Genomic DNA, 121,896 nt, shown 5'->3' on the forward strand with positions numbered 1-121,896 from the left:
CCTGCTTAAATCGGTTAGTCGAGAATCCCGCAAAACTGAACCTATTAGTATATATCATGTCCGATAATTGATTTTTTCTGTCTGTCTCGAACACTGGCAATCTAGATGACCAAAAACAGATCAGGTAGCATTGGTCTATCGTGGGTCGAAAATAAACAATCCCCTTGTTTAAATCGGTCAGTCGAGAATCCCGCAAAACTGAACTTTATTAAACGTATAAAGATTGGAACTGGATTTTCTTTGTCTGTCTCGAACACTGGTAATCTAGATGACCAAAAACAGATCACGCAGCATTGGCCTATCGTGGGCCGAAAATAAACAATTGCCCTGTTTAAATCGGTTAGTCGAGAATCCCGCAAAACTGAACCTATTAGTATATATCTTGTCCGATAATTGATTTTTTCTGTCTGTCTCGAACTCTGGCAATATAGATGACCAAAAACAGCCCGAACAGCATTGGCCTATCGTGGGCCGAAAATAAACAATTGCCCTGCTTAAATCGGTTAGTCGAGAATCCCGCAAAACTTAACCTATTAGTATTTATCATGTCCGATAATTGATTTTTTCTGTCTGTCTCGAACACTGGCAATCTAGATGACCAAAAACAGATCAGGTAGCATTGGTCTATCGTGGGTCGAAAATAAACAATCCCCTTGTTTAAATCGGTCAGTCGAGAATCCCGCAAAACTGAACTTTATTAAACGTATAAAGATTGGAACTGGATTTTCTTTGTCTGTCTCGAACACTGGTAATCTAGATGACCAAAAACAGATCACGCAGCATTGGCCTATCGTGGGCTGAAAATAAACAATTGCCTTGTTTAAATCGGTCAGTCGAGAATCCGGCAAAACTGAACTTATTAGTATATATCACGTCCGATAATTGATTTTTTCTGTCTGTCTTGAACTCTGGCAATCTAGATGACCAAAAACAGATCAAACAGCATTGGCCTATCGTGGGCTTAAAATAAACAATTGCCTTGTTTAAATCGGTCAGTCGGGAATCCGGCAAAACTGAACCGATTAGTATATATCATGTCCGGTAATTGATTTTTTCTGTCTGTCTCGAACTTTGGCAATCTAGATGACAAAAAACAGATCAAGCAGCATTGGCCTATCGTGGGCTGAAAAAAAAACAATTGCCCTGCTTAAATCGGTTAGTCGAGAATCCCGCAAAACTGAACCTATTAGTATATATCATGTCCGATAATTGATTTTTTCTGTCTGTCTCAGAACACTGGTAATCTAGATGACCAAAACAGATCAAACAGCATTGGCCTATCGTGGGCTTAAAATAAACAATTGCCTTGTTTAAATCGGTCAGTCGGGAATCCGCAAAACTGAACCGATTAGTATATATCATGTCCGATAATTGATTTTTTCTGCCTGTTTCGAACACTGGCAATATAGATGACCAAAAACAGCCCGAACAGCATTGGCCTATCGTGGGCCGAAAATAAACAATTGCCTGTTTAAATCGGTTAGTCGAGAATCCCGCAAAACTGAACCTATTAGTATATATCATGTCCGATAATTGATTTTTCTGTCTGTCTCGAACACTGGCAATCTAGATGACCAAAAACAGATCAGGTAGCATTGGTCTATCGTGGGTCGAAAATAAACAATCCCTTGTTTAAATCGGTCAGTCGAGAATCCCGCAAAACTGAACTTTATTAAACGTATAAAGATTGGAACTGGATTTTTCTTTGTCTGTCTCGAACACTGGTAATCTAGATGACCAAAACAGATCACGCAGCATTGGCCTATCGTGGGCCGAAAATAAACAATTGCCCTGTTTAAATCCGGTCAGTCGAGAATCCCGCAAACTGAACCTATTAGTATATATCTTGTCCGATAATTGATTTTTCTGTCTGTCTCGAACTCTGGCAATATAGATGACCAAAACAGATCGAACAGCATTGGCCTATCGTGGGCCGAAAATAAACAATTGCCCTGCTTAAATCGGTTAGTCGAGAATCCGCAAAACTGAACCTATTAGTATTTATCATGTCCGATAATTGATTTTTTCTGTCTGTCTCGAACACTGGCAATCTAGATGACCAAAACAGATCAGGTAGCATTGGTCTATCGTGGGTCGAAAATAAACAATCCCTTGTTTAAATCGGTCAGTCGAGAATCCCGCAAAACTGAACTTTATTAAACGTATATAAAGATTGGAACTGGATTTTCTTTGTCTGTCTTCGAACACTGGCAATCTAGATGACCAAAACAGATCACGCAGCATTGGCCTATCGTGTTTAGAAAATAAACAATTGCCTTGTTTAAATCGGTCAGTCGAGAATCCGGCAAACTGAACTTATTAGTATATCACGTCCGATAATTGATTTTTCGTCTGTCTTGAACTCTGGCAATCTAGATGACCAGAAACAGATCAAACAGCATTGGCTTATCGTGGGCTTAAAATAAACAATTGCCTTGTTTAAATCGGTCAGTCGGGAATCCGGCAAAACTGAACCGATTAGTATATATCATGTCCGGTAATTGATTTTTTCTGTCTGTCTCGAACTTTGGCAATCTAGATGACAAAAAACAGATCAAGCAGCATTGGCCTATCGTGGGCCGAAAATAAACAATTGCCCTGCTTAAATCGGTTAGTCGAGAATCCCGCAAAACTGAACCTATTAGTATATATCATGTCCGATAATTGATTTTTTCTGTCTGTCTCGAACACTGGCAATCTAGATGACCAAAANTTTTTCCGTCTGTCTCGAACACTGGCAATCTAGATGACCAAAACAGATCAAGCAGCATTGGCTATCGTGGGCTTAAAATAAACAATTGCCTTGTTTAAATCGGTCAGTCGAGAATCCGGCAAAACTGAACCGATTAGTATATATCATGTCCGATAATTGATTTTTCCGTCTGTCTCGAACACTGGCAATCTAGATGACCAAAAACAGATCAGGCAGCATTGGCCTATCGTATCCTGAAAATAAACAATTGCCTAGTTTAAATCGGTCAGTCGAGAATCCGGCAAAACTGAACCGATTAGTATATATCATCTCCGGTAATTGATTTTTTCTGTCTGTCTCGAAGTCTGGCAATCTAGATGACCAAAACAGATCAAACAGCATTGGCCTATCGTAGGCTGAAAATAAACAATTGCCTTGTTTAAATCGGTCAGTCGGGAATCCGGCAAAACTGAACCGATTAGTATATATCATGTCCGATAATTGATTTTTTCTGTCTGTCTCGAACTCTGGCAATCTAGATGACCAAAAACAGATCAAGCAGCATTGGCCTATCGTGGGCTTAAAATAAACAATTGCCTTGTTTAAATCGGTCAGTCGGGAATCCGGCAAAACTGAACCGATTAGTATATATCATGTCCGATAATTGATTTTTTCCGTCTGTCTCGAACACTGGCAATCTAGATGACCAAAAACAGATCAAGCAGCATTGGCCTATCGCGGGCTTAAAATAAACAATTGCCTTGTTTAAATCGGTCAGTCGGGAATCCGGCAAAACTGAACCGATTAGTATATATCATGTCCGATAATTGATTTTTTCCGTCTGTCTCGAACACTGGCAATCTAGATGACCAAAAACAGATCAAGCAGCATTGGCCTATCGTAGGCTGAAAATAAACAATTGCCTTGTTTAAATCGGTCAGTCGGGAATCCGGCAAAACTGAACCGATTAGTATATATCATGTCCGATAATTGATTTTTTCCGTCTGTATCGAACACTGGCAATCTAGATGACCAAAACAGATCATGGCCTATCGCGGGCTTAAAATAAACAATTGTCTTGTTTAAATCGGTCAGTCGGGAATCCGGCAAAACTGAACCGATTAGTATATATCATGTCCGATAATTGATTTTTTCCGTCTGTCTCGAACACTGGCAATCTAGATGACCAAAAACAGATCAAGCAGCATTGGCCTATCGCGGGCTTAAAATAAACAATTGCCTTGTTTAAATCGGTCAGTCGGGAATCCGGCAAAACTGAACCGATTAGCATATATCATCTCCGGTAATTAATTTTTTCTGTCTGTCTCGAACTCTGGCAATCTAGATGACCGAAAACAGGTGAAGCAGCATTGGCCTATCGTGGGCCGAAAATAAACAATTGCCTTGTTTAAATCGGTCAGTCGGGAATCCGGCAAAACTGAACCGATTAGTATATATCATGTCCGATAATTGATTTTTTCCGTCTGTATCGAACACTGGCAATCTAGATGACCAAAAACAGATCAGCAGCATTGGCCTATCGCGGGCTTAAAATAAACAATTGCCTTGTTTAAATCGGTCAGTCAAGAATCCGGCAAAACTGAACCGATTAGTATATATCATCCCCGATAATTGATTTTTTCCGTCTGTCTCGAACTCTGGCAATCTAGATGACCGAAAACAGATGAAGCAGCATTGGCCTATCGTGGGCCGAAAATAAACAATTGCCTCGTTTAAATCGGTCAGTCGGGAATCCGGCAAAACTGAACCGATTAGTATATATCATGTCCGATAATTGATTTTTTCCGTCTGTCTCGAACACTGGCAATCTAGATGACCAAAAACAGATCAAGCAGCATTGGCCTATCGTAGGCTGAAAATAAACAATTGCCTTGTTTAAATCGGTCAGTCGGGAATCCGGCAAAACTGAACCGATTAGTATATATCATCTCCGGTAATTGATTTTTTCTGTCTGTCTCGAAGTCTGGCAATCTAGATGACTAAAAACAGATCAGGCAGCATTGGCCTATCGTGGGCCGAAAATAAACAATTGCCCTGTTTAAATCGGTAAGTCGAGAATCCCGCAAAACTGAACTTATTAGTATATATCATGTCTGATAATTGATTTTTTCTGTCTGCATCGAACTCTGGCAATCTAGATGACCAAAAACAGATCAAGCAGCATCGGCCTATCGCGGGCTTAAAATAAACAATTGCCTTGTTTAAATCGGTCAGTCGGGAATCCGGCAAAACTGAACCGATTAGTATATATCATGTCCGATAATTGATTTTTTCCGTCTGTCTCGAACACTGGCAATCTAGATGACCAAAAACAGATCAAGCAGCATTGGCCTATCGCGGGCTGAAAATAAACAATTGCCTTGTTTAAATCGGTCAGTCGGGAATCCGGCAAAACTGAACCGATTAGTATATATCATGTCCGATAATTGATTTTTTCCGTCTGTATCGAACTCTGGCAATCTAGATGACCAAAAACAGATCAAGCAGCATTGGCCTATCGCGGGCTTAAAATAAACAATTGCCTTGTTTAAATCGGTCAGTCGGGAATCCGGCAAAACTAAACCGATTAGTATATATCATGTCCGATAACTGATTTTTTCCGTCTGTATCGAACACTGGCAATCTAGATGACCAAAAACAGATCAAGCAGCATTGGCCTATCGCGGGCTTAAAATAAACAATTGCCTTGTTTAAATCGGTCAGTCGGGAATCCGGCAAAACTGAACCGATTAGTATATATCATGTCCGATAATTGATTTTTTCCGTCTGTATCGAACACTGGCAATCTAGATGACCAAAAACAGATCAAGCAGCATTGGCCTATCGTGGGCTTAAAATAAACAATTGCCTTGTTTAAATCGGTCAGTCGGGAATCCGGCAAAACTGAACCGATTAGTATATATCATGTCCGATAATTGATTTATTCCTTCTGTCTCGAACTCTGGCAGTCTAGATGACCAGAAACAGATCAAGCAGCATTGGCCTATCGTGGGCTTGAAAATAAACAATTGCCTTGTTTAAATCGGTCAGTCGGGAATCCGGCAAAACTGAACCGATTAGTATATATCATGTCCGATAATTGATTTTTTCTGTCTGTATCGAACACTGGCAATCTAGATGACCAAAAACAGATCAAGCAGCATTGGCCTATCGTGGGCCGAAAATGAACAATTGCCTCGTTTAAATCGGTCAGTCGAGAATCCCGCAAAACTGAACTTATTAGTATATATCATGTCCGATAATTGATTTTTTCTGTCTGTCTCGAACTCTGGCAATCTAGATGACCAAAAACAGATCAAGCAGCATTGGCCTATCGTGGGCCGAAAATAAACAATTGCCTTGTTTAAATCGGTCAGTCGGGAATCCGGCAAAACTGAACCGATTAGTATATATCATGTCCGATAATTGATTTTTTCCGTCTGTCTCGAACTCTGGCAATCTAGATGACCAAAAACAGATCAAGCAGCATTGGCCTATCGTGGGCCGAAAATGAACAATTGCCTCGTTTAAATCGGTCAGTCGGGAATCCGGCAAAACTGAACCGATTAGTATATATCATCTCCGGTAATTGATTTTTTCTGTCTGTCTCGAACACTGGCAATCTAGATGACCAAAAACAGATCAAGCAGCATTGGCCTATCGTGGGCCGAAAATAAACAATTGCCTCGTTTAAATCGGTCAGTCGGGAATCCGGCAAAACTGAACCGATTAGTATATATCATGTCCGATAATTGATTTTTTCTGTCTGTATCGAACTCTGGCAATCTAGATGACCAAAAACAGATCAAGCAGCATTGGCCTATCGTGGGCCGAAAATAAACAATTGCCTTGTTTAAATCGGTCAGTCGAGAATCCGGCAAAACTGAACCGATTAGTATATATCATGTCCGATAATTGATTTTTTCCGTCTGTCTCGAACACTGGCAATCTAGATGACCAAAAACAGATCAAGCAGCATTGGCCTATCGCGGGCTTAAAATAAACAATTGCCTTGTTTAAATCGGTCAGTCGGGGATCCGGCAAAACTGAACCGATTAGTATGTATCATGTCCGATAATTGATTTGTTCCTTCTGTCTCGAACACTGGCAATCTAGATGACCAAAAACAGATCAAGCAGCATTGGCCTATCGCGGGCTGAAAATAAACAATTGCCTTGTTTAAATCGGTCAGTCGGGAATCCGGCAAAACTGAACCGATTAGTATATATCATGTCCGATAATTGATTTTTTCCGTCTGTCTCGAACACTGGCAATCTAGATGACCAAAAACAGATCAAGCAGCATTGGCCTATCGCGGGCTTAAAATAAACAATTGCCTTGTTTAAATCGGTCAGTCGGGAATCCGGCAAAACTAAACCGATTAGTATATATCATGTCCGATAACTGATTTTTTCCGTCTGTATCGAACACTGGCAATCTAGATGACCAAAAACAGATCAAGCAGCATTGGCCTATCGTGGGCCGAAAATAAACAATTGCCTCGTTTAAATCGGTCAGTCGGGAATCCGGCAAAACTGAACCGATTAGTATATATCATGTCCGATAATTGATTTTTTCTGTCTGTCTCGAGCTCTGGCAATCTAGATGACCAAAAACAGATCAGGCAGCATTGGCCTATCGTGGGCCGAAAATAAACAATTGCCCTGTTTAAATCGGTAAGTCGAGAATCCCGCAAAACTGAACTTATTAGTATATATCATGTCCGATAATTGATTTTTTCTGTCTGTCTCGAACTCTGGCAATCTAGATGACCAAAAACAGATCAAGCAGCATTGGCCTATCGTGGGCCGAAAATAAACAATTGCCTTGTTTAAATCGGTCAGTCGGGAATCCGGCAAAACTGAACCGATTAGTATATATCATGTCCGATAACTGATTTTTTCCGTCTGTATCGAACACTGGCAATCTAGATGACCAAAAACAGATCAAGCAGCATTGGCCTATCGTGGGCTTAAAATAAACAATTGCCTTGTTTAAATCGGTCAGTCGGGAATCCGGCAAAACTGAACCGATTAGTATATATCATCTCCGGTAATTGATTTTTTCTGTCTGTCTCGAAGTCTGGCAATCTAGATGACCAAAAACAGATCAGGCAGCATTGGCCTATCGTGGGCCGAAAATAAACAATTGCCCTGTTTAAATCGGTCAGTCGAGAATCCGCAAAACTGAACTTATTAGTATATATCATGTCCGATAATTGATTTTTTCTGTCTGTCTCGAACTCTGGCAATCTAGATGACCAAAAACAGATCAAGCAGCATTGGCCTATCGTGGGCCGAAAATAAACAATTGCCTTGTTTAAATCGGTCAGTCGGGAATCCGGCAAAACTGAACCGATTAGTATATATCATGTCCGATAATTGATTTTTTCCGTCTGTCTCGAACACTGGCAATCTAGATGACCAAAAACAGATCAAGCAGCATTGGCCTATCGTAGGCTGAAAATAAACAATTGCCTTGTTTAAATCGGTCAGTCGGGAATCCGGCAAAACTGAACCGATTAGTATATATCATGTCCGATAATTGATTTTTTCTGTCTGTCTCGAAGTCTGGCAATCTAGATGACTAAAAACAGATCAGGCAGCATTGGCCTATCGTGGGCCGAAAATAAACAATTGCCCTGTTTAAATCGGTCAGTCGGGAATCCGGCAAAACTGAACTTATTAGTATATATCATGTCCGATAATTGATTTTTTCCTGTCTGTCTCGAACTCTGGCAATCTAGATGACCAAAAACAGATCAAGCAGCATTGGCCTATCGCGGGCTTAAAATAAACAATTGCCTTGTTTAAATCGGTCAGTCGAGAATCCGGCAAAACTGAACCGATTAGTATATATCATGTCCGATAAATGATTTTTTCCGTCTGTATCGAACACTGGCAATCTAGATGACCAAAAACAGATCAAGCAGCATTGGCCTATCGTGGGCCGAAAATAAACAATTGTCTTGTTTAAATCGGTCAGTCGGGAATCCGGCAAAACTGAACCGATTAGTATATATCATGTCCGATAATTGATTTTTTCTGTCTGTCTCGAACTCTGGCAATCTAGATGACCAAAAACAGATTAAGCAGCATTGGCCTATCGTGGGCCGAAAATGAACATTTGCCCTGTTTAAATCGGTAAGTCGAGAATCCCGCAAAACTGAACTTATTAGTATATATCATGTCCGATAATTGATTTTTTCTGTCTGTCTCGAACTCTGGCAATCTAGATGACCAAAAACAGATCAAGCAGCATTGGCCTATCGTGGGCCGAAAATAAACAATTGCCTCGTTTAAATCGGTCAGTCGAGAATCCGGCAAAACTGAACCGATTAGTATATATCATGTCCGATAATTGATTTTTTCCGTCTGTATCGAACACTGGCAATCTAGATGACCAAAAACAGATCAAGCAGCATTGGCCTATCGTGGGCCGAAAATGAACAATTGCCTCGTTTAAATCGGTCAGTCGGGAATCCGGCAAAACTGAACCGATTAGTATATATCATGTCCGATAATTGATTTTTTCCGTCTGTATCGAACACTGGCAATCTAGATGACCAAAAACAGATCAGGCAGCATTGGCCGATCGTGGGCCGAAAATAAACAATTGCCCTGTTTAAATCGGTAAGTCGAGAATCCCGCAAAACTGAACTAATTAGTTTATATCATGTCCGATAATTGATTTTTTCTGTCTGCATCGAACTCTGGCAATCTAGATGACCAAAAACAGATCAAGCAGCATTGGCCTATCGTGGGCCGAAAATAAACAATTGCCTCTTGTTTAAATCGGTCAGTCGAGAATCCGGCAAAACTGAACCGATTAGTATATATCATGTCCGATAATTGATTTTTTCCGTCTGTCTCGAACACTGGCAATCTAGATGACCAAAAACAGATCAAGCAGCATTGGCCTATCGTGGGCTTAAAATAAACAACTGCCTTGTTTAAATCGGTCAGTCGGGAATCCGGCAAAACTGAACCGATTAGTATATATCATGTCCGATAATTGATTTTTTCCGTCTGTCTCGAACTCTGGCAATCTAGATGACCAAAAACAGATCAAGCAGCATTGGCCTATCGCGGGCTTAAAATAAACAATTGCCTTGTTTAAATCGGTCAGTCGGGAATCCGGCAAAACTGAACCGATTAGTATATATCATGTCCGATAATTGATTTTTTCCTTCTGTCTCGAACTCTGGCAATCTAGATGACCAGAAACAGATCAAGCAGCATTGGCCTATCGTGGGCTTAAAATAAACAATTGCCTTGTTTAAATCGGTCAGTCGGGAATCCGGCAAAACTGAACCGATTAGTATATATCATGTCCGATAACTGATTTTTTCCGTCTGTATCGAACACTGGCAATCTAGATGACCAAAAACAGATCAAGCAGCATTGGCCTATCGCGGGCTTAAAATAAACAATTGCCTTGTTTAAATCGGTCAGTCGAGAATCCGGCAAAACTGAACCGATTAGTATATATCATCCCCGATAATTGATTTTTTCTGTCTGTATCGAACTCTGGCAATCTAGATGACCAAAAACAGATCAAGCAGCATTGGCCTATCGTGGGCCGAAAATGAACAATTGCCTCGTTTAAATCGGTCAGTCGAGAATCCGGCAAAACTGAACCGATTAGTATATATCATGTCCGATAATTGATTTTTTCTGTCTGTCTCGAACTCTGGCAATCTAGATGACCAAAAACAGATCAAGCAGCATTGGCCTATCGTGGGCCGAAAATGAACAATTGCCTCGTTTGAATCGGTCAGTCGAGAATCCGGCAAAACTGAACCGATTAGTATATATCATCTCCGATAATTGATTTTTTCCGTCTGTCTCGAACACTGGCAATCTAGATGACCAAAAACAGATCAAGCAGCATTGGCCTATCGTAGGCTGAAAATAAACAATTGCCTTGTTTAAATCGGTCAGTCGGGAATCCGGCAAAACTGAACCGATTAGTATATATCATGTCCGATAATTGATTTTTTCCGTCTGTCTCGAACACTGGCAATCTAGATGACCAAAAACAGATCAAGCAGCATTGGCCTATCGTAGGCTGAAAATAGACAATTGCCTTGTTTAAATCGGTCAGTCGGGAATCCGGCAAAACTGTACCGATTAGTACATATCATGTCCGATAATTGATTTTTTCCGTCTGAATCGAAGTCTGGTAATCTAGATGACCAAAAACAGATCAAGCAGCATTGGCCTATCGTGGGCTTAAAATAAACAATTGCCTTGTTTAAATCGGTCAGTCGGGAATCCGGCAAAACTGAACCGATTAGTATATATCATGTCCGATAATTGATTTTTTCCGTCTGTCTCGAACACTGGCAATCTAGATGACCAAAAACAGATCAAGCAGCATTGGCCTATCGCGGGCTTAAAATAAACAATTGCCTTGTTTAAATCGGTCAGTCGGGAATCCGGCAAAACTGAACCGATTAGTATATATCATGTCCGATAATTGATTTTTTCCGTCTGTCTCGAACTCTGGCAATCTAGATGACCAAAAACAGATCAAGCAGCATTGGCCTATCGTGGGCCGAAAATAAACAATTGCCCTGTTTAAATCGGTAAGTCGAGAATACGGCAAAACTGAACCGATTAGTATATATCATGTCCGATAATTGATTTTTTCTGTCTGTCTCGAACTCTGGCAATCTAGATGACCAAAAACAGATCAAGCAGCATTGGCCTATCGTGGGCCGAAAATGAACAATTGCCTCGTTTAAATCGGTCAGTCGAGAATCCGGCAAAACTGAACCGATTAGTATATATCATGTCCGATAATTGATTTTTTCTGTCTGTATCGAACTCTGGCAATCTAGATGACCAAAAACAGATCAAGCAGCATTGGCCTATCGTGGGCCGAAAATAAACAATTGCCTCGTTTAAATCGGTCAGTCGAGAATCCGGCAAAACTGAACCGATTAGTACATATCATGTCCGATAATTGATTTTTTCCGTCTGAATCGAACACTGGCAATCTAGATGACCAAAAACAGATCAAGCAGCATTGGCCTATCGTAGGCTGAAAATAGACAATTGCCTTGTTTAAATCGGTCAGTCGGGAATCCGGCAAAACTGAACCGATTAGTACATATCATGTCCGATAATTGATTTTTTCCGTCTGAATCGAAGTCTGGTAATCTAGATGACCAAAACAGATCAAGCAGCATTGGCCTATCGTGGGCTTAAAATAAACAATTGCCTTGTTTAAATCGGTCAGTCGGGAATCCGGCAAAACTGAACCGATTAGTATATATCATCTCCGGTAATTGATTTTTTCTGTCTGTCTCGAACTCTGGCAATCTAGATGACCAAAAACAGATCAAGCAGCATTGGCCTATCGTGGGCCGAAAATAAACAATTGCCTCGTTTAAATCGGTCAGTCGGGAATCCGGCAAAACTGAACCGATTAGTATGTATCATGTCCGATAATTGATTTATTCCTTCTGTCTCGAACTCTGGCAATCTAGATGACCAGAAACAGATCAAGCAGCATTGGCCTATCGTGGGCTTAAAATAAACAATTGCCTTGTTTAAATCGGTCAGTCGGGAATCCGGCAAAACTGAACCGATTAGTATATATCATGTCCGATAATTGATTTTTTCCGTCTGTATCGAACACTGGCAATCTAGATGACCAAAAACAGATCAAGCAGCATTGGCCTATCGCGGGCTTAAAATAAACAATTGCCTTGTTTAAATCGGTCAGTCGGGAATCCGGCAAAACTGAACCGATTAGTATATATCATGTCCGATAACTGATTTTTTCCGTCTGTATCGAACACTGGCAATCTAGATGACCAAAAACAGATCACGCAGCATTGGCCTATCGTGGGCCGAAAATGAACAATTGCCTCGTTTGAATCGGTCAGTCGAGAATATGGCAAAACTGAACCCATTAGTATATATCATGTCCGATAATTGATTTTTTCTGTCTGTCTCGAACTCTGGCAATCTAGATGACCAAAAACAGATCAAGCAGCATTGGCCTATCGTGGGCCGAAAATGAACAATTGCCTCGTTTAAATCGGTCAGTCGAGAATCCGGCAAAACTGAACCGATTAGTATATATCATGTCCGATAATTGATTTTTTCTGTCTGTCTCGAACTCTGGCAATCTAGATGACCAAAAACAGATCAAGCAGCATTGGCCTATCGTGGGCTTAAAATAAACAATTGCCTTGTTTAAATCGGTCAGTCGGGAATCCGGCAAAACTGAACCGATTAGTATATATCATGTCCGATAATTGATTTTTTCCGTCTGTCTCGAACACTGGCAATCTAGATGACCAAAAACAGATCAAGCAGCATTGGCCTATCGCGGGCTTAAAATAAACAATTGCCTTGTTTAAATCGGTCAGTCGGGAATCCGGCAAAACTAAACCGATTAGTATATATCATGTCCGATAACTGATTTTTTCCGTCTGTATCGAACACTGGCAATCTAGATGACCAAAAACAGATCAAGCAGCATTGGCCTATCGCGGGCTTAAAATAAACAATTGCCTTGTTTAAATCGGTCAGTCGGGAATCCGGCAAAACTGAACCGATTAGTATATATCATGTCCGATAACTGATTTTTTCCGTCTGTCTCGAACTCTGGCAATCTAGATGACCAAAAACAGATCAAGCAGCATTGGCCTATCGTGGGCCGAAAATGAACAATTGCCTCGTTTGAATCGGTCAGTCGAGAATCCGGCAAAACTGAACCGATTAGTACATATCATGTCCGATAATTGATTTTTTCCGTCTGTCTCGAACTCTGGCAATCTAGATGACCAAAAACAGATCAAGCAGCATTGGCCTATCGTGGGCCGAAAATGAACAATTGCCTCGTTTGAATCGGTCAGTCGAGAATCCGGCAAAACTGAACCGATTAGTATATATCATGTCCGATAATTGATTTTTTCTGTCTGTCTCGAACTCTGGCAATCTAGATGACCAAAAACAGATCAAGCAGCATTGGCCTATCGCGGGCTTAAAATGAACAATTGCCTTGTTTAAATCGGTCAGTCGGGAATCCGGCAAAACTGAACCGATTAGTATATATCATCCCCGATAATTGATTTTTTCCGTCTGTCTCGAACACTGGCAATCTAGATGACCAAAAACAGATCAAGCAGCATTGGCCTATCGCGGGCTTAAAATAAACAATTGCCTTGTTTAAATCGGTCAGTCGGGAATCCGGCAAAACTGAACCGATTAGTATATATCATGTCCGATAATTGATTTTTTCCGTCTGTCTCGAACTCTGGCAATCTAGATGACCAAAAACAGATCAAGCAGCATTGGCCTATCGTGGGCTTAAAATAAACAATTGCCTTGTTTAAATCGGTCAGTCGGGAATCCGGCAAAACTGAACCGATTAGTATATATCATGTCCGATAATTGATTTTTTCCGTCTGTATCGAACACTGGCAATCTAGATGACCAAAAACAGATCATCGCCTATCGCGGGCTTAAAATAAACAATTGTCTTGTTTAAATCGGTCAGTCGGGAATCCCGCAAAACTGAACTTATTAGTATATATCATGTCCGATAATTGATTTTTTCTGTCTGTCTCGAGCTCTGGCAATCTAGATGACCAAAAACAGATTAAGCAGCATTGGCCTATCGTGGGCCGAAAATGAACATTTGCCCTGTTTAAATCGGTAAGTCGAGAATCCCGCAAAACTGAACTTATTAGTATATATCATGTCCGATAATTGATTTTTCCTGTCTGTCTCGAACTCTGGCAATCTAGATGACCAAAAACAGATCAAGCAGCATTGGCCTATCGTGGGCCTGAAAATAAACAATTGCCTTGTTTAAATCGGTCAGTCGAGAATCCGGCAAAACTGAACCGATTAGTATATATCATGTCCGATAATTGATTTTTTCTGTCTGTCTCGAACACTGGCAATCTAGATGACCAAAAACAGATCAAGCAGCATTGGCCTATCGTGGGCTTGAAAATAAACAATTGCCTTGTTTAAATCGGTCAGTCGGGAATCCGGCAAAACTGAACCGATTAGTATATATCATGTCCGATAATTGATTTTTTCCGTCTGTCTCGAACACTGGCAATCTAGATGACCAAAAACAGATCAAGCAGCATTGGCCTATCGTGGGCCGAAAATAAACAATTGCCTTGTTTAAATCGGTCAGTCGGGAATCCGGCAAAACTGAACCGATTAGTATATATCATGTCCGATAATTGATTTTTTCCGTCTGTCTCGAACTCTGGCAATCTAGATGACCAAAAACAGATCAAGCAGCATTGGCCTATCGTGGGCTTGAAAATAAACAATTGCCTTGTTTAAATCGGTCAGTCGGGAATCCGGCAAAACTGAACCGATTAGTATATATCATGTCCGATAATTGATTTTTTCTGTCTGTCTCGAACTCTGGCAATCTAGATGACCAAAAACAGATCAAGCAGCATTGGCCTATCGCGGGCTTAAAATAAACAATTGCCTTGTTTAAATCGGTCAGTCGGGAATCCGGCAAAACTAAACCGATTAGTATATATCATGTCCGATAACTGATTTTTTCCGTCTGTATCGAACACTGGCAATCTAGATGACCAAAAACAGATCACGCAGCATTCGCCTATCGCGGGCTTAAAATAAACAATTGTCTTGTTTAAATCGGTCTGTCGGAAATCCCGCAAAACTGAACTTATTAGTATATATCATGTCCGATAACTGATTTTTTCCGTCTGTCTCGAACTCTGGCAATCTAGATGACCAAAAACAGATCAAGCAGCATTGGCCTATCGTGGGCCGAAAATGAACAATTGCCTCGTTTAAATCGGTCAGTCGGGAATCCGGCAAAACTGAACCGATTAGTATATATCATCTCCGGTAATTGATTTTTTCTGTCTGTCTCGAACTCTGGCAATCTAGATGACCAAAAACAGATCAAGCAGCATTGGCCTATCGTGGGCCGAAAATGAACAATTGCCTCGTTTGAATCGGTCAGTCGAGAATCCGGCAAAACTGAACCGATTAGTATATATCATCTCCGATAATTGATTTTTTCTGTCTGTCTCGAACTCTGGCAATCTAGATGACCAAAAACAGATCAAGCAGCATTGGCCTATCGTGGGCCGAAAATGAACAATTGCCTCGTTTGAATCGGTCAGTCGAGAATCCGGCAAAACTGAACCGATTAGTACATATCATGTCCGATAATTGATTTTTTCCGTCTGTCTCGAACACTGGCAATCTAGATGACCAAAAACAGATCAAGCAGCATTGGCCTATCGTGGGCCGAAAATGAACAATTGCCTCGTTTAAATCGGTCAGTCGGGAATCCGGCAAAACTGAACCGATTAGTATATATCATGTCCGATAATTGATTTTTTCCGTCTGTCTCGAACTCTGGCAATCTAGATGACCAAAAACAGATCAAGCAGCATTGGCCTATCGTGGGCCGAAAATGAACAATTGCCTCGTTTAAATCGGTCAGTCGGGAATCCCGCAAAACTGAACTTATTAGTATATATCATGTCCGATAATTGATTTTTTCTGTCTGTCTCGAACTCTGGCAATCTAGATGACCAAAAACAGATCAAGCAGCATTGGCCTATCGTGGGCTTAAAATAAACAATTGCCTTGTTTAAATCGGTCAGTCGGGAATCCGGCAAAACTGAACCGATTAGTATATATCATGTCCGATAATTGATTTATTCCTTCTGTCTCGAACTCTGGCAATCTAGATGACCAAAAACAGATCAAGCAGCATTGGCCTATCGTGGGCTTAAAATAAACAATTGCCTTGTTTAAATCGGTCAGTCGGGAATCCGGCAAAACTGAACCGATTAGTATATATCATGTCCGATAATTGATTTTTTCCGTCTGTCTCGAACACTGGCAATCTAGATGACCAAAAACAGATCAAGCAGCATTGGCCTATCGCGGGCTTAAAATAAACAATTGCCTTGTTTAAATCGGTCAGTCGGGAATCCGGCAAAACTGAACCGATTAGTATATATCATGTCCGATAACTGATTTTTTCCGTCTGTCTCGAACACTGGCAATCTAGATGACCAAAAACAGATCAAGCAGCATTGGCCTATCGTGGGCCGAAAATGAACAATTGCCTCGTTTAAATCGGTCAGTCGGGAATCCGGCAAAACTGAACCGATTAGTATATATCATCTCCGGTAATTGATTTTTTCTGTCTGTCTCGAACTCTGGCAATCTAGATGACCAAAAACAGATCAAGCAGCATTGGCCTATCGTGGGCCGAAAATGAACAATTGCCTCGTTTAAATCGGTCAGTCGGGAATCCGGCAAAACTGAACCGATTAGTATATATCATGTCCGATAATTGATTTTTTCTGTCTGTCTCGAACTCTGGCAATCTAGATGACCAAAAACAGATCAAGCAGCATTGGCCTATCGTGGGCCGAAAATGAACAATTGCCTCGTTTGAATCGGTCAGTCGAGAATCCGGCAAAACTGAACCGATTAGTACATATCATGTCCGATAATTGATTTTTTCCGTCTGTCTCGAACACTGGCAATCTAGATGACCAAAAACAGATCAAGCAGCATTGGCCTATCGTGGGCCGAAAATAAACAATTGCCTTGTTTAAATCGGTCAGTCGGGAATCCGGCAAAACTGAACCGATTAGTATATATCATGTCCGATAATTGATTTTTTCCGTCTGTCTCGAACTCTGGCAATCTAGATGACCAAAAACAGATCAAGCAGCATTGGCCTATCGCGGGCTTAAAATAAACAATTGCCTTGTTTAAATCGGTCAGTCGGGAATCCGGCAAAACTGAACCGATTAGTATATATCATGTCCGATAATTGATTTTTTCCGTCTGTCTCGAACTCTGGCAATCTAGATGACCAAAAACAGATCAAGCAGCATTGGCCTATCGCGGGCTTAAAATAAACAATTGCCTTGTTTAAATCGGTCAGTCGGGAATCCGGCAAAACTGAACCGATTAGTACATATCATGTCCGATAATTGATTTTTTCCGTCTGTATCGAACACTGGCAATCTAGATGACCAAAAACAGATCAAGCAGCATTGGCCTATCGTGGGCTTAAAATAAACAATTGCCTTGTTTAAATCGGTCAGTCGGGAATCCGGCAAAACTGAACCGATTAGTATATATCATGTCCGATAATTGATTTTTTCCGTCTGTATCGAACACTGGCAATCTAGATGACCAAAAACAGATCATGGCCTATCGCGGGCTTAAAATAAACAATTGTCTTGTTTAAATCGGTCAGTCGGGAATCCGGCAAAACTGAACCGATTAGTACATATCATGTCCGATAATTGATTTTTTCCGTCTGTCTCGAAGTCTGGCAATCTAGATGACCAAAAACAGATCAAGCAGCATTGGCCTATCGTGGGCCGAAAATAAACAATTGCCCTGTTTAAATCGGTCAGTCGAGAATCCGGCAAAACTGAACCGATTAGTATATATCATGTCCGATAATTGATTTTTTCCGTCTGTATCGAACTCTGGCAATATAGATGACCAAAAACAGATCAAGCAGCACTGGCCTATCGTGGGCCGAAAATAAACAATTGCCTCGTTTAAATCGGTCAGTCGAGAATCCGGCAAAACTGAACCGATTAGTATATATCATGTCCGATAACTGATTTTTTCCGTCTGTATCAAACACTGGCAATCTAGATGACCAAAAACAGATCAAGCAGCATTGGCCTATCGTGGGCTTAAAATAAACAATTGCCTTGTTTAAATCGGTCAGTCGGGAATCCGGCAAAACTGAACCAATTAGTATATATCATGTCCGATAACTGATTTTTTCCGTCTGTATCGAACACTGGCAATCTAGATGACCAAAAACAGATCAAGCAGCATTGGCCTATCGTGGGCCGAAAATAAACAATTGCCTTGTTTAAATCGGTCAGTCGGGAATCCGGCAAAACTGAACCGATTAGTATATATCATGTCCGATAATTGATTTTTTCTGTCTGTCTCGAACTCTGGCAATCTAGATGACCAAAAACAGATCAAGCAGCATTGGCCTATCGTGGGCTTGAAAATAAACAATTGCCTTGTTTAAATCGGTCAGTCGAGAATCCGGCAAAACTGAACCGATTAGTATATATCATCTCCGGTAATTGATTTTTTCTGTCTGCCTCGAAGTCTGGCAATCTAGATGAAAAAACACATCAGGCAGCATTGGCCTATCGTGGGCTGAAAATAAACAATTGCCTTGTTTAAATCGGTCAGTCGGGAATCCGGCAAAACTAAACCGATTAGTATATATCATGTCCGATAACTGATTTTTTCCGTCTGTATCGAACACTGGCAATCTAGATGACCAAAAACAGATCACGCAGCATTCGCCTATCGCGGGCTTAAAATAAACAATTGTCTTGTTAAAATCGGTCAGTCGGAAATCCCGCAAAACTGAACTTATTAGTATATATCATGTCCGATAACTGATTTTTTCCGTCTGTCTCGAACTCTGGCAATCTAGATGACCAAAAACAGATCAAGCAGCATTGGCCTATCGTGGGCCGAAAATGAACAATTGCCTCGTTTGAATCGGTCAGTCGAGAATATGGCAAAACTGAACCCATTAGTATATATCATGTCCGATAATTGATTTTTTCTGTCTGTCTCGAACTCTGGCAATCTAGATGACCAAAAACAGATCAAGCAGCATTGGCCTATCGTGGGCCGAAAATGAACAATTGCCTCGTTTAAATCGGTCAGTCGAGAATCCGGCAAAACTGAACCGATTAGTATATATCATGTCCGATAATTGATTTTTTCTGTCTGTCTCGAACACTGGCAATCTAGATGACCAAAAACAGATCAAGCAGCATTGGCCTATCGTGGGCCGAAAATAAACAATTGCCTTGTTTAAATCGGTCAGTCGGGAATCCGGCAAAACTAAACCGATTAGTATATATCATGTCCGATAATTGATTTTTTCCTGTCTGTCTCGAACTCTGGCAATCTAGATGACCAAAAACAGATCAAGCAGCATTGGCCTATCGCGGGCTTAAAATAAACAATTGTCTTGTTAAAATCGGTCAGTCGGAAATCCCGCAAAACTGAACTTATTAGTATATATCATGTCCGATAACTGATTTTTTCCGTCTGTCTCGAACTCTGGCAATCTAGATGACCAAAAACAGATCAAGCAGCATTGGCCTATCGTGGGCTTGAAAATAAACAATTGCCTTGTTTAAATCGGTCAGTCGGGAATCCGGCAAAACTGAACCGATTAGTATATATCATGTCCGATAATTGATTTTTTCTGTCTGTCTCGAACTCTGGCAATCTAGATGACCAAAAACAGATCACGCAGCATTGGCCTATCGCGGGCTTAAAATGAACAATTGCCTTGTTTAAATCGGTCAGTCGGGAATCCGGCAAAACTGAACCGATTAGTATATATCATCTCCGGTAATTGATTTTTTCTGTCTGTCTCGAACTCTGGCAATCTAGATGACCAAAAACAGATCAAGCAGCATTGGCCTATCGTGGGCCGAAAATAAACAATTGCCTCGTTTAAATCGGTCAGTCGAGAATCCGGCAAAACTGAACCGATTAGTATATATCATGTCCGATAATTGATTTTTTCTGTCTGTCTCGAACTCTGGCAATCTAGATGACCAAAAACAGATCAAGCAGCATTGGCCTATCGTGGGCCGAAAATAAACAATTGCCTCGTTTAAATCGGTCAGTCGGGAATCCGGCAAAACTGAACCGATTAGTATATATCATGTCCGATAATTGATTTTTTCCGTCTGTCTCGAACTCTGGCAATCTAGATGACCAAAAACAGATCAAGCAGCATTGGCCTATCGTGGGCTTAAAATAAACAATTGCCTTGTTTAAATCGGTCAGTCGGGAATCCGGCAAAACTGAACCGATTAGTATATATCATGTCCGATAATTGATTTTTTCTGTCTGTCTCGAACTCTGGCAATCTAGATGACCAAAAACAGATCAAGCAGCATTGGCCTATCGTGGGCCGAAAATAAACAATTGCCTTGTTTAAATCGGTCAGTCGGGAATCCGGCAAAACTGAACCGATTAGTATATATCATGTCCGATAACTGATTTTTTCCGTCTGTATCGAACACTGGCAATCTAGATGACCAAAAACAGATCAAGCAGCATTGGCCTATCGTGGGCTTAAAATAAACAATTGCCTTGTTTAAATCGGTCAGTCGGGAATCCGGCAAAACTGAACCGATTAGTATATATCATGTCCGATAATTGATTTTTTCCTTCTGTCTCGAACTCTGGCAATCTAGATGACCAGAAACAGATCAAGCAGCATTGGCCTATCGTGGGCTTAAAATAAACAATTGCCTTGTTTAAATCGGTCAGTCGGGAATCCGGCAAAACTGAACTTATTAGTATATATCATGTCCGATAACTGATTTTTTCCGTCTGTCTCGAACTCTGGCAATCTAGATGACCAAAAACAGATCAAGCAGCATTGGCCTATCGTGGGCCGAAAATGAACAATTGCCTCGTTTAAATCGGTCAGTCGAGAATCCGGCAAAACTGAACCGATTAGTATATATCATGTCCGATAATTGATTTTTTCTGTCTGTCTCGAACACTGGCAATCTAGATGACCAAAAACAGATCAAGCAGCATTGGCCTATCGTGGGCCGAAAATGAACAATTGCCTCGTTTAAATCGGTCAGTCGAGAATATGGCAAAACTGAACCCATTAGTATATATCATGTCCGATAATTGATTTTTCTATCTGTATCAAACTCTGGCAATCTAGATGACCAAAAACAGATCAAGCAGCATTGGCCTATCGCGGGCCAAAATAAACAATTGCCTTGTTTAAATCGGTCAGTCGGGAATCCGGCAAAACTAAACCGATTAGTATATATCATGTCCGATAACTGATTTTTTCCGTCTGTCTCGAACTCTGGCAATCTAGATGACCAAAAACAGATCAAGCAGCATTGGCCTATCGTGGGCCGAAAATGAACAATTGCCTTGTTTAAATCGGTCAGTCGGGAATCCGGCAAAACTGAACCGATTAGTATATATCATGTCCGATAATTGATTTTTTCTGTCTGTCTCGAACTCTGGCAATCTAGATGACCAAAAACAGATCACGCAGCATTGGCCTATCGCGGGCTTAAAATGAACAATTGCCTTGTTTAAATCGGTCAGTCGGGAATCCGGCAAAACTGAACCGATTAGTATATATCATCTCCGGTAATTGATTTTTTCTGTCTGTCTCGAACTCTGGCAATCTAGATGACCAAAAACAGATCAAGCAGCATTGGCCTATCGTGGGCTGAAAATAAACAATTGCCTCGTTTAAATCGGTCAGTCGAGAATCCGGCAAAACTGAACCGATTAGTACATATCATGTCCGATAATTGATTTTTTCCGTCTGAATCGAACACTGGCAATCTAGATGACCAAAAACAGATCAAGCAGCATTGGCCTATCGCGGGCTTAAAATAAACAATTGTCTTGTTTAAATCGGTCAGTCGGGAATCCGGCAAAACTGAACCGATTAGTATATATCATCCCCGATAATTGATTTTTTCCGTCTGTCTCGAACACTGGCAATCTAGATGACCAAAAACAGATCAAGCAGCATTGGCCTATCGTAGGCTGAAAATAAACAATTGCCTTGTTTAAATCGGTCAGTCGGGAATCCGGCAAAACTGAACCGATTAGTATATATCATCTCCGGTAATTGATTTTTTCTGTCTGTCTCGAAGTCTGGCAATCTAGATGACCAAAAACAGATCAGGCAGCATTGGCCTATCGTGGGCCGAAAATAAACAATTGCCCTGTTTAAATCGGTAAGTCGAGAATCCCGCAAAACTGAACTTATTAGTATATATCATGTCCGATAATTGATTTTTTCTGTCTGTCTCGAACTCTGGCAATCTAGATGACCAAAAACAGATCAAGCAGCATTGGCCTATCGTGGGCCGAAAATAAACAATTGCCTTGTTTAAATCGGTCAGTCGGGAATCCGGCAAAACTGAACCGATTAGTATATATCATGTCCGATAACTGATTTTTTCCGTCTGTATCGAACACTGGCAATCTAGATGACCAAAAACAGATCAAGCAGCATTGGCCTATCGTGGGCCGAAAATGAACAATTGCCTCGTTTAAATCGGTCAGTCGGGAATCCGGCAAAACTGAACCGATTAGTATATATCATGTCCGATAATTGATTTTTTCCGTCTGTCTCGAACTCTGGCAATCTAGATGACCAAAAACAGATCAAGCAGCATTGGCCTATCGTGGGCTTAAAATAAACAATTGCCTTGTTTAAATCGGTCAGTCGGGAATCCGGCAAAACTGAACCGATTAGTATATATCATGTCCGATAATTGATTTTTTCCGTCTGTCTCGAACACTGGCAATCTAGATGACCAAAAACAGATCAAGCAGCATTGGCCTATCGCGGGCTTAAAATAAACAATTGCCTTGTTTAAATCGGTCAGTCGAGAATCCGGCAAAACTGAACCGATTAGTATATATCATGTCCGATAATTGATTTTTTCCGTCTGTCTCGAACACTGGCAATCTAGATGACCAAAAACAGATCAAGCAGCATTGGCCTATCGTAGGCTGAAAATAAACAATTGCCTTGTTTAAATCGGTCAGTCGGGAATCCGGCAAAACTGAACCGATTAGTATATATCATGTCCGATAATTGATTTTTTCTGTCTGTCTCGAACACTGGCAATCTAGATGACCAAAAACAGATCAAGCAGCATTGGCCTATCGTGGGCCAAAAATAAACAATTGCCTCGTTTAAATCGGTCAGTCGGGAATCCGGCAAAACTGAACCGATTAGTATATATCATGTCCGATAATTGATTTTTTCTGTCTGTCTCGAACTCTGGCAATCTAGATGACCAAAAACAGATCAAGCAGCATTGGCCTATCGCGGGCTTAAAATAAACAATTGCCTTGTTTAAATCGGTCAGTCGGGAATCCGGCAAAACTGAACCGATTAGTATATATCATGTCCGATAATTGATTTTTTCCGTCTGTCTCGAACTCTGGCAATCTAGATGACCAAAAACAGATCAAGCAGCATTGGCCTATCGCGGGCTTGAAAATAAACAATTGCCTTGTTTAAATCGGTCAGTCGGGAATCCGGCAAAACTAAACCGATTAGTATATATCATGTCCGATAACTGATTTTTTCCGTCTGTATCGAACACTGGCAATCTAGATGACCAAAAACAGATCAAGCAGCATTAGCCTATCGTGGGCTTGAAAATAAACAATTGCCTTGTTTAAATCGGTCAGTCGGGAATCCGGCAAAACTGAACCGATTAGTATATATCATGTCCGATAATTGATTTTTTCCGTCTGTCTCGAACTCTGGCAATCTAGATGACCAAAAACAGATCAAGCAGCATTGGCCTATCGTGGGCTTGAAAATAAACAATTGCCTTGTTTAAATCGGTCAGTCGGGAATCCGGCAAAACTGAACCGATTAGTATATATCATGTCCGATAATTGATTTTTTCTGTCTGTCTCGAACTCTGGCAATCTAGATGACCAAAAACAGATCAAGCAGCATTGGCCTATCGTGGGCCGAAAATAAACAATTGCCTTGTTTAAATCGGTCAGTCGGGAATCCGGCAAAACTGAACCGATTAGTATATATCATGTCCGATAATTGATTTTTTCCGTCTGTCTCGAACTCTGGCAATCTAGATGACCAAAAACAGATCAAGCAGCATTGGCCTATCGCGGGCTTAAAATAAACAATTGCCTTGTTTAAATCGGTCAGTCGGGAATCCGGCAAAACTGAACCGATTAGTATATATCATGTCCGATAATTGATTTTTTCTGTCTGTCTCGAACTCTGGCAATCTAGATGACCAAAAACAGATCAAGCAGCATTGGCCTATCGCGGGCTTAAAATAAACAATTGCCTTGTTTAAATCGGTCAGTCGGGAATCCGGCAAAACTGAACCGATTAGTATATATCATGTCCGATAATTGATTTTTTCCTGTCTGTCTCGAACTCTGGCAATCTAGATGACCAAAAACAGATCAAGCAGCATTGGCCTATCGCGGGCTTAAAATAAACAATTGCCTTGTTTAAATCGGTCAGTCGGGAATCCGGCAAAACTGAACCGATTAGTATATATCATGTCCGATAATTGATTTTTTCCGTCTGTCTCGAACTCTGGCAATCTAGATGACCAAAAACAGATCAAGCAGCATTGGCCTATCGTAGGCTGAAAATAAACAATTGCCTTGTTTAAATCGGTCAGTCGGGAATCCGGCAAAACTGAACCGATTAGTATATATCATGTCCGATAATTGATTTTTTCTGTCTGTCTCGAACTCTGGCAATCTAGATGACCAAAAACAGATCAAGCAGCATTGGCCTATCGTGGGCCGAAAATAAACAATTGCCTTGTTTAAATCGGTCAGTCGAGAATCCGGCAAAACTGAACCGATTAGTATATATCATGTCCGATAATTGATTTTTTCTGTCTGTCTCGAACTCTGGCAATCTAGATGACCAAAAACAGATCAAGCAGCATTGGCCTATCGCGGGCTTAAAATAAACAATTGCCTTGTTTAAATCGGTCAGTCGGGAATCCGGCAAAACTGAACCGATTAGTATATATCATGTCCGATAACTGATTTTTTCCGTCTGTCTCGAACTCTGGCAATCTAGATGACCAAAAACAGATCAAGCAGCATTGGCCTATCGTGGGCCGAAAATGAACAATTGCCTCGTTTGAATCGGTCAGTCGAGAATCCGGCAAAACTGAACCGATTAGTATATATCATGTCCGATAATTGATTTTTTCTGTCTGTCTCGAACTCTGGCAATCTAGATGACCAAAAACAGATCAAGCAGCATTGGCCTATCGTGGGCCGAAAATGAACAATTGCCTCGTTTGAATCGGTCAGTCGAGAATCCGGCAAAACTGAACCGATTAGTACATATCATGTCCGATAATTGATTTTTTCCGTCTGAATCGAACACTGGCAATCTAGATGACCAAAAACAGATCCAACAGCATTGGCCTATCGTAGACTGAAAATAAACAATTGTCTTGTTTAAATCGGTCAGTCGGGAATCCGGCAAAACTGAACCGATTAGTATATATCATCTCCGGTAATTGATTTTTTCTGTCTGTCTCGAACTCTGGCAATCTAGATGACCAAAAACAGATCAAGCAGCATTGGCCTATCGTGGGCCGAAAATGAACAATTGCCTCGTTTGAATCGGTCAGTCGAGAATCCGGCAAAACTGAACCGATTAGTACATATCATGTCCGATAATTGATTTTTTCCTGTCTGCCTCGAAGTCTGGTAATCTAGATGAAAAAACACATCAGGCAGCATTGGCCTATCGTAGGCTGAAAATAAACAATTGCCTTGTTTAAATCGGTCAGTCGGGAATCCGGCAAAACTGAACCGATTAGTATATATCATGTCCGATAATTGATTTTTTCCTGTCTGTCTCGAACTCTGGCAATCTAGATGACCAAAAACAGATCAAGCAGCATTGGCCTATCGTGGGCCGAAAATAAACAATTGCCCTTGTTTAAATCGGTCAGTCGGGAATCCGGCAAAACTGAACCGATTAGTATATATCATGTCCGATAATTGATTTATTCCTTCTGTCTCGAACTCTGGCAATCTAGATGACCAAAAACAGATCAGGCAGCATTGGCCTATCGTGGGCCGAAAATAAACAATTGCCTTGTTTAAATCGGTCAGTCGGGAATCCGGCAAAACTAAACCGATTAGTATATATCATGTCCGATAACTGATTTTTTCCGTCTGTATCGAACACTGGCAATCTAGATGACCAAAAACAGATCAAGCAGCATTGGCCTATCGTGGGCCGAAAATAAACAATTGTCTTGTTTAAATCGGTCTGTCGGAAATCCCGCAAAACTGAACTTATTAGTATATATCATGTCCGATAACTGATTTTTTCCGTCTGTCTCGAACTCTGGCAATCTAGATGACCAAAAACAGATCAAGCAGCATTGGCCTATCGTGGGCCGAAAATGAACAATTGCCTCGTTTAAATCGGTCAGTCGGGAATCCGGCAAAACTGAACCGATTAGTATATATCATCTCCGGTAATTGATTTTTTCTGTCTGTCTCGAACTCTGGCAATCTAGATGACCAAAAACAGATCAAGCAGCATTGGCCTATCGTGGGCCGAAAATGAACAATTGCCTCGTTTGAATCGGTCAGTCGAGAATCCGGCAAAACTGAACCGATTAGTATATATCATGTCCGATAATTGATTTTTTCTGTCTGTCTCGAACTCTGGCAATCTAGATGACCAAAAACAGATCAAGCAGCATTGGCCTATCGTAGGCTGAAAATAAACAATTGCCTTGTTTAAATCGGTCAGTCGGGAATCCGGCAAAACTGAACCGATTAGTATATATCATGTCCGATAATTGATTTTTTCCGTCTGTCTCGAACTCTGGCAATCTAGATGACCAAAAACAGATCAAGCAGCATTGGCCTATCGTGGGCTTAAAATAAACAATTGCCTTGTTTAAATCGGTCAGTCGGGAATCCGGCAAAACTGAACCGATTAGTATATATCATGTCCGATAATTGATTTATTCCTTCTGTCTCGAACTCTGGCAGTCTAGATGACCAAAAACAGATCAAGCAGCATTGGCCTATCGTGGGCTTAAAATAAACAATTGCCTTGTTTAAATCGGTCAGTCGGGAATCCGGCAAAACTGAACCGATTAGTATATATCATGTCCGATAATTGATTTTTTCCTGTCTGTCTCGAACACTGGCAATCTAGATGACCAAAAACAGATCAAGCAGCATTGGCCTATCGCGGGCTTAAAATAAACAATTGTCTTGTTTAAATCGGTCAGTCGGGAATCCGGCAAAACTGAACCGATTAGTATATATCATGTCCGATAATTGATTTTTTCTGTCTGTCTCGAGCTCTGGCAATCTAGATGACCAAAAACAGATCAAGCAGCATTGGCCTATCGTGGGCCGAAAATAAACAATTGCCCTGTTTAAATCGGTAAGTCGAGAATCCCGCAAAACTGAACTTATTAGTATATATCATGTCCGATAATTGATTTTTCCTGTCTGTCTCGAACTCTGGCAATCTAGATGACCAAAAACAGATCAAGCAGCATTGGCCTATCGTGGGCCGAAAATAAACAATTGTCTTGTTTAAATCGGTCAGTCGGGAATCCGGCAAAACTGAACCGATTAGTATATATCATGTCCGATAATTGATTTTTTCCTGTCTGTCTCGAACTCTGGCAATCTAGATGACCAAAAACAGATCAAGCAGCATTGGCCTATCGTGGGCCGAAAATAAACAATTGCCTTGTTTAAATCGGTCAGTCGAGAATCCGGCAAAACTGAACCCATTAGTACATATCATGTCCGATAATTGATTTTTTCTGTCTGTCTCGAACTCTGGCAATCTAGATGACCAAAAACAGATCAAGCAGCATTGGCCTATCGTGGGCTTGAAAATAAACAATTGCCTTGTTTAAATCGGTCAGTCGAGAATCCGGCAAAACTGAACCCATTAGTATATATCATGTCCGATAATTGATTTTTCCTGTCTGTCTCGAACTCTGGCAATCTAGATGACCAAAAACAGATCAAGCAGCATTGGCCTATCGCGGGCTTAAAATAAACAATTGTCTTGTTTAAATCGGTCAGTCGGGAATCCGGCAAAACTGAACCGATTAGTATATATCATCTCCGGTAATTGATTTTTTCTGTCTGTCTCGAAGTCTGGCAATCTAGATGACTAAAAACAGATCAGGCAGCATTGGCCTATCGTGGGCCGAAAATAAACAATTGCCCTGTTTAAATCGGTCAGTCGAGAATCCCGCAAAACTGAACTTATTAGTATATATCATGTCCGATAATTGATTTTTCCTGTCTGTCTCGAACTCTGGCAATCTAGATGACCAAAAACAGATCAAGCAGCATTGGCCTATCGTGGGCCGAAAATAAACAATTGCCTCGTTTAAATCGGTCAGTCGAGAATCCGGCAAAACTGAACCGATTAGTATATATCATGTCCGATAATTGATTTTTTCCTGTCTGTCTCGAACTCTGGCAATCTAGATGACCAAAAACAGATCAAGCAGCATTGGCCTATCGTGGGCCGAAAATAAACAATTGCCCTGTTTAAATCGGTAAGTCGAGAATCCCGCAAAACTGAACTTATTAGTATATATCATGTCCGATAATTGATTTTTTCTGTCTGTCTCGAACTCTGGCAATCTAGATGACCAAAAACAGATCAAGCAGCATTGGCCTATCGCGGGCTTAAAATAAACAATTGCCTTGTTTAAATCGGTCAGTCGGGAATCCGGCAAAACTAAACCGATTAGTATATATCATGTCCGATAAATGATTTTTTCCGTCTGTATCGAACACTGGCAATCTAGATGACCAAAAACAGATCACGCAGCATTCGCCTATCGCGGGCTTAAAATAAACAATTGTCTTGTTTAAATCGGTCAGTCGGGAATCCGGCAAAACTGAACCGATTAGTATATATCATCTCCGGTAATTGATTTTTTCTGTCTGTCTCGAAGTCTGGCAATCTAGATGACTAAAAACAGATCAGGCAGCATTGGCCTATCGTGGGCCGAAAATAAACAATTGCCCTGTTTAAATCGGTAAGTCGAGAATCCCGCAAAACTGAACTTATTAGTATATATCATGTCCGATAATTGATTTTTCCTGTCTGTCTCGAACTCTGGCAATCTAGATGACCAAAAACAGATCAAGCAGCATTGGCCTATCGTATCCTGAAAATAAACAATTGCCTCGTTTAAATCGGTCAGTCGAGAATCCGGCAAAACTGAACCGATTAGTATATATCATGTCCGATAATTGATTTTTTCCTGTCTGTCTCGAACACTGGCAATCTAGATGACCAAAAACAGATCAAGCAGCATTGGCCTATCGTGGGCCGAAAATAAACAATTGCCTTGTTTAAATCGGTCAGTCGAGAATCCGGCAAAACTGAACTTATTAGTATATATCATGTCCGATAATTGATTTTTCCTGTCTGTCTCGAGCTCTGGCAATCTAGATGACCAAAAACAGATCAAGCAGCATTGGCCTATCGTGGGCCGAAAATAAACAATTGCCCTGTTTAAATCGGTAAGTCGAGAATCCCGCAAAACTGAACTTATTAGTATATATCATGTCCGATAATTGATTTTTCCTGTCTGTCTCGAGCTCTGGCAATCTAGATGACCAAAAACAGATCAAGCAGCATTGGCCTATCGTGGGCCGAAAATAAACAAATGCCTCGTTTAAATCGGTCAGTCGAGAATCCGGCAAAACTGAACCCATTAGTATATATCATGTCCGATAATTGATTTTTTCTGTCTGTCTCGAACACTGGCAATCTAGATGACCAAAAACAGATCGGGCAGCATTGGCCTATCGTGAGCTGAAAATAAACAATTGCCTTGTTTAAATCGGTCAGTCGAGAATCCGGCAAAACTGAACTTATTAGTATATATCATGTCCGATAATTGATTTTTTCTGTCTGTCTCGAACTCTGGCAATCTAGATGACCAGAAACAGATCAAGCAGCATTGGCCTATCGTGGGCTTAAAATAAACAATTGCCTTGTTTAAATCAGTCAGTCGGGAATCCGGCAAAACTGAACCGATTAGTATATATCATGTCCGATAATTGATTTTTTCCTGTCTGTCTCGAACACTGGCAATCTAGATGACCAAAAACAGATCAGGCAGCATTCGCCTATCGCGGGCTTAAAATAAACAATTGTCTTGTTTAAATCGGTCAGTCGGGAATCCGGCAAAACTGAACCGATTAGTATATATCATCTCCGGTAATTGATTTTTTCTGTCTGTCTCGAAGTCTGGCAATCTAGATGACCAAAAACAGATCAGGCAGCATTGGCCTATCGTGGGCCGAAAATAAACAATTGCCCTGTTTAAATCGGTAAGTCGAGAATCCCGCAAAACTGAACTTATTAGTATATATCATGTCCGATAATTGATTTTTCCTGTCTGTCTCGAACACTGGCAATCTAGATGACCAAAAACAGATCAGGCAGCATTGGCCTATCGTGGGCCGAAAATAAACAATTGCCTCGTTTAAATCGGTCAGTCGAGAATCCGGCAAAACTGAACCGATTAGTATATATCATGTCCGATAATTGATTTTTTCCTGTCTGTCTCGAACTCTGGCAATCTAGATGACCAAAAACAGATCAGGCAGCATTGGCCTATCGTGAGCTGAAAATAAACAATTGCCTTGTTTAAATCGGTCAGTCGAGAATCCGGCAAAACTGAACTTATTAGTATATATCATGTCCGATAATTGATTTTTTCTGTCTGTCTCGAACTCTGGCAATCTAGATGACCAAAAACAGATCAAGCAGCATTGGCCTATCGTGAGCTGAAAATAAACAATTGCCTTGTTTAAATCGGTCAGTCGAGAATCCGCCAAAACTGAACTACAGTATATACCACCGGCCCGAGTATATACCACCGGCCAACACATCTGGTTTTGATAGTAGGGTAACGGTGCATGTGTGCGTTTCCTAGTATGTTGTGACCGGCATTAGTATGTGGTGGCGGCCGTTTCCTAGTATGTGGTATGCATTAGATGGCGGTGGGTAGTAAGTTACAGAACTTTTCTGTAACTTACTGGCGATGGCCAGTAAGTTACAGAAAAGTCAATATTTCTCACCGGCTTTGCAATTATTATTATTGAGTAATTTCACCGTTTGTTGTATTGTATCGCCACTAGAGATTTTAAGTGAAAGTCAGAACTAACTTTCGGAATATACGTAGGTAATTTTAACCGGCATTCCGTGAAAATGCTAGACACTGCAAATAATTTCAATGGCGCGCTGTTCCGGTCTAGAAGGTCCTTCAGCTGTTGGATTATGATCTGGAAGCATTGAATGTGTATGAACTCGAATGGTTTTCATCTCTTAGCAGTTTATCAAAAGTTTAAAAATGCTAATTGCCTAATCCAAATTACTTGTATTTTAAAAGAAGCTACGTAAATCTGCTTTTTCTCTAACACTCAGCGCTTGCATCTGGCGAAATGAAGGATTGCCAAGAAACTGATGGCCTGAGAGCCTCCATAATGTTTGAAAATTATGATTTAAATGTATCTGACATCTTGGTGCCCATATAAATCAAGAATAATTTCACACAGCTTTAGTCAATATTTTAGGACGGCCAAAAAGGGTGGAATGCATCTGCCGATTGAACAAAAAATAAGATCAGAGACGACTTTTTTGCTTTTTGACCGTTGTAACCGCTTTCTTTGCTTTAAATAATAGTTGTCATGTGAAGTCACAATTAACGTTTCTTTATTTTTTAGTTTTTTTTAACGTTTTAATTTCTTCCTTGGGTTTCTTAGTTTTGTCAAGCCGTTTTATGCCTTAAGCTTCGTACATTTTTCAAAGTTATTTGTAGTCCGGCGAATAGCGGAAACTCGTAGACGCGTTTTAAAATTATTCAACACAAACCTTAGTATAAATTAAACATAAATTTAAAGGCATATCATTGTGCAGTAGCATGTCCAAGTGCCGAACTTATCAGCCGTCAGATTTAGAATAAATGTAGTTAACAGTGTAAGGCAAATGGTTCCTTATAATCTGACTGCAATGATTTCGCATAAATTCTTGCACTTATTCTCCGGGCGCATCCGAATGAGGGCACCATGCTAAATAGTCTCTGGCAAAGAGGGCTTGAGATATTTTCCCCAATGGCAAAGAATCAAAGTTTCTCACATCCAGGTTGGCCCAGAATTGTTTGGGTTGATACGTAAAGCTGTAACTGCAACCACGAAACGTAAATACAGCGGAAAACAAACGTATACGTAGCAATAAAAGATAAGAAGGTGAAAACAAAAATTTAAGTGCTTCGAATCTGCCCGGACGACACGCTGGGTCAGTCTTTAATGTCTAGATATCGTTCAATAGAGCCGTGTTTGTAAAACTGTAGATGGGCCCGAAGATGCAGGTTTGTACCGTAGAAATCAGTAACTGACAGTTTCAGGAAAAATCTAAAGGTTATTCTATTAATACTATATTGCAGAAATGCTGCATGACGCTAATATCGTCTCGACTGACTGCATAAGAAGGTGCAGGGAATTAGGACAATTAATTTTTTCATCACAAACCGTTTATTTAAACTCAAAAACTGTAGAGGTTTCAGTTTTTTTTCTGTTTCCCATGAAAGCTATGGTTTGTTATTACTTACAATCTGATCAGGTATTTAAATGCATGCCACTCGTTCACGAGAGGTTCATCGCGCAGAAGCCATTGTGCGTGCAAAGCCTTAAACTGCTCCTTGACCACTGCGTCCACGACAGGACAGTGTTGCTCCAGAGCTATTTTGAAGATCCGTACAATTTCCGTATCAGAAGTGGAACCATCCCAACTCAAATGCGGTATGGTTACAACCAAGGGTATGTCGTCGCGATAACCCGGCATCTTGACCAGGCCAATATTGAAGATCTGGTTGCTGATTGTCACACTGAAACGGGACAAAACCAGACGACCTGTCTGATGACACGTTCGTGCAAATGGGAACCGCGTTTCTAAGGCCCCATCCCGATCCCATTGGGCTGGCGCGTGCGGGAATGTAGCTGGTCGGAAATAGTTCTGCAGTGATAGTACAGTCAGCAGTTTCCGCTTTAGGGCCAAGACGTAGGAAACCACATAATCCATGGCTGGAAGTTCATTATAGTCGACTAAATTCACAAGCGCGAGACCGGTTGTCTTCCGCATGACGAATTTGTCCAACAGGAAGCCAATGCGATAGCCTTCTGTTTCCCGGAAGTAGAAATTGTTCCTGGTTACAACGCCTAAGTTGATAATCGTTAGCGTTGAGAGGCAACGCGGGTCAGTAAGCAGCAGGTTCCAAGTCTTGCATGCGCTGCAATAGCGTTAAATACATGTTAATCATTAAATTCGTATTTCCCACAAGCACTACGAGTAGTAAAAACCTGCCGTAGATTGCTATTCAAGAACTTCGACGCGTCGTATTATATATATGTACACGGACTCTTTGCGTTAAACGAGAACCAAAATTATAAAGATTTATGGTTTTACATTTCAGTAGTAATTTCTGGAAGCGTCGTACACAGTTTCTAAATACATAGATCAAAAACGCCTTTTAAAAAAGTATATACCAAGAAGTTAAGAACGATTTCGAGGTTTTTCGAAGTTCATAAAAAAATTAAAAGACTTCTAGACTCTTAAAAAATCCTTACATTTTTATAATGGTCTAGGTAAAATCCATGGCTACAGTGCCAAAAATTGCACATTGCCCAGATATGATTAGATCGTAATTCGGATCCGGAAATTACCATCGCCCTTACCGTCTGCATCTGGCAAGCGAATGAACGTCGATGTAAGCGAATACTTGAGACAAAATTTCCATAGGCAGGACGGCGATGTGAGCTTGGTCCAACTCTACAAAAAGAGTTGAAAAACCTATATATACGAGTATACATGATAATATTATACTGCGATATACCGTACTGAAATAAAGGTGCACTTTCGTGCGGAGCGCGAACCTAACAAACGGCTTGACTGCACAAACCGCCAGAAATTCAGTACAAAAATTTTATGCAGTTTTTTCTAAAACCGGTAAACTTTTTTAAACAATAGCCCTCCGCTACTGCTTTGAAGTAGCCATGTTATACTGCATTGAAAAGCTCAGAGATTTAAAAAAACGTGTTTCTCCACGAGAATTTATTTTCTTTTTCTCCAGTCTTCCCGCTTGTGTGAATGCAGAATTCGTTGTTCCCATAAAACAACATTTCATGCCAAATGATGCCATTTCATGCCATTTCATGCCCACCGTAGACACTGAAACTTCTAAATATGCTAACGACGAGAGAATATTTTCGAAGTTTTTTCACTTTTCTACGGTCCGTATGCTGAATAGCTTTCGATTGTCGGCAACGGTGTTTTCTGATTCTGAATGGAACAGCTGGGTTGGAGTATACCTTCTTTTGTTGTGGCTACAAAGATCTATAGATCTAGATAACTTCATAACAAACTTCTCGTATCAAAAAGTACAAACTGCCGGATTGCAGCCGGAAGCATTAATCCAAATCTATCTTAAATACCTTTTGAACAAAAAATAAATCTCGTGCGAAGCCGATGCTTTATTTTGCTCCGGTCATCGATAGAAATTTCATAAAATAAATTGCTTTTATTACATGAGCGTGTCTAGAAGTATCAATTTTTTTAACCTGATGATTTTTATTGTTAAGGAGCATAAAAATAACTTGCTCAATGCAACTGTCAAAAAAGGCGGACTTTTAAGCATCAACTCTTCGGAATTGCAGAAACAAATTACGAATCCGGTGATCAGGATTTCCTATCCAAATACCAAACTTACCAAGAGCAATCTGACCGCTGAAGCCACCACCTTCGGCACTTCGACTAGCTGGATGTGCTTTCGGGATGAGCAAACAGCCGTACAAATACTCCGCCGCAGCCGCCAGTTTTTCTCCGGCGGAGATGTACCAGAAATTGGTTCTATCGAGCCCGCTCGCTGGCAGAATATGTAGAATTACAAAAGTGATTGATTCTGCGCCGATCCTGACAAATAGTCGATCGGTTATTGAGAGACATGCTCTTTTCTGGCGAGGCCGCGGTCGACCTCCCCGAAACGCTATATCCAAAAATGCGCAGACACGACGCTCATCCGCTATGGAAAAGGCATCAGCGCCATTCAACGGCATTACATGTTTAATAAAATGAACTGCTCCAGGTTGGCCGACCAAGGAATTCTTAGATGAAACCGGCAATTGCATTACTACAATGTACGACAAAAAGAGGTTGAACCGATCAGTCGGTCCGCGGTTCAAAATAACCTCGCAACGACACGCCACCACTAAAACTTGGACGCTTGCGAGGTTATTTTGAACCGCGGACCGACTGATCGGTTCAACCTCTTTTTGTCGTACATTGTACCTGCCAGCGATGCACAATGTTGACCGTTGCTTGACTCGATGAATTCTTCGGGGCTTTAACGCAACATAGACATAAGGTGCTGTCCGCACACCTGTTAAGAATCTTCCCTGGTCGAAATATATATGCACCCTTCCATGGTCCATCGTTGGTCCGTAAAGCTACGTACACTTCCGTATTAGCTTTGTGAAACAGCGAGATCGCGTTGTGCTGCCAGACATGTCGCTTATGTAGCCAACGCGCCGATACGGTGACTGAATCAAAGTCAATAAACACGGTGTCGTTCTCCATGTCCTGTAGATAACCCAGAGCAAAAACGCCTTGTTCCAGTTGAACAAGGACCGTGTTCGCCATGTTGATTTGGCGACTGCCGCGGGGTCCTCCCGTGAAAAAGTCTGAAGTGTCGTCAGCCATTTTTGTTGATGCAGGCAAAATTTCCACAACTCTGAAAGCAATAAAATATTTTCCAGAACCATTAATATCGCATCTCTAGTATGCCACGTGCCAAGCAGAAATTATTCGCACTTATTACATTTACATTTCTGGTCTTGCGGCGATATCGCTTGAAAAGAGAACGGTGCATACGAAAGAGACTACCTCATCGAGGGGCGTGCATTTGCGTGGATCTACTGCCCCCTACTCGAGTACTATTTATAGAAACTGACCGGCCAACCGGCAACGCAAACGAGCTACACAACTGCCATTACCCGTCATAACACATGTGGGAAATACATCGTGCTGCATTCCACTTCCTACAGTTACTGTACAGTGTACAGTATCGATTTCAATAATCCCACTTTTCTCCTGCATTGCGCATGCCGACAGACATGAGTCTGCCACTGGGTTCTTACATCTGCATCCGATGCATTGACAATACTGCAGTTCGCCACTGTACTGTGCGCCGCGTCTACTGTCATAAGTTTAAATTCTATTACGGTATGTTTTCTATAAAGGCGTCTGCAGTATGTATTGCACAGATAATCCTATATTTCCTTTGATTTCGAAGGTTTACTGATTGTGACTTGATATTATTCGGAAGCCGCGATGAATGATCGGGGTTCGCAGCCAGCTGCAACACGGAGAAGGGGCCATTCTCCACAGATTGTCCGTTGGCGAGAGCGGACGCCGGACAGCGAGCCAACGCGACGTCTTAGTCCCTCGGCTTCCACAGAAAGCCGTCCTACAACCAGTGTGCCCGTGCATACTGGATCCACGTCCTTCAATCAGCTCCTCCAAGGCCGACAGCCGACAACTGATTCTGGAGGCCCCGGTTTTCCAGAGAATAACGCAATTTTCCAAACAGACAGTCAGTGCGACGACATGCGTGGTGTGGAGCAAATGCTGGCAGATGATACAGATAATTGCGCTAGCAGTCCCGGTTCTGCGGAAGGAAGACGCACCGATACAAATAACACCCAGATGATCAGCGCGAGTCCTAATGAGAAGTACCGGGACAGCCAGTTATGTCGACAGACCCTAGTGGTAATTCCGCAACGGAAGGAGAACAATGCGAAGCGTAACAAGTCCGAAGGAAATCTTCAGTTCCGCCCGTGGCGATTGCCGCATCCGGAAATGCGTATGCGGTTATGCCGGCCAGTGACTCCCTGGAAAAAGTGGTGTCCACAGCAAAAGGTCGATGCCATCCGCTGGTTGAAGGCCTACCCGGAGCACTGTGCGGAAGAAACGCAAAAAGAATGGGTAATGCCGGATCAACGGTTTTGGCCGGTGTTTGTGGATGGCGTTTGGCGGTTACCTGCTCAACAAGCAAGGAAGCGCAAAGCCGCATCTAAAGCCCAAGCAAATATACACGGAGTGGCATCATCTTGGACGGACGCTATTGCATCTGGGAACAAGCCGAATACTGAAAAATAGAGGTACTTGAAGAATGGTACTTTTAAAAAAACACTTTAAAAAAAGTATCATCGTGAACGCGTTATACTGGCAGTCTGGCACGCTGTAATACCGTAATAGTGTGATTTTTGCATCAGCAGAATAACTACTTTTCTCTCACTTGTCAGGGTAATGAATCTGCGGGCCCGGTGCACGAGCCAGGTGCCACTTTACCGGAAACCAGTCCGTATGCAATTAAACCCCGGCTCAGTCACAGCAAGTGGATTCGTGTTTGTAACATTTGTGGGCAGGATTTGTACAGCATCCAACAGTTGTACCGGCATTTGAAAACAGCACATGCTATTCGATTATGGTCACTGCGCAAGTAGATGATGAGATGACAGGTCACTGCGCTCCTGTTCCTGCGAACACGATGGCCAATAAGTTGACGAGCATTCACGTAATCCCGCTGATGGGTGCACTTCACGTTCATCGAAAAATTGGTAAACACTAAATAGTCGAATGTTTTTGTACAAAGTACAACACTGTTTTGCCGCCGGAAAATGCCGCAACTATTGGAACACCACCGGCTAAAAATGCAGTGCCTGCATAAGAACATGCTGACGTTGTATAACTGCAATAGGTATACAAAATTCAAACACAGTAACTTTTTTAAGGTCTAACCATTACATTTAAGCTTACGGCTCTAAATTCAGTTGTGCATAAACAGTATTTAAAAGAACAACATTAAATATATATATATAAGTGCTAAAACGTGTGCTGCTTTGATATTATATAGAGTCTTTCATCAGCTTTTACACCTGACATTCTGAATTATAGACGTCGATTGTAAAGGTCATACATTTTAAAATAAATATTGCTATACACTATACGGCAATAAAGACGTGGTGTTGTACAAAGTGCTGCACAACCATACAAAAGCAGCAAAAGCCTGAAAAAAGCCTGCCATAATTCGAGAAGCGATTGTGGTGCAAATAAAAAAAAAGCAAATTCATCTGCAACCGGCAAAACGAATGAACCGTCCGCCCGACAGTTTGCCGCTAAGCCGTAAACATTGTCGGGCCGCCTGAAAAAAATACGACATACCTACTTTGTTCACGACCTTTTCTGAGCTCGAGGACGATTATAAAGCGAATCAAATGCAATGTTCACGGACCGTAGGTCCGAGCTGTGGTAGTCAATGAAACTTTGCTGTTTTTTTATTTGTTTGCGTTTTGGTGCACTGTAATCTAGCAGTATCGCACTACTGTAACATATATTACTGATTCGAGTACTCTAATGGTTTTGCAACGGAAGGATAGAAAAACATAATTTCTCTATCCGAAAAACACATTAGAAAAACATAGAAAAACATAGAAAAAAAAGAGCGCTTTTGTAGAGCAACGGGGCTCCCGCTGCAGTACTTCCGCTCCACGCCACGCCCACCGCCAGCGAACTCTTCCTGGCGCCGCTGATGCGCAACGTCACCATCGTCGGCTCTGACGAGGCGATTCCGGTGCATCACTAGCCTGACCTTTCCCACCCAGTACCTCCATGCTGGGATAAGCTCCATCTGGCGCTACAACGCGCAGTGGCTGGCGGCGCCCCGGTACCACGCTCTGGAGCCCTTCTTGGGGCTGGTAGCCACGCCTCCGCGGCGGCGCCTCCCCCAAGCATGTTCCGCCGTGGCTGCGGGACCGTATACCCGGAGAAACATTGGCGGAATACAGGGTTTTTGAAAATAACACCGACGGCGACAATTACACCAGCACGCTTGTCTTTCCGACTGCGCAGCTGCGGGCGCCGACACTGGCGCGGGTGGAGTGCTGGGTGCAGCCGGATCACCAGCGGGAAGTCTGGCTAAGGCAGACGGCGTACTTGCACTACATATCGGCAGCAGAACTGCTCAGATGGCTGGCTGCGAAGCCGCGGTTTCATATACAACGTTTTAGTGTAGAAATTCAGCGTGGTAATGCTGCCTGTGTATTGGGAACTGTTGAGCAGCATGAGCTGGATGGTTTATTTTTAATCTGTGCATGGTTTGTTCTCGAAAATTATTTTCAATTTAATTATTCATAACACTGACTTTTTTAAAACTGTTTATGGGGATATACTCATTCAAAAAGAATATACCCTTTTGTGGAGAAATGAAATTGGCTGCATAGGGCACAGTGCAAATGTATAATGGCCTGCGCTAACGGCTCTTGGGCACTGACAACACTAAGTCTTGAAATCATCCAAATTCGAGCACTGTAAAGCAGAAAAGCAAAACTGTTATTTGTGATTTTAGGGTGACTGTTCTTATGGTCGTGAACGCTCGTAACTGACCTAGCGCGGTTACCCAAAAACATGAACGCAAAAGCACCGGCACTCCACAAGCCCGATCTGTGTACACCTGGCTAGTTGTTTCGCGTGCTCTGCCAGATTTGTACACTCGTACTGGACAAGCCAGGCATGAAAAATGAATACAACGAAGGGTGCTAGTGCAAACCGTATTATCACACACGGAACCAGCGTCCAGCCTTTTGGATCGACAATTATAAAGCAGGCGTTGGTCGTACTGACCGGTGCAGCACACCCGCAGCGACAACAGCGGCAGTGGTGCCATAGAGCCAACTCCGCAGATGTTGACCAGAATTCCAAGTAGGAATAAAAATGCCCGACTGTCGCGCTGAGTGCTCGGGGCCAGCATGTTGTCCTGTCTACCGTTCTGAATATGGTGTGTTTTGAATGCAGGTAAGCGCATGCTACACATTCATGCACAGCAAATTGCGGAGCAGAGAGTGCCAACACTCGAAACTTTTTTAAATTTTATGACGCATTTTGGAACACCTAAAGTGAGTTCATTTGAAATACTGGTAGGTAAAAAGGATGTCACCCTGACATCGGTGTAAGACAGATTTTCATATTTACTTTTGTTTATTAGCACAATTCGAAGAATATCAGTACATAACTAATTATGTGCTGATAATCTCGAATTGCGCTTATAAACAAAACCTTTGGTACGTCTGGTTGTAGCTAAACTTTGGGGAATTTACGAACAGCTACAGCGCAACTCCCCTACCAAATACTGTGCGAACAAACGGTTTCCCGTTAATGCGTACAGGCCATTCAGCTGCACATTCATGGCATGTCGGCACGAAGCACACGGCAGAAAAGTATTTGGTTTGGGATGGCGTCAGTACTGCTGCTGAATCGTCAATACTGTTATAGCCACTTTGACTTGTACCACGATCAAGCGGCTCAACTGACGTCTTTGGCCAAAGGCTGGCCAGAGACGATAGTGACCTTTAGCGTTACCTTTTCCTATGCTTATGGTGCTCTTTTAGATAGCGCTCAATTTGATTAGTCCGATTCCTAACAAGTAACAACCACAACGGAACTGTCCTGACTGCCTTGGCATGCAACCATGTACGAGTACAAGATTATTGAATGTTCGACGCCGTACGCACAGAAGTAAGTGGCAACGATTCCTGCATTTTAATCGGCAGTAAATCAGAAATAGGAGAATTACAATACACCGTTTCCGATAAACAGCAGCACCGGCACATGCTCCGTCAGCATGCTCCGCCGCTCTCTCGCGTCAGCGTCACCGTCGAACGCCGGCCAGTCGCCGTTAACTAACCACTTAACTTCCAGTACGACACAACCCACCGCCCAACTATCACCGCGCAGTTCTAGCTTTCGCAACTTGTCAGCGGTATTGCTCGGCGCGGATTCGCTCCGGCGGGACGAAGAGGAAGGTGCCCCGCTCGTATCCCTCTGCGCTGCGTCGCTGATGTGCCAGTGATTTTAATTTGAGGGTTGCTTGTCTTGTAATTGGTGCGTTGGCCCAGATCATTATGTTGGCGCTCCCCAATCGCGGTGTGCGTAGACGTGATCGTGCAAGTATTCCAGACCGGCGAGACGGCGACGATTTGGCGGGTTATGTCTTACAATTGGAGAGCGGGGATAGTGTTGTAGTACTGCTGATCAGTTCTATGGTAAACATCTCCAGTATGATAAAGCAAAACAAAATACAAGCTTGTCTCGTACTTTCTAGCGCCTCAACACAACGGCAAGAACGCAACTCCTGCCGGCACGTGGCGCTACGCCAGACGATTTACCCTCTACGTGCATGCATTCCGGCATGGCTACCTATTACGTGCCAAAATCTCCATCTAATTTATAATAACTACCGATGTATACAAATTATAAAGGCATAACTTTTCTCCTGTATAATGACCTAACTCTTGACAGGGGTGAATTAGTTGTCATTGTCGTAAACGTAGTTACGTTTATAGATAATCGTTCACAGCGCAACTTTCGCGCTAAATACTTACCGGTACGTGTACGGTAGAAATATTATGGGAGAAGCTTGGTGGACTACACGGACACGGGCATAGTACATGATATTATGTACAATGCGACAGCACTTTTTCTGAGACCAGGATGTTTATAATTTGCAGCTGGGACTGCTCACGATGTCTGTAAGTTTTATTGCTCTTGGCATGTTCATATTTGTTCATAAATGATAAACTCATTCATGTTCATTATCACATCATAGACATACTGTATCTGTACTGTATATAATATAAAGTCTTTTTTTCTAGTTCGTCATAAGTAGACATAATTATAACATATGGGAAATGCAAGCCAAAACTTGTTAGGAAAAATGAACTAAAAAATTGCCAGTAGCATTTAATTGACTGTGTCTGTACATGTGCTACGAAGTGCCGGCCGGTAGCAACAAATAACCGGCACGGATAGTGTCAGCCGAAGTCTAAGAGCACGCAAAGCGTTACGAAAAAGAATAATTATCAATAATTAACTGAATTATTTATCACAGAAGGTCATGCTCGACGGTACGCTGCACAGTCCCGGTATCTTGAATAAATTAGACGGTCTGCAGATGTTAAGCAGCGAGGACGACGTCCCAGGTGCCGAAGAAGGACTTGTAGTCGCCGTTGTGCTGCAGCGGCGCGATTTGCGAGGGATTGCTGGAGCCGCAGCGCTGGCAGGAGTCGTTCGGGCCCAGGTACGTGTCTGCCAATTAAGACACATGTAAGAGCCATTATAATTTCTCTGCTTAGCGCAAGTGTCTTATATTATTGCTGGAAACGAGTGTGTTATCAATGTTTTGTACATTAATTACAGTAACAGAACACTGTTATCGCGACCATTATAATTTCTGACATTCAGTTAAGCAATGCTCCATAATGCACTCAATCTGCCATATCTTCACAGTGGCAAAGAATTACCCTTCTGTTAACATTTCTTAGCTGAGTGTGCAGTGTGCACGTGGTAATTAAGCGTTTGCGAATATTCAGATACAAACAGCGGCTATAGTTGTACATGTCAATGTCTTGAGGATTAATTAAGAAGCATGCTAAGCCGTGTGATTACAATACATGGTTACAACTGCCGTGGCCGTATGAAAAGGACGTACCTTCGGCGAAGTAGAGTTGCGTGGTGAAGATGGGCCCGACGGGGCGGTTGTTGGCGTCGACGGGCGTGATGCGGAAGTGGATGTGCGCCGGTCGGTAGCCGCCGTCGTCGTAGCGGCCCGGGTAGATGCTGTCGAACTGGTAGTAACCGCTGTTATCGGTGTAGATACGCAGACGGCAGCCCTGCACAAAAATATTTGTTCAGTACACAGTTGTGCAACTTGTGCCCATGAATTTACGTAGCTATACATGCAAATAATCATAGCCCCGATAAGTATAAAAATAATAAATAAATAACCCCGCTGAATGACAGGCATAAGAAATAATACTAAACGATCCCAATAATTAAGCCGAAAGCGTAAAACTACCGCAAAGGTCAACCTTTGCTTCTGCAAGAAAGTGAAATTAATTTCAAAAGGTCATCCTTAATCTTTATATATAAAGCAATTAATGGATGCTGTTAATAACATAAATAAATACACGCGACAGTACGTATACATACGTAGTCGGGGCTCTGGGGACTGATGTTGCTGTAGACGCCGTTGAAGTCGGCGGACCAGATGTCCATCAGCGCACGGACAGCCTGTCCTTGGCAGCCCTGGCCGGTCTGCAGCCGGCGGATGGTGCCGTTGAGGAAGAGGCGGTCGTGCGCGGGGACGTTGTAGCACAGACTGGCCCAGTCGCCGTTGACCGCCAGCGGGCGGATGGGCGCGTTGGGCTTGTAGTACGGACCCAGGATGTCCGGCCGCGTGATGTCGCACACGTCCTGCCGCAAACCTGCAACAAATGTCTCCACCTATAATCCCATACCGATGCATGCATTCTTTATCGGTCCGTATTTTAGTAATTTTATTTTTTACTTTCTTCTTTATCTTTCGATACCGTTGTAATTCATTATTATATACTGACCTCGGTTGTTGTTGCGGTTGGGATTATCGTTGGTGTACTCCGCAAACTGGTCGTACTGTCCGGCGGCAGCGTAGCCGATCACGCAGGCTAACAAGACAAACTTCAACATTTTCACTGATATAATGGTCAATTAGACAAGAAAATAAATAAGCGCGGAAGAGTGCAACGGTATAGCGAGAATGCCGAACATGGCGCAGCACTGCGTCGGTATTTTAAAGACTTCCGGCGGGCGTCGCAGTCTTGTTCGGAGCGGGAACAATGGTGGCAATGGAACGGCTGCTGGACGGGCTTTGTCGTCTTATCAACGCTTATCAGAATCTGAACTTGTAGCGACAAAACCATACTGTTGCACTGCATGCACTGCGCATTGTCGCGCTGACAGTGGTTTACATTTTGTTCAATGAACCGTTCGATTGGCTTCTTGTGTTGCAAAGATACGGCGCGTACCATTGGAACACATCATGATGTAAAGTGTATACTGTGTAGTGTGCAACAATCTTGCAGTCTAATCAGGAATTAAATGACAGAAAACAATATTACAGTACTCTAGTCACATGCTTAATTGCAGGGCTCTGTATCGTATCTATTCACCATTCTAATCAGCGCTTACCTTAGCCGGCGATAAAATCTCACCTGCCGTCCTCTTCGCTATATTCTTTATCAGTCTGCGTAATCAACTATAGCTGCAAACCGGTTTAGACGTGTTGAAATCAAATCATGAGCGCCTGCACACGGGTAAGATGCAGCGGGAAAGTGATAAAATTTACTAAAGCGATGGGAAAGTTGCCGCTTGCCTTACTACATAATGAGTTATTTATATAAGGGCTACTGACCATTATGGCTTATCGAACCAGGCTACTCCCATTCCCTGTACCACTGCCGGACTTTTACGTTGTGCCTAAACATGGTGCTTATGCGCCGCGCCTGATTTAACCATATGTACTGCCGCAACGTCACACTCCAGCCGGCTGACGGCAGCATTGCCGTCAACTGGTTCGACTGACATGGTTTTCCTCCCTATATAATATATGGCTTCGCTTTCCGCTTCAGCAAGCACTTCAAATTAATTCATGTAGTTTGTGGTAATAATAGTTAATTCATTTAAATTAACTTGCGACTAATATTTATAATAAACTTATTAATTCTATCTGCGAAAACGTTGTCAGTACTTACATTATTATACGTACATACTGTACATTAAACAGCTAATTCGAGAGAGAGATACATGTACAGGTGAATTATTAACGATGAATCGTTTTTATTAGAAGCAACTTAAAACGCGTAAGCCATATATACCACCCGGTGACCTTTAGCCAAACATGCACACAACTAGTTTGAAATAGAGGTAAGAAACTGACGTCAGAATTGGTGGAATTCTAATGCTCGTGCGTATAAAATTGTATGGGTATGAAGTGCATCGTGCGGTGTGTCGGTCACTCGGCGGCGTTGTCCATGACGGCCTCGCGCTCAAAGCGGGCGTCTTCGGCGGCGCGGGAGTGACGGTAGCCGGAACCGCGGTAGCTGGATCCGCGGTAGGAGGAGCCCGAGCCGCGGTTGTAGCTGGAGCGGCGACCCGAGCCGCTGTAACCCGACGATCGGGAGTAGCTGTCCTTGGCTTCTACACCGCTATCCACCAGCAACACGCCTGCACATTTAATTAATTTGTATTAATATTAGTACATACTAATACATACAATATTATGCAGTTATACGTATACAGCACGTGTTTAATTTACTAACAGCAACAATAAAATTAATATAATACTTGGTATTATATATAATACATGTACATATATTAATGACAGTAATTAATGGTGATACATAAATATAAATATATATAATACTTGCTTAATGGCAATATTTAATACGAATATTAATTAAATACTTTAAATATAGGTATTAGCTGTCGATTTCAGTAATTCTCGAACAGCAGCGCAATAACGCATAATTCGTTCAGCATTTACTCGCTTACCGGCAACGATAGCCACGATCAGCACAAGAGCGATGACCTTATACATTCTGCTGCCTTTTCCCTAGTGAACGGAATAGAAGAGCAAATTCCAAGGCAATGGAAGACTTCAGCCGAATTAAAGTTCTTTCTTCCCGGTCGAACAACTACGGTGAAATGTCAACTTTTTACTGGCTTTTTATACCGATTCTTCTTTGGCGAATAAATATACGTTGGTGTCACGCCGCATGCAAAGTGACGCGTAAATTAATCCCGGCACACTTTTGTCCAGGCACCATTATTTGCCATGGAATCTTCTTCGATGCCAACACCTATGGACAACCGTCAGGCCGCCTTACTCATCAGACCAGACCGCTTCTTCTCGTATATGCGTAGTGGAGTGGGCGAAACCGGTAGAATTAGTGCAAAATCAATAAACTTCAACGCTATAATGTAATCATGCCGTCCATATCATTGCGCTCACACGTGTACGTATCTGTAGAAGTACACTAATTCGGTAAATAAAACTACGGATTTTATTAATCCACGGGGTCAACAATTTTTGACCTAGCCAAAAATGGCGCTGCGACCGTGGCAGATTTTAGCGTGCCTGGGAACTGTTAGCAGTCGGTAAATTTTGCCTAACGCGTCAAGTTTGATTGAGCTGAAAAACGGCAGTAAAAAGAGAAATAAAAACATAGGGATGAAAAATAAAAATGTAGACAAGTTAGGATGAAATTTATTTCTCCAGAATAATTTGTTTCTTAAGAATAAGACATATGTATTTTCAAAGAGCAAAGTAAAAATCTGAACAGTAAACACAGAAAAAGAAAAACAGGAATAAAAGCGAGAAAATAGGAAATAGCGGCGAATTATAAAAAATGCGATGTGTATTCATCACACCTGAATTTTATGTTCGTGCGATAATTGAAATTTCTTTCTTGTTTTCCGCTGCATAACAGACAGCACCGGAAATTAATCTTCATAACGTAAAGTGATGTTTGTCTGCCGGAGAAACGTCGTGTCAGCGCGAAAGAGCGGACTCAGTGGAGTGAAGCAAAACACGCGTGACGGATTAAAATGGAAGTGAGCAAACACAGCCACAGCCGTCTTGCAACAGTGGCATTATTTTGGCAGGCTGCAGTACTGCTACCGACAGCCGGCATCGCGGAATTTTTAAATTTAATTTTACCCTCGTGCCGGCTGCCGAGACTGCGTCTCCGACGCTCCGGCCTTCCGGGGAGGCGATGGCGTTTTCTGTGAAACAGTCAAAGCTGCACAGTTGTGTAGTTAGTCAATTAATTTTCCGGTGAAGCTTTCAAAGCATCAACAATAATTCTTTCGCTGGCGATGTAAACAGCGGAAACTGTCCATTTCTCCGAAATATTTTCCAAGTCACAATTTCAACGTCCCGCTAGGATTCTGTGTTTGATTTTTACGCGGCAGGATTTTACAGACAACTTCCGCTTAATTTTCCCGTCAATCTTGCATGACTGTTTTCGGACGTTCCCGGTCGTCTGGGACGGTAAAAGGTCACTTTAATTTTGCGTTAAAATAGCGTTGATTGCATGGAGAAAACAGCTGGCCTGATGCGCGCCGTCACGTGCGCAAATGATTACTAAATAAAACACCGGGAAACACGAGCCGGCACGCATTGTTAGCGGTACAGTAAAACGCGCAAACTGGCTTTATCAAGCGCTCAAATTAAGCGCATTATGTGCCGCGAGTATACGATAAGCTGCCATTATAGCAGCGCGAGGCGGCCTAATCACACGGGCCACTTCCGGCGCGGCGTGGGCGCCACCGCGGAAACCGGCTGGCCAAACACGCAGCGGATGTTGCCGGCCACAATTGGCTGTATTTAAAACTATACTGTATAGGTAATCCGCGACTGCAGCCCGCGCACGAACACCGGCATGTGATCAACGGGAACTTGATTATACACACCATGTCAATCTGAACCCGTGCCCATAGTGTACCTGTACAGTAGCGCTTGTAGTTTGAACGTTTCCTGATAATCCTGACGGTTGATTCTATGAGTGCATTGTGTCCGGTGTGGCGTGTTACAAAAGCGTCAGCGGAAGAGGGTCATTTCACGCCGCTGCAGCGGGAACAGCACCGCTTCCGGCGCTTCCGGCGGCCGCGCGTATTGTTAGCCAGCCTATAATAATGTGGTCGCGCCGCTTAATCAGCCGGTGGATGTGGATGGAGCGGAAATGCGAAAACGCTGTAGCGCAGTGACTCCTCTTGATCGTCATTATTGCCTGCTATTTGCAGCCAGTTTGGCAGGAACGGCTTCGCGGATCGACTGATTAATATAGCGTTATATCTAATTTTTCGCGCAGTTTTTACGTGGAGTGCGTCCCACGCCGTGGAATGCGTACGCCTTGTATGAATGCCAGCTGATTTTCGGTTTACGCACACATATACGGAAAATCAGTCCGGGATGGAAGAACGGCAACAGCTGTACGCGGATTGATCTCCCACGCGATTCCCGTGGTTTTGCAACTAGTTTCTCTCAGCGTGCGATATTTGTGTGATATAACAGGCTCCTGATTTATCTCTTTTAGTAATCCATCGTTCAGTGATAGTTTAATTGCTTTTATTTAATAAGAATGTCCGGCAACGCATCCCAACAATTAGCTGCTGTGGTCATTAATGTGACCTTTACGGGACTGTCGGACGGACCGACGTGGACCGGCTCGGCGCTCTTCGAAGTAGTCGTCACTGTCCTAGCCTTCATTTTTAACACGGCGGTGCTGCTCGTGTTCCTGTACCACAGCCACCTGCAGACCTCCTTCACGCTGAACATCATGGCGTTGCTGGCCTCCAACATCATCCTGACCATCATGAACTTCCCGCTGGACATCATCGGCAGCGTGTACAGCAGCTGGTGGCTGAGCAGCGCCGCCTGCAATCTGTACTTATACGGCAACTGGGTCCTGGAAGGCGGGATGATGCACATGCACGTGTTAATCACGGCCAACCGCATCTGGGCCATGCAGTTCCCGGTGTCGTATAAAACGCACCACGGGAGCAGCAAGCGTACCGGATTATTCCTGATTTTGCTCGCCTGGATTTACGTTCACGTGGTTTGTTTGCCGGGTGTCGTGTTAGACGCGCTGTACTACCGGCAGCCCCCCGCGGACGGCTGCAGCATGAACGACGTCCAGGTGGAGTGGATCAACACGGCGCAGTTCCTCGTCTACGACATGCCGGTGCTCTTCATCGTCTTCGCCTATCCCTTCCTCCTCCTGAAGCAGCTGCAGCGCAACCGGAAGTCCCTGGAGCGCCGCGGGACGCTGATGGTCAGCCACGCCCCCTCGCGCATGTCCCCCTCCAACGGCCAGGACGGCCACCACGCCCCGCTGCAGCGCCGCAAGTCGGTCTTCTCCAAGGAGACCACCCGCGCCTTCCTGGTTTTAACGGTCGTCACAGCGAGTGTGTTCATCTGCTGGACACCCTCGCAGATCTGGTGGACGATCAAACTGGCCAACTCCCGGATCCAGCTGCCGGACATCTTCTACAAGGTCACCTCGGCGCTGTACGGCCTGCAGGCCGTCATCGATCCGCTGCTCTTCGTGGTGACCTTTAAGGACCTCCGCGATGTCGTCCTGGATGGGGTCAAGGAGGGGTGGCGGTGCGGGCGGGAGCAGCGCCGGCGGACCTCCATCTGGTCCAGCAACACCGCCCGCGGCCAGGTGCATCCGGCTTAATAAGGGATTAACCAGCTTGGAGATTAAGCGTTCAGAACGGTGCTTTTTGATTGTAGCCGTAATAAGTGTTAAATTTGCCATAATATCGTGTCAAGTCGTGCGCCGTGTATGATGCATATTAAATAAAATCAGCCATTTATTGTTTACTGTGACGTACTGTACATGCGCGAGTATCCCGAGAATTTAATTAAAGACACCGGGGATAATCTGTACCGATTTGTGAACAAATTAAATTGAGTAACTTTGTTAGTTACCCGTAATTTTAATTAATTCAGTTGGCCTTATCATTGTCACGGTTGTAGGCAAAGGTTGCCCGGCAACGGAATATAGGTACTCAAGAAGAATATATAGAACTAGTAATGATAGATAGAACACATAATGATAGAAGCAAGATGAGTGGAATCATCTGATCTGAATTATCATCTGATGAGCAAGATGAGTGGAATTATACAATGTCATATATATATATACATAATATGTAGAAGTACATATTAGTGCATGCATTAGTACACAAGGACTTGTTGTAACTGCTTTGCTTTGATGATTTATCGTTAGTGCTGCATTTCAGCAAACGATACATTCATGCCAGTTTTCTTCTTAATAGCCGTTGACGGCGTCGTTGTCAGCTTGTTGACTGTGTGCTGACAACGCGATGGAGCCTCGATGGACAAGTGCCGTTGTCGCCTGAAGTGTGCGGCAGCCGGGTCGCTTGTGGTTCATGCAGTGTTCTTCCTGACCCGTTCCTCCTCGTGAGCCTGTCCACCGGCCGTACCGAAGGCCTGCCGCAACGCCACCTGCCACTACAGCATCCAACCCCGTCAGTGCATTCACACTGACCGCATCATAGCTAAGCTCTTTCACTGCAGACGACGCTTATACCTCACGTGCTCTGCAGATAACGGCGTGTTGACCTTTTGCAGTGGAGCGCCTTGTGCAGGACGCCGCGTCCAACCCCGCCAGCAAGAAGATCCACCTGGTCTTCGAGCCAGTCGCCCCGCGCGCCACGCGCCGCATGGTGCAGTTCGTCGCCGTTGACGCCGGCGCGACAGTCGCCTTCCCGTGCGCCGTGCACAACGTGTCTGACCGCGCTCCGCTGCCGCACTTCGCCTGGATGCACAATAAACGTGTGCTGGCCCACCTCCGCAACGGCCGCCTCATCAACACCGGCCCCTTCGACCTCCAGCACTCCGTCCAATCCCGCCCGGCGCCGGCCTCCCCCTTCGCCGACGCCACCGTGACCTTGACCTGGAAGAACGTCACCTGGCCGGCCAGCGGCGACGTGACCTGTGTCCAGCACTGCCTCGGGTCTCCAGGAATGTTGCCCGTGCTACTAGAGACCGCGGAGGCGCCCTTATGCGCCAGTCACTACTTCCGGCTGCTTGTCTTCTCCTCCGCCAGCGAACTCTTTGCAGTCCCCATGTCCGACGTCAGCGTGAATCGCGGGGCGGACGCCCACATCAGCTGCGTCGCCCACCGCCTGGAGGGAAACATGCCGGCGTTTATTTGGCGCCTCAACGGCCACGTGACCGCCGCCCCCGCCGACCACCCGCTGCAGGCGCTGGCCCGTGCCGTGGTGGACCGACGGAGCCGCTTCCTGCCGGCGGAGCACTTCCCTTTAAGCGGCATCTCCACGGCGGAGGATTCCACCATCGCGTTCTCTACTCCGCGACGGCGACGACAGTCAACAGCTCGCTGACCGTCAGCCGGTTGGACCTGCATACGTCGGCGCGTGTCGAGTGCTGGGTGCGGCCGGACGACCGACAGGAGGTGTGGCGCCGGCAGACCGCCTCCCTGGACGTTTTGACCACTCCGGCTGGGTAATGTTTCTTCTCGGGATAGCCGTTTATAGATGTCTGTGGCACGGTGTTGGGTGCTCAATATGCAGTGCACACAATTACAGACTTGTTCTGATTTTTGCATTCACAAATTATTCAAGTACAGAGAAACACGATAACCTAAAATTACGATTTTTTTCAACACTGACAGATAAATAAATAAATCTTCATTAATTTCTGTCTAAAAAAATCAGTTATCTGTCTGATACTGTATTCATAAATAGGAAAAAACAAATCTCTGCCAACGTGAAGCAGAATTTTTCCTTCCGACCGGTGCGTGTATGAGCTAATACATTATTAATTTTACACAGTATCCCAACTAAAAAGAACAAAACTTAAAAGAATCAATGTGTGGGAAGCAAATATACACCAATAAGAAGTTATTAAAATCAAAAATGCCCAGGTCATATTTTGTGCATATTTTATTTAGGAAAGTGGCTCAATCTGTACCAAGTTCGGAATTGACCGTAACTGTCTCGTTGCGGACCAAATTCCGCAACGAGCGCAACAGCGCTAACGTGTATGCTACACTGTTGCGGCGTTGCAGCAGCCCTGTCCAACACACATGCTGGCACTGGTTGCGGCCCGTTGCTGCGTGTTGTGGCTGATAATAATGCAGGCTGGTGACTGGTCTGCCTTGCAGTCACGCTTGTACTGTTGCGGTCTTGTTGCGTCAGATAATGTTTTTGGTGCCGCAACTTGTTGCGCAACAGGATCTTGGTACGAATTGAGCCAGTCCTAATTATAATGTTTGTTGTATAATACATACGAGTATAATATTATTGGTTCCGTATAACATGCATGTTAATCAAATTGCACCTTTCCAATTTTCTAACATAAGAAAATGCGCAAGGCTAAACAAATATTACGATAATCGGAATCTTTCAATCAGAAATCGATGACAAAAATTTTGAATTGTATACCCGGAGAGATATGTATTCCAGTTAGTAGAATACAGTTGTGCCAGATACAGTAATGCGGAAGCGCAGCCGCCGTCGTTTCTTGTCGTAATATAATTTCAAGGAAAAATACAAATTAACATAATGAATATAAATAAATCAAAAGCAGAAGATATTGCAGTAGATAAAGGGTATATTTATGTAATCTACCAAACTAAACAATAAATAGCGAAAACGAAGAAATGCTTCGTCAAATTAAACAAATAAAAATATCATCGTGACGACAAAATGGATTTCAAATATAAAGGAAAAACAAAAATATTTCATCGATTAAACAGCTAAAAATTAATGGGAGAACTTACTGGTTACGTTTGTATGCTGAGGAGGTGTATTTTTATTGTCCTGATAATTTTGTATGGTCCAACCAGCCGTCTTCCCGACGTATCGGATCCCGTACGGATAAAGGTAGTCTACTCTTTATATCGGTATAATAATTACTAAACTGTACTGTACACGGAGTCAGTATAAAGAGCCATATCCGCATAATAATTACTAAACTGTACACGGAGTCACGGACCATACAACTGGTACAGTATAGTGATTAAATCAGCAGTTAACGATTCCGGTATACAACACATATTGTACTGTACAATACAGGGCTGTGGCTGTGAGATTATTCTTAACCAGAATGTGACCACCTGGTGTATATTAGACGTATATTAAATATGACTTCTTTTATTTTCAAACTTCACGAATTAACTTTTTATTTCAAACTTGTACAAACAAATGCCCTTTAAAAACTTAGACTCAAGTAACCAAAAGCTAGAACCAATAAAACAACTCCTCTAGCTCTTTTGAACAACCAACAGCTCAAAGAACAGAAGCGGCATTTCCACGCTGAATTTCAACAAAAACGCGGTAGCGCCCGCCTCTCCTGTTTGTTCCTTTATGCGTCGACCCACTTCATTGATGAACTGACGAGTACTGAACGGGACCTTCCGCGCGGCTACGGTCGTCGCCGGGTCCTAGAAACCTTCCCTACAGCGACGTCAGCCATCTCCCTCCCGACGCTTTCCACACGCGTCTGGGGGATATCTGCACCTCTCGCGACACTGTGACGACATCCGGGACGTCGTCAATCTGTCCGCAACCGCAAGTGATCAGGCTCACGGGCACCCCGGGGCTTGACCTTTTCGGTGGAGATTGGACGCGTCGGACGCGTCGGTCAGCCGTCAACAAATCAATAATTATTTCATTTTAACATGGTTGCAGCATGTGTCTATATAATATGTTTTGCACTGGAGATCGCCCTGCTGAGGACGTGTTGCAAACCCCAGTGATATCGAAATTGAATCCGACCGGCTTGCAAATGTGGCCTGACCCGTCGGCGGTGGTTGCAGTCTTCCGACTTCAAATTTCTTTCAAGCTTTCATTGACGTCTTAGAGCAAAAGTGTTAAGTTTGGGCTGTTTCCCGACCAGTACTCTTGCGAAACAGCCCTACCATCCGCCGAGTGTTACCCATCCGGCGTGACCTTTGCAGAGTCACTGCGGGCACCGTGTAAAGATTGGGTGACCCCATTTCCGCCCTCGCAGTGCAGCCACGGAGTGTCTCAAATGTCCGTTCGCGACAAAATCGCGTTGAAAAAATGTTCAGTGTACGCTTAAAACTCTGCATCAAAACAAAAGGCTCGAGACGTTACCACCGACCACTTCTCCAGCACGTTATGGCTTTTTTAGTCATCGCTTCATTAATTTTTCCCTCCATGTCCCACACTTATATTTCCTTTTCTGTGTTGTAGAATTTGGTGATAGCGCGCAGCGAACACCGTGTGGGCCGTACAATAACTTCCAGAAAAATCCCCGCAGAAATCTTAAGCGCTGAGATTTCCCAGGGGCAGACATAAGCATAAAAAACTTAACCGGTACCCCTTCCCCTAAAACACCGCTCGGCTCCCTACTAGCACATCAAAAGATCAACGTTGGTTTTGATGTTGCTGGATGCGCACTAAAAAATTTTATTAGAAATGTGCCAAAAAAGCAATAAAACGACTTACAGAAATATTTTTACTTTGATTTTATGCAACTGCCCACACGTGCTGCGAGCGACCTGTATATGCGGTAATGCCGGTACATGGTCCAGTCTCCAGAGCGGCGGGATATTTTGTATATAATACAAACAATATTCATACTTTGTATAATATTATAATACAAAGAATATAATACATCCGGCTAGTGCACGTACACAGTACTAGTACCATAAGCTGAATTGTCGGTGACTCGGTACTCGGTATACATGGAGTGTACAGGCTACACCGACATGTACAATACACCTACTGCGTGTATGTACAGGGGTGTATCTGTAGGTGTAGCCAGCAGATTACACCAACGAATGGTGGTGATTAGTTTGTCATTAATTTGTTTTCCTTATGGTGTTGACTAACAGGGATGCCGGTGCAGACAGTGCATTGCTGCAGCATCGCGGAAATGGATAGTACTGTATAGAGGTGTGACGTTCTAGTACTATCATACTCTATCGTACAATACATACAGGTAGCTGCATAGCGCGCTAGCGGTGTTTATAATACCGTAGCCCGGCAATTCTGCAGCTGCTGCACAAATACAGTAGCCGGCTAACTAACTGGCTGCCTGTGTAGCCTGCCCGGCTAAATTCGCCGGTAGTTGCTAATAGAAAAGCTTGTCAGGGCGTCAGTTTGTCACTCTACGGGAAGCAGCTCTTGTGGCGCTAATCGAAGACTCGCATTTTGTGCCGCATCGCCGTTGTGCATTCCAGTGACATCCAGTCGTGATTTTGCCACTGCATCACCATCAAGATGAAGCGCCATCATGATTCCTGCTTGGGAACCTATTTAAGCAACGATGGACGAATTGTCGGCAAAGATCCGTTGCAACCACCGGCAAAACGGCGGAAGATAAATCACCTCCCTCACTCGGGGCGCCATTCCAGAAAGTTCTTCTGTCAGGCGGCCCTCGTGGCCGCTGCAGTGATCCTGTTAGTCTGCATTTTGCAATTGTACCAACATACTGCGTCCGCCATAAAAGCTAAGAAGTTTTCTTCGCTATTTTCTGTACGTGATCTTATTAATCTATATGTTTTCTTTTAAATACTACCGGGGAACTGAAATTCACATTAAAATTTACTATCACTATTACTTGCAATTTATTTTAAGTTAACTAAAATTATGATGATTATTTATTCGAATTTATGGATAATTTAACATATATCAAGTGGGTCTACAAATAGTTGAAATTTCATCAAAATTTTACTTAATTGATTGACTGCACAACTACACATATCGGTAGGCTTCCGCATATTGACACTAATTAAAATGTGCGCTGTGAATCAAGTTGATCTTAATGCGAGCATGACCAGTTGTCGGATTGTACGGCAAGATTTTGCCGACTTATTGGCAAACAACTACGGGAAAGAATTGAACGTAAATATTAACGTTTAATTTCGTAATTAGGTGAATTCAAAGAGGACAACTTACAGGGCACCATCCCTGGTGCCTCCGTGCAGTTTCTGCGGAAATCCATCGGTGAGACGGCATTTGAGACGAAATCCGTCGGAGACACAGATTTTGACGCCCCGACCGCCGAGCAGTCCAGTCTGCTCACAGTCATCAACAAGCAGGCCGACATCATCCAACGCATCGCACGAATGATGGAGTTTTGCTGTGCCCACCAGAGCCATGATGACCTCATCCTGCTACACGTTATCATGCAGCACTTCGTCACTGGTAACGCGCAGGCCACTGAGACCCTCATGGTCTGAGAGAGCAGCAAGCATTTCCAAGGCCACAGCATCTGTGCGTTGGCGGACGCGGCCGCTGTGCCGGTGCAAGGACGGATTCGGCACTACCGCCCGGAAATCCTGGCCTGGAACGGGATGAAAGAGTTTGCGCAGAAGAAGCTGGTCGCCGGATATTTTCTTGGTTAACCATGAAAGACAATAACGATTATCCATGCATTGTATTTGTGCCCGAAATTTGACTGTATGCAAGCGTTTCGCATATCGCGCGAACTACGGTGAGACTCACCACGCCGCTGACAAATTGTTGTGGAGTGATGCGGTGAACTGGAAAATGTCGATAATTAATTAACTGAGTTGTCTTACGTGACGGCAATTTAATTGCTAAGAGTGCGACTGTGCTTATGAATAAACGTGTGAAGTCTGAACCTTACTGCTGCTTGTCAAGTTGGTTTGTGACCTTCGATTTCCCTATTCCTTATGTTTCCAATACTCGTAGCAGATTTGTGTTTGGCTTGGAGAGCCGCCTTACAGCAAATCTAATTATTCTGCTCCACAAGTGTACAGCGTTTCAGTATATAAGAGGCGAAACCAAGCGCCGTCCACCGTTCACCTCTATAATTCTATCACTGCCGTCACCAGTGAAGTTACGGGGATACAATACAGTACGGTACATATGGTTAAATCCGGCGCGCTGCATAAAGCGCCATGTTCAGCCATAACGTCACACTACAGCCGGATGACGGCAGCAGTACAAGGGAACGCATTGACTTAACCTTTACCCTTGGAAATAGTGAGCCGACGCTACTACGGACTTGGTGACGGCAAAGGTCACGGCGCACTGCGGCAGCCGGAGCATTTTATGCTGCGAGAAGCGGTTACGGAGTTAACTGTATCTGTCCTGCATCATAACTACTGCTACTGAAAATGTGGCAGCTAAACAGGGCGTGGCCTCGTTGCCTAAATAAATGCTGCAAATGTCTGTAAATGCGCTCTTTTCCTCACTGCAACCGGGATGTGGTGGCACTAGCAATTGTGACTGTGCGCCCGCGTTCCTTCCGAGCGACACACTGTTCATATCACATTCACGGCTGACAAACATTCGCTGCATGCCCACCTTTGCCTATAACACGGTTAAGCTAACAGTAGCGAGAAAAATAATAGCGCTGAGTCTTTGGGTTGCGGTTCTTCCTTTAATTAAATGCCTGATTCTGCTTAGGAAAACTGCTTTCACGGCACACATGCATAGGCAACGTTAATCGAACGTAGAATAGTGCCAGTGTTAAGCGATCAAACGGGGCTCCGGCCTGCCAATGCACTCCATAGTGAATTCTCGTAGTTTTAATTATTTTTGATAACAGTTTTCTTTCTATTCCGTTTATATTGATTAATTTTTAACGATTTTCCTGATTTCAGTGAGTCTCCGTTAAAATATTATTTATTTTGGTTACCTGTTACCTGGAACCCCAAGCAACGTTTTGGGGACGCGGAGGGAAAGTAACGGGCCTTCCGCCAGGGAATTCCACTGGCTCTCCTGGTGCACCGCGCAGCCGGGAACTTGGCCGTCGAAATGGGTCAGCGGCTGGGTGTGGCGGGTGGACTGGCCAGTACGCGGGCGCCCAGGGACCGGAGCGCGCAGCCCAAGGCGAAATTTTCAGGAGAATTTTGATTCCCCGCTAGTACGTATTTGAAAAGAAAGCATCTGAATTAATTAAATCACGTATACGTATAGAAAATAGGGAACAAAATTTGTTACATTTGATGGTGTGTCTTCGACCATGAGCGGTGCGGGCGCCGGTTGTCGGCACAAAATGAATAAAAGTTTGCCCACAAACGGCGCCGGCACCGTTCATGATCGAAGACACACGGTTTGTGAGCACTGTGCTTGTACCGATTCAGTCCAGAATTCAGCGCAGTGTCCGTCCTCAAAATGTAAGTTACATACTGTATAACGACGAAAATATTAAAAACAAAAAATCAACGAATGGATTATTTTGTTAAGCGAATAACATTCCCAGTGATTATCAGATTTAAAGCGGATTACCGAGATTTCTTGATGGTAGTAGAGAAGACTAATCAGCATAGCGCGCACTGACCTTTTCTCGGGTTGACTTGCCTGCGGCTGCGGGGGACGGCGCATTCGCATTCGCTGCCAACGGCAAGTCCAAGGCGGCCTCCACTGTCCTTCCAGCAGCGCCAAGGGCACCGCTGCCGGTCGCCAAGCAACGTAAACGCCGGTGTACACCGTGGTCTACCGGGTGGAGCAAAAAAATGGCGGTCCGGTTTATCGTTGTGCACTGGCCCCGCCCAACATCCGATTGACTTCACATTAGTTTTTTTCGAAAGAGCAATGTTTAAGACATAGAATTGCTTAATCGTATTAAACCTAAACAAAGATTTAGCTTCTTCGTAATTTATTTAAATAAAATAGGTGGATTTTGACGGTGTCCCAGAACCGAAAATTTGGATTTCCCCATTAGCGAATTAAAAATTGCTACTAGTATTATTCAGCGTAGTAGGTTAAAGTTAGTCACTTTAGTATTTTAGGTAGAGGGATTGTTTGAATTGTTTCTTGTTTTTTTAACGTAAAGGTATACGGTATTCTGGTCAGGTCGCGTTCGGTGCAGAAACTGGAGAGCTGGAGCGCCGCACATTTAATTTTCGTGAAATCCTCCATCAGCATTTTCAAAAATGAATTGCTCACCAGCGCTGCAAGAGCGGATCTCAATCAAACTTGCTACCATTAGAGCAATACCTGAGCTATACATAACAACTAAATTGATCCGTTTTGTTGCAGCCTGCCATGCAGCAAAAAAATTACAATAAAATGGATCAAAAATTAATTAAAAAATCGGCATTTTTCCAAAAAGTGAGTCGGGTGCATTGCTCCCCCATTGCGTGCACTATGGAAACCGCTTTTTGTATGCTGATAAAGGACGACCTTCTCTATATATGAAAAAGCTGAAAACAATAAAATACTTAGCAGATAATAAATTACACAAAATTTTGGAGTTCAAAAGCTGGGTCACAATACGCTTCCGCACGATTTCAGTTGGCTTAGGTTTTCGCGATCCGGTCACAACTTTTTTTTCAAAAAAATTTATCGACCGAAGCGAAGCGAAGGTCCTCTATGTTCAAGAAAACGGGAATTTTTGTGCGTCGGTCACGCACGTCGGTCACTAAGTTGTCGGTCACGCCCTAAGTAGTTAGGGCGTGACCGACACTTAAACATAGATGAGACTGCTAGGCGCTCAATAACATTTAGGCCCTACAACGTAGGGAACCTGTAACCGCGCATTAAACCAAAACACTAATGTGCTTACTAACGTGTTTTGTCAGTCCTAAGAGCAAATTTTACTAAACACGGTACTAACAGAATGTCCTTAGACTAACTACCAAGAAACAGCGCACAGCTGACTGATTTAGCAGCTGAAGTGATAGTAGACCCTCTATATTCAAAAAAAGCAACCCCTATCCTTTTTTCCTGTATCATTTATTACTGACATAGAAGTAGCACCGTTCTATGCTAGCATATAAGACCGAAGCTAAGCTAGGAGTCGGAACAGTAAAGGGAATGTAGTCCAGCAAATTCCTAGATTCAGCTTGATTCAATTCTATCTGCTAAGAAACAGTGGATTGGCAGGGGCGCAGACATTAAGAAACTGCAGAACGGTAAACGAGATGTCGTAGCAACCGTAACCTTTGTTGTATTTATGACCTCTGTCCATTGTGATATCTATTGACCTACGTTTGCATTGTTAGTCAATCAGTTAGCAGACAAATCTTGAGCGGCAACTCGTGAAAACGCGTAACAGGGCATTCTGCCGCAAGGTTGTAATGAGGGACCACGCCCCTATCGCGGGCAACTTTTTTCTTATTTGGCGCCCAAAACTTGCTCGTATCACTTGCAGTACGTATAAAGAGTTCGGTAAGCACGTTTCCACTTAAAAAGAAAAGCGTGACTTACTCGTACTTTTAGCAGTAAGCGGCATTAATATTCCGTGCATCTTGTACTAATGGTGAGTAATGAACGTTAATCTGTAGTATACGAATGTTATGGAAACACATACAGTCTTGTAATCAATATCGTACTCAAGGACTTTGTTGTATTACTTACATTATACAGAATGGTGAGTCTTAGTACGAAAGTCTTGGCAAGCAGATATGAACGTATGACCTCGTTGGGTCGTGTCCCTTCATTTGGTCCACCACTCATTTTGTCCACCACTCATTTCGTCCACCATTCATTTTGTCCACTGTACATTATGTCCACCATACAGTTCGATGCACACTACCGAGTTCGATTTATACTTTACTGCACCTACGCAAACGCTAACTCTGTGCTGAAACGATTACAGTGGTTTAGGTTAAACGATATACAACACCTCGCAACCCTCAACACTATGCTGAGAAGTGAGAACGATTACTGTGCTTTAGGTTATCTTAGGATTTCTTAGATTCATCGACCGAAGCGAAGGTCCTCTATGTTCAATAAAACGGGAATTTTTGTGCGTCGGTCACGCACGTCGGTCACGCACAAAGTTGTCGGTCACGCCCTAAGAAGTTATGGCGTGACCGACGCTTGAACGCGGTTAAGGGACATCTAGGTGCTCAATAATACTTACGCACTACAGCGTAGGGAAACCGCCATTGTTTGAGCAAGCAAAGTAATCAGTTTCTTCAAAGAAATGCTGAGCCGAAGCAATTAGTGACACGACGGTTTTTAATGGCTTGTTTGACCAACGGCCTTTGTCTTTGCATGCGGCACGCATTCACCCGCCGTCCCAGAGTCATCTGCCTTTCATTTGTTTTACTCAGCGGTCCAGCTGAACATTCTCTGTACTAGACATAGCGCAACAAAACACCGTAAACTCTGAATGCGCTTCCTGAGAAATTAAACTTAATCGAAAAACAAATCAACGCGTTATAAAAAAATTGACTGTATAATGTCAATCGAGCTCTGTCTCTTGAGCTTATCAAACACACCGATTTTGGATATCATTGAAACTACCAACGTTATAACGATAAACGTGCAGGGGCGGTACGGTCCCAACATCCCAGAAACAGCTTCTGGATATTTAGATTTTTAAATGAATCGGTATTCAAATTTCCAATGTGTGAAAAGCTTTTACAAAAGACGCTCCAAAAGTAAATTTCCCAATTTTGCCTCCCTGCCATTTGAAGTAATAGTCATGTGATTTATTTTTAGTTGTATAAGCAATTATGTAAACAAATTAGAGACATACGAATCAAAAGATTCAATGAAGAACTGGGAAAACGAAAAACAGAATAGCAATACTACTTATACATCAATTTCCACGGGTTTTTTTGAAGTTCGTTCTTTTTATTACCACTTCCGTTCCTGTTATAATCTCAACAGCAAATTTAAAGTACCAGCTACGAATACTGTTCTTAATATCACTGCGATAACAGAATGGTTTGAAAAATTTCCGGATGAGAGCAAACCTTTTTTTTCTCCACGACCCCGGAATCCTCTTTTTCAGCCTTCTTGCTGATATGAATCCAAAAGTTCTTGGCATTAATAAAAAGGAAATTTCATGCGCAGTCATGCGGGTCTTGGACACAAATAACTTCAAGTTGTACCGACGACAGTAATGTTTTACAAGAAATTTTCGATTTTTTACCGTCTGGCACCTTGAGCAGCTCTGGGGTTTTTCTACCTAGTCATCGAGAGTTTTTACTTTTCTGGAAAAGCGTTGCAAAGAAGTTATTTTGTTTCGTTCATGGAATTAGGACAGAAAAGAATTCCTAATCTGATGATATTTGTTGCTTTTCGAAAAGTGAGCAGGATGACTGAGACTAACAAAGACTGTCAGGGTAAAACCCGTGGCAAAGTGCCGAAAACCTTGGACGGCTTTCTCGGCAGTTCTTCTCCGTTTGATTGTAGTTAGGTAGAGTTATATTTTATTTTGGTTCGTAATGAAGGACGTTTCTAAAAATATGGTTCATAAGAAATAAAAGCGTTCAAGCAGGGAGATCCAAAATAGGGAAACTTACTTTTGGAGCGTCCTTTGTACAATGTTTCTGCGCAAGATAGAGTTTCCACATTATTTTTTTACCAAACAGCGCTTAGTGAATTTAAACCTAGAATTTTTGACTTTAAAACCATATAACCGATTGAGTGAAAGTAAAATAATTTTTCTGCCAACGTAGTAGTGTAGTATGATCATCCCTCTAAGTCATCTTTACATTCACACAACTCAAAATCGACTAATAGTGAGTCACGAACATCAGTAGAATGTTACGGAAACACATTTCTGTAACCAATAATTATTGTACTCAAGGACTTTGTTATATTACTTACATTATACAGAATAGTGAGTACGGCAAGTACTGTTCCAATGTAAGCAACTACTTAAACTTATGCCTCAGTAAGAGTAAGTCGCAAGCAGACCTGAACTTGTGACCTTTTTGGGTTATATTCCCCTTTACTGTTCCTAGCTTCGCTTCGGTCTTATAGTGCTAGCCTAAAGCGGTGCACTTTTCTAGTAGTATTTTCAGTAGGTAACAAAATTTGTAATTTATCGACCTTAAGACCTTTGCTGTACGACAACTGGTTCACGAACAGCAAACAAAAAACTGAGAGCGCCATTTTTTTGGGCCACCCGGTACCTTGATTTGTAGCCGGCAGCGGTGCTCTGGTCCGGAGGAAGCCGAAGAACGCGGCCCGGCCGCCACCCGGCCCACCTTCATCGACCGACAGCAAGGAACAGTTACACGCAGCAGAGAGCAGTTACAGACTTACAGTTGATATTATACAACTCCCATCGGCGCATTTAACGATCAACCGAGCACTTGTTTGCTGTTTTCAAGTTCGGTTCCAAAAAAAGTGGTGATTATACGCTTTCTGGTTGGCTTTGACGCTTTTATTGGTGTTTGATGCTGTCATGCTATGATGCTGCGTCATGCTATGATACTGTTACTCGCTGCTCTTTCTTACGGACCGGAAGTGAGCCTGTCATGTGGGCACAGACTGCAGGGTATTGCTTTTGCGGAGAGATAGTCTGAGACAGGCTCAGCTAGGATCGCTCAGCGATTTTAAAGCTGCACGTTGTTGCCTGCCTTGTCTTTTCAACACTGTTTGGCTTCCCGACATTATGCTGAGCGACATACTGTACATATAATTGCTGATTAGTGATTACACTGACACAACCTGTTTACCCGCTGATTCCTGACCGACTATTCACTCTTCTACAGATACAATCTGCTGCGGAATGTTGTGCAGAAACTGTTTTTTGAGAGAATGATATTGTAGAGGCCAGCTGGTTGTTGGTTGTCCCTGTTTCTGGTTGAGAACCTTTCTGTAGATTCCTGCTATCATCTCTTGTACGGTTGAGACTGATCTCTTACACCACTGGTTGCCGATTTCTAACCTAACTTGGCTTTACATCTGGACTTTGATGTATTTTCCGTCAACACCTTCTCACCGACAATATCCTGGATGAGTTGATGTATCTCATCCTTCTCCAGCCGCACGTGTACAGTCTGTACGGCCACCGTGTTCCGGCCGCTGATATGGACTCACTGCCAGCCGGAAGCCGTCCCACTGGCCCAGTCACTTACCGGCAAACCATTTCCTGCTACAAGACCAAAAGGGAATACTACTTGTACCGTTGTACGGTTGTACCATACTTCAGGCGCGCTGTACTCGTTTGGGCCAGAGCGACCTTGAGAATCGAGCCCGAAAACCGCAGAGTCGCTGCACATTACTGCTGCTGCTTTCAACTGCTGTGGAAAGGCTTTGAAATCCTTTAGGAATAAGTCAGCTGATTCAGTCAGCGTGTAATATAAATGCAAAGTGCTGACGTCATAAATTTGATCGAATTTCTAGCGATTTCCGCAGGGAATCACTCGTTGGCTTCGCCCGACAAATGGGTTATTGACACAAGTATAATTCATAAGGTAACATAAGAAAACTGCTGGAAATAAATTTCTTGAAACAAAACAGAAATAATTCCTAATTTTTCGCGGCAAAAGAAAACACAGAGTTTACAGCAAAGGTAAACGTTCGCACCAGGCGCAAAGCTGATGCTCGTTTTGATGCGGGAACTGGCAGAAATCCTATAAAAAAATCATAAATTATTAAGAATTCCTTGTAAAGCATTTCGTAATGCATGGTTTAAATTAATAAACGAGTACTGTACTGCTACCCTGCACTTGTCCAGACTTTTGTACGGTTTGAGCCTACTGCACTGTAGGCGAGTGAGAGCTAAAGCCGCTCACGTTCAGTCAGCTGCCTGCTCTCTGCACGCAGTTGCAGGCCGTGTATGTGAATCGTGAATGGGCTGATACAACGTACGTGCGCCTGCACTGCAAAATAAATGGACAAGTGCAGGGTAGCAGTACAGTACATCTTCTCAGTGACATACATATGTGTCACGTATTGTAGAACATGGGAAACTCAATGCCTGTACAGATATCTGTACAGGAAATATAGATATTTCGTGGAGAAATTAAAGCTGCATTTATTGAAGTGCAATAAACTATAAAGAGCAAAATAATTCTCGTGCGGAACGCGAAGCAGGCGGTCGGTTCTGCTGCCGAAATCATTAGAAATTCCGCCAAAAACAGTAATTTTGCCGGTATTTTGCACAAGTGCGGAACATTTCTGACCAATACACCACTTTACTTGTCTAAAGTGCCCACTTTTAATATACGTATTCAGGGACCGGATCCACGTTCGTTGTAAACAAATTTTTCCATGGTGTGAACAGTTGACAACCCGAATCATGATAACGGGTTGCACGCATGCGTATGTCAGTTAACTTCCAGTCACTCTGAAGGAATGCTAGCGCAGCGCCGCAAATCGGTCTATAATCGCCGGCGGAAAGGGCGTATCAGCTGAGCGACACCCAGCCGCTGCCGACTGGCGAGCGGCGATAGGGCAATGTCATCAAGGCATGGGTGTGGCCAGCTCACATGCCGTCTGCAGCGCCACCGGAAGTATGTGACGCAGATGGCGCATCCGGATCGGAGCGGAGAACCGGGGCTGTATCGTTTATGGTTGAACTGTAATGTTTCTATCGATTTCTTTCTTGCCCTGACTACTATAATTATATACTCGCATTATACCTAATGCAATTTATAAGTATAAAATTTTATCGGAAACTTTTATTAGAGTTCGACATGTGACTATATCTACAATTTGTAGACGGCTGCCGATCACTTCGGCCGCGATTCACTTCGTCTTACACTCATTTCGGCCGTCTTCTACGGGATGCTGGTATTTGCTTTTAACGCGAATCGCAAACAATCGAAGGTTTCTGCAAAGGTCTTATGTGGCGCCACGCTTCCGGTCGCTCTTGTCGTCGCCAAATGTGTTGCAAATCTATCGAACCAATTTCATGTCTCGGTATATAATAAACACAAGAAAAGAGAGTACGTATAACAAAACGCAAGTACTCGGAGCCCGCGGAGGGGTGAACCGAGCCTTGTCCACATTCAGCATCCCGCTATAATTATTCTGCTGCAGAAACTGCTGGAAATTTTGTAAAACTAATTAAACTCTTTCCATTTTGCGTGTTAAGGCGCCGGTTAAAATAACACACCACTAACTGCCAATTTTCGCGCGAAGCCCGAAGCCGACGCACATTTTTACTGCCAAAATTGCTAGAAATTCACAAAATGAATAGTAAATTATTGCAAAGTCCTTGCGCAGCTTTTTTTCGAGCAGTGTTTATTGATAAATGAGTAAATCATGTAAATGCATTCGGTAGCAAAAGTGTGTATCGTGGAATATACTGTAATAAAGTTTATACCTATACGCCGAGTATTTATTTTAAATTATTAAAGTGGAATACAGGGCTTTTTACGCGCGGAGCGCGGAGCGGACAGTCTGTTTACCGCGAAAGGCGCTAAAAATTGACCAAAAAAGAGTCATTCCTTGGGTTTTTTGCAAGATCGGCTAATATTTCTATGCGATAGTCCTCCCTTTACTTTTTTGAAGTAGCCTTAAATTTTTAGCCGTCGGCAGATTCACCACTAACGGCCGCCCACCGCGCTAACCACATTAAACGATCCCAGGGACGCAATGGCAGCCATTACCGCTACAATACCTCCCACTCAGTCACAATTATGAGGAAAATAACAGATCGGTCGTACGGTTCGGTACTGTGCAAGTGTCTGAATTGAATACGATTCCCACATGATTATAACTTGATGCACAGTGCACCTGACCGAGGTGCTTCAGGGCTTTAACCAACTCACGTTAATAATTATTTTTCCGGTACGGACCGATTGTCCGGCGGCCGTCAGTGGTGCCGGTCACAGTAAAGGATGTGGCAGAACGTAGAAACATAGCCTCCGGTGGGCGCCGTGGCTCTATCGGGAGACCCATGGAGATAAAAGTAGATTAGCTGCGTCGTTCTACTGCACGCGCCTTCAGGTCTTCACTGCGCAGGCGCACTGATACTCAGCTTCCCATCGGGAACAGCACAGCCAGGTTACGAGTTCCAGCACTGTCACGTATTGTCAGGAAATCATTCAAACGGCTGACATTAGGGACAATTCTTCTTCACAATGTGTTCTTCCAGTTGCGTGGAAAGTGGGAAAACCGAGTCCACTGCGCGGATCACATGCATCACGATGCAGGCATGCGCTATGCAGCAGTCACTGCAGCGAAGCAATTCAACAGTGCAGGGCGACTGCAGACTGCAGCGCCACCGGAAATGACGAAAACGACCAATGCGCAGCTGCATTTTCTTATTTTCCCACCGATTGTACGAGTAGCAGTAAGTAACAGTCCTAAGAAAGACGGATTACGTAGAAAGAGCGGCTGTTTTTCGTTCGCACAAATACAGAAATATTATGTACCACAAATAATCATCGCACTCTATTACTTCAACAGCTTTAACAGGGCGTCGGGAATAATTAATGGCCATGTCTACGCGCGAGAACACTCCCGCGCTATGAGTTTTGGCTACGCGCCAGAGCTTTTCCCGTCCAAAAAAATTACGAACAAAAAGTTTAAGCGACAAAAATCCGCGCAAGAATATCTCGCGGAATACTTTTGACCACTGGAAATTATACGGTTCCTTCGATTCAGTTGTCGAACACACGCCCACATGTGTCAAATTATATTTTTTCATGAGATGGGGAAGTTAAGAAAAAATCCGAAAGCCATTCTACGCGTGTAGTATGCGAGCAATATTCACAGCGCAAATGATCTGTATCCGCTAGGCAGATGCAACCGCCGGGGTATTTCCACCGTATCTGCTGCCGTTACTGTGCAATTGTGACCTTTGACCGTGGTTTTCGTTGGACAATTACGGCCCTGCGATCTGGAAGGGGTGCCAATGTGCCGGTTTCGATGAAGGTTAAAACCAGTGGCGCAGTTCGTCCTCCCGGGCGTATTTGGCGCTTTGAACCTGCTTGCCAAACAATTGCAACAGGACAGGTCATAGGCAAAGGACAACGAGCATATTAGGCAGTTATTTTCTCCGTGTAGTTGTCCGTAGACCGGGACGTACTCGATGCCGGATGGTCAAACTGGAAGTGTAACTGCAGTTCCAGCTAGTCTGTGGGGATTTGTCCCATTGAACAGTAGATCCGCGCAAGACCAGGGATGCCGCAGTTAAACAGCGCGCAAACGTAGTTGTTGACGCCGGTGAACATGGGCTGTACAGTGGTTCGTCATGCATCCGCATGTGGAAACACGGCCTTGCGAAGAACTGGTCGTTATATATCCTGGCACAGAGCCAACTCTGCAGGAAGTTCTAGCCCGCCTTTCTGGGGAAATGCATTGCGCAACAGATAAACTCACTGCGTTAAGCGCTCTCATAACCTCCGCGTACGATTCACATCTATTTCCCACTTTAAGTTGTGATGCCATAACGGCTAAGAGTTGTGAAAACTCGAATTATCAGAAATGTGAAACGCCGATACGGTTAGATTTTGTGTTTCGTTCAATAAAAGGTGACCTTTCCGTAATTATTACTTGCCATATCGTAATAAATACACAGATTGAAACTTTTTGTTAGTAATTTTTTTGGGCGGGGAAAAACTCTCGCGCGTGGCCATTTCGATAATATAATTATACTGTACAGATGCGTTGGCGAAATTGCTGGAGCTGCGGCCAGTGATCATCGAGGTGAACGCCACTGTTCGTTTGTCCAGCACCGCAGTGCGCCATAATTAAACATTTCCCTGTTTATGTCGGCCGTATAGTAATTGGTCTTCGGTGTGATTGTTATCGAATACTACCATCAGCAATTGTTCTCCCTGATTTGTTCCAGGTATCATTCTTCTCACCGATCGCAGGTGTGTCTTGCGTCTATGACCTTTTGCCACCTACAATACTCGAAAATAGCGCAAGTCGATCGTCTTGGCACTTAGTCTGTAGAATGAATTACTTGTTTCGCATTCGAATTAAATGAGTGCATAGCCTCGAGGAATTCGATTCAGCTCATCTGACTGTTAACAGTCACTTAACACCCAAGACGGGCCGGGCCGTTCATTATGATTCGACGCCGAGTGAAGTGTGGAACACGCACCTTCGCCATCATTTCAACGCCGCAGCTACGGTATTATTATTATCACACATTATCGAACCAACAGCAGCCAAACTCCACTGGGGAGACTTTTAAGGCTATTGGAATTTATTTTTGGTATTTTGAAAATGCATATTCTTCTTTAAGACCATTACAGCGCAGACGTATAGCTCTCGTCTTTCCATTTGTATCTACAGGGAAAAATTGAAAAGGAATACAAGATCACAAAGCCCCGTGCAGCGGGCGCCGCGTTTCAACCCAACCGAGCAGTCATTAAAAAGCAACAGAAAGTATAAAGTAAACTGAAAACAATAATCAACCCAACCAACGCAGCCGATCCATTCCGCACGCACCGCCCGCCAACTGTCCCTCCTATTCCGGCGTCGAGGTGTCCTCGCTTCTCGGGCTCGGCTGCGCTCCTTCGCTGCCCAAACGTCGCCGCAACCTATACAGAAAAAACCACAATAATTAGGAAAATATAATTAAAAGAACCAAATTAATTAACCGGGGAGCATCTCCAGTTTGGCGCGCCAGTCAATCTTCTGTTCACACCCAACAGAAGAAAAACTTCAGTTAAATTAAATGCACTGCGAGCTCAAGTAAAATGGCGTACGTCAAGTCGGGCCGGGGCCAGGATGGAGCTGGACGATGCAAGTCAGATGGGCGACGCCGCTTTTCAGCTTCTGCATCTGCTCCGCGTGCGACTCTGCAAACAGCCCGAACACTTTCGCCTGTCTTTATTTTTTTGCAACTTTTATTCAGCTTATATTCATAATTATTTGACAGTGATCATGACCTCCAACAAAAATTAAATTACACAGCTAAAACACTTCATATTCATATTACATATGTAAGAATTATACACGTTGACGTGCCTGAAATCAACACATGTTCTCGCTGCAAACTTTGACAGTTACAACGAGTGGTTTAGTACAGGTGATGCCATTTGAAGTGCCCATTTTGTCGCCGGTGCCTGTCAGGATCTAAAGATGACGAGCTTCGACGTTCGTGAAGTGGTGGGGAGGGTGACGCGACAGCCAGCGTGTGCTGCCGGAGGAGAAGGCAACGTGACGCGGCCGTCGGCCGTCGACGCCATGGTCCACATCAGCAGCGTTGCGCCTCCTCATTCGTGCCTCTGTCGCTGCCTCTGACTGAGGAACGGATGACCTTTCGGCGACAATCTTGTGTTGGGACTGGCAAAGCCCGGCTGGCAAAAATCGCAGACGTGTACTAGTGTACTGATTCATACTGTTTTCTTGTGTCAGCAGATTGTCTTCAGCAAAATTTCCCTTACGGAATTTCGTTGACAAAATTTCGTTTACAAAATTGCGTTTCTGTAGCAACTGGTCGCGGAAAGCCAGATGCGGCTGCCATGAAAGATGTTGCACGGCAACACAATGCTCGATGTCCCGGAAACGCGTGCCACGTGCTGGGCTTGGATGGCAGATGATTAATTGTTTATCGTTCATTTTCTGCGTACAAGGACGAAATGCGGCTTCCATGGTCAATGATCAGTACTTCTATGGCAGACTGCAGTGTGTAGCCGTGTTGCTGGTCACCTGTTGGCTGCTGTCTCTGACTGGCTGCCCATCGGCCGCCTGCCCGACGCATACGGCGGTACCGAAGGCCGGCCGCAACGCCAACGCCACGCACCCCTACAGCATCGCCACCTGTTAGTGCATCCCATGAGGCATTACCCCAATGTTTTCATAGTGCGACACAGGGCATCGTAGGCTGCATAGGCATCTTACCGTAAGAACCGTTACTGAATACACACTACTCGCAATCATCTGTGCCAGGATTTCGGCCCGTCGCCTTCTTAACGCATATCATTTCAGACTCATCCAATTTAACTGCTTCGCCATAACTGCAGCAGCATCCTCACAGTACGGGGAGTGTTGACCAACTGCTGACCTTCTATCATTTTCCTTTGCTAAGCCCAGTGGGGCGTGGCCACTCAGGAGGCTATCACCATGGAGGCGACATGGTTACATAGGCTGGCTGGTCTTCGTGCTAAATAAATTTTACGTTGACTGGTTTACCAGCCGGTGTCAAAACCCTGGCACAGATAAAATTAATGCACTAATGCCCAAAAAACTCAGGAGTACACATCCGTGCTGGGCTTATATATTGTAATTAACTATTATGCCTTAGCAAATTACTGTAACTGCTTCGTCTTGCAGTGGACCGCATCGTGGAGGAAGCAACACACGACCCGGACAGTGATGTGATTGCTCTGGCTTTTGACGGGCCCATCCCCACCGCCAATGGCAACCAAGCGCAACTGGTCCGTGTCGACTCCGGCGCCAGTGCCTCCGTCGTGTGCGCGGCGCACAGTCTCCCCTACACCTTTCCGCAGCACCTCCCCGAATTCTCCTGGACGCACCGGCAGCGGCCGCTGGCCTTCCTCAGCAACGGCCGCCTCGTCAACGTTCACCCCGGCACCTTCGACCTCGAGCATTCCGTGCAATCCCGCCCGGCGCCGGCATCCCCCTTCGCCGACGTCAGCGTGACCTTGACCTTTAGAAACGCCTCCTGGCAGGCCAGCGGCGACGTGACCTGCACCCAGCACTGCCTCGGGCCCTTGACCTTGCTGCCGGCGCTGCTGGAGCCCGCTGCCGCGCCCCTCTGCGCCAGCCACACCCAGCACTTCCGGCTGCTGGTCTTCCCCTCCGCCGGCGACCTCTTCCCGGTCCCCCTGGCCAACGTCAGCGTGCTTCGCGGGGCCGACGTCCAGATGAGCTGCGTGGCCAACGCCCGGGATGTCGCCCATACAGACACCCTGACCTTTGTGTGGTGCTTGAACGGCCGCGTGATTGCCACCCGCGGGGAGCACCCGTTGCGGGCGCTGGCCGGCGACGTCGTGAGCCGGCACGGCGGCTTCCCCTTGCACGGCATCTCCACGGCTCGTGAGTTCACGTTCGGCGTGGCGTACAACCGCACGGCGACGACGGTGAGCAGCACGCTGGTCGTCTACAGCGTGGACCTGCACACGTCGGCGCGCGTCGAGTGCTGGGTGCGGCCCGACGCCAGTGAGGAAGTGTGGCGCCGGCAGACCGCCTACCTCCATGTTCTCACCACTTTGGCCGCTTAATCGGCCGGCTGGATCTGGGTATGGCGTAGTCGGTTGTTAATTGATTTTGCCAGATGGCCAATGCCCATTTCGCTACTGTAATATTTCAGTAAAGATAATATATTAGCGGGTTGAAAAGGTAGCACGTCAATTCGCCGACCGGCAGCTTGCTTTTCTGCTAAATTGATGACCGACGTTCCGCCGAAACATATATTTTTTGTTGACCGGCAACTTGCTTTTCGGTTCGCTATGTTGGTTTTTGAGTTTTCTTAAATTCTTGTTATGTTCTTAGGTTTCCTGGTTTTCTCGAGCCAGCAAAATGTCGTTAGCAAGTTGTCGGTTAGCGAATTGTCGGTGTGCCGGTTGAATCACAGTCTACTGGCTGGTGCTTGTAATTTCGCGGATATCGACGAACGTTGTCTAAGTGTGGCTGCTGATAGTGTCGCGCACATTGTATGTTGAGTCTGCCTAACGACCTCAACCAAGCTGGCCAAGCAGGTACATAATGAACCGCCCGTCTTGGCAAAATGCTCACTACCGCGCGTGGGTGGCAGCTTGTGCACGAGTTTCTTGCCGCGCGCCGCCAGCATCAACTTGCCGTGGTTATTGACCAGAAACAATACAGGTCTGATTTTTGGTATGCAGTTGCACTATCGGTCTTCATGCTCTTGAAGCTACAGACTACAGAAAGCGCGATGCATAAGTTGGTACAATTATTATGCTTAATGCGAACGACTTAGGGCTGATAATATTTACTGCTTTATTAATTAATCTCTAAACTCTGTACTGTGTGAACCGGCGCAAAATTCTCCGTTGCTTTACCCGACCATCAAAAAATGATTAGACCGGCACGGTGCGTGAAAAATCACCAGAAAAATCACAAAAAAACACAAATAAAATTCTGCCAAACTGAACCGCAGACAACAACCCGCTACCGATCCGCGAAAGATGAGAATAAATACTTAAAAAATCGCTGCGGAGTGCGGACGCGGCACAAACCAGAGAAAAGACAGAAGCCGCGGAGCCCTTCACCAGCGAGAGGTGCGCGTCTCCACGAGGGCCTTCAGCGGCGCCATGTAGTCCTCCTCCGCCTCCTGTGTGACAATTCCCTCCAGAGCCCCGTCGCAGCGCAATTCCCACTGCTGGGCGCCCTGCACCAGGCAGGCCAGCAGCAGCGGCGCCGCCCGCTCCACCTCCACGCCCTGCAGGGCCATTCCGCACTGCGCGTACAGCGGGGGACCGGCGTTGCGGCGCAGCGCGTGCTCCAGCGCACACACCGTCTGCAAGCAACACAACCTCAACACTCCCCTGTCCATGGTATAGGTTATTCGTATGATCTCTTCTGTTGTCGACTATGCTGAGAACGATCGATTTCATGAAACAGAACGAAGAAAATGGACCTACTTTGCCCAGAGTGTCCAGCAGCTGGCGCTGACGTTCGCCCAGTGGCTGCTGGTTGGCTCGCATTTCCGCCAGCCAGTCCGCGGCGCGCTGCTGGTCATCCGTCGCCGCTGTCCACGCCAGCCCGGCCTCCAGCAGATCCCACACCTGCCGCAACAACCCCGTGCTCGTCGGCTCGACACGCGCTACGGGAATGTTCACCGGCGTGTCCATGCGGCATTGCAAACGCTGCTCCTCGTATTCACAACTGTCGACGTCCAGCAGGTCGACGCGGCACTGCAACAGCACAACCTCCTTGCCCGGCAGTCGACGCAGCGCCTCCGCCAAATCCCCCACTGCGCAACCCATGCCCGAGCGCGTCTTGTGCGGACAGGCGTCGACGGACAGCCGGCACGTCAGCCGCGGGAGAAAGATGGTGGGCACACGCTCACGCATTCCCGGGCAGTGCTTGGCCAAATCGCCCACTTTCAGCAGGCTGTCCAGATCACCGTTGCGGAGGACGACACGGTGGACGGAAGAGCGAAAGGCGTGGAGCAGGCTGGCCAGCAGGGCGTAGTCGTCGCGGCCGTTAACGACGAGGTCGGCGGCCAGCGGGGCCGACTGCAGGACGGCGTCAAAGAGGGCGCACACCGGGCGCAGACGCGTCCACTCCATCGCGTCCAGATGGGAGAAGACCGCGGAGAGCAACACCACCGGCAGCTGCTGCAGTCCCTCGCCAGCGGTGGCCTCCACGGCCGCGGGCACCTCCAGCATGCGGAGCATCCGCGGCAGCGCCAATGGCAGACGCAGCGCAGCCTCCCGGAAGCCCATCTGCAAACGAAGCAGTTACACTCTTTGTAGGGTAGTCAGCAAAAGCCAGGCCTCCCCACTCACCCACGAATTGTTCCCGTCTGTGCGTTCCATATACAGCCATGTGCCGCCCTCATCCAGCCGACGAAGAAACTCCAACGGCGGCCAACGCCGGTTCGGACGGTACAGGCAGCGCTCCATCAGGCAGCGCTGCGTCTCCTCCGCTGCAGCGGCACATTTCGCTGGCAGCTGCAGCCGGCTGAAAACGAACGTCTCCGGACCGACCAAGAGCTCAGCGTAATCCTCCCCGTAATAGCGCCGCAGCTCCTCTTCCCCGGGTGGTCGGCCGTGCGCTCCCGCCAGAACGCTACTCCCGCTGTCCCCGACGGCATCGCAGCCTGGGTAACGGATCCGAGCGGCCGGGACGACCTGCAAGGGCCCCGTTGCCCGGCCCGCGGCGTCGTACAGCCGCACTAACGCGGCGTCCATGCGACGGTAGCCCTCCTTCACCGTCACCACCAGCTCCGCCCCCAGCCAGGTCCAGGGTCCGCGGGGGTGGGCGCGCCACAGGACCTCCAGCTGCGGCGGCCCCCAGTGTTCCCGCAGATCCCAACTGTGCTGCATCCGGAAGAGGCGGCCGAATGGGACGAACTGACGGCGGCGATCCGGGCAGAGGAAGTCGATGAAGAGACCGCCGACGGCTGCATCCACGATCCGCCCGTACTGCAGCTGGCCGTCGTCGCTCCACACATCGACGCTATCGCAGCGATCGTCCAGGTTAGCAGCATGCTCCCGCGAGATGCGCTGCAGGGATGCCAGGCTGATGCGACGGCGCTGCAACCACAACGAGGCCAGTGAAATATGTAGACCGATTCACGTGTTTTAATGTCCTGTCAGTTGTTTCCCGATACAATACAGACACCAGTACTATTCCTACTTGCACCAGTACATGAAAACGAGCAGTTCACGGTGGAGAATCTAATCAAGCTATCGTTCCAGCAGAAACCAGCTGTGCCGAGTTCGCGGTCTGCGAGATACTGCACCTTAACTCTGCTGTCAGTCACAGAGTCACTAGACTCACTGCTGACGCCTACTCACTGTTAAGTTTAACCGGTGCATTACATGATCCTTAAAATACTCTGTACGCTCATGCACGCTAAACACAAACAGACAGGGAGTACACAAACACAGACGGAAGAAAGGGAAAGGAAACGCTGCCAATGAAAACGTGCTACGTGGAGTCTGCGGACTGCCCAGCACTGCGCTCACGTACCTTTCCCAAATCCATTTCCAAACGAGCAAGAAAAAAAGCAAGATCAGAACACCAAACTGCGCTTAAACTGTTTGGTGACCAAACAGTTTAAGCGCAAGAGCTGGATCCTGGAGAAATATCGTGGAGAATCCGGAGAAGTAAATAAGGGGAAAGCCGCGCCACAAAACACTCGAAACTGCAAACTGGCGAGCAAGCTTGCAAGCGAGACAAAAATGATGGACAATTTCCAGCGAGTTTGGACAGGTTTCACTGCGCTTGTGGAAAGCTGGCTTGAACGAAAATGGTGAGCCGATCATCGCTACACTGTCGCAAGCCGCCAAGCCGTCGTCAAAAAGTTCACGTTTTCAGTTTTCTATCGTTGATTCAGACTTTCCGCTTTCGTTCCGTTGTTTTGTTTCTTTAATTCGAGATGGACTGATAACTGAAAATATTTGCCAGGTAATACGCAAATTTGCCAAAATAATGATAAGGATCTGGAAGGTTAGGACGGAAATCACGGAATGTGCAAATGAAGATATACAGGAAGTACGAGATTGTACTCGGTTGTTGTACAGATAACAGATGAATGTTTTTCGCAGTACATAATAATTATTTATTTTTAATTATGAATTTATATAATTATTTGAAATAATAACGATTGTATTGTTAATTACAGTCACAGTGTACACTGTACATCAGTAAAGCGCAGATACTGTACTCGTACTGTACGTGTATCTGTGTGTCAGTGCGCCCGTATTCGGAGTAAGATACCGTGCACTTAAACCGGTTTTCCTGTTTTCCTGATGCTTTTTTGAAATTTTGACATTGCTCTGATGTGATCACAATGACCGCATCACTGCACTTAAAATTTAATATTATTACTTTTGTTATCAGATTGGTAAGTAAATCACATGCCCGACACTGACAAATGCATGAATCATCGCGTGCGGTCATTTAGGCGTGATCAGCTACGCGCGTGCGGTGCGCCGGTAGCGTAGCTGCGGCTAAACGCGTACGCTGTCACGGCGGTACAGCGTATGGCCCACTTTTAGGCAAGTGGAACAGAGAGAGTGTTCACTTGCTCACTCCGTCTGTTTCCCTTCTACATTCCGGCCAAATCAGAGCGCATCAAACGTCTGCGTCGAAACAAGCAGCGATTTTATCGCGAGCCGATCGCTCGTTGGCCGTGCAGCATTTCTAATTCGATTCTTTCCACATTTCCATTTCCCCTTTTGTCTTTCCTGGACTTCCTGCGCTTTTTTTTTGTTGAAGCAATTATTCCTAGCTGATTTCCTGTTGGCCGCCGTAATATTTTGGCAGTGATTGTGAAGAGTCAGATTAACACACCTCTCCGCATCCGGGATCTGGTGAGTAATTCTGTCATGGTAATCATTTTTTGTGGCGGTCCTTGAATTTGATGAGGTGGGTGCGATCACGGCGCTGCTTGTTGATGCGACAAAATTCAGGCTTGATTACGGTGTACGGAAGTGTGAATGAAGGTGCCGGCAATTTATTTGTTTATGCATGTGTGCAGCTGACGCGGAAAAATAACAGTTCGAAATTGTGATTGATGTGCGCCGTACGGTGACGGCTAAATCCGGCTGTTGTGCGAGCCGACGCGGTTTGAACTCGTTGTATAGCGTAGGAATAGTACAGGGAAGTGGCGCGCGTCAGCAGCTAATTACCCGATGTTTCGTTCGATTTTATCCATTTTTATTACCAGGAAAGGAAACTGAATATTATCGTTCGCGAGGAACCGATGGAAAATCATATTATTAGCAGGATTATTTATAGATAGTATTTTTTTGCAGAGGATAATGGCGTTGCGTGTGGACGTGGCGAAAATGATGGAGAAGGCTGTGGCTGTGATTGTCATGTGCGCAATTTTAGCGCCAGGTACGTGCAAAAATGTAGGAATTTCGTTACTCTGGGAATCTGTTACAAATTGCTGATTTAAGTGATTTGTGAGTGTAAAGCCGGGGGATTTACAGGCAGATTGTGCGTCTTTATTTTGACAGGCGCCTGATGAGTGTTGCAGTTGACAGGGATTTTTTTAATCTGTTTATTGATTTAAAGTGAACAGCTTGGATATTAGAGCGTTTAGTCACTTTACGTGTATCAGCGGCTTAGCAGGAATACACGAAAATTAATAACTTATTTACCGCATTTTATTAAGAACTAATAAATTGTTAACCGTATTTTTTATCAATAATTATTCAGTTATTTACAGTGTTTTCTATGAATTAAATTAATAACTATTTTATTATTTTGTCGATAAATTATTTAACGCGAGGTTCCCAGTGGAAATTCATTTTGGGGTTTATAGCTCATTGTAAAGAATAAAGTCTCCTCTATCAGAATATGGCGCTATCATGTATGTGAAAAAATTGTTTACGTTAAAAAACAATTTTCCGTTATGAGTGTCGAAGGGGGAAGCGCTGTTCAACAGAGAGAAAGCGGCTAGCGCTGCTTTTAGGCAATCCGAGTTATGAATCCGGTCTTTTATGGTCAAGAGCGATGGATGGGATTCTGATCCAAAGCTATTGTTAGCGCAGGTGAAGTAATCAGCCGTTTCAAAGGAATGCTGAGCCAAAGCTGTTAGTGACAGGATGGTGTGATAACTTAGTTGACCGACGGCTATTGTCTTTGCATGCGGCGTGCGCGTCTGCTCACTCTGCCGTCTCCAGCCCTGCTGTCTCTGCATTTGCTTTACTCAGCGCTCCAGCTGAAGATTTTCTGTAGTGAAGGTAGCGCAACAAAACGCGGTAGACTTTAAACGCGTTTTGTGAGAAATCAAACTTAATTTCACAACAAGTCAACGCGTTATAAAAAGGTTACTCAAAAAGGTTCAATAAATCGAACACTACCTGCTGAGCTTGTTACACATACCGTTTTTCGATATCACGTAAGCTTTAAGAGTTATAGCAGAAAATGTTCAGGGGCGGCACCACCCCACCACCCCTGGATCGGTTTTTTACACTTTAAATTTTTAATAGCAACGATATTGGGATTTCCAATGTGTGATAAGCTTTTACACTGTTTCCGCACCAAACAGCGTTTCCAGAAATTTTTTTGAATGAACAGTAATCTCTAAATTTCAACCTGAAATTTTTGACTTTAAAATCGCGTAATTAATTTACAGTGAGTAAAATAAAGCTTTTTCTAACGCTGTAGTGTAGAAAAATCATTTTCCTGATGTATCTTCAAGTGAGTTTGATATGAAGTCGTGTTATGACTGTGTTATATGAGTTTCCGCAAAGGGACCGAACCACTGGGAACCTCGCGTTAAATTATTGCCGTAAATTACTGGGAATATTTTTATCAGTAATTCTTCAATTAGTAACAGTATTTTATTACAAATTTGTCCAAAAATATTTTTTTATGTTTTCCGCAGCTTTCTAACAATTTTGTTGGCGTGTTTTTGAGAGGGATAATTGGATATTCGCTGTTGTGAGCACTGCATGACATAATTAGCTGAATTGTCGCCAACATGACAGTGTGACAATCAACTGTCCCGCGCGCTGCTGCCACTGCATCTTTTCAGCGCAGTTGGCATTTTTCAAGTCGCTGTGCATAGAGTTTTTTGTCCGGTTATTGTTGCCCGGTGGTCTCGTTGTCTTTTGCCACACTCGAAAAAGGTCAAGAGCGGTGTATTGTGCGTGGAGGAACGCTGTTTGTGACGTTGATGGTAGCGTTCGTCTTTAGATTGTCGGTTAGGTAGCGTGTCTTGTCCGAGCGGAAGTTCGTTAGCTGGTTGAGTCGCAGAGACGTGTGCAGTGCGCAGATTCCGGTTGCTGGACAGCCAGATCAACACTCGAGGATAATCCGTCCTGGGAATCAGTTGAAGGGATGCGTGATTACCGGGCTGTTTGTGTATGAGTACGTGGAGTGATGTTGCTTTAGGTTGAGTGAACCCAGATGAGGCAGCCGCTTGAATATCGATTCATCGATTGGCAGCCCGTTAACTGTTGTAGGGGAAAATTCAGAAAATAATTGGGGTTGGTGTGAGAATGTGCATGGCCCCGTTTCCTTTCTAACCGGCAAAGCAAACCGGGCCGCAGCGCTGTTGACTTGGCCGCCAACGCGTCCAGGCTTTTGCAATTAACCTCCTGCGAATGTGGCGCATTGAGCTCGCATCCGTTGTTGCTGTATTAATCATCCAGAATTTAATCAGCAGGTTGAATTATTTTTCCCTTTTAACTAATAGTTCAGGATTTAATCTGGTTTAATTTAATTTAGAAGGCAGACATCGTGCTGGAATTAATCGTAAATTAAATATGAAATAAATGGGTAGTAATTGTATGTTTTCTTGTTTGGGCTTGCGAATGTCAGTGTTTTTGACCTATATTTGTTTTGTCTGCAGGAAGTGCAGTGGCGATGCAGTGTGGCGGGGATGCAGCTGGCACTGCCTTCAGTTGCCCGAACTTCGCCTCGACGCTCGTGCAGACGGTCAGCGGCGGCTCCGGCGACCTGTCCTACTGCTGCAAGTCGGCGGCCCGCGGGCCCTACTGCTGCGACTGGAAGGACTACGGCGCCTACCTCGTCGGACTGGATCCTCACGGGTCAGTCGCATTAACAGTTGAATTAATTGCATTTAATTGCGTCGCATAATTAATTTTAATTTTTGCCGTGTAGCACACTTAATTTTATTTTTAATTGCTGGAGTACAAATTAATTTACCTATTTTTTTCTGCTGTCGCGTAATTAATTGTATTTTTGTAGTGAAGGGAAAAAATTAATTTTAATTGTGGGTTTTATTTTATTATTAATAAAAATTCGTGGTTTATAGGCTGGCACTTCCGGTGGGCGCGATCATCGGGATCGTGGTGGGCGCGGTGGTGCTGATGGTCCTGTTCTGCGTGTGCTGCTGCTTCTGCTGCGGCCTGTGCTGCTTCCGCGGCCGCAAACGCACCATCACGCAGCACCACACCGTCGCATTCGGTAAAGTCGGCCGCAACGCCTAACTCCCATCGCAAGTCAAAGCACGGCTTCTCTTTCCTCGCTCAAACCGCACACACCGTCTGTTTCCTCTTTTTGTTACTGCACTTAACGGGGCTGCTGGCTGGGGATTGTTTTTCCGCTTAATCTGCCTGTTTTTCCTTAACCGCCGTGATGTGCTGTTCTAACTGTTGCTTTTTGTCTTTTCCGCATTGGGCGGCGCTGCAGCGCCCCGTCAGCCGATGACCACGACCGTCGTCGCCGCCTCGCCGCCCCCCTATAATCCCCACTTTGCGCCCCAATCCAAGATGTGAAACATCCGCGTCTGCGAACTCTTCTTGCCGGAGAAAATTGTTGTTAAATTTGTGTAGAAACTAGAAACTGATCGCGCAACGGGAGTCTCATCGAATGTTGTTAATGTTTTTTTTATTCCTCTAACAAAAGTATTCCGACTTGTACATTTGATCGTGGATGACTGTGAAATTATTACTCGAATAGCCATTCAACCAGACGAATTAATCTCCAAGAAAAAGAAAAATAGCGTCGCGGAGAAAAGCAAAATAAATAAACAAAAAATTGCGGATAATTATTCTTATTTATTGGCTGACTGTTTTTTTGACGACGAAAGCTCGGGTGCAAGCTAAACTAGCGCTTCCGGAGAACGAAGAGGTTTATGGACTGTCGACGTCTTTTTCGGGGTGGGTATGGTCGCGGCCCCGGTGGCGGTTGGGCGTGAAGGAGAGGCCGCGGTGGCGCTTCTTGTGGCTGCGTTTGGCGGTGCTGGAACGGGACGGGCTGCGCGTGGAGGAAGGGCGCTTGCCGCCGGAGCGCGAGGACTTCTTCAGCGGGGAGCGGTGGCTGGAGGTCTTGTGGCGGGGCAGGGGCTCCGCGTCCTGGGGGGTCTTGCTGAAGACGCCGGGCGGGACTTGTTCCGCCGCCAGATAGGAGCCTGTATGCGGGAGAAAGCGAGTTACAGTAAAATGAATTTAACTGCACACCACCGCTTCAAGATGCATAGCTCTTAGCGCAAACGAGCGATTTTCTTGAAAGTAACCTTTATTTCTTCGGAAAACATTTTCCTATCTCATAGAAATTACGTTTCACGGAAATCCCTACGATAAAGGTTTCAAATGAAAAAAATTCAGAAACTTCCGGCGCCGGACGCAGTTGCAACCGCCCGCAGCGGCAGCGTAACACCAATTCCATTTGGACAGTTTGTGAAATTCCAGTTTTGCTACTTTCGTTTCCGTAGTTTCTCTGCACTACTTAATTAAAAAATTTGAATTAAAAAATGAAGAATAAAGTGCAGAAATCATTTTAAGTTGCAAATGCGTCGTTTGGAAAGAGTCTCACGAGAAACCAAGCGATCTGCTTTCAGGACGTGAATGACAAATCAAAGCTGGAAAATTTACTAATAATTACAAAAATGCAGTAATTAAGCGAAACTAAGGGCAATTAAATAGTTACATTTGAAGAGCTGGTTGTACACCGGCAGACCAGCCACGTCCAGGGCGGCGCGCTGCGCGTCCTCGGCGCGGGTGAACTGGATGTAGGCCACTTTGTGGCGGCGGTGCTCGCGCTGCTCTTGCCCTCCGAGCGGTCGCGGTGGCGACGACTCTTCTCCTGCAACCATCCGACGGTGTTTCCTCAAACATTATTCTTCGGACAACATAACTTTAGTGATTAAATACCTTTTTGTGCAGACCGGAACTGTTGAGGAGACGGACGCGCTGGATGCGGCCGTACTTGGCGAAGAAGCGGCTCAGCTGGCTCTCGCTGAACCCGTGCGGAATGCGCTGCAGCTGCACCACCCCGGGGATGCTGCACGCCGCCTCCATCGCCTGTGCAGGGAAAAGAATAAGCAAACTTTTAAAACTGTATGATTCTAAGCTGAAGAGAGTGAAGGACGGACCATCTTCTGGCGCAGACGGATGTAGTCGTGGAAGTGCTGCGGGTCCGATGCGCGGATGAAGGGCAGGGTGAGGGGGTTGGTCGCCGCCGCGCCAGGGCCGCTGGCCAGCGCCGCCGCCGCCTCGTCGCGGCACGACGACGAGCTGGAGCTCAGCGACATCTCCGGAGGAGACGGACTCCACCTCCGCGTCCGATTCCGTCGCCATTTCACACAGAGTGACAGAGGTACAGTTAGATTAATTCAAGGTGCAGCAAGTCCCTGATCAACAGCAGCAGCGAGGGAACAAGAACGTCGCAGTCAGCAATACGGCGACCCAGATGCGAATCACACAGGCAGATGATAGATCAATCAGGTTGATGTTAGCTGTCGTCAATCAGCACTGATTGTGAGCAGGATGCACTGGGATAAAATCATCAAAGCCTCAAAGGATAATGGATCAACGAAGCTAATCACCAGTCAGTTAAAAGCCTCGCTCTGCTGCCTACGCTCGCAGAGTGGATAGAACGCTATCCCGCGATTCCTGCCTGCAGGCACGCACACGCACCTGGCACTGCTTTCACTCTCAAGTCTGAACGCACACCAAGGCTGCGCTAACCTGTCAACTTCAATGGGAACAATCCAGTTTACTTAACTCCCTCTCTCGTTAGTATGTACTAGTACAGGATCGCCAAGAACCGGAAAATCGTTCAAGTTGGTTAGAAAAGAATGAGAAGATGCTTAGAACCTGCCAAAAATCAAAATGGCTGCAAAAAAATAAAAAATTATAAATTTTTCACGAAATACCTGTGCTCGTAGCCTCGTACAGAAGACAGATGTGTGCTACACTGCGCGGTCAAGGTCGATGTATTCCACCTTCCATTTCGGCTGACACCACTGGAAATCCCATCATGATCAATGAGCTAGCCGTACGGTGAAATGTGCATCACAGCACACTAAGCACTGGAATGGAAATCATTTGAATTTGGCATTGATTTCCGCTTCCGGTTGTCAACATTTCACTTTATTTTTATTTTTGGCGCTCTCTAATCGGGAATTCTGCACGTTGTAACTTGTTACTCGCTTGTGCATGATTTTCTGGAAATCTTTTTGAGCTTCTCAGTAACCAGACATTTATATTTATAATCTTTTTATGGACTGCATGGAATTGCTCTTTTAATTTTGTTGTTGTGAATGCGGAGTGAGGAGCGTTGAGAGAAAGCGATTGGAATTTAGCGCGATGCCCGATGCGTCCGCACAGCGCCAGTGCCATGCAGCAGACCCGCAAAGCTCCCTTGATCGTCAAGATCCAGCGCAGCGCCCGCAGCCACACAGCCCTGCCCGCCTCTCTGCCCGCCGCGCCCCCTGCGCCGCGTTTCCTGGCCAGTCAGGCCGCAGGGCCCGAGCTGCACATGGCGGACCTGGAAGCGGGCCTGCCTGACGCGCTGCCACTGCACCGCGACGCAAGTAATGCTCCTCTGAAAAAAGCATCTTTTTCGTAGTTCTGCTCGTTGCTCACTGTGCCTTCTGTCTACAGGCTGCTAACCCGGGGATCTCTCTTTTTATTAGTTCTTTATAGGGTCAGTGATCGTAATTTCGCTCTTCTTCCACTGCTTTCTCTCAACGTTCGCCAGATTATTTTTATGCAGTTAATTTTAAATAATTAATAAAAAATTCATTTAATAATGAATGTTTTTAGTAAATTAATTAATAATTCGATTTAAATTAATTTTAAATTTATTATTAATTGAATTTGTGTTTGCAGCGATGAATGAGCAGTCGGCCCCCGGCACCCCCTCCGGCTACCAGTCCCCCGAGCTAGGCATGCCCCCCCACGGCCCCTACATCCACTACTCCCCCGAATCCCCGCCCCCCACGCACCCCACCTCCCCCTCGCCCTCCGGCATGCGCGCCGCCTCCACCAGCCCCGTGGCCCCCGCCAAACGCCCCGCCGGCCACCCCTCCCCCCAGCGCCGCTCCCCGCGCGGCCGCCCCGCCTCCGCCCGCGACCTGGCCTTCGCCGAGGACATCCCGCTGAATCTGCGCCACGATCTGCCCTGCCCCAACGACCAGGAGCTCATTGAGTCGGTGCGCCAGGGCTTCGGCGCGGGGCCGGGGCGGGGTGGTCAATGAGCCTCCCGGGGTTCGGGGACTTCTTCGGGGCCTCCGCCGGGCGTCCCCGGGCGGGGATCGACTCGCTGCTCAGCCGCTACAACACCGCGCGCCTGGAGGTGCCCTTCGCGGGGGACGCCGGGGAGGCCCCCTTCGAGGCGGCCGTGGTCAGTCCCACCATCCTGGGCATCATGGACTTCCACGAGGCCGACCTGGCGCCGCTCTTCGGCCAGCCGGGACCCGCGCCGCCCCGCACCATTCGGCCGCGACAACACTTTATGGTAATTATTATCGTGGCTCCGAAAAATCCTCATAAAATTATAAAATTTATGAACAGTTTTATTGATGGCTTATGCCTATAGTAAAATGGTTTAGAGTTCTATTTCAAAGGTAATAATTTAAAACGGTCATCGTTTTATTTTTGCCTTATTTGTAAAACCAACGTCCTCTGAAAATTTAAATATGAAATAAAAACAAGCTTATTTTTGCCTTGAATAAAAGTCTGTTTTTATCTTTTAATAGAAAGTTACCGCAATAAAATGAAACACTTCAAAACCATTATTTTTTTTATATATAAATAATCCACTTCTACAGTTCTAAAGCAAAAAAATACTTCATCGGAATAATGCACCTCCAAGCCATGGTTTTAAAATATTATACAATGGCTTTAAAATTTTGGTCGGTTTTATAAAGGGAAAATATTCCACTAAAATAAACCACTCCACAAGTGAATCAATAATTCAACAAAATACTACGGTATAAATCTGGGTAATTCGTTTCAGTTTTTGTCTATGGTCAAATAATGTTTTTTTTTGCAATTAAAAAAGAAAAAAATGCAGAACAGATCGAGTGTCCGATTGGATGAAGTTTCGTGTATAATTTGTAGAACTCGCAGCGTGACCCGTCCACGTTAGTGGCGGAACGGCGGATGACAGCCGGCGGGGTCTTCCCCGACACCCTGGACACTACGGACATGCCCAGCCCGCTGCCGGTGCTCTCCAGCCAATCCGGGACCTCCTCCCCGTCCTCCAGCGGGTACGCCGACATCCCGCCGCCCCTCATCGTCCCGGCCAGCGCGCCCCCACCCCCTCCCGTATCCCAACCCATCGGCGACGAATCTCCTCGGCAATCGCTGCGGCTGCTCATCAAGCGGAAGGACGGCGAGCTGTCGGTCAGTCCGGGCAGCAGTCCCACCAAGGTGGCCTCCTGCAGTCCCGTCAAAGCGCCGGAGAAGACCGAGACCATCAGTCAGGGTGTGACGACGACGCCGCCCAAGATCGGGGTCACGCGCCATCAGGGCTCGCCGAAAGGCACCGGCAGTGCCGGCTCGGTGAAGGTGGTGACGAGCGGGACGGCGGAGATCCCGCTGGCGGACCCTCCGGCCGCGCGGACTCCGCTGCCGCCCACGAAAATGGTCAAAATGGAGAAGAGATTGGAGAAGGTACCGAAAATCCGTGAAATTTAATTTATAAAATTCAGCGTTAATTTTAGTACATTTAATAAAACATTACTACATGCAATAATAAGTTGTTTGATAATAAATCTGCAATTAATTAGCCAATTTATTGGACAAATTTTATTAATAATTAAGTGAAATTACTAGTAGTTAAATCTGCAATGAATGAAATTTAGTGAAGTGTTTATTATTATTTAAATTATTTTCGGACAAGTTATTGGTTAGTTGGTACGTTGAGTAATTTTGTGTGGGTTGCGAGGTAGGTGGTGAAACGGTTGAAGGAGAGCCAGTCGGCGGAGAAGGAGGAGAAGAGCAGGAAAGACAAGGCGCCGGTGAAGAGCCCGGCGCCGCAGACGCAGACGCCGTCGCCCGCGGCCGCGTCCAAACCGGGCAGCAGCGGTCACAGCAGCCACTCGGCCAGCACCTCCCGCCCGCCCAACACGCCCACGCCGCCTCCGGACGGCAGGAACAAGAAGGTGGCGTCGCGCGGCAGGGGCCGCCCGCAGAAAATCACCTACACCGCGCCCACCGGTACGAGCCAGTCTTTCCTTTCGATTTAAAAATAGACACGTTTTTTAACTTTGGTAGACGAGAATTAACAGGTTATACTCAGGTGTCTCCTTTAAATATTCTATTATTTTAATGGGGTTGGCAATTGGCACTTACGGCAATTCAATTGCTTCATATGCGCAAAAATGAGAACAAGGCATTTTCAGTTGTAATTTTTATGTGGTAATGAATACCGAACCATTGCTGTTTTTTTTTAAATTTTGTAATTGTGGAGGGAATACTGTGAAGGTCATTTATTAGTTTATACACCGCACCGACCGAAGGGTGCTTCACGTTGGGAAAGATTTCTGTTTTTTTCGTGAATATCCAAGCAGATAAATCATTGTGTTTTTGGACAGAAATGGAAAATCAGTTTTCGTAAGTATTTTTTTAAAAAATGTATTTTTGGTCATGTACTTGGATAATTTTTGAATGTGAAAATAAGATTCAGTTTTTTTAATTGTAAATTTATAATTATTAGTAATTTAAAATCTGCGTTTTTTTAATTGTGTAATTTTCTTAGGGTGTCAGTGTTATCAACAATAAATATGAAGATAAACCTAAGAAAACTGCATAAAATCAGTTGAAGCATAATGTGTTGTGGGTGCTTGCAGATTCGCAGGTGGAGCAGATGAAGAAGCTGAAAGCCGGCATCGTCGACCTGACATCCTCCAACTCCATCCTGGCCACGGCCCGACTTGACGTACGTTATTTTATTTGAGTTGGCAGTGCATTTTAATTGAAGTTGTGTGTATGTTGGGTGTGAACAGAAGATTGACTGGCGCGCCAAACTGGAGATGTTGCCGGCGGCCGTGCAGCACGAACTGGTCAGCATGCTGCCGGCCACGTGGCGCGGCGAGGACGCCGAGGGCCGGATGAGGTGGGCGGAACTGTCGGCAACGAGAAAATATAAAAAATAAATCGAAAAAAATTAAATGGACATTTATTTAGAATTTTGTTGAATTTTGAGCGTGATTTACGGTGTTTGTTTAGTTTGTTGCCGGGTTTGTTGAGCAAGACGGACATGGAGTGGCGCAAGCAGGTGGAGGAGTACCAGAAGAACCTGCTGAGCGGCGAGTACGACACGGAGGTGCGCCGCAAGTACGTCGACCACGCCCTCGCCCAGATGGACCCCTGGAAGGTGCAGAACTTCGAGCCCCTCTACGGCGACCTGTCAGTATTGGCGGATCTACCGTTTTATTTCTTATTTGTTTCTCCGTAATAACTTTTTCCATGATTGTGTGTATTTATTGTAATTTTCTGATAATTGTGGTTTGGATTTATTGTGTAGATTGCGGCAACGTTTGGGCAGCGAAGGAGCGCAGCCGAGTCCGAGGAGCGAGGACGCCTCGACGCCGGAATAGGGAACAAACAGGACGGACAGTTGGCGACTGCTTCGTGTCAGTGGATCGGTCTCCGTTGGTTGGTTGATTATTTTTATAATTTACAATTTTCTGTTGCTTCTTTTAATGACTGCTCGCGATCGGTTGGGTTTGTGCCCGACGGCCGCTGCATCGGGGCTTTGTGATCTTTTATTCCTTTTCAATTTCTCGCTGTACATACAAATGGAAGGACGAGTAATGTTACGTCTGCGCTGTAATGCTTGTAAAGAAGAATATGCATTTTCGAAACACCAAAAATAAATTCCAACAGCCTTAAAAGTCTCCCAAGTGCAGTTTGGCTGCTGTTGGTTCGATAATTTGTGATAATAATAATAATAATACCGTATCTGTAGCTGCGGCGTTGAAATGATGGCGTAGGTGTGTGTTCCACACTACCCTCGGCGTCGAATTATAATGAACGGCCCGGCCCGGCCCGTCTTGGGTGTGAGCAGTCAGACGGATGAATGGAATTCCTCGAGGCTGTGCACACATTTAATTTGAATACGAAACAGGTAATTTAATATAAAGACTGACTGAAAAGACGATCAATTGGCGATATTACGCTGGCGGCTACGGGATGCCAAAAGTACCGAAGAAATTACATTTTGCAGATGAATAGCGCCACGATTAATAAACGGGAATAGCCCTTGCCGGGTTCACTAATAAATTCACGGTACGAGTACAGTATTGTAGGTGGCAAAAGGTCATAAACGCAAGCCACACAGTGCGATCGGTGAAAAGAGTGATTTCTAATGGAGAAATTATATTATTGTGCTGCTGAAACCTATACCGCGTTTCGCAGAAAGCGGATTAATGTTTGAGCGACAGTAGTTGTTTAATTGCTGTTAACAGCACTGATATTAGCTACCGTCGTATACAGTATATATATATTTGTGGCAGTGCGATTAATTACTCTGTAGTTTTTCCGCCATCGATATTGGAAACGGTTCGACCTTATGGCTGCAATTTCTGTACCTGCTGCACCGTCTGCATCGGAGGCCCCGTACAATATACGTCGCCAAATGCTGTGTTGCGCTACACGGAGGTGACCTTTCTACCGCCTTCCAGTTAATTATTCCCGACGCCATGTTAGATCTGTTGAAGTAATAAAGTGTGCTGATTATTTGTGGTACTCGTATTGTTTCTGTTTTTATGCGAAGGAAAAGCAGTATACGTAATGGCGGTAATGCGCATGGGTCGTTGCCGTCATTTCCGGTGGCGCTGCAGTCTGCAGTCGCCCTGCTCTGCTGCATTGGTTCGCTGCAGTGACTGCTGCATAAGTGCACAGTGCATGCCTGCACTGTGATGCATCATGCATGTGATCCGCGCAGTGCACTCGGGCTTTCCGCTTTCCACGCAACGGGAAGAACACTTTGTTCAAGAAGATTAATTTATCCCTAATGTCGGCCGTTTGAATGGTTTCCTGACACTACGGGACAGTGCTCGTGCTTGTAACTGGCTGTGTACATGTTCTTCCCGATCGGAAGCTGGTAGCAGTGCGCAATGAAGACCTGAAGGCGCGTGCAGTAGAACGATACGTTGATCTCCAGGGTCTCCCGGTAGAGCCACGACACCCACCGGAGGCCATGTTTCTACGTTCTGCCACCTCCTTTACTGTGACCGGCACCACTTACGGCCGTCGGCCAATCGGTCCGTAACCGACAAATAAATATATCTTAACGTGAGTTGGTTAAAGCCGTGATCGACAGTGTGTTTTTTAACCGGCGCCTTAACACGCAAAATGGAAGGAGTTTCATTACTTTTACAAAATTTCCAGCAGTTTCTGCAGCAGAATAATTCCCTGTCTTTTGGGTGTCCGGGTCCTCGGTGCCCCTCCCGCCCAAATCCCGAGCGAGTTAAATTCGCCTACGCCCTATGGGGCGGATTATTTTAGACCAAGGCATCCCCGAGACGGCAGATTTTTATCACCAAGTTTTTGTAGAATTTTCCTGGAGCATTCCTCTGGAATGGCTCCACTAGAACATTTTCTCCCGCACGAAATTAAATGGCCTCCAACGATCTGAGAGGATCTGTGTATTTATGCATGCACCACATGTAGAATACTAGGGATAACGTAAAAATTTCCACGGTTAAAACCTGCGTAAGTTGACAAAGACACAGTCACATGATATGTCGAACTCTAAAAAAAGTTTCCGATACACTTTTATTCTTATGAAAATTAATGCATTTCATAATGCGAGCATACACAGTACTTGTATCTGTATAGTAGTCAGGACAAGAAAGAAATGCATAGAAACATTACAGCTAGTTCAACCATAAACGATACAGCCCCGGTTCTCCGTTCCGTTCCGGATGCGCCACCAGGACTTCGTCATACACTTCCGGTGGCGCTGCCGACGCCATTTGAGCTGGCCACGCCCCCGCCTTGATGACATTGTCCTATCGCCGCTCGCCAGTCGGCAGCGGTTGGGTGTCGCTCAGCGGATACGACCTTTCCGCCGGCGATTATAGACCGCTGCGCGGCGCTGCGCTGGCATTCCTTCAGAGTGACTGGAACGTTAATTGGCACACGCAGGCGTGGAACCCGTTATCGTGATGCGGGTTGTCAACTTTTTACAACATTGCAAAATTTTTTTACACCGAACGTGGATCCGTTCCTTGGATAGTTCTTAATTTTTGTTCTGATCTCCAATTTTTAGCGTCATAATGCTGATTCCTGTCTGACGTCGAGTTGAAGGTCGCCTTGTAATTATTGAAATTGGGCGGGACGGAATCGAGATTCGACGAGTGCACTACTCTGGTTTGTGCTCCGTGTCGGTGGCTCCCAGTCGCTTGTTTGGCGTTATTCTTTAAATCTATGTTGTACTTTTATTACTTGTACTATTTGTTACTTTTTTATAGGATTTCTGCCAGTTCCCGCATTAAAAACGAGCATCAGCTTCGCGCCTGGTGCGAACGTTTACCTTTTCTGTAAACCCTGTGTTTTCTTTTGCCGCGAAAAATTAGGTATTACAGTATTTCTATTTTGTTTAATAAAATTTCTAACAATTTCCGCAGTTTTCTTAGGTTTCCTTTTGAATTATACTTCTACCAAGAGCCCATTTTTCGGGTGAAGCCAACTAGCGATTCACTGCAGAAATCGCTAGAAATTCCATCAAATTTATGACATCGGCACTTCGCATTACACGCTTACTGAATCAGCCTACTTATTCCTAAAAGAGTTCAAAGCATTTCCACTGCGCTGACTGCACCGGCCCGTTGCGCATCCGTCCTATCTGTATCTACCTAGTGGTAACTGGTAAGAAGTTTTAATTCTACTTGACCTCAAAACTAAGAATTTACTGGCTTATAAAACATTTTGTGGCACAGTGTGTCAGCTTTAATTTGCAGCGGCGTACAAAATAACCGCGTGTACTCTGTGTGCGCACGGTCCGTGTCGCATACGACCACTGATCGATCGTAATTGCAAAGTACTGTACATCAAAGTCCAGATGTGAAGCGAGATAAGGTTGCAAATTCGAAACCAAGTGGTACAACAGATCAGTCTCAACCGTACAAGAGATGCTAGGAGGCGAGTGTAACGTGCTACGTTTGATAAGCGGCATTATTTGCCGAATCGGCAGTGAAAATTGCCAAATAGCCAGTCAAAATACTGGCTGTTGCCGCCGTAACTTCACTGGTGACGGCAGCAGTCGAATTATAATAGAAGTGTACGGTGGACGGCGCTTGGTTTGGCCTCGTATACTGAAACGCTCTACACTGCTGGAGCAGAATTAGTTTGCTGTAAGGCGGCTCTCCAAGCCAAACACAAATCTACTGCTGGTTAGAAACTTAAGAAATAGGGAAATGGAAGGTCCGAAACCAACTTTACAAGCTGCAGTACGGTTCAAACTTCACACGTTTATTCATAAGCACAGTCCCACTATTAGCAATTCAATTGCCGTCACGTAAGACGTAAGAAAGACAACTCAGTTAATTAATTAGCGACATTTTCCAATTCACCGCATCATTCCACAACAATTACCATTAGTCAGCGGCGTGCTGAGTCTCACCGTAGTCCATAGACTCCGTGCACAACAGCATCATGTAATGCGAAACTCTGGAATACAGTAAATTTCCGGCACAAATATAAGCACAATATAATGCCTGACTAATGCTTAATGTCTGATCTGTCATGGTTAACCAAGAAAATATCCGGCGCACAGCTTCTTAAGAAGCTGGCCTGCAACTGGATGAAACAGTTTTCGCAGAATTCGCCGCAAACTATTTCATCCCGTTGCAGGCCAGGATTTGCGGGCGGTAGTCTTAAGTCTTAGGTGCCGAATCCGTCCTTCCACCGGCACGATGGCCGCATTTATTCCCCAACGCGCAGATGCTGCGGCCTGCAGTGTGCCGACTGCTCTCCCAGATCATGAGGGTCTCTTTCGGCTGCGCGTTCCCAGTGACGAAGTGCTGCATTACAACGTGCAGCCGGATGAGGTCTTCGTGGTTTCCGCAGCAACTGCACGGAGGAACCAGGGATGGTGCCCTGTAAGTTGTCCCTTTTAATCCACCTAACGAAATTCAATGTTAACGTTCAGTTCTTTCGCGTAGTTGTTTGCCGATAAGTCGACAAAATCTGGCCGTACAATCCGACAACTGGTCATGCTCGCATTAAGATCAACTTGATTCACAGAAAATGCACATTGTAATCATTTTAATTAGTGTCAATATGCGGAAGCTGACCGATATGTGCACTGGTTGCTGCCGAATAAAATGTACATTTATTGAATTACCGCACCGTCGGTTTTCGCTGATCATAGAAAAAATTATGCAGTGTAATCACTGTAGTGGTTGCGAAGACCGCCGTGAATTTATCACGGTTGTGCAGTTGATAAATTAAGTGAAATTTTGATCAAATTTCAACTGTTTGTAGATCCACGTGATATATGTCAAATTATTCATAAGCCGTCAACCTATCGGCGCATTTGGAACCCAACTTACCCAAACCCCAGAAACCGATCATCCGCAACGCGGAAAGCAGCTTGCTTTCACTAGAAAATCCCCATTTCAATGGACAGCACAACATAATAATTATGCTGTCAAACACAGACAGATGAAAAAAGAGTATAGACGGACACAACGTCTGTCTTAACTGACACGGTCCGTTAACTATATCGCTAGTGGTTTCTAACTTTCTGGAACCTTTTCAGGAATTTGACGAAAACCGACTGGCACCATGTTGACGCCGGTGGCATACACCGGCCGAGGTCACGGCTTCGCTGAACTCCGGTTGCGTGTTGGACACACCCAGCGCCGACTGCCCGGCGGCGCAGATCAGTTGGAGGACCCTGAGCGACGCGGCCGGATGAAGTCGATGCGGGAGCGCAGAACCCAGGCGTGCCTGTCGCGCAGCACGTGCCGACATTAGAGGGTGTTGTCCACCTTCACCTTCGCCTGCATCGCGTCTTACGCGTCCAGATCTCCACCGAAAAGGTCAAGCTGCCCGGGGTGCCCGTGGCCGTGATCATTTCCGGTTGCGGACAGATTGACGACGTCTCTGATGTCAAAATGTCGCCGGAGGTCGTCGAGGATACTTCGAAGGTCGCCCGGTGTGTCCGGATTCACGCAGACGTCATAGTACGATCGCCGGGGCAGTATGCTTTCTCTCGGTAAGATCACGTTGCCGTCGAACTGAAGCGAGAAAAAACTGCGTCCAATGGTAAAGTGGTGGGTGTCTGAAAAAGCTGGTCGGCGCTTGCTTGGCGGCCACCGGCGCAGACCCCAGTCGAGGCTTTTCAGTTCATTCCCGAGAAGACGACAATCCGCAGTGGACATCGGAGGCGTCGGGGATGCATCTGCACAGAACTATGCTGCGTTTCTTAATAAAACGGAGCCGGGGAAAAGCGCCACCATTGCCGCCGGCACCTGCTGGTTTGGTTGGTTGTTCGGACCTGCGAGATTTGTTCAGTGTATCTGCACGCGGAAACGGAAAGACTATTTGCACTGTTACATGTTGCGCTACGCGACTGCGACCTTTGTGCAGCGCTCAAGTTTCTTTATGCCTGTTCTGTCGGCGCATGTACAGATACTGTACATTTCCAGCGCCAAGTGACATACCTAGCTTATGTCTTACGACAAAATGTGACGAAGGAACATCCATAACTCTGCGCGCAATGACGCAGTCGCAAACTATCAGTTGAAAATAAAACGCACTGCAACTTATAGAGCACTTTAAGGTGTGCAACGAGGCGACCTATTAACGCTCATTATTTGAATAAATGAATGCGTTGGCGTTCAAGTGACTAAACGGAAATGATCCCATAGAAGTCTATCTTCGGGAAAACGCTATATACAGTTTCCTTTGGTCGCAATCCTGTACAGAAGTTTACCCACCTGTCCGTTCAGCAGAATTAGTGCGATCAACAGTGCGCTCACGATAACGAATACAGAGTATTTGTAGGATTCGGGATGTGGTGTCGCGAGCCAATCAAGACAGAGTAATTAGTGTAGTGAAAAGAAGCTACATTCCAAGTTAATCTAATAGCTACGCATGATCAGCAAAGAGTCAAAGGCAACAGGTACAAGATATTTACAATTATAGACTATATTTACCCGTACATACGGTATTATCACTGAAAAATCCTCTCCATTTACCACTACATGTACAAATACACAGTTCACAAAATGCACACTCTCAGCATTACCACCTCGAATCTCTTCGAAAATGGCATCGTATGTCGGGTGGTGGAGAAACCTGGTGTCCGGAGTCTTTCTCGTTAATTGTCAGTTTAATCTTAGTGAATGTACTGTCACAAAGTTAAAGGTCACGGCTGATATCTACGTTAGGAAGCGAGCTTAATCGGACTTACTAAGCAAGCAACGCAATGAAGCCACGGTCCCTCCACTATAAAAAAAAGCTGTACTGTCTAAGAATGATGAAATTACGCGACTGTCTGCTGTATATTTTGTCCTCGACATTTGCCTGTGGCGGCGATCCTGCCTTTGCCTTTGGTGGTCGGCGGTGGCCTTTGATAATTATTACTAATTCCGTATTTCCAAAGACGCAAAGGCAAACCAGCTGCAGCAAAGTGCTGTAATAAAGTAACGAGCCGTTACAGAATATCAATAAAAATTAAATCTGTTGTCAGGAAATATGACCGCCATCATTTTTAAAAGAAACATATTCATACTACGAAGTACTTACAATCCACTGAAGTACCTAACATGCAATGATGTGAATTCCCTAAGCTTTAATAATTATTCCCCATGATGCGCTAAGAACTAATAACGTGTGATCCTTTGTGGTACTGTATTAGTTCGCTTTCTGTGCGAAAGAAACGCAGCTTCTCTTATACGTAATCCGCCTTTCCTGAGACTGCTATAACTAAGTACTGTGTTCTGTTCCGTTAAGCTTTTACTGGTGTAATATGCGCTCAGGAGCTGTCATACTAATTCTCCTAATACTGACATCGTGCTGTACTGATCGCAATCTGCACTACGTCCGTGCTCTTCACCTGCAACGGCGTGGTCACGAAAGAGACGGCAGTTTCGACGGTTTCAATCACTTCGGTGGCTTGGCTGTGCAGTCTACGTGCTGGATTTACGAGGATGCTGTTTTTCCCAATAAAACACTGGCCAACCGAATGATCGTCGGTATGAATAAGCGGCGCTCCGTGAGGTCGCGTTAATTCTGAAGAAAAAAAACATGGTCAGCATGCTCTTAGTACAACCACCCACGGTTGACGACTAAGTGTGGCAATTGACAATTAAGTTTGTGGCTAGCTGCTGGTTGTCTCCGTCCATTTCGAATGCTGCTTACTTACATCAACATGGTTGGTCACCAAAACAGTATTATCGGACACCTGAATATTGTTTTCTCTACCTCTCTAAACGTTCGTTTGGAGGTTTCATCAAAATCCCAACGATGCGCGAGTGTTCGAGTTTAATGCGCAAATTCTATGGAGACAGCCACCTGACGCAAATTAACCGACAAGTGTAGATATATATAACAGCACAGCATTCCTCGTCGTTTCTAAACGAACGCGAATTGTCATCGAGCGAATTAAGCGTACATCCTAAATTCGGTCAGCGAAATGGACAAAACGGTTGTAATTTGGTTAACGCAATGGTAACTGCTTCTCTCTCAACAGGAAAAGGATGGTGCATCCCCCACAGTGAAATTACAGCCTGCGAAGCGCTCAACTTGACGCATACGCACTCCAACATCCGCTGCGAAGTCTGCGATGTCCGCGCGCAGTCCTGCTGCTACGCCCCCTTCGGCACGCGATCATTGGCAGCATTTCTGCTGACACGAGCTGAGGAAGGTACGTGAACGTATGTGACCAATGTAAACTAAGAAAGCTCGGAAAGGTCACCGGCAACCATTACAACCAGGCTCTACATAATTTGCGTAGACAGCCTAAAATACCTATCAACTTAACTGGGATTAAAATTTGATTACTGTGCTGTGGTGGATAATTAGAGCCGCCGGAGAACTGTTGTCAACCGTCACCGGGACCTCCAACTCTCCCGACGTTCCCGACGCTAACTCCTCCCACCGACAAACCGGCGACGTCCACTCCGGTAACTGTCACCTCGAGCGTCTCTCCCAAGACAACGACCACGCCACCGGTAACCGCGTCGTCCACCACGCCGTCCCTGCCAACCTCCACCGGGACACCCGCAACGAAGCCCACCACCCCGCCACCGGTGCCCCATCGACACCGTCGGCCCCACCACCCACGGTCACGTTTGCGCCCACCACGAGCGAGGGCTACACCACCGCTGTTCCGCCACCGGCCCCAACGCCCTCCGGTAACGACACTAGGCCCTGCAACGACACCCTCCCGAATCCTCGGTTGCCGTTACCACCCAACTGCGGGATGGCGCTGGACCCGCAGTACAATACCAATGGACTGTGTTTCCTTGTAGACCTCGGTCTCTACCGTCCGGCGTCCTGCAATTCAGACAAGCGGGCTTCTTGGGCAAGCGATGGCCATCATGTGGGTGTCATTTTCAACGCCACCATGGTCTTAACGGTGTCCGGCAACGGGATAATGTAAGTCCTTCGAGAAACGGCTCTTTTACTTGTGCCAGTGAAACACTAACAGCAGCAGTGTAGTCTTCATAAGCTACATCGGTTCAAAAGGATGTTGCACGGTTAAACTGTTTCACAAAACGGCATAAAAAATTTTCGACATTCTGACTGCAGTAAAGTACAGTAAGGGCTTAACTATCGCAACAAAGTTACAAACATTTACTTACTTGCATGTTGAAACGGCCCGGTACATGGTGTCAAAAACGGGATACATGCACTAACACTTTCGCTTTCGCGCACTCCGAATCACTTTTTTGGAATACTCTATGTCATTCTACAGCTAAATAATTTGTATACATTGTTCTGAACACAGTTTGTGCGCGCAACATCCGGTTGCCGAGATATGGTGAACTGAAATGGTAGAAACGTTTACCAAAAGTCTGTTTATTACCCAATCTTCTTGAAACCTGTGAGCAACTCATCACAGCAATGTATACAAATCGTTTAGCTGTAGAATGACATAAAGTAATCCAAAAAAGTGATTCCGAGTGCGCCAAAGCGAAAGCTTTAGTGTATGAATACCATTTTTGACGCTATGTACCGGGCCATTTCCCTTAAGGGAAGTGGGCCGGTACTTGGTACCAAAGTCGTGTACATGCACGAAATCTTTCACTTTCGCGCATTCCCAAACCGTTTATTCTTTTGCTTTATGACATTCTGTAGCCAAATGATTTATATGCACAGGCGAGAAAACCGTTTGTGCGCGCAACATCCGGTTCGGGAGTTATTGCTTTTAGAAAATTCCCAAAAGTTTAAATGCATTCAGGTGTACCAAAAGTCTCATTATGGACCGATCTCCTTCAAATTTTGCACGTAAATGCACATGGCCACGAAGATCGTTTTTACACCGATCCACTGTTCTAGCATGTTTTTCAAATTTTAAAATGAATTTCAAAAATTTTAAAATTCATTTTAAAATTTGAAAAAAATCATGGAAGTCTGGATCGGTGTAAAAACGATCTTCATGGACATGCGCATTTACGTGCAAAATTTGAAGGAGATCGGTCCATAATGAGACTTTTGGTAGACCTGAATGCATTTAAACTTTTGGGAATTTTCTAACAGCCGTAACTCCCGAACCGGATGTTGCGCGCACAAACGGTTATCTCGCCTGTGCATATAAATCATTTGGCTACAGAATGTCATAAACCGAAACAAAAATGTGTTTGGGAGTGCGCGAAAGTGAAAGTTTCCGTGCATTCACACAAATTTGGTACCATGTACCGGGCCACTTCCCTTAAGATCGGCGTTTACGCGTATACCGATGTCCTGAGCTTGTACCGGAGTAAATTCTATTTCTCCACAGTGATTAGCGCAACTTTACTGAACTTTGCAGGCGCGACGAAAACACGCGGAATGCCGTGATGGACGTCGCCGTGAGATACCCCTTTAAGCCTCGTGATTCCGATAAAGACATCAACGCCCAGGATCACTACATCCCGGTGAAGCGGTTCTTCTTCCAGGACGACGACTTTCGCATGAGCGATCGAGCGGCCGAGCGGCGTCTCGTGCTCCTGCAGCTGGAGGAGCCCATCGACATGCGGCGCGCCTGCCCGGTGTGTTTCTCCGATCCGCGCAAGGACACTGCGCTCTCCGATGGCAGCCGCTATATGGACAACGAGTACACCGGGTTGTGTGAGCTGTACGGACACTCCAAGAGCGTCTGGGCGTATGACTGGGTCATAGGGGATGAGGCCTACGTAGATTTTGCCAAAATCCCGACCCACATACCGCAGCTGCCATGGGACATCCGCTCGTGCGTCAGCAAATACACGGAGGGCATCAAACAACAGTACCAGCCTCCACGCTATCTCCGCGGACCATCCCTGACGGGCTTCTGTGCCGGGGCACCCCTCCGAGCAACGGCGTGCATGGTCAGTAAGGCAGCGAGCAGCATTGCAGGTTTCCTGCTTTCCACTGTTAGTGTCTTTACTTGCTAATAATGGCTGTTTATTTGCTTTTTTTAGTTTGGCATTGGCACTCCATTGTAAGTACAGTACTTACATGCAGTATCGTGATGCTACGACGTTGACACATGGCTGTGCATAAGCACTTCTAGTAGTACAGTACAGTACTGAATTTGTACAGCAATGAAGGTACGAGCTATAAACATTGTACGATTAGAACTTTTCAGCCGGAAAACTGACATCATTCGGCAGCCTACACATACGGCACGCCACGAAATCGCCCGTTAACGTTGATTACCGCACAATATGTCACACGCGTGTCATTTTCTGTTTCATCTCTATAAAAACTTCCGGCTTCTAAACAGTTTGTAGTGCGGACGTTGACCAACGATATGTTGTAGGATGTGTCGCGACAACACAACGGCTGGATTCAGACTGACTGGTCTGCAGGTCGATACGGAATGCCGCGGTAAGGTCACCTCATGACACTTCACTATTGTGTCAGTAATTTCGTAGGCATAACCTAATTATCGTATGCGCTGACTGTTTATGCAGAAAATAAAGCTTACGGAGCCATTATCGAAGATGTTATCGATACAGCCACGCTTCGCTGGCTGCAGATGGTCACCGAGTATGGCAATGCCACCAGCACGCCGAAGACACCCTGCACCTAAGCGGCTAAAAACAAGCCTACAAATGGGGCTTTTCCTCCTGGCTATCTACCGTACAAGGTGCCCATTCGTGCTCAAAAACATCCTGGCTGTTAACTGGCCTCTACAGTTACGATGTCGTATCACGAAGTACTCTGTACTCTGTAGTACCGCTGATTGTTATTAAACCTTACAGCCGTACTTATACCGTTATCGGTTATTGCGGCTTCCCACTAATGATCGGTTGTGGGAATGGGCACGTGCTCCACTACATTCAACTGCCATCAGTCCTAATGTGTCTTGTGTTTGCAATTAGCATGGACTGCTCTGCATGACATTGTATTTTGACCACTGAAAAAGACTACAGAACCCTGTGGAAGAAAGATATGTACGGGCCTGCGACGCACAGTAATTAATTGTCCAAGATTATTAACTTCGAGCGCTAACCAACAGATTAAATGTCGCGAAATCGCGCAATAAAATTTTGTACGAGTATCCATTGGGCAAATTAATATCTCTCATTACACATCAGGTCGCAAAGCCATCAGTTTACATTTATAAGAAGCCGCGCAACAAAAATGCAGAGTATACGAAAAGAGAATAAGTCTACAAAAGGCAGTGATTGGCAGTTGGCAAGATGGCCAAAGGTCAGCAGCTGTGGACAGCGCAGGCGTTCCTGCCGCAGCAACGTTTCACCGGCGAGTTAAGCAACAATATCACCTGACACTGACGGACAGACGGCAATAACGAGCAATGAAAAATGTCAGAAAATCCATGCTAAATTCTATTTTGGTGTCTTTCCGCGATCATTTTAGTGGCGTCTCTTTGCAAGGTGCTCCTCAGAGTTCGCCGTGGCGGGCGTTAGACTGCCAGCGGCGTTCGCGGCGGGCACGCGTGGTGCCCATGAGGTTGGGGTGGAGGCGGGAGTCCTTGGGGGGCGGGATCTGGCCCTCGGCGGGGATCTGTTGGCCCTTGCGGTAGATCTTGACGGCGGCGTGGATGTCCTTCTGGCCCAGGTCGTTCTTGGCGATGCAGCGGTAGTTGCCTTCGTCCGTGCGCTTGGCCGACTGGATCAGCAGCCAGCTGGTCACCTCGAACTTCTCCGGCCCGCCACGCAACTGCACCGAGAAGTGCTCGTCGTCGCCTATTAACAAGGCAACACGACTATTTATTCAAATAAAGTAAACGGTCACGGCAACTAGAAATGTGTAAGCGCAGCGGTTATTCAGCCAGGTACAGGGAAAGGTCACGGAAGCAATAGAATATATATACAAGCACAACGCTGCTATTTAAAGCGTACTGGGCAGGGATTTCTCCACGTGGTCCTTGTTGACGAAGGTCCACATGATGGTGGGCACGGGGTTGCCCATGGCCTCGCAGGCCAGCGACGTGTTGTCGCCCTCGTAGATGTGCGCGTCGTCGGGGGCGCTGGCGATCCACGGATCTACAGGTCAATATCGTTCAGAATCAGGTTCAACTGCACGCGCTCAATTTTTTGGCGAACAGTCCGCATTGCGTAGAAAACACAACATACACACAGCGATCAAATAAACCGTAATGTACAGACTACATATGTACGTACCTCCTTTGCAGGGTCCTTCGCGGTCGACCATGATGCGCTGCTCGCTCTCGTGGGCGTCCTCCAGCAGTTGGCAGAGGTTCTCGTACGTCTCGCCGTTGCTGCCGCAGATCATCTTCTGCTCCTTGCAGATGCACACCTGCAATACACACATCATTCAGAGTATGTGACATATACTCGTCAATTCGTAATAGAGAATAGATTGTTGCATTTTTAACATTGATCCTCTTATATGATCAGGTACGCGCAGGCGCAGCAAGCAGCTAGAAATAATCCAATAATGTGTCAGTTACATCAACTTACATACCGAAATTAAGCATTTTGTGCGTGATTTGTACATACGTAACGCATTCACTATACTTATACGTAATAAGTAACCATCTCATTTTACATTTTTCACTGCCAACTTTCGCCTCAAAAATATATGTACAAGTGCTGTATGGTTTTAACTTTTAGCCCTTAATGATCAGCCAACTTAAAAGTAAATTTGTGGACATATTGCTTAAGGTGCGTAAGAAAGTAAAAAGGCGTTCAGGAAAAAAAACTGAATATTAATTTTGCAGTATTTTCAACGTCACAGAGACATTAAATATAAAGGTTAATTGCATTTAATTGGGAAGGTGGGACTGTTTGTGGGGAAACTCTTATGCCAAGAAAAGAGAGCGCAAGTTGTTTGCTTACATCACACAGGCAATTGCTAGACAAAGTTCAGTGGCGGAAGCACAGTGTTACTTCCACGTCACCCATCAACGGTTGCAGCAGTAGCACAGCGATTCTAGATCTGTGGGGATACTGCAAACTTTACAGTGGCATTTCGTTCTGTATCCCCATTCCCCACAAAATGACAGTAATCAGTTCTGCCACCTCTCAAACGTTCATTCAGACAAACGGTCTGCTGATACGGAAGAAACCAGAATAAAATATTTTGTTAATTCCGCCTTATTATTTCACTGGAAGCCTTACCGCGTCCTGTTCAGGGAGATCCACCCGGTGCCGGCACTGCAGATTCTCGCCGCACGGTCCGTACTGCGTCGGCCCGTTGTCGCCGGCGCGGTCACAGCGGTCCCCCTCGAGATTGCCGCACACGTCGCAGCAGCCGCAGCTGTCCTTGACCACGCCCGCCAAACACTGCTTCCCCACCAGCGGCGCGCACTGGGCCTCCTCGCACTTGGGACACTGCAGGGCGTGGACGGCCACGTAACTGCCGCCCACCAGGCACACGGCCAACACCACCGTCGGCCACACCATTTTAAGCGTTAAACGAAATCAGCGTATAATATATTATGTATGTATATTCCACCTCCCAAACAAGACTGTTTCCCAGTAACGGACTAGCAACAGTTGCCTTATTGAAGATTCAACAGTTAAACTGCTCCTTGCCGATCCGACAGCCAGCGCTCGTGACCGAGTAAAAGATGTGCCTGGCTGCGATTAGCCTCGCTTCTCTGTTTGACTTTGCACAGCGCCAACTCTTCCAAGACAGAGCAGAGCGGTTGAACAAACAGCCAGTGATGATGCATTGCGGCCGACTGCAACTGTAACGGCCGCGTACAGTACACTGTACAGCACGTCGGCGGTGTCCAGTTGCGCTGCCATAGGCTGGAATCAAATTTTCATGACTGTTGTACAGTTATCATTATAAGATACGCGCGTACAGTACTACATAATATCGCAGCCGGTCTCTTGAACTGAGCTATTTATAAGTAGTTATGGGGATGCCTCGGAAGAAGGCTGGATATTTATATATACGGCAGCAGATGCAACGCATGTATCGACATGCACCTCTCTTTCCCGCCGCGTCTGCTTTCTCAGTTTTAAACTAGAGCGTAATGGGCTAGCTGCAGCATCTCTCGCCCGCAGTGCCCCGCACTCGTCTTCGACATCCCCGCATCACATCACATCAGTTGCGCGCCGGCCCACTTCTCCGAGTATCTTACAAGAATAGCTTGCTTTCGGCTGCAGCCATAATAACGGCGGTGCTGCTTGGGGTTTGCTACCATTCCTTCTGCAGCGTTGACGAAACAGTACTCCTTCAGAGCACAGTAAAATACTGTACAACAGTACAAATTATAACTGCCTTACAACTTGCAACTTATTAAAAAAGCCATATACCCTTCAATCGACAATAAAAGCCTGATGAAGCAGGGAAGAAACTGCAAACCTGACAAAACTGCGCTCGTAAGCAGCTGTGTTTTCCGTAAATACAGAAAAACTGACTTATGATGTCCGCCCGTATTATGTATGTACCTCCATAAGAAATTACGATAAGGCCAGGTTCAAAATAATTATCATTTTAGTCACTACAAATTATGCTTAGAACATGCGGCTTTAATAGATAATTATGTAGCTTAGCAACAAGTCAACAACACATAGTTAGTATAATAAAAACGTCCAGTTGATCAGCTTCATGAATTTTTTTTAACCGTGTGCAAGTGCTTACTTGTCGTACTTCCGTATGCATTGTTTGGTTTCTTATTTTCTACTAAGAGCTACATAAGTACTATTGAGTAGTTTTATGAAAGCGTCCAGTTTACCACTACAAGATCCGCCCAGTAAGTAGCATCAGTAACATCAGCAACAGGTTACAATACGGAATTATGCATAAATTAATGCGTATGCTGTACCTACTTTGTGCATGGTGTAGTGTACGGTTAGTACTGACGCGTATGCGCTGACGCGTATGCGCTTACTTCCGGTCGGTTTTATTGTACATGGCTTCCTTTTTAACGAAGACTGAAAAAATAAATTTAATACTGCAAACGTGTTAAATGTTGCAAACGTGTTAAATGTGGTTTTGTTTAAGTGAAACCAACTCTTGATATTGTTATCGTGCTATTAAAATTTAATACTGGTCTTTAGTACGTAATGCTAACGTTTTATGTACTAATCGTATTGCTACCTGTACTGTACGCAGATACCAGCCAATGATTAAGGGATTTGGCCCGGTACATTGCACCAAATTAATGTACACCCATGGGAACTTTCGCTGTCGCGCACTCCCAAACACTTTTTTTGCATTGCTTTATGGTATTTCAGAAATTTTAAAATTCATTTCAAAATTCGAACAAAATCGTAGAAGTCTGGATCCGTACCAAAACAATCTTACGCATACATTGATCATACAATGGGCCTTTACTGCACTCAATAGCTTCATTGTCACATCAATCGACGCCGATCGGTTGGTTCGGCAGAAAGGTGGATGCCTTAGAAAAGGTGGACGTGCTCCGGCAGAAAGGTGGATGGCTCGTCCACCAATCTGCCGACCTTCGGCACAAAGGTGGATATGGTCCGGCAGAAAGGTGGACGGCTCATCCACCAATCTGCCGAAGGTCGGCAGATTGGTGGATGCGATTTCATTGAACATCCACCATCCACCCGTCCACCTTTCTGCCGGCTACAGACGTGATATACGAGTGGAACTGTCAATTAAATCCTGAGCTTCCTGGTTCCTTGTGACAGTCTTTTGATGGCGGTTACAAATAGAAGAACGCATGCTTGATTAACAAGTGTAATGTGCTCTTTAAATTGTGAGGCGATGCCGATGGCCACGGTATTACAGGGCGCTTAACGTGCGACCATCTTCGCGTATTACGTAGCCCATGCTCTTTTCCCTTTTTGGCGCATTGCAAAATTTCTGTAGTTATTGGCTTCAAAATGACACACTGCCAGTACGTCTGCAATCCCGGCGAGAATTACGAATGTCACGTTTATTGGAAAAACAGCGAGCTAACCAATCACCCCGTAACGGGGCTCGGCTGTTCTTATTAGATGTACTAGTAATTCTCTGTAGCGGCTATACAGAGTATGTATCTTGTCAAAACAAAAATGAGTATCTCTGCTGAATTAGGGTTAATGCCTATTACGACCTACTCGTACTAAGTAGTAGAAAGCGGTCGTCTTAAAGGAAGCGGAAGTGTTAAAGCGGCAGTGTTAAGCCACCTTGCCGGCGTGGTTATCGGATGGGTACGTATTTGCAATGAGAATTTGTATTTGTCAAATTTGTTATGAATCGCATTATTATGTACATTAAATGCTTTGCTCCATAGTTAAAGGTCACGCACGCTTGGGCATCACGAAGCTCGACAGCGAGTACAGTCTGTATCCAGCCAAGTACATTACAAGTACCTGAGCAAAAACAGCGAAGTGAAACTAAGGAGCTGTTCGGCTTTACCTGATAGCTCATTCTGGCTGCGACAATCGGGCTTAATGGCCTGTAGTATTACTCCGAAGGCGCAAATGCCAACCACTTCCTCCCTCCAACGCCAAACCCACACCGAATCCCGCGTGAACTACGCCTGGACAGGCTGGAAATTCGGTACAGTAAAATAAGATTGCTTATTTCTTACGAACTGGCCAGTATCAGCACAAGAAAAGCACGATCAACTAAGGAAGGTAACAAAATAATTAATAAAAAAGAAAACGATAAAATAAAAAATATTACATAATTCTAGAGCATTAATAAATTTTAAGTAATCAGTTGTGTTGTCACGCTAATATATATAACCGCGCAGTCATCTTTAACACAGTTCATCTAGATGAATTGTGTTAAAGATGACTGCGCGGTTCAGAATTCTTTCCCAGTTCTGGGAAAGTACAGTATAACAAGCAGTGTAATTATCCTACCGCTTGTGATTTTGAAATAAACACTGCTTGCTTTTTTGATGACTACCACACCTGCTGAGCTAACACCGTGGACTGTAAAGTTTATTTTATTTTTTTCGTCTCATTCTTGCTCTTGTACGCAGAACTAGCAGTCTTATGTCCCACCTCTCTTATGACTACTGACTACGACTCGGACTACTTATAACCATTTCGTCCGTCATTATAATTGTTTGCTATGAGCCAAAGAGTTGTCATAATAATATATTATGACAACTCTTTGGCTCATAGCAAACATCTTATTGACTCTCTTCCTGACTTCGTCCAGTACTGATCGGAATGTTCACCCCGGCAGTGGCAACACGTGTTGGATTTATCGGGATATTAAGTTCCCAAATAAAACACTGGAGACCCGCCTAATCATAGGTACGTACGAACGGTACGATGGTACGAGGAGAAGCTTCGCGAGACCGCAGCGGGCGCACTTTGGAAAAAAGAGCAGTGCCCTTAGTGCAACCACACACGGTTGACGGTTAGGTGCGAATAGCGAGCGCTTGTCTCCATCGTCTTACGCGTTAAACAATGAATACGCCCTACTGTACTGGTGGCCTACTTCGTAGTGTATAAGAAGGGATCGTTATAAGCAGTAAGCACTACGGTTAAACGGAAACGTTCGTGCCTCGTTTTCTAACCAAAATGAAAAGGGACGAAGGATCTTCATATCGACAACGACACCATCCCGTATCCTCCGCTGCCCTTACCACCCCGATGCGGCTGGGCGCTGGACCCGCAGTACAGTGTCAACAGGACGTGCTTTCTCGTAGACATTGGTCTCTTCCGCCCGGCTTCCTGCAACTCTAACGGAAAACCGTCTTGGACGGGGGAGGCCCTCCAGCTTGGTGTCATTATCAACGCCACGTGGCATTGATAATGACACCAAGCTGGAGGACCATGGTGCACCATGGTCTTGACGGTCTCCGGCAACGAATTTCTGTAAGTCTTAGGTTGTTTTGAAGTGGTTTTGAGCGCGCCGCAGCTGTCCTTGACCACGCCCGCCAAACACTGCTTCCCCACCAGCGGCGCGCACTGGGCCTCCTCGCACTTGGGACACTGCAGGGCGTGGACGGCCACGTAACTGCCGCCCACCAGGCACACGGCCAACACCACCGTCGGCCACACCATTTTAAGCGTTAAACGAAATCAGCGTATATATATGTATATTCCACCTCCCAAACAAGACTGTTTCCCAGTAACGGACTAGCAACAGTTGCCTTATTGAAGATTCAACAGTTAAACTGCTCCTTGCCGATCCGATCGCGACAGCCAGCGCTCATGACCGAGTTAGAGATGTGCCTGGCTGCGATTAGCCTTGCTTCCTCTGTTTGACTTTGCTCTGCGCCAAATTCCAAGACGCCGCTCAACTTCTCAACCAGGCAAGCGCAAAGCGCTTGAACAAACAGCCAGCGATGATGCATTGCGGCCGACTGCAACTGTAATCTGTAACGGCCGCGTACAGTGCAGTACGTCGGTGGTGTCCAGTTGCGCTGCCATAGGCTGCAATAAAAATTTCATGGTGTACGGTAATTATAATAATGACTGTTATATGCACGTATAGTACTGCATAATATCGCAGCCGGTCTCTTGAACTACACTAACCGCAGTAACCGGTAAGCTATTTATAAACGGTTATGGGAAAGCCTAGCTATAGGAAAATGTCTGGATATTTATATACAGATACGGCAGCAGATGCAACACATGTATCCACATGCACCTCTCTGCTCCTCTCATTATTCCAGTCGCGTCTGCGTTACAGTGTTTGCGCCGTTTTTAAACTGGAGCGCATTCGACTGCCCTCACCAGCATCCGTCGTAGCTGCATAACACGTATCCTACATCGCCCGCTTTCGTCTTCAACGTCCCCACATCGCATCCGTTGCGCGCCGCCGCCGCGCTGCCGGCCCATTCTCCGATTATCTTACAAAAATAGCCGGCTTGTGCCACAGCCCATAGTGAACGGCTGCGCTGCTGGCTGCCATTCCTTCTGCAGCGTCGACGATGAAACAGTACACATTCAGAGCAAAATAATTACAGTAAAATATTGTACAAAATATAACTATGCCTTGACAGTTACTGTATTAAAAAGCCATTTGCCCTTCATTCGACAATTAAAGCCTGAAAAAGCAGGGAAGAAACGGCAAACGTAACCGACCAAAAAAAGCGCACATAAACAGCTGTTTTCAGTGTCAGCGAATTCAAAACATGTAATATTATTATTAACAATGTACGTCCGTATTATGAATTATTCAAATACAGTATCTGCGTAAGAAGTTACGATAAGGCCAGGCTTGTAATTTAATATTAGCCACTGAAAATAAATTATTATTTGCTTATAACGTGTTGTTTTAACAGATAATTAGGTACTTAGCAACAACACATAATTAGGTGCGTACAAAACCGTCAGTCGATCAGTTGCGTGAAATTTTATAAACTCGCCAGCAAGTATCCGTAACTGTAAGTACTTTACTTATCATACTTCCTTATGCACTGTATAATGTTTTGTATATGTACTGTAAGTACAGTGTTTCAGGCGCTGATAAAGTTTCATTAAGCCTACCAATAAAACCGCCGCGCAAAATTTACTTCCGGTCGTATGTACATGGACACCTTAACCAAAAATTAATAAAATAACGGAGTTTTTCTTCAAAAATCGTATTTTTACTGGAAGCGCATACCAAACATTATAAATATAATAATTAATTTTATGTGACTACCAATATCATGGGGAAATTATAATTTTGCATTTCTGTGGGTTTCTGTGGGTGATAATAATTTCTGAAATTGCATATTTAGCGTAGCAGTACTGCAGCATTAAACAGAACTGGACGTAACACACACCGTCAGTGAATGCATGGCGCAAAACAGCAAAAAATCGAAATGCCAATCAGTGGGCGTGACCTACTTGTCTGTGCTTCCAGTTCTGGTGACAATATTGTGATGGCCAAGTCACAAGTGTGCTATCATCTAGGCTTCCTGACTGTTTCCTGACGGCGATGCCAGATTTCGATCGGTTGGTTTTGAAGGTGGTACCTGCCTGTTTCGGCTGATCACCTGCTATCCGCAGATATGAACTGCAAACCGGAGTTTCGAGGCTGCGCTTTCTATTTCACAAACACACTGACCTTTCGGTTTATATCAAGTGAGCTCACAACGGCTGTTCGGGGTATTCGGGGACACTAAGGAATTCAGTATGCCGTATGCAGCGGAAGCAGAGATACTAAACGGTATGCACTGTCACATCCTAACTGCTATTTAAATATTGTAAGGTGGTTGATAATTATTGTATGAAAGTTCAGTGGGACACAATGCCTGAGACTGCAAGGATGCTGATAATATGCAGTACAATTGCCTGCGTCTTATTTGATGATCCACTGCTTCCCTTAATGGTCCAATTGCAATCGTATTTTTTTCTAGTATATTCGCATTTTCGCGATATCTCCGTCCAGAATTTAGCTAGGATGGTTTGGACCTGTTGTCAAATGCACTCTATTTAAATTTAACGGGATATCAAGCTAGGAGAAGCCCTAGCCTCATGCTCTGTTGGATTACCAGTCACTCATGGTGCACACTGTCTTTGGAATACTGGTGGCACTGCCATATTCGATCACTGGATCCATCGCAATGTGGACACGTCGATATTAACGTCTTCAATAATGGTGCCAAAATCTTTATTCACTGTATAAACCGACACTAAATAAGGCACGATATAATATGCCTATTAAAATGCTAAACAAAAAATAAATCAGGCCCGTGTACTTACTAATGATTACTTACCTATCGAGAGCTATTTTCGAGTTTTAGCATTACTCATCAAGGGAAACTCGCTACTCAAAAGCCTTAACGTAACTCTCATAAAAAGTAGTACTAAAAAACGTACATTTTGTATAAATCCCGAGTAAATCCCTCACTAACCATTCACTCACTAATTATGTGTTGCTGTACAGTGTACATGCATGATACTTGTACTATGTGACGATGTCGATACATACAGTGCCGCTGCAGTTCCTTTCTAAAAATCACAGAAACAACCATCACTAGTACGAAGTAAGAATAAACAGGAAATCAAGAAACGTTAATAATCTAGTTTTGGCGCTTTACGTACCATGCCCATGCTTGCGCGGAAGACCCACCGGCACAATACCCCGTCAGCGACGGTCCCTGGAGATAGCGTGCCGGCACGGTGGCGTCCGTATATTGGTATATATATGCTTGTCGGTACAGGAGCGGATATCCCATGGTGGTTGGGGTATGTGGGGCGGAATATTTGCGACGTCTTTGGCAGGAGAGTTGACGGGCCAATTAAAGGACCAGACGATGTCGGAGTGTCCGTACAGTTAAATCACACTGCCCGCTGCAGGCGCGATTCAGATAGCGGCTGGCGTCGGAGAGCGGTGCGTCTTTCCGTGGATCGGAGAAACAGACCGGGCAGGCGCGCTGCATGTCCGTGGGCTGCTCCAGCTCCAGCAGGACGAATCGCCGGTCGGGGGAGCGATCGGTCGTATGAAGGTCATCGTCCTGGAAAAAGAGTCGCTTCACCGGGACCGGGATGTAGTGATCGTTGGGACTCCAAACTTGCGTGGAATCACGCGGCGTAGAGGGCTATTTCCCGGCGAGGTACAATTCGGCTTTCCGCGTTTGTGAGTTGCGTCTGAAGAATGAAACAGCATTAGTCGCTATTGAGAATATGATGGTAACCTGTTTGCGTGCAAAAGCAGATAATTAGTATAAACCATCAAGCATGTCAGTTTGGTGGTCATTACGCGTTTGGAAAGCGGTAAAAGGGTGCTATCTGCTTGTACGTGAGGCGATTCTGATACACATTAGCAAATGTGCAATTTACTCCCTTTGGCTGCTTCTTAACACTGGATGGCGGCGCAACTTCACCTCGATCCAAGTTCGCCTGTATTGGTCTCTTAGCGGTGCGATTTCTTCGTATTTTGCCTTCCTTTAATTACTAGCGTGTCGATAATTGTGTTTAAAATAAATCTGCACTGAGTCAAATGTGTTTGGGCCTTCAATTTCCGTGAAACTAAACTAACCAGACACAAGTGATTTTCGCTCAGTTACGCTATGCAGATTTTCCGATGTCAACTGACTCAATTGCCTGACTTTCTTTCCTACTTTCGACATAGTGACATACCATAGCGTACTGCGTAACTGCGCTCTTTCCATCTTTATCTGAAAGCGATTTATTCCTGATTTCATTTTCCAATTTTTCTGAAATCGTAACGAACGAAAAAATGTCGTTTTGACTTGGTAGCGCAGCAATTACAGTACCACTGAAGTACGGAATTATGGAAGCATAATAATATTGGACTATGTGCGAAAACAAGCTGCCAGCCGTGCCGAATTGAAGCTGCCTGGCGAAAATCTTTCGATTGGTCGGTTTATTTCATTTCTAATTAAACCGACCAATCGAAAGATTTTCGCCAGGCAGCTTCAATTCGGCACGGCTGGCAGCTTGTTTTCGCAATCGCGTCATGACTTGACTGATCGTTTTCGTTTTCGTTTTCGCAATCGCGTCATGAATATTATGACTGCGTTTGGCTTGTTCGTGCCGGTTAAAAGCTGCATTTCAGTACAGTACTTCATGCGTGACAGTGCGAGAGTAACCAGTGTAATGAATGTACAGTACTTGCCCACATTAAAGGTGAAAAAATTAATACTGCAGCAATCATTGAAGCATTACGAGTGCGGATGTCCTTGGTGGACGTACTCAGTGACAGGAAGAGATTCGCTGAAGTAGTGTAAGTACTCGTACTTACACGTACAAGTACGTACTGATTAGCAGTGCAAACCGTGCAATATTATTGATACTGTATTACTGTATAATGCGGCAGTTGTGGTAGCAACCCTATACTTGACTACTCTCACCGAGTTAGTGTCCCAAAGAGACTTAATTAACACTTATGTAGTCGCTATAAACCGTTAAATTGCGAATGCACTTGTCACCGTGCACTGATGTGGTAAGATCTTTCATCCCCTTCAGAGTATTATCCTGCAGCCCGCGCTGGACAGCGAGTATATTAATTATCCCATTACCTGTTACCAGTAGAAGTTGATGGATGTGCTGTATTTCATCGCGCCATCGCTAAACTTGATTCTGTTACACGGATTGCTGTTGCTGGCTGTGGGATTGCCTTGCTACAGCTGGTATGTACCTGATTCTAAAGTACGCTATAATCCACTGACCACCTACAGTCCGTCGGCATACGAAACTCGACCGGGAGCTCCAACACCCATGCCAGGTACGTATATAAACTATTAACTTCAAAATACAATTCCACAAAAGCGCATGCTCGCAACCTTCGACCATATGCGAGGAGGAACTCGAAGTTAATACCAAATATTCGAGAAACCACGCCCCTGTCGAGTCAACATCAACAACCCCCTTGAGCCTGATTTTTGCACAGAGACCTAGCCAAGCGGTCAAACAAGCGATGCAGCAGATTAAGCGTTCCAGCTTAACCGTTATTTTGGCACACGTTCAACGGAATGTCGCTTTTATTTAGAAACTGTTTTGAGCGTCTCTTGCTTTAGTTTCCTGCAAATTTGCAGGGGTTGTGACTTGCCGTGACCTTTTGGTACAGGGAGCGGCCATAACTGCCCAGCTGACAATTTTTGTTTTAGTTTTCTTCGTCAGTTATTTAAAGATCTGCAAATCTACAAAGAGCGGCTTCGTGCCGACATGTTCGAGATACTATACATTCGTTCAAAGCTTTTGTAACGGTAGCTGTTTCGCTGCACACAGAAACCTCGAAGGCCATTTGCCGCCGACACAACTGGCGGAAGTGGCTCAATTGGTAATCTACATAGTGAAACAGACGGAAATACACGCACGCTACCAATTACGTGACTGCTTGCAGAAACAACTCTGAAAGGGAGTGGAAGCGGCAGTGGAGGCAGCGGAGGTGGTGGAAGTGATGGAAGCGGTTCCGGCTCCGGACCCGATGCAAGTGGCAACGGCGACGCCGGTTCGGACGGTGGTGATTCCGCCAATGCGAATGGTGGTAGCAGCAACAAAGGGAGTGGCGCGGCCGGTGCTGCGGGATCCGGACAAAAAGCCGGTGATGGATCAGCCGGCGCAGCGGATGCAGATGGCACGGGCAGCGGTAAGTTGTGTTGGCACTGTGTAACAGCGACCGAATGTTACCGCACTGCTGACCTTTAAGCGGTATTTCTGACGGCGTTCCCGGCAACTTGTTAGCGCGCCGAAACCGGAACTACCCGTCTCCTTGTGCTACCGTCACTGTACTGTTGCGCTAGGATTGACTGCACAACGGCCTCCACTTGTGACTTTTGAACCTTCGCATAATGTTATACACAGGAATGACCACCGCTAACACACTAACTGAAAATGTTGCAGGCGGAGATCAGACGATGCTGCATGTGGGCAATGGCATAGTGGCCGGAGTTACGGTCAACGCAAACGTGAAGAATCAACCCAAGCATCTATCTCAGTTTTTTTTAGTGAGCAAATATGTTAATTAATATCTTACGAAGTAGAGCTGTGTTCAGTACACAAGAGAAAACAGTGACGGACTCGTTCGCGCTCTTGTGTGTCTACGTACAGTATCTAACACTGATATGAATGTAGGTAGGTAAATAAATACAACTGCATAATATAAAACTTCATATGAAATTGTAGTGAAAACGAATCAACAGTACATGAAGAAGATCAGAAAAAGATCAGTATAAGAAAAAGATGTATTAAGAAAAAGATCAGTATTACGCGCGGCCTCCCCACAGTCTGGAGATCTCACAAACCAAAAACTTTTAAAAAAAACCGGTACCACAGTTAGATCGGCCGGGGTCCAGAACTGCGTCACATGCTTTTGTTTCTGAATACGTCCTATCAGAATCGTGCCGGCACGATGCCGAAAACGATCCAACCCAGGTTCAAGGTGACCTTGAAACTTAGAAAAATTTTGCCTGGATACAATACGTAATTATCAATTAATTAATACGCAAATTAAACGGAATAAATTGAACTTAAGTACTTTCGTACAACATCAACCACAAATTTAAGAAAGTAATTTAAAGTCAACCTATCGATTTTTGTTGTCAGCACATTTGTAAAACAACGGTAGGCTTTAACCACAAGGACAGTGCGCTACACTTAAGTACTCGTATGGTAAGTTTATCTGCCTGTTCGATTTTGGTAGGACACTCTTCTAAACAACTGCTAAAAGCAAAGAGCCGCATTTATTATTTAAAGCGAGTGAGTTACCGAGCTACCACTACCGTCCAGCGATCGAGCACATTCACGAATTGAGTTAATGAGCCACCACAACTGTCCGGCGAGCAAAATTGCTAATTGACTAAGGGCGTGACGGAGCTACCACTGCGTCTGTCCAGGAAGCGGAGTCGCTAACTGGCGAAGTGACTGAGTTACCGAGCTACCGTTACTGTCCACTGTCCAGTGAGCAAAATTGCTAACTGAGAGAGCGAATTACCGAACTATCAACACTTACTAGTGAGCAAAACCGCTGATTGCCTCAGTGAGTGAGCGAACTATTATCACTATCCAGTGATCAAAACGGTGCATGAATGAGCAACCGAGCAGTCCGAGCTTTTCGTTGATTCGGGCCGTGGATCACAAGAAACGCGGAGGCAAAGCCGCAGCCGTTTCTTGTATTATATATTAGCGTGTCACTACCTTGAACCGCTAAATCTCGAAAACAAAACAGACAGACTGCCAATCACGATCCGGAAAACAAACCACCACATAGTGAGGCCTTGTAAACGGTGCAAGCCACAACATAAACGGCAGCACCGCAGCTAGTCACGAGATATTTGTTTACGAAGACACTTTGCCGCCAGTTCTTAATTCAACTTGTTCCCCACCTTTCGTCGCGGGATATTTGGTCGCTAGGACATCACATTCCACTGTGACATTTCGCCCCGAGGTCTGTCGGACGCCAGATGGAACAAGTAGTTCCATTTATGCAGAAGTATTCAATCCAGCGGAGAGAAACCGCTTTTAAAGAACCGGGAATCTAAGAAACTGAATAAAAGATCTAAGAAAACCTTAATTTGTTACAATACTTGGACACTTAAGAAAACTGAATGAAATCCTTTGAATAAACCGGCCGTAGACTGGGGTTCGCAAGAAACGCGGAGGCGAAGCCGAGGCTGTTTCTTGTATAAATATAATACATATATGCATAGAGAATTTGCCGCAGTGCACTGCAAAGGAGTAAAGGGAAATATGATACTTACAGCGGAAAACCAAAGCCGCGCTGAAAATCAAATAAACAGTCAGCATTAACACAGAGGCAAATTCAACAGGAAATCAAGAAAGGTCTAACGCGACTGAATGCGTTTCTTACCATGCACCACCTTGCTCGCGGAACTCCGCCGGCACAAAATCCCGGTAGCGACGGCCCGTGGAGATAGCGTGCCTTGGCCGGCACATTGACTTGCGCATGCTTGGCGGTTCATGAACGGATGTCCCACGGTGGTTGCTCAATGTGGTGCTGCATACCTGAATAATAATCGTTGGAAGGGGCATATGGATTCGGCGGATCCCAGGTAAAGGAGTAACTGTTGCCGGTGTGTGCGTACAGCTCACACTGTCCACTATAAAGGCGATTCATGTAGCGGCTGGCATCGGAGAGCGGTATGTCCTTCCGCGGATCGGAGAAGCACACCGGGCAGGCGCGCTGCATGTCCATGGGTTCCTCCAACTGCAGGAGGACGAGCCGGCGGTTGAGAGGGCGATGATGCACTGCGGTCGACTGGAACTGTAACTGTAGCGGCCGAGTACTCGTACGTCTGCGGTGGCCAGTGGCGCTACCATAGGCAGCAGGCAGTAGGCTGGGAGAATTTTCAGTTTTAACAATTAGAATTATATGCACGTACAGTACTACATAATATCGCAGTCGATTCTTGAACCAGGCTATTTATAAACGGTTATATGCGTATGAGTATGCCTCGCAAGATATTTATATAATTATATTGCAGCAGATGCAACACATGTATCTACATGTACCGGTACCTCTCTTCTCCTCTCATTTCAGTCGCGTCTGCGCTACTGTGTTTGCGCCGTTTTAACTGGAGCACATTCAGCTACAGCATCCCGCCGCCCGCGTCGCCCGCATCCGTCTTCGTCTCCACATCGGTTGCGCGCCGCGATGCCGGCCCACTTCGTCCAGCATCTTACAAACATAGCTTGCTTTGCTACAGCCAATATAGCGGATGTGGCTGCTTACTGCCCTTCCTTTCTGCAGCGTCATTGAGACAGCACTCATAAAAAGAAGAAGTCAGCTACAATAAAATATTGCGCAAAATACGTATAATTAGGCATTGTTAGTAATAGACAGCCATTTGCTGCAATTAAAGCCAGCTGTTGTTTCATTGTTTTTCGTTGTATTATTCTACTACGGTAACTTATCGGTTATTTGATTCTAAATGTAAAGGGCATTTGCTTGTACAAGTTTGTTTACTGCTCTGTATTAAGACTTTGTGGGATATTAGTTGTACTGTAACCGTAACCTGGGCCCTTTTACAATCCAAAATTATATTGTTTAACTGCCGATTTTGAAGCCAGCTGACTACTAAAGCCTGACAATGCCAAACCAAAAATACAGTAATCTAGATAATGGAGCACCAAACCAAACCGATAAAACACAAAAAACCTAAGAAACAAAAACAAAGAACCAAGAAACAAGAAACTAGAAACACTAAGTAATGTAACAAAAAAAGCTAGATAATGTAGCATGTATAATACGTAACAGATAATCATAAACCATGGTAAGGCTAGGCTCAAAATTTTATTTTAACTACTGCAAGTTTGTTTTAGAACTGACAAACTTGTTGTTGTTGATGCTGCACGAATGTACAGCGTGGCCTCATAAACAGCACACAATAAAACAAAAAATCAAAACCTGAATAAAGTATAAAATTATTAAACCGTAATTAGTACTTACAAGTAGTAAAGTGAGCAAGTAGCTTTGCCACAATAGCGATGTACAGGAATTTTTATCAGGCAGGTACTTGACGTTTTACAGTACAGTACTCTGTACTTCTGCTTACACGATTATCTAGTGCCGTAAAATTTTGTTAAAACCATTAAATTTTGGATTGCACGTTATTATACGCACGTAACTACGTAAGTATGCAGACAAGGAAACATTATTAAGGTAAGTACATACGTATTTAGAACAAATCTTGTAGTTTAGCAACAGCAAATATTTTCACAAGCGCTGAATTAAGAAGAACACTTATTGAACGGCTGTGTTACTGCTTAAATGAACTACAGCATATTATAGTTCAAGCTTAAGTATTGTACTTTCCTGGCGTTTTGCATGTGAATGCAGCAGCAGCAGCAGTAATATGCAGCAGAAACTGTTCTCAGTGTCATACTATAAATTTAATAATAAACAGTGACACATGGGCCAAAACGTCTCATTACGTAAATATATGTACAACGCAAATAATATTATGCCAAATTAATATAAGTCAGTAATAGCGTCATAACACGTATTTAATGATCATTTCTGTAGGATACTTTCGCAACGGTACGGGCTGATGTACAGAATCGTTCTCATGGCGGAATAAGCAGTGATCGAATTACAACCAGTGATCGGTATCATTAGCACTGTCTGTAAGGTAACGAGATTCAACCTTGAAGAACAGCCATAAATTTAGTTTAGTAAAGCAGCAAGAAAAAGATTTAAAAATTGAAGGTTTCGTTGGCAGAGCACAAATGACCCAAAGGTCAGCAAATAAAAACTTAAGGGCTGCTGTGCTTCATAGTTAGGCTTTTCCTAGAGTCCTTGACCTTACCCTGAGCAAACTGCAAACTAGTTAACAATTCATTTTGAAGAACTGAATGTGCAACCGAGATAAGAAACGCAAAGAATTTTGACAACATTTTTCTTGAATTACCAGTGTGCAGCAGACGTACAGCGGCGGGCCTGTTGCCTCCGAATTAATGAAATAATTAGAAATACCTTATTAGAATCTTGGGATGATGTGACAGTGATGTGACCCGATGCTCGGCATTAAGGAACGACAGTTGCTGATCAGTCCTTTCAACCTCCATTTTTGCGTCATACTCTTATAATGCAACATTGACAGCGCAAGAACGCAACTGGGAGCGAATGTTTAATCGCGATAGTAGGTAGCATCAATTAATGGGCTTGGCCTCCCTATACCTTCTTGTGTCAACACGATCGTGGCGCAGTGTGGGATGCTTATTGCTGTTGACGCCGTGTTTGGCTTGGCACGTGCCCGGTGATCATGAGGGTATCGATTTGCGCGTATACAACTTTGTCCCCGGAAAGACCGCCGCGCCCGCCGACTGGAATACCCGACCAATTCCGCAATCGCCTCCTCCTAGACGTAAGCCCCCAGAAACACTCGCATTATTAACCGTACTGCAAGTGGCCAAGCTTTTTAAGAAATATCACAAGAAAACATAATATAACAACCATTCTGTAATAAACACATACACCCAAATCACAACAAGAGCTTGCAACATAGATTAGATCTTAATTACGCATTACTTCTATCTGAACATTTCTCCCCCCCCCCCCATCGAAATAATGACATAACCGTAATTCATGTGAAAAGACGATCTTTGTGCACATGTGCGCGTTTCCATGCAAAGTTTAAGGGCGGAGTTTAAAGGATCGATTTATTCGACTGCTAATAAGGCTTTGGGTTCACTGGGATGCATTTAAACTTTTTGGAAAATTCTTACATTCATAACTCCTTAACCGGATGTTGTGCGCACAAACGGTTTCTGCTTCTACAGTGGCCTAGACAAATTATCTGACTGCAGAAAGTCATAAAACAATTAAAGCAAAGAAGCTAGTTTGGGCGTGAGCGAAAGTGCTCGTTTTCGTGCATGTACAAAAATTTGGTATCATGTACCGGGCCACTTCCATTAAAGCATTGAACCATTACACCAAAGCATTAAAAGAACAGAGGAGGTGAAAATCGATAAAGGAAAAAATCATCAAGAATGGGAATGGGAATCCATTACTGAATCGTGGGTCCGCAATTACTGCCAGTGCCGGCTTTTCTACGGAGATAGAGATTATGAGATGGCGCACTCCAGAAATGCAGTAGTTCCCGACGCTGTACATATTTTTTCTTTTGACTTTGTGTTACACAAACCGGTGCAGAAGCTGGTAACGTCCAATTACGGATTCAAAGAAAACTCGCCTTTTGCAGTTGTAGTACTACCACAGTACTACGGAGCCGTAACATTATAGTCTCCGGCGCCTAGTATACAATACTCGTATTACTGTACGAGCAAGGTGGATAGATAGGTAGGTTCTACCCTTTACACCGTGGTACGAGTATTACTCGTAATCAGGCGTTCGAATTCAGGCACACTCAGGCTACTCGTCGCTCTTTGATAATCGATAAAGAACAGCGGACAGACTGTCGAAGACAAGTAAGTAATAAGCGGCATGAAAGTACCCAAACTGGTCAGATTGTTCATGGTAATTTTAATCTGTTAATTTTTCATTTCATCGTTTCTAAAAAATAACAAGGTTATCAATAAAGCAGTAATATGTACTCGTTATATTAGCCGGCTTTGGTTACTCATTAACGGTTCGGCCAAGTATACTTTTGGCTTTGCCTTTACCACCGCAAAAACCGTCGCCGTTAGCTAACCGTCCCAAAATACATTCTCAGCTGCCGTTGACTAAAATCTGACCTCTTGTGTCTGTTGATTTAGATCAACAGAACGCTTAATAAAAAAGTGTGCAACCAATACTGCCACTGTGCCACGCAGCACGCCACGCAATGCAGGACGAGCACTACGACGAAAGTGTCACGAAACATAGGGTTGATAAAGACAGCCTAAAGAGGTATTGTGGTGTCGCATACCTCTCCAGTTCGTTGTCGTCGCTTGTCGATAGACGTTGTAGCAAGATCTGTTCCCTAGATCTAATATGTAAAGGAAGTAAAACTTTCTCTAGGTTAGCTAACACACTTGGTTAAATAATTTACGAAACTAGTGCTATCGAATGGTATAATATGTAAATAAAATTGCAATGGTATTAAAGCTTGTCAAGGGCGAAACCTAAAGAAATTAGAAATTGTAATTTAAGCAACGGCACAGTCTTGGTCTAACACTGCGGGCTTATTGTCTCCCTGTGAGTTTCATGTGAGCGAGGTTTAAGAGCTCTATTTTGACAGCACGGACGCTTTCCTCGTACGGAAACTTGGCTTCCACTGATTAAGCAATAAAGTCGAAACGGGCGCACTTTCCTAACCCATACACCAACCAACGTGCGTATCTGTACTTCTGCGACACACTTCCTCTGTAGACGCGTTGCGGTTGTGCATAAAAATATGATTGTTAGGTATGAATGGTGTTATTAAAGGGTAGGTTGCGAGACCCAGTGGTGGCCTTAGACGATGGCTTTTACCAGCATTTTTAATACACAAGTGTTTGCGCTGCTTGCATTCTGCATTCCGCGGTGACCTTTATAATACGGCAACTTTATCGTTACATCCACACAGACAATTACAAAAAGCATTTCCAACCTGGAGTACGAACTGCATTGACACTTTTGTTGTCGTTACATACAGCACCTAGTTCTACCAAGACAGTGACTGCTGCTCCTCCCAATAATCCCAATAATTACGTTAGCACGGGCGGCACTGACGCAATCGGTAATCACGTAGAGCAGCGCAATCGAATTTCTCCGCTTGGCTTGTAAGTGCATCATTCCTTGTTGACAGGGACACCTGGCCCAGGAGGAAGCGGTGGTGGCGGTGGTGGTAGCGGTGATGGTTCCACCGTTCCGGCACGGGAGACGGCAGTGGCGGCAGTGGCGGCAGTGGTGGAGCCGGCGGGGATGGGACGTCAGGCGGTCAGGGCGACGGCAGCGTCAGCGGCAGCGGCGGTGTGAAAGGTTCCGGTGCGGGTGGTGCTGCTGGGTCCGGACAGAAAACGGGAGTGGGAGCAGCTGGCAATGGGACCTCCGATGAGGACGCTGCAGCAGGTGAGGATGCAGGCTTTGTCTAGGTTCGGCCAAGATTTTGAACGTGACCGTACTGTACCAACCAATTGTTTCGCATGGTACTGTCGCTAGATTTCCTGTCGGTTTTCCCAGTAATCGTTATATCGTATCTTAAACGTCTAAGGCTGAGAATTTTTGCACGCTACCCGGTAGTGTTTCGTTCATTGCAGGCGGCGACAGTACGATGATGTACGTCGGCATAATCGCAGGCGTTACGGTGAGCATTAATCGTTAACCGGCAAATCGACTTTGTTTTCGTTTTGCCGAAAACAACTGGCAAGCACAAACTTTTTCGCTGCAGGTTGTTGCGGGCGCTGCCGCGGAGGATACTGGTACTGGAAGCAGCAGCAAGCCAAAAAGAAGAAAAAACCAGAGGAAGAGGGCGATGAGGAGTCCGAAGATTAAAACCTCATCACTTTCACAGAAACCGACCTGTGGCTTATTATTTGCAAGTTTGATTATTGAAATGCTTGCAATCCTTCAAATAACGCCTTATGTAACCAGGTTAGGAGCAGACGATGCCTTTTTTTGCGGCAGAATTTTGCGGCAGCCAATAGGTGCAGAACGCCGACGAGAGAAGCAGCGCATCATGCTCCACCGGATAGGACCCTGCAAAGGAGGTAATGAATATGTCCGACTTCTTTGATCGGCGCCGCTTTGTTTTGTGCTTTATACCTAATCTCAACGATACCACAAATAATTAAGCGCGATAATTAGTATATTCTGCCTAGGACGCTTTCATCGAAACCATGGTGCCTGTAAACATTGTTGTTTCCGTAACCTTTCGCTGTATGTGAGTAAACAGTCATGTTGATTTATTAATAGGCGACGACGAGCACTTCTCGGTGCAGTTGCGTGGCGGGCCGGAGAAGTTCGAGGTGACCAGCTGGCTGCTGATCCAGTCGGCGAAGCGCACGGACGAAGGCAACTACCGCTGCATCGCCAAGAACGACCTGGGCCAGAAGGACATCCACGCCGCCGTCAAGATCTACCGCAAGGGCCAACAGATCCCCGCCGAGGGCCAGATCCCGCCCCCCAAGGACTCCCGCCTCCACCCCAACCTCATGGGCACCACGCGCGAGCGCCGCTCGCCATGGGGCGCTTTGGGGGATTAAGCTGAAAAGACAGTATATGCGGCACTCGCAGAAGGTTATACGCAGGGATAATTTAAATGCAGCACGCTTTTCTGGGCTCTTCATTGTTGTCTGACCGTTAGGCTATACTGCTGCTTAACTCGCCGGTGAAGCGTGGCTTCTGCAGTAACAGCTGTGTTGTTCGTTGCCGCAGCTGCTGATGTTGTGGCCGTTTTGCCGACTGTCACTGGTTTATGTAGAACTTACAAGGCCTCACTATCTGGTGGTTTGTTTTCCGGATCGTGATTGGCAGTCTGTCCGTTTTGTTTTGGAGATTTAGCGGTTCAAGGTAGTGACACGCTAATATATAAACAAGAAACAGCTTCGGCTTCGCCTCCGCGTTGCCTGTGGTCTGCGGTCGGTTCATAACTCCATTCGCAGGTTTTGGATTAGTTTATCAAGTAGTTAGCATCTTACATTCGGCAAAGCATAATGGGTAAATTGTGAAAGCGTAGAAACGGAATTTTTATTAAAAATCAGTTTATCATTTTCACTCCGACGCATTCCATTTTTTTCTACAAATGCTTTGTTTATACGAATAAACTGGACAGTAGCGGTAATTGTGTCACTC

The 121,896-nt window shown here is 44.9% G+C and overlaps 13 protein-coding genes and 3 long non-coding RNA genes across 33 annotated transcripts; 10 read left to right on the plus strand and 6 right to left on the minus strand.

Annotated features, from left to right (window-relative positions):
• Window positions 1-42,083: 42,083 nt before the first annotated feature.
• Window positions 42,084-44,137, minus strand: LOC129598997 (uncharacterized). The gene is made up of 4 exons (XM_055497108.1): window positions 43,852-44,137; window positions 43,445-43,719; window positions 42,945-43,125; window positions 42,084-42,541 (listed from the first exon to the last, which is right to left on the minus strand). Exons 1-4 carry the CDS (start codon window positions 43,958-43,960, stop codon window positions 42,411-42,413), a joined length of 696 nt encoding a protein of 231 aa, XP_055353083.1. The 5' UTR covers window positions 43,961-44,137; the 3' UTR covers window positions 42,084-42,410.
• Window positions 44,138-48,608: 4,471 nt separating this feature from the next.
• On the plus strand, window positions 48,609-49,569 carry LOC129598995 (octopamine receptor beta-2R-like). The gene has a single exon (XM_055497105.1). The coding sequence runs from the start codon at window positions 48,613-48,615 to the stop codon at window positions 49,513-49,515; it is 903 nt and encodes a 300-aa protein (XP_055353080.1). The 5' UTR covers window positions 48,609-48,612; the 3' UTR covers window positions 49,516-49,569.
• A 350-nt stretch (window positions 49,570-49,919) lies between these two features.
• Window positions 49,920-51,585, plus strand: LOC129598996 (uncharacterized). Of its 2 annotated transcripts, none has more exons than XM_055497107.1 (2): window positions 49,920-50,332; window positions 50,411-51,585. In XM_055497107.1, the coding sequence occupies exon 2, from the start codon at window positions 50,528-50,530 to the stop codon at window positions 51,209-51,211; it is 684 nt and encodes a 227-aa protein (XP_055353082.1). In that variant the 5' UTR covers window positions 49,920-50,332; window positions 50,411-50,527; the 3' UTR covers window positions 51,212-51,585. The 2 variants fall into 2 exon arrangements, with proteins under 2 accessions (XP_055353082.1, XP_055353081.1); XM_055497106.1 differs by having other exon boundaries at window positions 50,436-51,585.
• Window positions 51,586-70,014: 18,429 nt separating this feature from the next.
• Window positions 70,015-71,706, plus strand: LOC129599004 (uncharacterized). Of its 2 annotated transcripts, none has more exons than XM_055497120.1 (2): window positions 70,015-70,200; window positions 70,712-71,706. In XM_055497120.1, the coding sequence occupies exons 1-2, from the start codon at window positions 70,029-70,031 to the stop codon at window positions 71,620-71,622; spliced, it is 1,083 nt and encodes a 360-aa protein (XP_055353095.1). In that variant the 5' UTR covers window positions 70,015-70,028; the 3' UTR covers window positions 71,623-71,706. The 2 variants fall into 2 exon arrangements, 1 of the variants encoding a protein (XP_055353095.1); XR_008691849.1 differs by having other exon boundaries at window positions 70,065-70,280; window positions 70,712-70,842.
• Window positions 71,707-72,362: 656 nt separating this feature from the next.
• LOC129598993 (uncharacterized) lies at window positions 72,363-75,565 on the minus strand. Its single transcript, XM_055497101.1, has 4 exons — window positions 75,065-75,565; window positions 73,876-74,625; window positions 73,006-73,812; window positions 72,363-72,881 (listed from the first exon to the last, which is right to left on the minus strand). The coding sequence occupies exons 1-4, from the start codon at window positions 75,077-75,079 to the stop codon at window positions 72,630-72,632; spliced, it is 1,824 nt and encodes a 607-aa protein (XP_055353076.1). The 5' UTR covers window positions 75,080-75,565; the 3' UTR covers window positions 72,363-72,629.
• A 544-nt stretch (window positions 75,566-76,109) lies between these two features.
• On the plus strand, window positions 76,110-80,570 carry LOC129598983 (uncharacterized). 2 transcript variants are annotated; one of them, XM_055497078.1, is made up of 5 exons: window positions 76,110-76,410; window positions 76,855-76,939; window positions 79,407-79,605; window positions 79,833-79,984; window positions 80,210-80,570. In XM_055497078.1, exons 2-5 carry the CDS (start codon window positions 76,861-76,863, stop codon window positions 80,293-80,295), a joined length of 516 nt encoding a protein of 171 aa, XP_055353053.1. In that variant the 5' UTR covers window positions 76,110-76,410; window positions 76,855-76,860; the 3' UTR covers window positions 80,296-80,570. The 2 variants fall into 2 exon arrangements, with proteins under 2 accessions (XP_055353053.1, XP_055353054.1); XM_055497079.1 differs by lacking the exons at window positions 76,110-76,410; window positions 76,855-76,939 and adding an exon at window positions 78,771-78,922.
• Window positions 80,391-82,661, minus strand: LOC129598982 (uncharacterized). Its single transcript, XM_055497077.1, has 4 exons — window positions 81,894-82,661; window positions 81,673-81,822; window positions 81,449-81,604; window positions 80,391-80,930 (listed from the first exon to the last, which is right to left on the minus strand). Exons 1-4 carry the CDS (start codon window positions 82,096-82,098, stop codon window positions 80,653-80,655), a joined length of 789 nt encoding a protein of 262 aa, XP_055353052.1. The 5' UTR covers window positions 82,099-82,661; the 3' UTR covers window positions 80,391-80,652.
• Window positions 82,662-82,921: 260 nt separating this feature from the next.
• Window positions 82,922-83,953, plus strand: LOC129599007 (basic salivary proline-rich protein 1-like). The gene is made up of 3 exons (XM_055497123.1): window positions 82,922-83,336; window positions 83,635-83,874; window positions 83,943-83,953. Exons 1-3 carry the CDS (start codon window positions 83,117-83,119, stop codon window positions 83,951-83,953), a joined length of 471 nt encoding a protein of 156 aa, XP_055353098.1. The 5' UTR covers window positions 82,922-83,116.
• LOC129598994 (uncharacterized) lies at window positions 83,802-87,653 on the plus strand. 2 transcript variants are annotated; one of them, XM_055497102.1, is made up of 7 exons: window positions 83,802-84,262; window positions 84,868-85,422; window positions 85,701-85,968; window positions 86,601-86,689; window positions 86,757-86,866; window positions 86,980-87,127; window positions 87,278-87,653. In XM_055497102.1, exons 1-7 carry the CDS (start codon window positions 83,999-84,001, stop codon window positions 87,512-87,514), a joined length of 1,671 nt encoding a protein of 556 aa, XP_055353077.1. In that variant the 5' UTR covers window positions 83,802-83,998; the 3' UTR covers window positions 87,515-87,653. The 2 variants fall into 2 exon arrangements, with proteins under 2 accessions (XP_055353077.1, XP_055353079.1); XM_055497104.1 differs by having other exon boundaries at window positions 83,803-84,262; window positions 86,980-87,159; window positions 87,278-87,491.
• Window positions 87,654-87,741: 88 nt separating this feature from the next.
• LOC129599017 (uncharacterized) lies at window positions 87,742-88,387 on the plus strand. Its single transcript, XR_008691852.1, has 3 exons — window positions 87,742-87,880; window positions 87,980-88,041; window positions 88,289-88,387. It is a non-coding gene; the product is annotated as an uncharacterized LOC129599017 (long non-coding RNA).
• Window positions 88,388-94,485: 6,098 nt separating this feature from the next.
• On the plus strand, window positions 94,486-99,437 carry LOC129598986 (uncharacterized). Of its 2 annotated transcripts, none has more exons than XM_055497085.1 (7): window positions 94,486-94,964; window positions 95,462-95,635; window positions 95,794-96,369; window positions 97,745-98,282; window positions 98,376-98,395; window positions 98,717-98,784; window positions 98,871-99,437. In XM_055497085.1, exons 3-7 carry the CDS (start codon window positions 96,194-96,196, stop codon window positions 98,987-98,989), a joined length of 921 nt encoding a protein of 306 aa, XP_055353060.1. In that variant the 5' UTR covers window positions 94,486-94,964; window positions 95,462-95,635; window positions 95,794-96,193; the 3' UTR covers window positions 98,990-99,437. The 2 variants fall into 2 exon arrangements, with proteins under 2 accessions (XP_055353060.1, XP_055353061.1); XM_055497086.1 differs by lacking the exon at window positions 94,486-94,964 and adding an exon at window positions 95,009-95,395.
• A 70-nt stretch (window positions 99,438-99,507) lies between these two features.
• Window positions 99,508-103,078, minus strand: LOC129598987 (insulin-like growth factor-binding protein-related protein 1). Of its 8 annotated transcripts, none has more exons than XM_055497093.1 (5): window positions 102,657-103,078; window positions 101,508-102,079; window positions 100,548-100,683; window positions 100,266-100,409; window positions 99,508-100,109 (listed from the first exon to the last, which is right to left on the minus strand). In XM_055497093.1, the coding sequence occupies exons 2-5, from the start codon at window positions 101,790-101,792 to the stop codon at window positions 99,805-99,807; spliced, it is 870 nt and encodes a 289-aa protein (XP_055353068.1). In that variant the 5' UTR covers window positions 101,793-102,079; window positions 102,657-103,078; the 3' UTR covers window positions 99,508-99,804. The 8 variants fall into 8 exon arrangements, with proteins under 8 accessions (XP_055353068.1, XP_055353067.1, XP_055353066.1 ...); XM_055497092.1 differs by having other exon boundaries at window positions 101,508-102,102; XM_055497091.1 differs by having other exon boundaries at window positions 101,508-102,143.
• Window positions 103,079-103,365: 287 nt separating this feature from the next.
• LOC129598992 (uncharacterized) lies at window positions 103,366-107,496 on the minus strand. The gene is made up of 3 exons (XR_008691848.1): window positions 107,001-107,496; window positions 105,836-106,697; window positions 103,366-104,848 (listed from the first exon to the last, which is right to left on the minus strand). It is a non-coding gene; the product is annotated as an uncharacterized LOC129598992 (long non-coding RNA).
• A 1,048-nt stretch (window positions 107,497-108,544) lies between these two features.
• LOC129598991 (uncharacterized) lies at window positions 108,545-117,732 on the minus strand. Of its 3 annotated transcripts, XR_008691846.1 has the most exons (9): window positions 117,157-117,732; window positions 115,200-115,468; window positions 114,532-115,018; window positions 114,422-114,441; window positions 114,047-114,198; window positions 109,302-109,847; window positions 109,189-109,208; window positions 108,749-108,874; window positions 108,545-108,668 (listed from the first exon to the last, which is right to left on the minus strand). It is a non-coding gene; the product is annotated as an uncharacterized LOC129598991 (long non-coding RNA). The 3 variants fall into 3 exon arrangements; XR_008691847.1 differs by lacking the exons at window positions 108,545-108,668; window positions 108,749-108,874; window positions 109,189-109,208; window positions 109,302-109,847 and adding an exon at window positions 111,880-112,327; XR_008691845.1 differs by lacking the exons at window positions 108,545-108,668; window positions 108,749-108,874; window positions 109,189-109,208; window positions 109,302-109,847 and having other exon boundaries at window positions 113,755-114,198.
• On the plus strand, window positions 111,054-112,807 carry LOC129598990 (uncharacterized). Its single transcript, XM_055497100.1, has 3 exons — window positions 111,054-111,447; window positions 112,066-112,311; window positions 112,566-112,807. The coding sequence occupies exons 1-3, from the start codon at window positions 111,261-111,263 to the stop codon at window positions 112,688-112,690; spliced, it is 558 nt and encodes a 185-aa protein (XP_055353075.1). The 5' UTR covers window positions 111,054-111,260; the 3' UTR covers window positions 112,691-112,807.
• On the plus strand, window positions 116,647-121,598 carry LOC129598989 (kazal-type serine protease inhibitor domain-containing protein 1-like). 4 transcript variants are annotated; one of them, XM_055497097.1, is made up of 6 exons: window positions 116,647-116,812; window positions 117,165-117,547; window positions 119,912-120,174; window positions 120,363-120,409; window positions 120,494-120,812; window positions 121,018-121,598. In XM_055497097.1, the coding sequence occupies exons 4-6, from the start codon at window positions 120,377-120,379 to the stop codon at window positions 121,305-121,307; spliced, it is 642 nt and encodes a 213-aa protein (XP_055353072.1). In that variant the 5' UTR covers window positions 116,647-116,812; window positions 117,165-117,547; window positions 119,912-120,174; window positions 120,363-120,376; the 3' UTR covers window positions 121,308-121,598. The 4 variants fall into 4 exon arrangements, with proteins under 4 accessions (XP_055353072.1, XP_055353073.1, XP_055353074.1 ...); XM_055497098.1 differs by having other exon boundaries at window positions 116,647-116,807; XM_055497099.1 differs by lacking the exon at window positions 116,647-116,812 and having other exon boundaries at window positions 116,936-117,547; window positions 120,494-120,640; window positions 120,697-120,812.
• The last annotated feature ends 298 nt before the right edge of the window (window positions 121,599-121,896 follow it).

This window comes from Paramacrobiotus metropolitanus, unplaced genomic scaffold, assembly GCF_019649055.1.
Source record: "Paramacrobiotus metropolitanus isolate TYO unplaced genomic scaffold, Prichtersi_v1.0 Parri_scaffold0000134, whole genome shotgun sequence".
Lineage (NCBI taxonomy): Eukaryota > Metazoa > Tardigrada > Eutardigrada > Parachela > Macrobiotidae > Paramacrobiotus > Paramacrobiotus metropolitanus.

Excerpts from the sequence above, each read along its gene's own strand:
- LOC129598989 (XM_055497097.1), top strand. The coding sequence starts at position 120,377 with ATGATGTACGTCGGCATAATCGCAGGCGTTACG. Across the intron at positions 120,410-120,493 it reads GCATAATCGCAGGCGTTACG|GTTGTTGCGGGCGCTGCCGC; the intron begins GTGAGCATTAAT and ends TTTTCGCTGCAG. Across the intron at positions 120,813-121,017 it reads GATAGGACCCTGCAAAGGAG|GCGACGACGAGCACTTCTCG; the intron begins GTAATGAATATG and ends ATTTATTAATAG.
- LOC129598986 (XM_055497085.1), top strand. The coding sequence starts at position 96,194 with ATGGCGCTGGACCCGCAGTACAATACCAATGGACTGTGTTTCCTTGTA. Across the intron at positions 98,283-98,375 it reads TCCGAGCAACGGCGTGCATG|TTTGGCATTGGCACTCCATT; the intron begins GTCAGTAAGGCA and ends TGCTTTTTTTAG. Across the intron at positions 98,785-98,870 it reads GGTCGATACGGAATGCCGCG|AAAATAAAGCTTACGGAGCC; the intron begins GTAAGGTCACCT and ends CTGTTTATGCAG.
- LOC129598997 (XM_055497108.1), bottom strand. The coding sequence starts at position 43,960 with ATGTTGAAGTTTGTCTTGTTAGCCTGCGTGATCGGCTACGCTGCCGCC. Across the intron at positions 43,720-43,851 it reads CAACCGCAACAACAACCGAG|GTTTGCGGCAGGACGTGTGC; the intron begins GTCAGTATATAA and ends CATTTGTTGCAG. Across the intron at positions 43,126-43,444 it reads GTCCCCAGAGCCCCGACTAC|GGCTGCCGTCTGCGTATCTA; the intron begins GTATGTATACGT and ends ATTTTTGTGCAG.
- LOC129599007 (XM_055497123.1), top strand. The coding sequence starts at position 83,117 with ATGCGTCCGCACAGCGCCAGTGCCATGCAGCAGACCCGCAAAGCTCCC. Across the intron at positions 83,337-83,634 it reads GCCACTGCACCGCGACGCAA|CGATGAATGAGCAGTCGGCC; the intron begins GTAATGCTCCTC and ends TTGTGTTTGCAG.
- LOC129598996 (XM_055497107.1), top strand. The coding sequence starts at position 50,528 with ATGGTGCAGTTCGTCGCCGTTGACGCCGGCGCGACAGTCGCCTTCCCG.
- LOC129598993 (XM_055497101.1), bottom strand. Across the intron at positions 73,813-73,875 it reads CAGACGGGAACAATTCGTGG|ATGGGCTTCCGGGAGGCTGC; the intron begins GTGAGTGGGGAG and ends CTTCGTTTGCAG. Across the intron at positions 72,882-73,005 it reads TGCTGGACACTCTGGGCAAA|ACGGTGTGTGCGCTGGAGCA; the intron begins GTAGGTCCATTT and ends TGTTGCTTGCAG.
- LOC129599004 (XM_055497120.1), top strand. The coding sequence starts at position 70,029 with ATGGTCAATGATCAGTACTTCTATGGCAGACTGCAGTGTGTAGCCGTG. Across the intron at positions 70,201-70,711 it reads CCCCTACAGCATCGCCACCT|TGGACCGCATCGTGGAGGAA; the intron begins GTTAGTGCATCC and ends TTCGTCTTGCAG.
- LOC129598994 (XM_055497102.1), top strand. The coding sequence starts at position 83,999 with ATGAGCCTCCCGGGGTTCGGGGACTTCTTCGGGGCCTCCGCCGGGCGT. Across the intron at positions 85,423-85,700 it reads TGGAGAAGAGATTGGAGAAG|GTGGTGAAACGGTTGAAGGA; the intron begins GTACCGAAAATC and ends GTTGCGAGGTAG. Across the intron at positions 87,128-87,277 it reads CCCAGATGGACCCCTGGAAG|ATTGCGGCAACGTTTGGGCA; the intron begins GTGCAGAACTTC and ends TTTATTGTGTAG.
- LOC129598995 (XM_055497105.1), top strand. The coding sequence starts at position 48,613 with ATGGCGTTGCTGGCCTCCAACATCATCCTGACCATCATGAACTTCCCG.
- LOC129598983 (XM_055497078.1), top strand. The coding sequence starts at position 76,861 with ATGGCGTTGCGTGTGGACGTGGCGAAAATGATGGAGAAGGCTGTGGCT. Across the intron at positions 79,606-79,832 it reads GTCGGACTGGATCCTCACGG|GCTGGCACTTCCGGTGGGCG; the intron begins GTCAGTCGCATT and ends CGTGGTTTATAG. Across the intron at positions 79,985-80,209 it reads GCACCACACCGTCGCATTCG|CGCCCCGTCAGCCGATGACC; the intron begins GTAAAGTCGGCC and ends GCGGCGCTGCAG.
- LOC129598990 (XM_055497100.1), top strand. The coding sequence starts at position 111,261 with ATGGATGTGCTGTATTTCATCGCGCCATCGCTAAACTTGATTCTGTTA. Across the intron at positions 111,448-112,065 it reads AGCTCCAACACCCATGCCAG|AAACAACTCTGAAAGGGAGT; the intron begins GTACGTATATAA and ends GACTGCTTGCAG. Across the intron at positions 112,312-112,565 it reads TGCAGATGGCACGGGCAGCG|GCGGAGATCAGACGATGCTG; the intron begins GTAAGTTGTGTT and ends AAAATGTTGCAG.
- LOC129598987 (XM_055497093.1), bottom strand. The coding sequence starts at position 101,792 with ATGGTGTGGCCGACGGTGGTGTTGGCCGTGTGCCTGGTGGGCGGCAGT. Across the intron at positions 100,684-101,507 it reads ATCTCCCTGAACAGGACGCG|GTGTGCATCTGCAAGGAGCA; the intron begins GTAAGGCTTCCA and ends TGTGTATTGCAG. Across the intron at positions 100,110-100,265 it reads CGTGGAGAAATCCCTGCCCA|GCGACGACGAGCACTTCTCG; the intron begins GTACGCTTTAAA and ends CCTTGTTAATAG.
- LOC129598982 (XM_055497077.1), bottom strand. The coding sequence starts at position 82,098 with ATGGCGACGGAATCGGACGCGGAGGTGGAGTCCGTCTCCTCCGGAGAT. Across the intron at positions 81,823-81,893 it reads TCCGTCTGCGCCAGAAGATG|GCGATGGAGGCGGCGTGCAG; the intron begins GTCCGTCCTTCA and ends TTCCCTGCACAG. Across the intron at positions 81,605-81,672 it reads GTTCCGGTCTGCACAAAAAG|GAGAAGAGTCGTCGCCACCG; the intron begins GTATTTAATCAC and ends GGATGGTTGCAG.